The sequence below is a fragment of the Cervus canadensis genome, chromosome 26 (assembly GCF_019320065.1).
Source record: "Cervus canadensis isolate Bull #8, Minnesota chromosome 26, ASM1932006v1, whole genome shotgun sequence".
Lineage (NCBI taxonomy): Eukaryota > Metazoa > Chordata > Mammalia > Artiodactyla > Cervidae > Cervus > Cervus canadensis.
The window spans coordinates 34,492,935-34,600,555 of NC_057411.1; the positions used below are offsets into that span (position 1 = coordinate 34,492,935).

General features: G+C 41.6%; 2 protein-coding genes across 5 annotated transcripts; both read right to left on the reverse strand.

Annotated features, from left to right (window-relative positions):
* Nucleotides 1-2,531: 2,531 nt before the first annotated feature.
* COQ2 (coenzyme Q2, polyprenyltransferase) lies at nucleotides 2,532-26,885 on the reverse strand. 4 transcript variants are annotated; one of them, XM_043448105.1, is made up of 8 exons: nucleotides 26,593-26,885; nucleotides 18,755-18,921; nucleotides 14,698-14,819; nucleotides 12,831-12,916; nucleotides 11,144-11,277; nucleotides 7,595-7,783; nucleotides 6,658-6,720; nucleotides 4,101-5,379 (listed from the first exon to the last, which is right to left on the reverse strand). In XM_043448105.1, exons 1-8 carry the CDS (start codon nucleotides 26,843-26,845, stop codon nucleotides 5,341-5,343), a joined length of 1,053 nt encoding a protein of 350 aa, XP_043304040.1. In that variant the 5' UTR covers nucleotides 26,846-26,885; the 3' UTR covers nucleotides 4,101-5,340. The 4 variants fall into 4 exon arrangements, with proteins under 4 accessions (XP_043304041.1, XP_043304040.1, XP_043304037.1 ...); XM_043448102.1 differs by lacking the exon at nucleotides 4,101-5,379 and adding an exon at nucleotides 5,449-5,838; XM_043448103.1 differs by lacking the exon at nucleotides 4,101-5,379 and having other exon boundaries at nucleotides 6,038-6,720.
* A 5,966-nt stretch (nucleotides 26,886-32,851) lies between these two features.
* HPSE (heparanase) lies at nucleotides 32,852-73,183 on the reverse strand. Its single transcript, XM_043448201.1, has 12 exons — nucleotides 72,838-73,183; nucleotides 59,718-59,863; nucleotides 57,061-57,186; nucleotides 50,165-50,338; nucleotides 47,600-47,768; nucleotides 47,095-47,142; nucleotides 46,515-46,608; nucleotides 45,965-46,071; nucleotides 44,365-44,479; nucleotides 41,191-41,309; nucleotides 39,894-40,040; nucleotides 32,852-34,656 (listed from the first exon to the last, which is right to left on the reverse strand). The coding sequence occupies exons 1-12, from the start codon at nucleotides 73,065-73,067 to the stop codon at nucleotides 34,497-34,499; spliced, it is 1,635 nt and encodes a 544-aa protein (XP_043304136.1). The 5' UTR covers nucleotides 73,068-73,183; the 3' UTR covers nucleotides 32,852-34,496.
* Nucleotides 73,184-107,621: the final 34,438 nt, after the last annotated feature.

Here is a 107,621-nt window from a genome sequence, read left to right on the forward strand (position 1 = left end):
GTTCCCCATTCTCCTGCCCCTGAAAAATGGAAACCATTTAAGAAACTCAGGCTTAGGAACTGAATGTGAAATCATTCTCCTAGAATAGAACTTTAAAATCAGCTATCTCTTAACTGAGTAGTTCCTCCTTGGTGATTTCAAGAAAGAGGGAGTTTGGGAAGAAAAGGAAAGCTGAAGATGCCTGCAAACAATCACAATATTTAATAAACATGTTCCATGCTATAAAAAGTTTTACATACATGATTCATTCAACGAATATTTATTGAAGGCTTGCTCTGTGTTAAACACCCTTCCAGGCACTGGATATAAGTACTGGTAAAACAGGAAACATCCTTGCCCTTATGGAATTTAAATTCTAGATGATGAGGACAGACAATAAGTAAAGTCAAATTATGTATGGGGCTTCCCAGGTGGCTCAGCTATCAGGAATCCACATGCAGAGGCAAGAAACACAGGTTCGATCCCTGGGTTGGGACGATCCCCTGGAGAAGGGAATGACAACCCACTCCAGTATTCTTGCCTGGAGAATCCCATGGACAGAGGAGCCTGGTGGGTTACAGTCCACGGGGTCGCAAAGTGTCAGACATGACTGAGTGCCTAACACTTTCAGGTGGCTCAATGGTAAAGAATCCACCTGCCAAGTCTGGAGATCCCTGGTCCAGGAGGACCCTCTGGAGAAGGAAACGGCAACCCACTCCAGTATTCTCGCCTGGGAAATCCCATGGACGATGGAACCTTGTGGGCTACAGTCCATGGGGTTGCAAAACAGTCAGCCATGACTTAACAACAATAGCAACAGCAGCAAATCAAATTACATTGTGTTTTACTATGGAGAAAAATAAAGCAAGAAAAGAGAAAAGGAAATGTGTCTATTTCGAGTGTATACTTTGAGAAAGGGAAGACAAACATGTAGGTTTCACTGAGACGGTGATATTGGGGCAAAGCCTGAAGGAGGTGAGGGAGCAGCACTGATGGAACCCCGGGGGAAGAATTCCAGGAACTGCAAGGAGGCCTGCGGAGCTGGAGCAGGGGAGCAGGGGAAGACTGGAAGGAGAGTCAGGAGGAAACAGGCAGCCTTATCACACAGCACCGGAGGGCCACGCTTAGGCCATTGGCTTTACATTGAGATAACTCGCGCGCCCCTGGAAAGTTGGAGAGGCATGACAAGGGCTGGCTTGTGTTTTCATAGGATCACCTGGTGAGGACAGAACGAGAGGGGGCAAGCGGAAAGGAGGGAGGCCAGTTAGGAAGCACCAGTATATTCAGGATATATCACATAATACTTGTAGTATATAAGTATGTAGTTCAGAAAAAGATGGTGACGTGGACCAGGGTGGTTGAAGTGGAGGTAAGGAAAGGTGGGCTTCTGCACCCATTTTGGAGGTGGAGCCCAGAGGCTCTTGTGATGTCTTGGATGTGCAATGTGACAGGAGAGGAACCATGGGCAATCCCAGGGTTTGGCCAGAACAACTAGAAGAGTGGATGCCATTACTGAGGCGGTATAGAGGGTGGGAGAAGGTTTGAGAGGGAAGACAGCTCAGTTTTGAACATGTTGAGTTGGCGGTACCTATTTGGAATTCAAGGGGTAGCGTCAGGTAGGCAGTTTAACAGTCAATTCTGTTCAAGTTCAAAGGGAAAGTTTAGGCTGCAGGTACACATTTAGGAATAATCAGTATACAGATGACATTTAAAGTCACGAGACCAGATGAGATTGTTTTCTTGTGCAATCCTTACACCACCACCACGAGGTAGGTAGTATTTTACTCATTTTAGATATAAAGAATCTGAAGCTGGAAAGATTTAGTTGGCTCTTAGATAGTTATTAAACATGTGGATTTAAATGTTCATTCTTATCTCAATTTTCATCTGGCAATAAATTGTTCTGTTGTTGTTGCTTAGTTGCTAAGTCGTGTCCAGCTCTTTTGGAACCCCGTGGACTATAGCCCACCAGGCTCCTCTGTCCATGGGATTCTCCAGGCAAGAATACTGGAGTGGGTTGCCAACTGCCTTCTCTAGGCGATCTTCCTGACCCAGGGATCCAACCCACATCTCCTGCATTGGCAGGTGGATTTTTTAACGCTGCACCACCAGGGAAGCCCTATGGATAAATTACTGTAGGTAAATTATTTCTTTAGGCCTGGTTTCCTTTCATGCAGAATTAGAGGAGAAACAGTTTTCTGACTGGATGGTGTGAGAATCCCAAATCTCCCCGGCAGTCCAGCAGGGATGCCCCTGAATGAAAAAGGCAGGCTCAGAGGAAGGACTCAGGTGCCTTCACAGGTCAAAGGGTCAAGTCTGCTTTAATCTGTAATTTATATATTGGGACTTTATGTAGGCTTCTATTTGCAGAATGCATTTCTGTTGCCTATTTAACAGAAGTCTGAGAAATTCACTGGACTAGGTGGTCTCTGTGGACACTGCTGCTGCTAAGTTGCTTCAGCTGTGCCTGACTCTTTGCGATTCTATGGACTGTAGCCTGCCAGGCTCCTCTGTCCATGAGATTCTCCAAAGAATACTGGAGTGAATTGTCCTGCCCTCCTCCAGGGGATCTTCCTGACCCAGGGATGGAATCTGCGTTTCTTATGTCTCCTGCATGGGCAGGCGGATTCTTTACAACTAGCGCCACCTGGGAAGCCCTTCTACATCCCCTGCCTGTTTCAAGAGTTCCAGTTATTCATCCAACAAGCAATTAGTGGGTGCTCCTACTGTTCTAGGCACTGGGCACTGCTTTTACGATTCTAGCTCAAGGTCGAGAAGGGAAGGAAAGCTAGGAGGTTTTTTTCCCATTTTCTGATTAAAATGTCAATAGATGAGGTGGACTAACTGAATATCTATGCTTCTACTGGCCGGTTTATCCATCCAACCATTATCAATCTTCTATTTATCATCATCTCTCTCAACTAATTCAAGAAAAAGCACCCAATTAGAAAGACAATACTGTTGGCAGCACTGAACTTAGAAAGTGCTGACATAGTGATTTGCTTCAGTGTTTTTCTTTTTCCATAGCTGCTTACCTTTCAAACAAGGGAATGGGGGAGAAAGGGACTAACATTCTTTGAGTTTTTATCATGTGCCAGGAAATTTATCAGTTTTGCCTCACATCAACCAAGTGAAGTTAAATTTCCCCCGCTGCGTTTAGCAGATAAGGAAACTACAGCTCTGAGTTTATGTAATTTTTATAGATCAAATATGTTGCATATGGATGATCCCATATAGTGTGTTACTATATATCAGAAATACGTTAGTGACTAGTGCAATCCAATGTTTTTCTAGTAGCCACATTTAAAAAACAGGTAAAATGAATTGCAATAACATATTTGACTCAATATACAAAAATGTGATTTCAGCTTGAAATCAGGAAATTACTAATGAGATATTTTGCACCTTGTATACTACGTCTTTGGAATCTGGTGTGTGTTTAACACTTACAGGACATCTCAATTAAGACAAGCCACGTGTCAAGTACGTGATCATCTCATGTGGCCGGTGGCTCCACTGGGCAGTAGAGCATACACAGCAGGCCACCAGTTAAGCCCGGAAATAACATCTTGCTGTTGTTGTTCAGTCGCTCAGTTGTGTCCAACTCTTTGTGACCCCACGGACTGCAGCACACCAGGCTTCCTTGTCCTTCACCATCTCCCGGAGCTTGCTCAAACTCATGTCCATTGAGTCGGTGATGCCATAGGAAGAACTAAAGTTTACATTTATTAGTTTAAAACATGATATTTAGGACCAGTGCCTATCTAATGTTATTATAAAGCCATATTATAATAACCTATTACCCATATCTATTTTTCTTTAATTATATATAATGTTTATTTATAAATGTTTATTTCTTATATATTATATATTATATAATATATATATAATGTTTATAAAATATAATTATATATATATATATGTAATGTTTACTTATTTTAATCATGTGTACATGAGAATCTGGGCTTCCCAGATGGCTTAGTTGGTAAAGAATCTGCCTGCAGTGCAGAAGACCTGGGTTCAATTCCTGAGTCAGGAAGATCCCCTGGAGAAGGAAATGGCAACCCACTCCAGTATTCTTGCCTGGAGAATTCCAAGGATAGAAGAGCCTGGCAGGCTATAGCTCGTGGGGTCGCAAAAGAGTCAGACACGACTAAACGACTAAACAACATGAAAATCTATATTTTTATTATGGTGCCTCACAGTGTAAATTTTTTAATGTGTTGTTGAACACCATTCATAATTTCTAACAGTGGCAATTAACCCTGGTTCTGGCATGTATTCAAATGTTAGCTCATTGATGTATGATAAACTACAAATATTTATGGAATGCCTACAGTGGGCTATGCTGGGGATATTTTAGTGGATAAGTTATCATGGCATCTGCTTTCAGACAGATGCTTCTGAAATCTACAAGATTATTTTTAGCCCCGTTTCAGAAACTGAACCACAGGAAGATTAGGTAACTGGGATATGTTAAAGGAGAGACTCAACCTCGGTGTTTCTGTCACCTGGACTTGCATTCTCAGCCACTGCTCCACTGGTACCAAGAGTTCAGAGGACAGGTCAACAGAGCTCAAATAATTGTTCTATTAGTTTATGTGTTGAAGCTGCAATAAATTACCACAAATTTAGTGGCTTGAAACAACACAACTGATCTTACAGTTCTGGAGGTCAGAAGTCCAAACTTAGTCTCATGGTGCTAAAGTCAAGGTGTCAGCAGGGTTGGGACCCTCAAGGGGCTCAGAGGGGATAAGCAGTGTCCTTGTCTTTCTCAGCTTCTAAAGGTCACCCACATTTCTTGGCTTGTGAACCCTCTATTGCCTCACTCTAACCTCTTGATTCTGTCATCACATCTCCTACTACTGACTTGACCTTCTTGCCTCCTTCTTGGAAAGACCCTTGTGATTACACTGCAGTTGCCTGGATAAACCAGGATAATCTCCCTGCATCAAGATCCTCCTCAATTATATCTGCAAAGCCCCCTTACCATATAAGGTGATATATTTTCTGGCTCTGGCATTAGGACATGGACATCTTTGGAGGGTTGTATTCAGCTTATTATTGTTATGGGCACCATATGGGTTAAAACTTGTGCTTTGAGAAAAAAAAGTCATGGTTGGGGTGGAAAAGGGAGTGCTTTCTAGTAACTGCATTTGCAAAGTATCTTTTCTGTACAGTTCAGTACTACAGCTTGGTATTAAGTTTGCTTCAGCTGCCATAACAAAAGCGTGGTTAAAAACCACATTCACTTTCTCATGTTCTGGAGGCCAGAGGTCTGAGGTCAAGGTGTTCAAAGGGCTGGTTTCTGAAGCCTCTCTCCTTGGCTTGTAGACGACCATCTTCTCCCTGTGCGTTCAGTCATCTCTCTGTGTGTCTCTGTGTGTATCCAGACTTCCTCTGAAAGGAACACCAGTCACAATGGTTTAGGGTTTACCCCAACAACCTCATTTTCACTTACTAACCTCTTTAAAGACCTTGTCACCAAATATGGTTATGTTCTGTGTTACTGAGGGTGGCTTACGACTTTACTATATAAATGGTAGGGCAAAACAATTCAGCCCTTAACAAGTTTTAACATATACCAAACTCTATCTAACGGGACCTTCCCGGGTGGCTCCTATGGTAAAGAATCTGCCTGCAATGCAGGAGACTCGTGTTTGATCCCTGGGTCGGGGAGATTCCCCCCCGGAGAAGACGAGTCACAGACAAGGCCAGATCATGGTGGGCTTGCCAGGTGACTAGACTTTTAGTTTGTACTTGGTGACTGGGAAGGTCCTGGAGGGTTCTGAGCAGAGTAATGACATGATCTGATAGAGGACTTAAAAAAATGATTCTGGCTCCTGTGTTGAGAATATTCTGGAGAAGGCAAGGAAAGAAATAGTTATTACACTTAACCAATATACCACTATCCTATAAATTACAATCAGCTAAGATAAAAAACAGAAACTGAAATAGTCCCTGGTGACTGCCTGCTCATTCTAGTCCCTATGGTTGCACACAGAGGCTTTGCAAATAAATGTCAGGGTTGAAAATAACACCAGTATGTACACGTAGAGTAGGTAAAAAAATAATTTATTTCCTTACTTAAATTCTCCTAAAATATAAAAACCAGAATGGTTTCCTGAATTACAGCTTTTGGCAGTAAGTAAAGGTCAATGCAAAGAACAATAAGCCCTGACTTTCTGTAGCAGCTTTTGTTTTTTCCCCTAAAAACAGAGTCTACTTTCCCAGAGACATTCATTTAGATGAGACATATGTGAGTTTTTATTGCTAAAGTGCTAAAAATCATATAATTCCTGTAACTCTAGATGAGGATTACAACAGCAAGAAAGCATTAATTTAAATACTCCTTGTCACTGCAAATCCTGAACAGTCCCTGGTTCCTGTGACAGGAGAAGAATCTGACATATACATATTTGAACTAAAATCTAGTCCAAAATCCTCTAAAACTTCATCTACTGGTCTGTAATTTAGTATCATACTATAAGACTTATTCAAATCTAATTATGTGGTAACAAGACCTGAAAGTGTTTTGTAAAAGTTTGTTTTAAAAATTCCTAGATAAACCTAATCTTAATTTTCTATTCTGTTTTCTATATTTTTCTTTGTTTCATCTGTCTCCTTTGCTTTCCACAAGTTCCCAAGGACAATCCCTAAAAAAATTATTAGTCCTACTGTTCGGTTGGAGGTGAACTTTTCCCAACAGTCTTCAGGTCTGTGAATGTCCAGAGTGTAAATCTAGGAGGAAAGAGACAATCTTGGTCTCAGCACCACAGATAAATATGTCACTATGAAGAAGATAATGTTGTAGAATTTTAAGCAATGGGAAGCCTTTAATGCACCTGAGAGTATTTCCCAACATAGAAAACAATCGACCATATCTTTAGATGGCTAGCCTCTAAGCTGTCCTAAAAACCAGCACTTGACAGGTGGAGGAACACTTGGAGAGGCAACGCATGCTATTTTTAGTTCTATTTAGAAAGTTCTTCCTTACACTGATTGATCTAAGATCTGCTTCCCCCAGCTCCTACCCTCCACTTTAGCTTTATTCTTTGGAGCAATGTTTCTCAACAGAAGAGCAAGTTACATTTGGGCAGGACAGTTCTCTACTGTGCAGGGCTGTCCAATGCATCGAGAGATAGTTAATGTACCTGGCCTTCACTCTGTTTACATCTTAGCATTCTGTTCTTATCTTGCCTTGGTCTCAATGCCAGTGGGACCTGAACATGTGAGTGATTAGTTTGCTAACCATCAACAGATGCCCACATTTAAAAAACATGGTTGTGTTGATCAGTTTGCTTTCAGAGTAATTCAACTCGAGGCACAACTTTAAGACATTGCTCAAAGTTTTCTAGACATGCATCAGAAATAATTCCAAGAAAATCAGAAGGAAAAAAGTATCTAGGTTTAGGTTTATACTGTTTCTCTAAAATAATACAGCTAGCTTTTTTATATGGCATACTGGGGCGGGGAAGGGACAGTCAATCGGTATAAACCAAGCAATTGTTTTAGGAAGTGTCTTGCTTGGTAAAACACAGAGGGCATTTGGTTTAAGTGATTTTTATAATTTATGCCAAGGGAAAAAGAGGGAAAGGAAAGAAAAAGACCAAACCTGGTGAGCCAGATGGGCTCCCACGGCAGCCAGGGCAGCGTAGTAGGGCGCAGTCTGGCCGCTGCTCACCCCCACCAGGCTCAGCGCCCCCAGCATGGCCACACTGAAGCCAGTGAGCCACTTCCTGGTGTCTTCACGGAACCGCAGTGCCGTGGACTTAAGCCCGATCAAAGCATCATCTTTCTTATCCTAACATTGGAGAGCAGTAAGAAATCGATTTTACTGAGATTTAATTCACATCCCACAAGGTTCACCATTTTTAAGTAGGTAATTCAGTGCCAGGGTGCGTGCTCAGTCACTTCAATCATAGCTGACTCTTGGCAACCCTATGGACTATAGCCCCCCTGGCTCCCCTGTCCATGGGATGCTCCAGGCAAGAGTAATGAAGTGGGTTGCCATGCCCTCCTCCAGGGCATCTTCCCGACCCAGGGATCGAACCCACATCTCCTGCATTGGCAGGTGGGTTCTTTACCATTAGGGCCACCTGAGAAGCCTGGTGCAACCACCACCACCGTCTAATTCCAGTAGAAACTGTGACTTAAAGACCACACAGGGACTCCCACGTGGTCCAGTGGTAAAGAACTCGCCTTCCAATGCAGGGGATATGGGTTCAATCCCTGGTTGGAGAACTAAGATCCCACATGCTGCAGAGCAACTAAGACTGTGTGCTGCAATAAGAGAGCCCGTGAGCCTCAACCAGAGAAACCCATGTGCCACAACAAAGACCCAACATAACGAAAAAATAAAAACATAAAAACCATGTAGATATACCGTAAGTTGTGAAAAATGACAGTAACTCAGAAACACAGTTGATCAAAAATGAATGTGCAGGCCAAACTGAAGTTAAATATTACTGCTAAAATGATGTTCCAGGTCTATTTCTATGTATCACTGTACTTTTACAATCCTATACTGACTTTTACTAAATTAGAAATCAAACTCAAGCCTAATTCTTCACACAGCTCTTCTTCACTTCTGAGTTCTCAAATCTTGATGATTTCCTATACATTTCAATCTTGCTAAAATCAAACATGTAGAAAAATAATCACTTGCTACCTAACCACATCCATTCAGATTTCACTTCCAGCTCAGTTTATTCCTTGCTTCTCCCGTCAAACCCTTCCTGTTTAAGTAGAGCTAGGTCTTGATGATACACTCACACATGGCAGACTGGTCTCCTCTAGCAACTTTATTTGTAAGCATTTCTATTTATTGTTGTAATCACGGTCATGTGACATTAGAGACTGCATGCAAAGCGGGCATGGAGGAAATGTACCTCAACATAATAAAGGTCATATAAGACAAACCCACAGCAAACATACTCAATGGTGAACATCTGAAAGCTGTCCTTCCAGGATCAGAAACCAGATAAGGATACCCATTCCTGCCACTTTTATTCAACATAGTACTGGAATTCCTTGCTAGAGCAGCTGAGCAAGAAAAAGAAAGAAAAGACACCCAAACTGGAAAGGAAGAAGTAAAACAATCACTATTTGCAGATGACATGGTTTCATATATAGAAAACCCTGAAGATGCTGCCAAAAAACTATTAGAAATTATAAACATGTACAGTAAAGCTGTAGGGGACCAATTTGATATATAAAAGCTTGTGTGTTTCTATACACTGAGCCTGCAGAAAGAGAAATTAAGAAAATAATCTCATTTACAGTCACAACAACAAAATACCTAGGAATAAATTTAACCATGGAGGTAAAAGACCTGTACTCTGAAAATATGAGATATTGTTAAAAGAAATGAAGACACAAAGAAGTGGAAAAATATTCCATGCTCATGGATTCAAAGAATTAAAATTACTAAAATATCCATACTTCCTAAAGTAATCTACAGTCAATCCAACCTCTTTCAAAATACCAACAACTTTCTTCATAGAAACAGAACAAAAAATCCTAAAATTTGTATGGGACTAAAAAAGACCCTAAAAAGCCAAAGCAATCTTGAGAAGAAAGAACAAAGCTGGAGGTATCATATATCCCGATTTCAAATTATACTACAAAGCTATCATAGTCAAAATCGCATGGTATTGGCAGAAAAACAGACACATATAGATCACTGGAAACAGAACTGAGAGCCCAGAAATAAGCTCACCTGTACATGGACAATTAATTTACAACAAAGGAGCAGAGAACATAAAATGGAAAAAACTTTCTTTAATAAATGGTGTTGGGAAAACTAGACAGCCATGTGCAAAAGGAATGAAACTAGACCACTATCTTATATCATACATAAAAATGAACTCAAAACGGATTAAAGATTTGAATGTTAAGACCTGAAGCCATAAAACTCATAGAAGAAAACATAGGCAGTACACTCCTGACAAACGTCAGTCTTAGTAATATCTTTCTGGATATATCTTCTCAGGTAAGCAAAACAAAAGCAGAAATAAATGAATAAGACTACATCAAACTAAAAAGCTTCTGCCCAGCAAAGGAAACCATCCACAAAGTCAAAGGACAAACTACCAAATGGGAGAAGATATCTGCAAATCATGTATCTGGTAAGGTGTTAATATTCAAAATATATAAAGAACTCAACAAAAAAAACTCTACTTAATAAATGGGCAAAGGGTCTAAACAGACATTGCCCTGAAGAGTTTTTCTAAAGAACACATACAGATGGCCAACAGGCATATGAAAAGATGTTCAGTATCATTAATCAATAGGGAAATGCAAACCAAAACCATGAAGAGAGATCACCTCATGCTTGTTAGAATGGCTATCAGAAAGACATGAAATAACAAGTGTTGACAGGGTGAGGGACAAAGAGGAGCCTTTGTGCACTGCTGGTGGGAATATAAATAGGTGCAGTCACTGCGGAAAAACAGCATGGAGATGTCTCAAAAAGTTAAGAACAGAACTACTGTATGATCCAACTATTCCACTTCTGGGTATCTACTAGAGACAACAAAAACACTAATTCAGGAAGATACCTATGTACCCCAATGTTTATCACAGCATTATATACAAGCTAAGATATGGAAGCAACCTAAGTGCCCATCAACAGATGAACTGACAAAGATGTGTTACAGCCATACAATGGAATACTATGTAGCCATAAAAAGATAAAATCTTGCCATTTGCAACAACATAGATGGATCTTGAGGGTATTATGCTAGATAAAATATTATATTAAATAAAAAGTCAGACAGAAGAAGACAAATACCATACAATTTCACTTACATGTGGTATATTAAAAAAATTAATGAACAAACAAAGCTAAACACAAAGATAGATACAGAGAACAGATTAGTGGTTACCAGAGGGGAAGGGGCTGTGGGGAGGGCAAAATAGATAAAGGGAGTCAGCAGTATGGAGACGGGTGGAAACTAAACTTTTGGTGGTCAGTGCCCTGAAGTGTACACAGAAGTCAAAATACAATGCTGTACAATGACACACACAACATGATAAACCAATTACCTCAATTTTTAAAAAAAGCCTAAAGAATAAACCTTTCCTTTTAACTTGCTTCTTAAAAGTTCTTTTAAAAAAAACAACAGTTAAACCAAAGTTACAAAAAAGGATATTTCTTTACCTGATGGGCATAGATAGTATCGTATATCAGAGTCCACATAATTCCAGAAAAATAAAGAGGAAGGCAAACAGATGGATCACAGGAGCCCTTGATAGCAGACCATCCAAGCAATGCTCCCCAATTAAAGGTCAACCCTACAATTAGTGAAACAGAAAGAGAAGAAAAGTCTAAATGTACTTCAGAATCCACAGGGAGCGAAGGAGGCAGCGGCACGTGTTAAGTGCTTCCATGTATTGGGCTCCGTGTGTGCTGTTTCCTCATGTTTCTTTCTTAAATTCCCCCAAGTGTCTATGGTAGTTATTAGCAACACTTTACAAAACAGGAAAACAGAACCCGAAAGGTTAATTAAAAATTACATTGCTAACAGAGAGAATAATACCCCATGATAAATAGGGGGTTCTGTGGGAAGAACATGTGTCCTACCTAGTAGAACGCCTGGCACAACCGATAGACAGACGCCTTAGGGTTTGCACTCAGGCCTGTCTGAGTCGGACTCCTGGGTCCTTTCCTTTATGGCTGCATTTCCCCTCCAAGTTACAGAAACAAGAGTACAGACAGGAGCACCGGTTCCTCACACCCTCTCTAAGGACTATAGACAAACATCCACAGGGCGACAACTGCTACATATCTGTGTGTCGGCCTAATCACTGCCCTCAGCTTTGGATCAGATACTGAACTGCCTGCTAGACGTCTCCAACCTGCAAGTCCCTCAGCAACGCTGACACGCGTGCTCTGTGGGACCAGACGAGAGGCACTTATCAGCTGAGGAAGAGGGATTCTAAGTGGAAACAGGCAACGTAGGAGGAAAAAAAAAGGGCATCTGAGAAAAGACGTCTGGGCCTCACTGAGTCTGAGGTACCTGAGGGACTTGCTCCTTAAAGATGGTGAACGTGTTTTGGTCCTTTTTATTTTTCTAGTACTTGGTGTGATTTCTGACACAAAGTAAGAGTTAGGGTTTCAATAAATACTTCAAGTAAATACACCAGCTTTCTTAATACTCTTCAAGATTATTCTAGGAATAGAAGAAAAAAATCTAGGAACAGTCATGTCTGCAATAGATTTTGACTTGCGTACCTATCTTCCTCTTTCTACCAACATATATTTGTTGATAACTGTGATGTGCCAAGTGCTATGTTAGATGCGGCGCCATCCATATATAAAGAATACTTTATCTTCTAGGCGTCTACAGTTTATTAATGGGGATAGAGGGCAGGCTCTCAGGATCTTCCTATTGAATTGCTGCTGCTGAAATGAGTAAGTGCCACATTAGAGTGCTATGAGAGAGACTGGCTAAGTCTAAGGAAGGCTTCACAGAGAGGGAAGAAGCGCTCACAAACTGACCCTAGTTCTCAAGTCCACAGCATCTTCAGGACATCCACATCAATCACCTGAAGAAACCGGTAGGCTCGAGGCAGCTAATTTTTTTCTTCATGACACACCCAGATTTTTAAGAACATTTCAGGAAATAATGATGATGACCTTGGTAAACGTCCAAGATTTTTTAGCCAATAAAAGCAGCTAACTGCCCTCTTTTAAAATATGAAAATCTATTCCTGGTTTGCAAAATTTCAAGACTGACCTGACATTTTATCTCTGTCACATTACACACACATGTGTATGATATTATATATAAAAGTATAGCTTGAGGGTATTGAAGGAGATACTTATGTAGTCATTTCAAGCTCACCCAAGGCTAACTGAGGCCAGTATGTAATTCGTTTCATTAGCGGGTAGGTGATGACAAGCAGTAGGGAGGCTGCTCCAAGAGCTATACTGAAATCAAGAAAAAAAAATTACAAAGATTAGTGTCACCGTCTCTTAAAAATCGCTAAAAGATAACAACAGTAACACTAATTAGGAAATGATTTATCTTGACTTACACCTTTTTATTTGGTAAAATTTTCTTCCTAGACCTTGATTCCTGAATTAATTCCTTTAATTAGTATAAAGGATGATCAGAAAATACCTGCAGTGCTATACACAGGGAGCTCAGCTCAGGGCTCTGTGAGGACCTGGGGGGGCGCAATGGGGGGCGGGGGTGAGAGGGAGGCTCGAGAGAGCGGGAATACACGTATACTCATGGCTGATTCGCATTGTTGTATGGCAGAAACTAACACGACACTGTAAGGCAATTATCCTCCAATTAAAACTAACTTAAAATATCTTCAGTGTTATAAACAACCAACCAAATAAGCACAGCTGACACACATATCGCTTTCACGTATTAGGACCACTCTAACCGCTCTACATATGTGAAGTCGTAATAATCTTCACCACAGCCCTAAGAGATGGGCAGTTCTATCCTGCTTGGTTGGTTGCTTTTTGTTTTGTTTTTTGGCAGATGGAAAAACTAAAGCACAAAGAGAAAGTAATTTGCCACGTGTTATAACAGCTGGTCAGCAGCAGGGTTGGACTCAGGCCTAAGGCATCTGGCCCCAGTATCCAACATATTCCCCATATGCTCAGTTCAGTCGCTCAGTCGTGTCCGACTCGTTGTGACCCCATGAACCGCAGCACGCCAGGCCTCCCTATCCATCACCAACTCCCGGAGTTTACTCAAACTCATGTCCATCGAGTCGGTGATGCCATCCAGCCATCTTATCCTCTGTCGTCCCCTGCTCCTCCTGCCCCCAATCCCTCCCAGCATTGGGGTCTTTTCCAATGAGTCAACTCTTCAGTTAGGCCCCACATGCCACTGCCTGTCTAAATTTCGCTTTAAAACATCGAGACAGCAGGTAAACTGAGATGTCCTAACAGAATGGGAGCCCAAATACCCCTCCCTGTATGCACTACAAGGCATTATTTCTCTGAAAGATAAGGTCACCTAGGAAAGGAGGACAACATCAGATGTTTTCAGGAGCTCACAGCTCACCTGGCATTACCCTCCAGGAATAACCTTTCAAAGTGTTATCACTCGACTGATAAGATATCACTTGACTTTCAGGATAAGATATGCAGTTAAGTCTAGCCTCCATATGCTTATTCGCTGAGCTCCTCCTCTTTTATGTCTTACTGAAGCACTATATGGTAAGCAGCCATCTGATACACAAAAGTTTAATTCTGTCTGTGTTTAAGAGGTACACAAATGAGTCCTTTTTTCTTCTGTCACTGATTAGGACTATGACTCTGGGAAAGACCCAGTTCCTCTTTTTGCAAAGTGAATACAATCATTCCTGCCTCTCCTGCCCCTACCACTTCAGAGACACTAGGTGGATTGGAAAAATTACACAAATGGGTTTATACACACACTCCCACGCATGCACCTGGAAAACCTAGGGAAGTGCCCTGAGTCCTTCAGGCAACACACAGTGCAAGTCCTAGAGGCGGTGTAGGATAAACGAAATTGCTGATTTCGTCATTCCTTTGGCTGAAAGCATTCCTGACTTTATGCAATATGCGGTGATTTACTTAGATTGTTAACTCAGACTGTTAAACAGATGCTTGATTAGGTAATGAACAACTCTGTGATTCAGGTATTTCAATTCTATCTTATATCTACTTCTGTACCAAGTGACAGATTTTATGCATGATTATGAAAAACACATTTACTGTACCTGTAGTAATTCAGACAGAGAAGAATGCCCAGGGCCAAGGTCAGCTGTCCTCCAAGAAAAACAAAGGACTGAAAAGTTGAAATGTCTCCAGCAGCTATTGGGCGACTTGCTGTTCTTGTAACCTTAACACATAAAACAGATCTCTTAGCGTTGAGAAATAGCTCAATTATTTACTTAAACATTGACTCAAATGACTGGCCCATGGTACCACTAAGACAGATACATGAATAAAAGGTGAAAACTGGAAGTACTGTCAAGAATCAAAGTTCCTATTTAAAACAGCTTTGAAAAGAACTAAAAAGTCCCACCCTTCATTCCTCTTTCTGTCGCCCATCCCCATCTACAAACAAAACAAAGCAACATCCTGATCTAACTATTTAGCTACCCAGCTTAGCAAGTATATGCTCAATTTTCAGAGAACAATGAGGGACAGAAATAACGGGACTGTCAGGAAAGGAAACTGCAGAGCATGTCAGATAAGGTGCTATCACGTGAATGCTATCATGATTATGGGAAGCACTGCAATCAGATGTCAGATATGAAGAAAGAAGACAGATTATCTGAGTCTGAAAGTGGGAATGGGACTTCCGTGGTGGTCCAGCGGCTAAGACTTCAAATTTCCAATGCAGGGAGCCACGGTTTGAAACCTTGTGATTATTCTAAACTTAACACAAATAAACAGCATAACCAAAATTTTCAGCACAGCTGGAAGTTGAGAACTCAGGATCTGGTATCAGAGAGCCTAGCATTTGAATCCAATTCCATCACTTATTGGCTCTGTGAATTCTGGCAAATTACTTGACCTCCCTCAGGTTTAGGTTACTGACTTACTAAAGGAAAAAGAAAAGAGAGGAAGAGGTAATAATAGCACCTACCTCACAGTGCAATGTCTGATGCCATAAATATTAACTATAATTAATATATTTTTGTATGACTTATATCAAGGGTTTAGCAAACTATGGCCTGTGAGCCAAATTCAACCTTCTGTTTTTATATGGCACTATGAGCTAAGAATGGCTTTTACTTTTTTTGATGATTGAAGGTAAATCAGATAAAGAGTAAAGTATTGTGCCACATGGAAGTAGGTTGAAATTTAAATTTCAGTGTCCACAAATAAAATTTTATTGAATCAGTGACACGCCCATTTTCTTACACACTGTATGTGTCTGCTTTCATGGTGCAACAGAATGCAGTAATTACAACAAAGACTACACGGTTCACAAAGCTAAAATATTTACTATTTGGTCCTTTACAGAAAAAATGTGCTGACCAGATTTAGAGCATGCCTCACTGTGCAATGAAATAGTTTGTCAGAAACTGTAATGATTCATCTTGGTTAGCACCAGAACTGAATATTTTATCCTCAATTTGGTTCTTGTAGTTTCAAGTGGAAATAATATTTATGTTTTTATATTTGAGTTAGGATATTATGCTTATTCCTGCCAGTAGTTGAGTGTTACAGTATGCTACTTAATCTAAGAGTTATATTCGCATTGCATTGTTGAATCCTTATAACAACTGTTTTTAGCCACTCGAAGTTCTTGCCCCTTCTAAGTTTCAGGAAACAGACAGAGAGGCTCAGTAACTTCCCAAGGTCACAGATATGAAGGTGGCACAGTCAGTCCAGTCCCACCAACCACGGTACTCATCACAAGGTTACACTGCCCTTTCAGTACGATGGAAACTGCCTGGCTAACTAAACGTGAGAGCTGAAAATAAGGCACCCATGAAAAGACTAAAAACGATGTAACATGAGATTTAAAAACACATCTATGAAACTAGCATGCTCACAGCTGACAAAACCAAATCATTAACACCTGTGCACTGAGATTTTTTGGACATAATGTTTATCACATGACTAGCAGACTGCATACCTCCTCAACAAAACACATTTAACCCATACAACCTGATAGCAATTCACTTATCATTTAATGTATTAGCAATCTACTTAGTCATCTACTACATTAACCAAATGGAGAAGGAAATGGCAACCCACTGCAGTATTCTTACCTGGAGAACTCCACAGACAGAGAAGCCTAGCGAGCTACAGTCTATGGGGTTGCAAAGAGTCGGACACAACTAAGCGACCAACACACACACCTATTAAGCAAAACCTTCAGCCATAAACATATACTTAAGGATATACAGCCTTTAAGAAACTGTAAGGTAAGCATGACAATTTGACCAAGCTTTTTAACCCACTCCCTCAAAAAGATGCTCATAACATTTTAAAATTCATGTTAGCAAAACCACAGCTATAAAACACTCACTTAAGTGTTCTGCTGTATGTCAACATAGACTCTAGATTCTTCTAATCAGTGAAAAATGGCATGGGGGAGATGTAAGATATCTAATCAGTTCCCTTTTATCTAGGGAGGAAAAAAAAATCACTTAAGAGAAAACTAAAATGGCTCCATTTTGTTAATTTTAGAAGTAGAAAAAGTTGGTTGGTTTGATTATGTTATTTTAAAGTTAATCATGTTATTTTTTAATTAAATTTTTAATTAAATTTATTTTTGGAGATAATCTGTGGATTAATATGCAATTAAAAAAAAAATCCCTGTATTTTAAGAAATATAGAAAGCCTATGTATCCATTACCCAGTTTCCTCCAAGGGGAACATTCTGCAAAGCTTTACACTATCACAATCAGGAAACTGACACCAAGCTGCTCTAAATGTGTTCAATAATTATTCTGAAGGGATATACACTAGAAGCCTCATTCACATGGTTATACAGAATGAAAAACCGACCAGGATGTGCAAACCCCCAACTTTCCAATTAAGAGAGTATGCATCGCTTGGCATGGATCAAGGCATCCCAACTGGGTCAGTGAGACAGAGATGCCTTTACTGGGCATCACGTGACTCTCTGCCACTGTCCTACCCTCCAGCCACACACACAAACCCACAGTTGCAGCCATCAAGCATCACAGACTTTAGCTCACAGCTGTGCCTCTGGATCTGCTATTCCCTCTGCCTAGGGTGACCTTCACCTTCCAGCCAGCCTTTATTTTTGGCATCTTATTCTGTCATAGTTTGAAGGTCACCTTACCCTACCTGAAAAAGTTCTCTCTAACCCTGTCCATGATGCTTTATGGACACCATCTCCTGATAGCTAATAGTACTAAACTGAAGTCAGCAATGTTATCTTTCATCCACGCAATCCCAGAATCTGTCACTGTGTCTCATTCACAGTGGGTATTTGATAAATGTTTTTGTATTAAAAAATATACTAATGTGAACTAAAAATTATAGGTGTGCTTTACTTAAGGAAAACTCACACTTACAGGAAAGGCAAACCTGGGAAGATTATTCACGTTATGTGTTATATGATTATTTACTTTACATAATTCATCCTGGATTTCTTACAAAGTGAAAGTTTACTTGATTATTTACTCAAGCATTTAATGAGCTTGTACTTGTTATAGTATGGCTACTGGAATAAAAGGCAAACAAAATGGACCTTTCCCTTGAGAAAATAAATATAATGTATCAAGTTTTAAATGAAGTTTTCTCTGGGGGCTTGGGGAAGGTGGATAAGGAAGACTGGCATTTTCTATCCTTTCTAATTTTTATACTGAGTGTTTCGTAGTAAGCATGTATTGTTTTTTCTAAGGAGAAAAAAAAGATGAAATTATGTTTTGCAGATGCTAGTAGGGCTGCCTTGGTTCATTTAAACTAAGGTTTGATTTACATAGGAATAGTTATGGTCCCCAAAGTTCTCAAAGGAAGGGCTGACAGTTCTTTCAGACACCCACGGGTTCAGGATGGAATTTTCAATCTCACTTCCAATATCCTTACTCTGCCCTTCCAAGTTTGAATTTATGCTGTGAAGAGGAAGTGCACACGCCCCCGCTGCCCCGCTCCTGGGTTGAGAAAGGCAGCTCCCCGCGCTTGGCAGCAGCAGCTGTTCAGAGGATACCGGCACTTGTCCTGCTGATTTCAGCGAGGACACTGGGTGACCCCGTCCCTTTATGCGGCGTCCAAAAGGCAGGCCACGGTCTTACTCTGCAGAACTGAGAGGAGCCCCTCTGTGCCCTTCTGGGACGAATCTACCTTTTTATCAAAGTCCTGGTCCCACATGTCGTTAATGGTGCAGCCGGCTCCACGCATCAGAACAGCTCCTGTGCCAAACAGGGATAACATGTACCAATCTGGGAGACAGCCTGGGTCCGCCGCCAGACCGATGCTCCAAGTACACGGCAGATATAGCAGCCAGGTTCCTGAGCAAAAATAGAGAGACAAACAAGGGTACAGATTCAAGGTAGTTAACTGCTTTCATTTGCTTGAACGCTGCCTCCAAAAGAAGTAAGGAACACAAAGGCAAAAGCACATGACGAAACTGGGAAAAGAAACTTGAAACTCATGTCACAGAGGACTATTCTCCGATATGTAGGGTTCCCAGAAACTGGACAGACATCAACAGCCCAACTGAAAAAAATGGACCAAAAACATAATGGAAAATGCAAATGGCTTTTCTACCAATGAAAAGATACTCAACCTGATAAATACACATCAAAATTACATTGAGATAATATTTTTCACCTATCAGCTTGACAAAACCCAAAGTCTGACACATACTCTGGGGATTTGGATACTCATGTATTTCTGATGAGGTTACCAATGATCCTATGGAGGGCAAGCTGAGAATTTTTACTATATATGTGTGAGTACGTGTATATATAGGCACATGCATACACATATTAAACAAATATATACATTTGAATGTGTGTTCACTATGCCAGGAAGGACACATTAGAAAGTAACAAATGCTTTCAGGGAAGAGAACTGGTAGGGAAAGAGGAGTAGAAGATGTAGTTTTCACTTTACACCCTTGTACCTTTTGAATCATGTCATATGCATTATTATATGCATGTATTACCTGCTCAAAAAAGTGAATAAAACTTTATTTATTGTTGTTAACACAATATAATAAAATGACTTGGGGAGAGAGGGATTAACCTTTTTTTTAAAAAAATATTTTGCTAGAACAATACATGCACAAATGTGAGTAGTTCTGGTACTCAGCTCCTAAACTAGACGAAATTAAGCTAAAACCAAGGAGATCATCGGGATGGAGATTTCACACATGGACTTTAGCAGATATCCTATGATCAAAAGAACAGATATCCTATTTTCAAAAGAAAATTTTTCAACGACTGTTTGGATATAGTGACTATTAGATAAGTTCTAAGCTTTCCTTTCCTATTGAGAAATATAAGAGTACAACACCCCCCCTCCCCAATCCCTCAAATGTGTCCCTCTGGCATGAGGATTAGTTTAGGCTGATTACCTTTAAGAAACAGAAGACTGAGGAAGTTTTCTTGTCATAGAATAGCGCTATCATCACATAACTGAAAAAATATGGGCTAGGTGTGCTGCGGGACACTTGCTAGGGCCGGGAGACCAGAAATAACTGTTTACTGAACATTTGCTTTTCCATCTCCAGTGAATTATCTTCCTCCCTACCCCTCTGAGGTCCCAAACCACTACCTGCAATATCCTGCCATGTCTTTAGCTGAAGATGGTATTTAAGATGAGGATATTTTGACCATTTTGGTGAGTTGCTCAGTCTTCTTGGGTCTCTCTCCAGCATTCATACAATTAAACTTTTGCTTGATTTATCTCCTATTAATCTGTCTCATGTCAACTTAATTCTTAGACTTAGAAGAGTGGAGGGTAATTTCTTCCTCCTCAAAAAGTGAAACAGGACATGTGACTAAAGAAATCAGATGCTGCATGAAAATGGTCAGATGACAACGCCCTTAGGATCATGTTTAAGCCTCATTAAATTTAAGCTTTAGTCATTTGCAAATATTTATAAAGCGCATGCTTTGTACCAGAGATGTTCCAGGAATTGGGAATACAATGGTGACTAAGAGAGAGATGGTTTCTGCCTTCGTGCAGCTTGTAAATCAAAAGGGAGAAACCCAGCTAAACAAACAATAACAATAAAATAGACCAATTCAACAACAGGGCAAGTGCAGGATCCTACAAAGGCATAAAATAGTGCCACCCAAATTAACTGGGGACGGAGCAGGGAAAAATGAGGAAAGCTTTCCCCAAAGGGGCTTAAACACACACTGCAGCAAAGGCAAGGAGAGGCTAGAACACAGGAAGGAGCCGTCTAGAGCGGAATTCAGGTGGCCCGGAGACCCACACTCAGCGTGTCCCATCTCAAACAGTACCAACGACAACGTTCGGCACATGTGCGTGAAGTGTCAGGCACGGCTCCTGATGCTCTCTCTATACAAACTCGTTTAATCGTCAAAGACACCCTCATAAAGCAGGCACTATTACTACTCCCATTTCACAGATGAGGAAACAGATGCAGAGAGGTTAAGTAATACACAGTGGGTGGTTTCAGCACTTCCTTTTCCCTGCACCTACCAGTAGAGTTCAGAGGGACAGGAGTGGCTAGCTGAACCTGTTCTGATAGAGAAGAAAGGACGCTACTTCACAGGCATTTTCCTGGTGCAGTAAGAACTGAAGGTTTCACTTAAAAAAGAATTCTAAAGACAAAGTTGTGTAATCACCTATAGCATTTCATGTTGGTGTCAAGATTTCCTTGGCAGTAAGTCTGTGTTATAGGTTCTGCATGCATGGATGGGAAGCTGTAGGGTACTCCTACAGATGAGGAAGGTTTCTCTAGTGAAGGTTCTAGTGTCTGCTCCTAGCAAGTGATACCAGACACTCAAGTATATTAAATCTGAACGTTCAGTCTTTCTTATCTACAAAAGAGATGAAAGAACATCTACCTCTTAGAGTTGTTATGACAATGCTAAGGACAGTGGTAATGAAAAACAATCACAAATTCAGTGTTTACCTGCTACAGGTGCTGTCATATAATACTTTTGATTCTCACAATAAACATATGTGGTAGGCTATTATACTTACTTAACAAACACAGAAACTGAAGCATTGAGAAAGTAATCTGCCCAAGGCCACATCGACAGACCTAGCCAAACCTGAACTGAAAGAGTGAGTCGCTCAGTCGTGTCTGACTCTCTGTGACCCCATGGACTGTAGCCCACCAGGCTCCTCTGTCCATGGAATTCTCCAGGCAAGAATATTGGAGTGGGTTGCCATTCCCTTCTCCAGGGGAATCTTTCTGACCCAGGGATTGAACCCAGGTCTCTTGCACTGCAAGCAGATTCCTTACCTTCTGAGGCCCTAGGCAGCATATTAAAAAGCAGAGATAACACTTTGCTGACACAGGTCCGTGGAGTCAAAGCTATGGTTTTTCCAGTAGTCATTTACGGGTGTGAGAGTTGGACCATAAAGAAGGCTGAGTGCTGAAGAACTGAAGCTTTCAAACTGGTGTTGGAGAAGACTCTTGAGAGTCTCTTGGACTGCAAGGAGATCCAACCAGTCAATCCTAAAGGAAATCAACCTTGGATATTCATTAGAAGGGCTGATGCTGAAGCTGAAACTCCAGTGCTTTGGCCACCTGATGGGAAGAGCTGACTCACTGGAAAAGACTCTGATGCTGGGAAAGACTAAAGGCAAAAGGAGAAGGGGGCGGCAGAAGATGAGATGGTTAGATAGCATCACGAACTCAATGCACATGAATTTGAGAAAACTCTGGCAGATAGTGAAGGACAGGGGAGTCTGGTGAGCTGCAGTTCATGGGGGTCACAAACAGTCCAACACAACTTAGTGACTGAACAACAACATAGACAAAACATGGCAGAATCAGTGTAGCTGGAATTCAAGTCCAGGCAGTTTGCCTCCAGACTATCACTCTGGATATCTAAATCTCTGCATAACCATGAATTCTTTTTTCTCCTTTTGCCCTCCTGATACTCAGCAATGTGTTTCTGTCTTCCCTATGACACTTTAGCGATTGATTATCAACATGATATTTTCACTCTGTTCTCTCCCATGAAGAAAGATAGTGAGGATACAAATAGGTTTTAAAAAGATATATTCATTACAGAAAAAGTAAAAGCTTTCTGCACAACAATGTGACTGTACTTAGTCCCACTGAACTGTACAGTTAAATATGGTTAAAATAGTATGATTTATGTAATGTGACTTTTACCACAATACAATTTTTTTAAAAAAAGAAAAAGTAAAAACTCTCTGGGAAATTACAAACAAATTGAGCAAGCATTCTTTTTTTTTTTTTTTTTTTTTGAGCAAGCATTCTTAAAGGTGATGAGTGGACCAGAGAGCTTGTATAAACTTGAGTCTAAGATTCATGTACTAATAGACACTCTCTTCAAGACAACACCAACAGCCACAAATGCAGTAAAACCAGTTATACCACCAATTTAGAGGAAAGAGCGCCACCTGCTGAAACCTCCTGAAATAATGGAGTCTGTGACATAGTTGTAGGAAGTTGTAATCCCTTCTGAAAAACAGTGAAACCCACTTTTTAACAAGAGCAAACTTCAGCAAATTAAAACATCACACATAGGGGCTTCCCTGGTGGCTCAGTGGTAAAGAATCCACCTACTAACGCAGGAGACATGGGTTCGATCCCTAATCCAGGAAGATCCCACATGCCACAGAGCAACTACGCCTGTGCGCCACAACCATTGACCCTATGCTCTAGAGCCCGAGAACTCCCACTACTGAGCCCACGTGCTGCATCTACTGAAGTCTGTGGGCCTAGAGCCTGTGCTCTGCAACAAGAGAAGCCAGCACAGCAAGAAGCCCACGTACCACAACCAGAGAGAAGGCCCTGCTCGCTGCAACTAGAGAAAAACCCACGCAGCAACCAAGACCCAGCACGGTCAAAAATAAATAAAATTATAAAACCATACACATAATACACACAAAAGAAGAACGTAAGTAAAGAAAAATCAAATCTGGAATTCTACTACTGTCAATTTATTATTCTTGGCAAACAGTAGGGGCTCAAAAAAATGCTTGCTGAATGAATTCTAATAGTACTGAGACTGCCCGGGTGGGGCTAGTGGTAAAGAACCTGCCTGCCAATGCAGGAGATGTAAGAGACCTGGGTTCGACCCCTGAGTTGGGAAGATCCCCTGCAGGAGGGCATGGCAACCCACTCCAATATTCTTGCCTGGAGAATCCCATGGACAGAGGAGCCTGGCAGGCTATGGTCTACAGGTTCACAAAAAGTCAGACATGACTGACACGACTTAGCACACAGCACAGTACTGAGACTGTTACTAGGTTGTCTGAAAAGTCCTACAGTCATCTTATTTAGAACCAAAGCAAGCAGGCAGGTATCCTCCTAACAAACCTAATACTATTTACCCAATCTTCTCCAATTCCAATTTCTCAAGTAATGGCTAACGTTCTCGTACATTTATTATGTCAAGCACTGTTCTAAGGACTTGACACTTATTAACAAACTCTCACGACAACTTTACAAAGTCAGTATTCTTAGTATTTTCATTTTACAGATGAGACATGAAGGCCCAGAGGGGTAAAGTAACTTAACCAGAGGTCCCTCAAATGAGCAGAGTGAAGACTCAAAGAAGTCTTGTTATGCCCGATGTCCCAATCCCCGAGCGGGAATAGAGAAGGCCTCCAAGACAATGCAACTCGCAGAAAGGGAAGTTTATTACTGACTCGAGCCAGGACTCTCTGCTGCAACCAACGCAGTGGTGTGGGTCAGAGAGCCCTGGGCCCAAGCTGTTACACAAATTTATAGGGTGAGAAGCAGATTGGTTACACGTCTGCAAAGCAATTTCATTGGTCAAAACTTTCCTGCGCGCGGGAATTTCCTGGGAGTTTCTGCCCCCGTTCCTAATTGGCAAACAGCGGTCAGTATTAAGTGAAAGCTAATTGGTCCTAATTGGCAAACAGCGGTCAGTGTTAAGTGAAAGCTAATTGGTTGTATCCAGGTGGCCTGATAATCTTACCAAGTAGGAAGGCCTACTCTCGCCTCACAGTCTGGCTCGAGTTTTATCATATATAAACCCTTTACAGTCTTATTATGTGGTCCAGCTTCTAAGGGAAAAGCCAAAGATTTCTGGAAATGGGACTTAGAGCAATTGCTGATATTAGATGCCCATAAGCCTACACTACGGCTCTGTGACATAGATCCCAACAATAGAATAACAACGATTAGGCTTCAGGTTAGAACTAGGCTTAAAATTTTATGCCTATCAACTTGAATCTGGCCCCAAAACGTCATGGGTCATGATGGCAGGACTGTGCCTATCATTTAATTGACTTTTACACTTTAATTGCTGATTGTTATAAATGCTTAGTGCTCTGATCTCAAATGATAGTGCATAAATCTAGAATACAAAAAACAAGGCCTAATTTGGGGGTCTTAGCTGAGCAAAGGTGGCATGACTATATCTAGACATTTGAATGTATTTACCATCCACTGCAATGGTACATGCCGTCAGCCAGATTACCTAGAGTTCAACCTCCACCCCTCCCTCTCCTCTGTCCATTCTTATTCTGTCCAGCTCTTAACCAGCCTTGATGCCCACTATTCTCTATGCTCAACTGGGGTTCCAGACGAGCTTATGTCCTTAGTGTACCAACACTGTACCCTTGAGTCATTGCAAAAATAATTCCCCCACCAATGTGGAACTCTTTCCTCCTCTGCAAGATCTACCTGTCCTTTGAGGCAGGGGTCCCCAGTCTCTGGGATCTAATGCCTGATGACCTGAGGTGAAGCTGATGTCAGAATTATAGAAATAAAGTACAGAATAAGTGTAATGCACTTGAAAAACGAAGTGAAAGTGAAAGTTGCTCAGCTGTGTCCAACTCTTTGCAACCCCATGGACTAAACAGTCCATGGAATTATCCAGGCAAGAATACTGGAGTGGGTAGCCCTTCCCTTCTCCAGGGGATCTTCCCAATCCAGGGATCGAAACCAGGTCCCCACATTGCAGCTGGATTCTTTACCAGCTGAGCCACCAGGGAAGCCCAAAATGCACTTGAAGCATCCCCAAACCATGCCACTCTCCCACAACCCCCAACATTGGGAAAAACTGTCTTTCTCGAAACCAGTCCCTGATGCCAAAAATGTTGGGGACTACTGCTTTGAGGTACACTTTCTTCTCAACTTTTTCCAGCAATGAAGATCCACAATAATTACTCTTTTCCTGCTGTACTTACTATCTGTATCACTTATATTTGATCCCATACTTTCCCAACTCACCCAATACTTTTTTTTTTAAACTAGACTGGGAGTTCTTTGAAAGGACAAAGTTACCACAGCTCTTTCTACCCCTAAGGCTAGGCGATGCTGTAGGACTTCAACCTTTCAATACTACTGCCAGACTCTTCTAGACATTAGAAATAAAAGTCCCATATAAGTGGAGTTTATGCTGTATTGGAAAAGTGTATCAACCAATAAATGTATAAGGCTAGCGGCGAAGGTTATGAAGAAAAATGAGAGGAAAAGAGAGAGACTGAAGTGAAAGGTGAATACGTTACACAAAAAAGTCAAGGAAATCCTGCCTTAGGAGGCGACCGTGAGCTGATTAGTAGTACACAAGTGCAATGCCTGCAGCATTCGAATGAATTAAATCTTTGTGCTACAAACAGTGTAGGGCAAAGAGCTAGGAAACTCAGCATCATCCGGTCTGGCTCTCCAAAGAGCCTTGGTTTCCTCTGCATTTGTTGTGGGGGCCTTGCAGCATTATGGAAAAGATGAAACATAATGAATGTGGAAGTGCTTGCACACTGTAAATCTGCGCAAATGCAGGGATGCGGGCACGGAATTACCGCTCGATTCACAACTTACAAACACGGTCTGTGGAATGAGCGGAGTTTCTGCCCCGCTCCGGTGCTCAGGATTCAGGGAGGCGTGACAGCCGGCCGGGCACTTCGGAGATCGCCCTGTTCGGCTTTCTCGAGGGTAACGAGCACCTGGAGGCCAAGCCCCGGCTTTCGGGCTTCATTTTCACGACGCCCGCAGCCCCCGGACCGCCGCGTCCGTCCGCACTCACCTATGGGCTTGTCCAACCGCATGAGGCGCAGGTAGGGCTGCAGAGGGCGGGGCGCCGAGTTCACAACCGCGGCTGCAGACAGGCTCAGCGGACGCCTGCGCGGCCCCCGCCCGGCCGACGGCTGCCAGTCCGCCGCGTGGGGCCCGCGGGACGCGTGCACCAGGGCCAGGGAGCGGCCGCGCGCGCCCCACAGCCATGCCTGCTTCCCAGCCCGCAGGGCCCGCGCGAGTCCCGCGCTGCCCACGCCTAGCATGGCGCTCGGGAGATCCTGGACCCGCAGGGGCCTGACGTCATTCCCGAGCGTCAGGTCAGCGGCAGGCTGCGCGGTGACGTCAGCGGGATGACCGTCCGCGTCGGTCCGGCCCCACGGCCCAGTGGCCTGCCTGATCCTTTCGAGTAACGTGAAATGGAACGTGTCGCGGTCACCTAGTGCTGTGAAGGAGTTCCTCAGAGAAAGGAATTCCTGGTATCAAAATACGTAGCAGTTATATAGGGAAAAGTAAAATAAAACCACCTGAGAAAAATCTACTGAAGCCCAATACTGGTTTGCAGTAGCAACGGTTTCTTTTTTAAAGCTAAAAGGTCACCAAGCGGCCAAAAGCCAAGAATGTAAACTAAAGCTATATTCAGGGTTAAGGGACATTCATTGCGCAAATGAAAACCTTAAATTTGATAGTCAATTCAGAGTTCGTATAACCCAGAGGCAGCGAGTGTATGGGGTCCTGTGAGCTTGCTGCTGGAACATCTGGTCTGAGCACTTCTCCTAGTCAACTCCTGGGGGGCGCTGTGTCCAGGCCCCTTGACAGGCACTTTACATGTATTATCCCATTTAATCATTACTGAGTGACTGTGGGCAAGTCTCGCGTTTGAATTTTAGTGTTCTGGGGAATTAGGTTAGTCTTTAAGTGCCTATCTTTAAAACCCCGATCAGTAGTTCAGTGATATCTTGAGTCTCCAGTGGTGGTGGCCTAGGAAATAGTCCTTAATAAATTTAGGAAACTAGTTCACAGCTAGTTCAATAACTCCGGAAGCTTGCTCAAACTCATGTCCATCCAATCGGTGATGCCATCCAACCATCTCATCCTCTGTCTTCCCCTTCTCCTCCTTCCAGCATTATGGGAAAGAAGAAACATAATGAATGTGGAAGGGCTTCCATACTGAACACTTTGTTCAATTGTAGACAGCAGGATCCAGGCACTGGGAAATTTTATTCGATATTTGTAAAGGAAAAAACATTCTCCCGTACCTGTTTATTCTTAACTACAGCACTATATGACTTGTGACACCAGACGTGTGGATTTTCCACACATCAAACGCTTCTGCAACACCCAAGTGTCCTGAAATTTTACTCAATTCTGGCGCTCTCTAGCTGGAGTTTGCATCAGCTCCCACAGGTTTTAGGCTGAGTCCTATAAGATTGGTGATAGCCCCCTTTCAGTGAAAGTGGCTCAGTTGTGTCTGACTCTTTGGGACCCCATGGACTGTAACCCACCAGGCTCCTCCTTCCATGAAATTCTCTAGGTAAGAATACTGGAGTGGGTTGCCATTTCCTTAACCAGGGGATGTTCCCAACCCAGGTATCAAACACAGGTCTCCTTCAGTGCAGGCGGATTCTTTACCTTCTGAGCAACCAGCGAAGCCCATCAAAAGTCCAGATTGTTACCTGTGCTTCTGACCTATCCTTGTTGGGGAGGAAAAAAGTTTTCCTCTGCCTCTCTAGGTTCTTTTGACTAGTCTCAGACTTAATTGACATGAGACAGATTAATAAGAGAAAGTAAATTTTAATTACATTTGTAGGAGGAATCCTAACATGAGAGCCCCCAGAGACAGTCAGGTAAAATGAGGTATATGTGATCTCCTGGACTAAAGAGAAGAGGGTAGGGGTCTGGGACTTCAAAGAGAAAGAAGATATTTCACAGAGAGAATGTTTGGTAAACAAATATTTGCTGGGCCATATAGAAATAATAGGACACAGAACTTTATTTTTTTATTGAATGTTTTTTGAATGAAGTTTTATTTATTTATTTTTATTTTATTTTGGTCATGCTGCATGGCTTGTGGGATCTTAGTTCTCTGGCCAGGGATTGAACCTGTGGCCCCTGCAGTGGAAGCTGAAGTCCTAACCCCTTGACAGCCAGGGAGTTCCCCAGACAGAGAATTTTAACAAACAGATTTTGTTAGGTTCTTCCCTGTCTACCAAACCTAGCTCACATTGTACTGTACTTATCTATGGTGATAGCTCCCTTCCTGGAACACATCCTCTTTCTCCAGTTTGTAGGCAGTTGGAGAGGGAAGGAGGTAAAAGCTCTTCCTGATCCATTTGTTTTTTTAAAAAAACAACCAGTCTACAGTAATCCTCATGCCAAAGAGACATATTTTGGGGTGAAACATTTTGCTCTCAGGTGGCACAGTGGTAAAAGAATCCACCTACCAACACAGGAGACTCAAGAGACACAGGTTTGATCCCTGGGTTGGGAAGATCCCCTGGAGCAGGAAATGGAAACCCACCCCAGTATTCTTGCCTGGAAAATCCCACGGACAGAGGAGCCTGGTGGGTTGCAGTCCATGGGGTTGCAAAGAGTCAGACATGACTGAGAATGCATGCATTTGCCATTGTCATACTGGCTATAAATCGGAGGTTCCCAAGACCCAGATTAATTTACTAGAGTGACTCAGAGAACTTAGGAAAATGTTTCACTCACCAATTATCAGTTTTGCTTTTTTTTTTTTTTTAATAAAAGAACATAACTATGAAACAGCCAGATGGAAGAGATGAACAGGGCAAGCACAGAGCTTCCACTCTCTCTAGACAGATACCACTCTCCCATCACCACCATGTGTTTCCCGACCCTGAAGCCCTTGAACTCTGTTCCTTTGGGGTTTTATGGGGGCCTCATCATATAGGCATGATAGACAAAATCACTGGCCGTGAACTCAGTCGTTTGTCCTTTTGCCCCCTCTGGAGGTCTGAGTGGGAGTAAAAGTTCCAACTCACTAACAGGTGGTTGGTTCTTCTTGCTACTAGCCCCCATCCTTCAGGATGTCCCACTCCAGTATGCTTGTCTGGAGACTTCCATGGACAGAGGAGCCTGGATACATACACTCCATGGTGTCACGTAGAGTCAGACACAACTGAGCGATTAACACCATCACTTCTAAAAGTCCCCTCTTTAGTATAAATTCTGCTGTGCTCAAAGGGAGTTCCTTATGAATAAGATAAGACACTCTTACCACTCAGGAAATTCTAAGTTTCAGGGACGTTATGCCAAGAACTAGGGGCAAAGATCAAATCTTTTTCTTATATGACAATATTATATAAATATTTGTAAATATATGTTCCATATATAAATGTTATATATACATGGATATGTATATAGAAGTCAGAGGAGGACTTAAAGGTATAGCCATTCTAGTCCTAATAGAAACTAAACCTGCATAAACTTCTTCCTTTCTTAAAGACACAGACAAACAGTCAAGTGTTTGCAATCAGGTCACTAGATTCAGCTTAGGACATTTTCTGTGAAAATAAAAGACATGCCCCAAGGATGAGAGAGCAGTAGCATGCTGAATTGTACTTGTTCCAACTGGCTTTGCAACTTACTCTTTCAGAAGCTGGAAACAGATGAGCTCACTGTTAAGGACATATGACTGGAGGTCAGTGATAAATAGTAACCTAGAGACTGCCATTCATTTGCAGCCAAAACAAACAAACAGGCAGATAAGCACTTCAGGTAAAGGTTTATATGCCTGCCTCTGGGGATGAGGTACATTCTAAAGTGACTGCCTTTGCTGGTCTAGCCATCTAAGGTGGAGTTTTCCTACCTATCCTCCCCCAGTTATAAACGTTGCAATATTTTGCCAGTTGGGATCTGCTACAGAGGGGCAGGCATTCTTGCAATCCTGATTCAGTGGAGGGCAATAGAGAGCTTCTGAGGATGCACTGGCCCTAGGATAAGGGTACTCTTTGGGGATGTGGGTCTTTGTAGGGTGTCTGGGGGACAGGTATGATGTTTAGGCCAAGGGTCAGCATTGCCAGAGAGTACCTCTTGATCACACAACCATCCTCCTCCATGTGTTCTGTTAAATTAATTAAACAAGGAGGTTATTAGACTGATGTGATTCTGTGCTGCGGTGGTCTAAATGCATATGTGCATACCTGCTCAGTCACTTTTGTTGGTAACTACCTCAGGGTTAGGAGATCAAAATACTAAGGATAACGAGTCACAAATAGCCAAACTAAGTTTCAAGTGATAGCCAGATAATTTCTTTTTTCCTGTTTCCACACTTTCTCTGTATGTCTTTCCCTCGGCTCCTGTTGGAAGAGAGTTCCTAAGCACTTTCACTTTGGCCTTAGAACTATTTTATGTGAAGCAGATGTTCTTTGTGAAAATTATAATTGACAATAAAGTGAGTATGAAATGATAGCTGCTAAGAAACATGAGAATAATAAGAGAAAAATTATGAAGGGCATCCATGTTTCTCAGTGGTACTGGTGGAACTGAACTCTAATTGCTTGTTGCAGCAAATTCAACAACAAACCTCAATACTGGCTTTTCCTTTTCCTCCATCTCACTCTCCCTGATCTCTCATGCCTGCTTCCTGACATCCCAGATAAACTCCTGGACCCCAAGTCCTTGTCTCAGACTTTGCTTTAGATGACCCCAACATCTGCTACCTAAGCATAGGAAGGGGTTGAACCCAACATGCTAAGTGGTTCCATATCCTGTTTCTAGATTCTCTAATCAAATGCTAATTGTTACCATACTTGGTAAAGAGGCCCTGAACTGGTAATTCTGTTAACTCTGGCTAGGATAGTAAATTTGTAACTTTGGCATTAGAAAATGACATTTTTGTACAAATTGTGTTTATATAGGTTTATATAGGTTTTGTGTTTATATAGGTGTTTAAATGCTTAGGGAACTTGATCTACTAAATTTTTGTGTGACTTTTTTTAGATGTATAAGAATTTTTTAAAATTGTATTTTAAATTTTTTTAAGGTATGTTTAGAAATATTACATTAAATATGCAGATTTGCCTTATTAAGTTTGTTGTGCTGCAGTTTCAGGTAAACTAGCTTTGTTAGTGTCCTTTGACAGGTCTATGGGAATGTAAATAAACATGTAAGTTGCATTTAATAAAGTAACCTAAGAACTAATTTAAAAACTAGTGGACTATCATCAACTGTACAAAAATAAATGTCTAAACTGCTATAGGAGCAAAGAAATATGACTTAAGCTACTCAGATGATAGGGGAGGCATTGAAACTGCTGTGTGAGCTGGGTCTTTTCTCTTTTTTACATATTTATTTATTTGGCTGCACCAGGTATTAGCTTCAGCACGGGGGATCTTCAATCTTTGTTGTGACGTGTGGGATCTTTGGGGGTTCCCAGGTGGCACTAGTGGTAAAGAACTCGCCTGCCAATGCAGGAGACACAAAAGATGTGGGTTCAATCCCTGGGTGGGGAAGATCCCCTGGAGGAGGGAATGGCAACCCACTCCAGTATTCTTGCCTGGGAAATCCATGGACAGAGGAGCCTGGTGGGCTATAGTCCATAGGGTCGCAGAGAGTTGGACACGAACGACTCTGAAGCAACTTAGCACGTATGTGGTATCTTTAGTTGCAGCATGTGGGATCTAGTTCCCTGACTAGGGATTGAACCTGGGCCCTCTGCATGGGGAGGTCGGAGTCTTAGCCACTGGACTACCAGGGAAGACCCTGAGTCTTGATAAACATAAAAGTTGGAGAGGAAGAGTCCAGATGGAGAGAAGAAGGAGCAGCACTAAAGGTACAGAAGCAAAAGGTGAAAGAGGCAGTTTGTCCAGATCGCTCAACCAGTGTGTGGGTGGGAGAACAGAATTCATGGGGTAAGCAATAAGAATCGAGGCCAAAGAAAACAGCAGGTGCCAGGTTATGGAAGGACCTATACGCTAAAGGAACGGAAAGCCATTTTAATTTTTAAGCACATTTTAAGCCAATTAAAATTTTAAGAATTTTAAGCAAAGTCAAGGAGGCCAATTAGGAGATTGTTACAATACCAGTGGAAAATTGGGCCTTGAATTTATTAAGTGGCAGAGGGGACAGGGAGAAGAAAAATAGACTGGATTGAACTTTGATCATGATTCAATCTCCATGATGAGGGAGGATATTATGTTTGTGCCTGATGGTCTCTTTTCTTCAAGGTCAACTCTTGGTGTAGGGAAGGCTGAAAGGACAACCAAAGGTCGGGGCATAAACAAAGTGGTGAAGGAAACAAGGGATCTGTAGACTTATGCTTTATTAAAAGAATAATCATTGTAATATTAGGTTACAAAACTTACTTTATTTCAAACGTGAAAATATAAAAACCACTGATATATAAAATTTAAGGATATTAAAGCATCCAAACTTTAGGTACCAGTTTTAGCTCCTTATAAATGTACTTAAATGAGACACTATTCATAGCAGGCATAAATATAAAGAGACTTATATTTCTTAGAATTAAGACACAGGAGAAAATAATATATTCTGTTACTGATAAAAGCAGGGAACTGTAGTGGTCAGTGTCATAGACTTCTCAACACCCTCTCCATTCCAAAAGATTATTAGGAGACAATTAGAGGAATCTCACTGATGTTGGCAGTTGGGGACAATGGCTATGCAACCCCCTCCTGGCTAATATGACCCAAGGAGACAGCAAGAGAGGTTTGCTGAGAGAACCTCTGAGAAGTTCAAAAGTCTATGAAGAAGACAGAAAGAATGGCTCATCTTTGTCTGGCTACTGCCAGGTCTGACTGGGCCCACGGAATTGTGCTGCCAGCTTGAGAGTGAAGCTGGTGACAGAGCAGAGACAGGGAAGCAACCTGTTTCTTTGGTGACATTTTCAGCAGTGGAGCTCACCCAACCTGAACTTCTCATTATGTGGGATTACGAATGTCTGGTGGTTTAAGCCTCTGGAATCAAGGTTTTCTGTTAGTTGCAGCCAACTAAAATAAGAATTTAAGGTAAATTAAAGGTAAACATGGGGCTTCTTTGGTGGCTTAGAGAGTAGAGAATCTGCCTGCAATGAGGAAGACCTGGATTCGATCCCTGGGTTGGGAAGATTCCCCGGAGAAGGGAATGGCTACCCACTCCAGTATTCTTGCCTGGAGAATTTCATGGACAGAGGAGCCTGGTGGGCTACATTCCATGGGGTCGCCAAGAGTTGGACACGACTGAGTGACTAACAGAGGTAAACATGAACAGATGGTTGTAATGTATGGAGTTAAATTTTCTTCTCCTGGTAAATCAATTTCATTTGCAGTCATTTTTTATTTCATTTGAAGTGTATATAATCCCTTCCCTCTGAATTGTCATTAAACTTTTTAAAAGTACTGTCACATCTGGCCATCTGTCTTCTCACATGGTATTACTGACAAACAGAACAGGGAAGAGAAACAGCAACTGAACTCAGCTCTCTGTTAAGATGCAAAGAGATTGTCTCTCTTTCATAGACGATTTGGAGTTTGTGATAGTAAACTTTTTCTATAGCAGCCCATAGAGATAGCATATGGAGGGAAGAATCTGACAGTTTTCTAGTAACTGTTTTATTTTAAATAAAAACAACTAAATACTTTCTTGAAATTAATAATATATCCTTCACATACTTGCCTCCTGGCTGTATTATATTATGTACATTTTTAATAACCTTAAAATAGTACATGCAAAAATATAAGCATGGTGTTTGACATTGGCTTATTATTAGCAGGGGTCTACTTAGAACATAATTCTGTGCTAAATCTCATACTGAGTGTCTCCCAGGGACTCGAAATCTCCCACCCATTGGTCTGTAATATATCTGCTCGCTTTCCTATACTTTGAATTTTGCTTTCCTCGTATCAATACACTCAAAAGTTCAGTCTCCAGGCTAGTACATGTCTTTCATTTTCAGATACAAGCAGCAACTTTAGCATTTCTTATCACAAAAAATCCATACGAGAAAGGTGGCATGCCCAGTGAACTTCCTGGGCGGAGAGGTTTTTCTGTCAAAGCTGGCAGCGTTTGTTCATCCACCATCTTCAGAATTTGACCATTGAGCTGGACAGATCTGCAAAGGGGAAAGATGTGTCCAGGTTAGCCAAGCTGTACATCTTCCATCTACTCTATAAAAGTCCTGAGAACTTTTTAAGGCCCCAATTTTTTTCTGTGGCAGTTTATATTATATAACTTGTATTTGAACACTATGTCAGATAGGCATTTGGCTGAGATGAACTTTAAGCTACACTGGTAGAGCTGAACAGTTGTGACAGAAACCATATGGTCTGCAGAGCCCCCAAATATTTACTATCTGGCCCTTTACAGAAAATGAAACACACACAATCCATACTAGGCAAGATGACGGAGGTGTAAAAAGGATGAAGATGACATCCTTCTGGATTTGTGGCATTTGGGGGGGGGGATGGTAAGTAATTGTAAACATGTATATATGAAGCAAATATATAGGATGGAATGTGAGTTGCATGAATTTAATGTACAAAATGACTGTCAATTTCCCACTTGTAACTATATCTGTAAACCCTCTTACTCCCCTTCTCCCAGGAGGTATATATTCATTTTCTTAAGCTGTTAAGCTACTTTGGTAGAGTATATATTGCTGTAGTGAAGAAAAATGATTTTCTTTAGCTAAACCACAGATTTAAAAAAATAATTATGTTTTCTTTGCATCTGTCAAAATTTAAATTAAAAACTGAGTCAAAAAATAGAAAAAAAATCAAGGACAAGTGTTATGTATATTTATTATTATTGAAATCAAATTGATATATTCTTGGGCTATTTCTTTGGGTGGCTCAGACGGTAAAGAATCCGCCTGCAATGTGGGAGATTGCAACCCAGGGATGCAATGTTCCATCCCTGGGTTGGGAAGATCTCCTGGAAGAGGGCATGGCAACTCCAGTGTTCTTGCCTGGAGAATCCCCATGCACAGTGGGGCCTGGTGGGCTGCAATCTATGAGGTCACAAAAAGTCAGACATGACTGAAACAACTAAACATAGAAAAATATATTCTTACGGCAACAAATCGTATATAAGTAAGAGCTTAGGAAGAAAAGCTTTAGTCTACTTTTAGTTTTATTGATACTTCCATAATTCTAAGTGATATTTTTATCTCTTTTATCTTTTTCTTAAATGGTTTTTATATTATGAAATTTTTATAACAAAAAAGTTTTTTATTGTTGAATATTTAGATTAATACCAAAGTTTATGTCATACATGTAATACATATATTATATGTAGGGCATTTATAACAGTGCCTTGTACATATAAGCACGTAAAAGCATTATCTATCATCATCTTTATTATTCAGATAAATAAATGTAACAGAAGCAACTTATCTCATCATAACCATTTTTAAGATTTTGATGTATATTGCTTAATCTCTTTTCTATGTATGTATGAACATACATATTTTCATATGGACAAAAATAAGCATATAGTATATAGTCTCTTAAAACTTGATTCTTTTCCCCTTAACATTTCCTAACATTTGTTCACACCATTAAACATTCATCCACTGCATCATTTTAATGACTGCACAAGATTCCATTGTACCAGCATATTAGTTTATTTACTGAATTGTCTAGTGTTAGACACTTGTTTGTTTCCAATGTAGCATTATTATAAAGTTTTAATTTTTAAAGATCTCTCACACTGTATCCTTACTAAGTATCAGTCAGCAGAGAAATTAGTTTCCATTAATCCTTGCTTAAATGTCCAGTTGTGGGCTCTGTACCTAAAGATGTAATATTGCTGCTACTGCTAAGTCACTTCAGTCGTGTCTGACTCTGTGTGATCCCATAGACGGCAGCCCACCAGGCTCCCCCGTCCCTGGGATTCTCCAGGCAAGAACACTGGAGTGGTTTGCCATTTCCTTCTCCAATGCATGAAAGTGAGAAGTCAAAGTGAAGTCGCTCAGTCGTGTCCGACTCAGCGATCCCATGGACTGCAGCATACCAGGCTCCTCCATCTGTGGGATTTTCCAAGCAAGAGTACTGGAGTGGGGTGCCGTTGCCTTCTCCGAAAGATGTAATAAGATAACCATAATTGTGCTGAAGGCTAACAAGCCTGCACTGCAGTTACACTCAGCTCACATGCACCCGAGCTTTGTCTCAGCACCTATATCACAGCACTTCCTGCAAGGGGTGGAGGAGGAAACGCCATGACCACCATCAGGAAACCACAAACAAAAATAGGTCTTGACAACATCTCTAAATGGTGATAGTTAGAGCTCTTCTGCAAGAGATTGAGGACCATGACAAGGGAACACAAAAAAGTTTCAGAAAGTCTTTAGGAGAGGTCACAGTGTTTAAAGGTAAGTCTGATCACTGTAAATTAATGCTGCTCTGGGTTAAGATGAAACATGGGCAAGATAATACCTAATCTACCTGTCTATACTGTTTAATCAGCTATGAATATAGCTAAAGGATGTTATCAGTATACTGAGTGTAAGCTTAAAGCATGCAGAATATTTCCTCATTGAGCTGGCCAATAAGGGTAGGGTTTTATTTGAAGGTAGTATCTTATTTCCTATTTCTAAGCTAGTAATATGGTGACAAGTAATAGAAGACATGCTTGTCAAGTTTCAGATGAAATACAGATGGAAGGAATTAGCAAGCAACAGATTTGGTGGAATTGGAGACGGTGGGCAAAATTCATCTGAGATAACTATAAAATACTGCTTTTATGTTAACATATATTCAGTTCAAATATTTATTAAATACTTATGATACAGGACCTTCTATGGGCACTATACAAGTTATTTAAGTGAAAACTAACTTTTTAAAGGTGATCATTATTTAACCCCCTGAGGTTGTTAGCATGAGCATGTGTGCAAACTGTGCATTCATTAAACCTATCTGGGATGCTTTTGTGACATTTTAAAAAGAGATATTTTATCTCTCTTTAAAGATATTTTAAAGAGAGAAAAATATAAGTAATATATAGTCATCAAAGAGAACTTAGGATAATACAACAATGTCCACAATTTCACCAGTTTTCCAAGTATAAAGCATGAAATATATGATCAGAATGCAACAGGGTCTGGTAAATACAGCAAAGAGAAGAATCACTGAAAAAACTAGGCATATTGAGCCTGGAGAGAAGACAATCCAGTTGTCCTTCAAATATTTGAGTTATTCTGGAGAAAACAGAGCATTCTGTGTTGTTTCAGATTAAGAGTGGCAAACCCAAATGCCCTCGGGGTCAAGAAAGTGACATGTACCAGCAGCAGGACAGGCCTACGACAGCAGGGTCACATAGGGACTAAGGGGAACAGAGAGCTGGGTGAGTTGTCTAAAGTGAATAATCCCAGTTCAGCTCCATCGAACTGGGAAAACACCCCAGAGTTGCCAGAGCACCTATTTTCAAAGAAAAGCTAGAAATCCAGGTATTTAATACTTGTCAATTTTTACAACATTGACACCTAATTGGAAATAAAAATTAACACAGAGTGTATGCTACCCTCCCCTACCAGAAAGAGAAAAAAAAAAGCCTCTAAACCCACTTGTCCATAGGCATGAGGTATAGATTCCATCTGCTCCAGAGAGAACTAAGAGCAGCACATGAAAGGTAGAGAGGTTTACCGTATCCTTGCCACAGGAAGCAGTCACCAGCAGAGACTGTGAGATCCAACAGAGAGGAAACAAACAGGGCTGAATGGCCTTAGATACCCATCTAAGGCTAGACTAAAATGATCTCTAAGACTTTGTCTTTTGCTGTGACACTCAGGATCTTAGTTCCCCAACCAGGGATTGATCCTGTGACACCTGCATTGGGAGCACAGAGTCTCAACCCCTGGACCACCAGCGAAGTCCCTCTTAAGATACATCTAACTCTACAACTATTACTTAGTTACTTCAGAGAAGTTTTTCCCTTCTCGGCCTCAGACACAAATAGGATAAGAACTTAAAAAAGTGTCAAAATCCCCAAAGAGAGAAGTATCTGTTATTCAAATATACATTATTTATAACAGGGGGAAAAAAACAGTAGGAAAATGAACAAGTAAACCATGGTATTTTATAAAACGTGCAGCCCATTAAAATGTCTACAAAGACTATAGATGGAAAGATACTTGGGAAAACTTGTGGGTTCTCCTTCAATTTCTCCTATTAGAAGTTGTATGATTACAGTTATATATAGCAAAATAAGGGACAGGAAAAAAAAAATCATAGAATGGTACCCAGAGTTAATAATACTTGTCTATAGGGATAGGACTTTGTTGAAAGCACATTTATGACACTTTTTCAGGTTCTGATGCTGTCACTGAAAACAATACTCACAGAGCATTTGCAGAGATGGGAGACCCACCAGAGGAGGAACTGGCAACCCACTCCAGTAGTCTTGCCGAGATACTCCCATGGACAGAGGAGCTTGGCGGGCCAGAGCCCACGGAGTGGCAAAGAGTCAGACACAGCAACTGAGCACACACACACACACAGTGTGAGAATAGCCATGAAGAAAAGAGCTCCTTCCAACACACACTGGACAGAAATCTTACAATATCTGTTGTGCCTAACTCCTTCTTGGGTATTCTGGTTTGATAAAAATATTTATTTATTGGGCTGTGCCTTATTTGCACATGCAGGATCGTCAGTCTTTGTTATGGCATGCAAACTCTTAGTTGCAGCATATGGGATCTAGTTGTCTGACTGGGAATTAAACCCAGGCCCCCTGCATTGGGAGCATGGAGTGCTAACCATTGGACAACCGGGGAAGTCCCTTGGGTATTCTGTTGACTATAGGCTTTTTAAGACATACTCAATCATGGGCTTTTAAAAGTAAAACGTTTAAGAACCAATTTTAAATAATTCACTTAAAAGGCACATTTCTGACCCCTCTTTTTCTTCACTCTAACCAATAACAAACTATTCTGATACTGTAACAGAATCACATCCATGACACATGATATTTTATACCAACTCCTATGCCTTTATATAGCAATTACATACAGGTATTTTTGCTTTAGTGACTGTATTACCAAGGATTATTTTTTTGGAGCAAATAATCTAAATGCATTGAGTGGATCCAGATATACATCAAGTTGTTTTGAAATGAAAACATTTCTGTACGATAACTGCCATTTTGTCTTCCCATCCTTCTGCTTTGATTCTCCGAATGAGTTACACCTGTATTAGTGTGTATTCACATATAATTTCCTGAATATTAAGAATTGTTAGAACTTGAAATAGTTGATTTTTTTCTTTTGCTCCCTGTCAACACACAGTATTCTGACAAACACCAAGAAAATTCACTTTAGGTGAAAGTTTGAAATGAACCAAGAAAATTACTCACTTGGAAAGTAAGCCATCGGGTCCTGAAGGTTTTATGAGGTATTTATCCACTTGCTTGTTAAATAAGGGATGTGGTAACTGCAAGCGCTTGGTGACATTATGGAGGTTTAAGGCATAGAGAGTTAAATCTCCTTCTTTATACCTTGGGCTAAAAGCAAATACATGAACTCAATAAAAGTGTTTATTTAATTTAAGCAATTAAGTAGTTGGTTACAATATAATCACGGATAATACGAAGTGTATTTAGTATTTATAGTGATGCTGCACCCTCCTTGTATCTTCCAGTTATGCTAATATCAGACTGCTGATGTGGTTCTGTTTTGAAAACGTGATGAAACTATTGCTCTTCACACAACCATTGTCTGGGCTTCAGCACTTTGCGATCTTTGCTGCTTTGCCAGACTGACTTGTGAGGAAGTCAGTCAGCTCATACATGTTCAAACTTAGGAAAGTTAAATGGTAAAAGGGAAATTTTGTGGGTTCATATGAGTTCATATTATAAACCATATAAACCAAGACTTTTTCTAACCTTATGAAAAGACTGACACTAATAAGAAAATTAAATCTACTGACATTTTACAGAATTTATCCACCTAAACCATTCCCCACCATTCCTAATGGGGCCACTCACCAGAAACAGAGTTCCCTTTCAATGAAATAGGAAACCATGGGTAGCCTTTGTAGCTAAATATTTTTAGCATTATTCTATCAGGAAAGACAGACTGAAACCAAGATGAGAAAAATCTCAAATTTAGGAATATTTTTTGCTACCTAAGGCCAGAGTATTGTACTATAAAAATCTCTTATGGCCTCTCAATTCTAGAAACTGAGTTAAAACTTTTGAAAACATGAGAGTTGTTATCAGTCACCTTTTAATTTTTCTTTATTAATCAGATATGATTCAAAATGATAAGTATAGTCACATAATTATTCATTCATATGAATTCATATTTATATTCATCCATAGTCATTCAATTGATTAATCATTCATATGAAATCTGTTTTATGTGGTTACATTTGTACTATTCTTTATTTACATTCAGGATATATTTTTATTATGTATTATGTTAATCAAATCATTGTCAAATCTTTGCTGGACTGTAAATGCCTACATTTAACCTTTTTTTTTTTTAAGCTAGACTCTGGCACCATATCACTATGAGAATGAAAAGAAATAAAGAACAATGATCCACCTTAGACCCACTCTATAGATAGAAGACAGCAGGGTGTTAGAGTAGGAAATTGTGTGTTTAATTATTAAAACTTGTTGATTGGTAAAGGGTGTGTTACACACTTACTGGTTGATGTTTGTGCAATGAAGATATACTCGAAGTTTGCTTCTGTCTGGACCTTTCACACTTGCCATTAACACTTTGGTGCCCACCAGTTTCTTGAACAGAAGAGACAGCCAATAATCCTAGTTGAAGTGATTGGGGAGGGGTGGGACAAAAATAGATTTTTACTTACTTTTTAACAAAAACAGTGTCAAGCAAATAGCTATCCTACAAACAGTGTGACTGTTATTCTAGAGGTATTTAAGAAGGATTCATCTTTTGGTCTGTGTTGCCACCGTGAACCTGAGGGCAGTATCTTGTTTGCTGCTGTTCATCACCAGAGGTCTACATTTCCATGATTCAGAGGGCTATGTCTGCTAGTAGATAGATCTCAAGAATACAACTGATTGCTAAGAGGCAGTTTAAATAGTTTGTGTTGTCTGTCATCCAAGAATTCAAAACTCAAAGCAAAAACTTTAGATACACACACACTCACAGACACATATACACATACAGAACCAAGTTTGAAAGATAAAAACTTCTATCTGTTGAGCAGACTAAAACAACTGCCTCCGAAACCTTAGTAAAACGCAGAATGTGGAAAACATTATAGAACAAATTACCTGGTTTGTTTAGTTAATAAATCCCAAGAGACAAAAAAAAAAGAGAGGGAGGGAGAAGTTAAAGATTAACAGGCTTAAAAGATATAACAAATGCTTAAAAAAGAGACATAGTATATGCAATATATGCACCTTGTTTGGATTCTGATGTGAATAAACCGACTGTTAAAGACAGTCGAGACAGTAAGGAAAATGTGAAACCCTGACTAAATATTTAATGATATTGAGAAGTTATTGTCAATATTTTAAAGTGTGATAACTATATTTTATTATGTTTTTCCAAAGGGGAAACATACTGAAATACTTACAGATAAAATGATATACCTGAGGTTTGCTTAGTAAGTGGGAGGTGAGGGATAGGCAGGATTATGGATTAGACAAGATTAGGGCTTCATATATTTTCCCCTCTACTTTGAAATTTTTCATAATAAGAAAGTTATTTTTTAGTTCACTAGATATATATACGTCAACCCAGGTCTCCCACATTGCAGGCGGATTCTTTATCAGCTGAGCCACAAGGGAAGCCCTTGAACTGAGATAAAGCAGACTTACTAGGCAAACAGCTTTTGTTTCTCTGCTTAAGATTTTACACTGGAGACTTAAGATTTTACAGAGAAGAATCAGTTAAATGCTTTCAAAAGAGACATAACTTTAGCATGGTTCTGTGAGGGGAGATGGGTGCGTGGATAGAAAGCAAGCAGGTTCAGAGCCAGGATTTGTATAGGATTCTTTAGAATAACAACAAGACAGTGTGACCTCCAGCAAATCCCACAAGCATCCCTTAATTTGAACATCCCCGTGTGAAAAATGAAAAAGCAAATCCACGCTGAATATTCATTGGAAGGACTGATGCCCAAGTTGAAACTTCAGTACTTTGGCCACCTGATGCAAAGAGCCGACTCATTAGAAAAGACCCTGATGCTGGGAAAGGTTGAGAGCAGGAGAAGGGGATGACAGAGGATGAGATGGTTAGATGGCATCACCGACTCAATGGACATGAGTTTGAGCAAACTCCAGGAGACAGTGAGGGATAGGGAGGCCTGGCGTGCTGCAGTTCACAGGGTCACAAAGAACAGGAGACAACCTAGCGACTGAACAACAACAACATTTGAAAAATGGGGGAGTCCAGCCTGTGATGACCTGGAGGGGTGGGATGGGAGGGGAGAGGGAGGCTCAAAAGAGAGTGAAAATATATATACACACACATATATAAAATTATGATTTATTTGCATTGTACAGCAGAAACCAGCACATTATAAAGAAATTATCCTCCAATTAAACAATTAATAAATAGAAAAATGAATCTAAGACAACTGTGTTGCCACCTTCCAGGACTGTTATGCAAATCAAATAAGAAAACAGACATGTACAATAGGTTTAAGGCTGATTGCCTAGGATCCTGCAGATGTCAATGGTACCATTTACTCTTCCACGTTTTTGTAGCTGACTTGTAAACCTTAAGGAAGAAATATATTTAGCATATATACAAAGAATTCTTAAGTCAAAAGTTTGTGTTTGAAGCTTTAGATAACATAATAAATAGTATAAAGAGTGACAGGGTAAGGTAGCTAATTTCTAGATATTGTACTTACAGCACATTGTGAAGAAATTATTTACTTCTCTTCCTTGTTCAAGGTCCATTTAAGAAATGGCCAGTAGTAGATTTTGGATATTTGTTCAATGAAATGATCACACTTGGTTTAACTCATTTTATAAATGACTTGGGGAAGAGATTCCTTTTTGTACAAAGACATCTTGCTAAAAATTTTATTATGAACAGTGTGCTCCATGAACTTGGGCCACTATAGATTAAAAGCAATTTTAGGGGGATATCTACAAACCACAAAAGCCTAGCTTATATTTTGGCATGTGCTTTTTGCAGACTTTCTTAGCTTTCCTATAGTGTTCAAATAATTCCCGTAGGAATTATTCTTAGAAAATAGATATTCTCAAATGCTATTTTAGACTGTAAAAATCAAGGTCATACTTCTCAGAGCTATACCTATGCTATTCCTATTTATATCTTCAAGGTGGCTTTTATATGAAAGGCTACAGTTCCTGATTTAGCACCAGATGTAGTTGGAAATAGGGTGGAAATGAGACTCTATTCATAAATATCTTGAAGATTATTAACAAAATAGCCAATCTTAGGGTGATATTTCTGAACAAATACATGGTACTAGCTTATCTTAAAAGTTAAATAAATGATGATTTCATGACATAAAAACATTTTGAAACTTTGGATACTAATGGCAATTTCAACTTTGATTTACTTTGCAAATTAGTTGATTCAAGTTTGTTATCATGTAAAATTGAAGTCATAAAATTTCAGATTACCCCTCTTTTTAAAAAAATCTCATGCCATACCCCAAATGACTCATGTTGAAATCATTATTTCTGGGTCTCAATTTCTTGAGACACAAAAATGTCACAATGGGTTTCTTCTAAGATTTCTTCCAGTCCACCTTTCCATGGTTTGGCTACTTATTAAGAGCACTGAATTTAATGACAGAATTGACTCTTCATAAAAGGTAGACTTTAATTGACTCACAATAACAGGAAAATAATGATCACTTACAGGCAAAGGTTCAAAATTTTCATCCACTAAGTGGTAGTTCCCGGCTCCAAACAACACTTGCCTTATCACCACTTCTATGCCCATTCTGGCTGACAGGCCCAATTTATCCAGCCACCTGGAACAGAGTGAGGCCAAGCTTTCTTCAGATTTGGAAAACAAAATAACTCCATTTTACCTCTACACTATTCTGATTTATTCCTCTGTGTGGGAGGAGCTGACAGAAAACCAGAAAAGTAGTATTAGTCATGAATAAGACATTCCGATGAAACAGAGACTATCCTTTTCTTCAGGTGCTCTCTCACTCCTGCATGATAACAAGTTCTTGAAGACGATTAATATGCCATAGGAGTCCCTATCAGGGTAGGACAACGTCTACAAAGCCATAGAAGCCTACAGCTATAGACAATTAATTATACAACATATATACTTGTTCTCCATCCTGTCGGATCCATGCCAACCCACCTCCCACCCGCAACCTCTCCACCTCCATCCCCATGTGAGGATAGAAGTAAAGGTTGCTGGTGGTTAGTGAAATGCAAAATAATAAGCTTCTATGGACACCTCTTTCCTCCTATTTTTTTTTTAATGTGAACCATTTTTAAAGTCATTCTTGAATTTGTTATAGTACTGCTTCTGTTTTATGTTTTGGTTTTTCTTTATATTTTAATTGGAGGCTAATTACTTTACAATATTGTAGTGGTTTTGCCATATATTGACATGAATCAGCCATGGGTGTACATGTGTTCCCCATCCTGAACCCCCCTCCCCCTCCCTCCCCATCCCATCCCTCTGGGTCATCCCAGTGCACCAGCCCTGAGTACCCTGTCTCATGCATCGAACCTGGACTGGCGATTGGTTTTTGATCTAGAGACATGTGGTCCCCAACCAGTTGATTGAACCCGCACCCCCTGCATTGGAAGGCAAAGTCCTAACCACAGGACCACCAGGGAACTCCCCTCCGTCTTTATTTAGTGGCAAAACAAACACCTCCCCTCTTTTCTCTATTCCTCACGCCCCTACATAAGGATAAAGATGTGTGCTTTATTCGGGGCTTCTAAGAATGAGGGTAGGAGAGGAAAGAGAATAAAACCCAGTGAGGAACAGAACATTAGGTTAAGAGCATTAACCGAGTAATAGAATGTAAGTAAACAAGTTGGTTTTCAAGCAGTCAAGTTTGTGGAGGCTGGACAAGGTGGTGATTTAGTAAATCTTTAAACTCATTGGCAGCCCCTCGGGTGTGACCTCCTACTTCCGGGTTCTAAACGGTCTTGAGAATCTATGAATAGAGCTATAGGTACTCAGTATCCTTCTCAGGATACACTCTTTTACCATGTACTTCTTTAGAGAAAGGAATGCCTCACATAGTTATGGGCCATAAGTAAGGAACAAAACTTCTAAAGCAGTTCATTCATGATTAATCTGGGGCATCCATTAAAGATGTCCAACTAATTTAGTAAATCATTTTATTGCAAAATCTGGCATGAATTTTGGAGTTCAGCCATAGAAACTGTCTTTGATTTTTGGCCGATGAGTTATTTCAGCTGAATAGAAGAACAGGAGAGTACTATCCGGTCCCTGAGACAACTGCAGTTTCACTCACATAAAGCCAGCGGCAAAGGTGTTGGACAGCAAGGGCGCTCCACCCCCAAATGCAGAACTGGTCTCTCCTAACCAAACCTTCTTGTGGGGTCTGGTCTCCTCAACAACCTATGGAACAGGAAAATCTCCTTAGTAATTGCAAGCAAGAGGACCAAATATGATGCTAAAGATTACGCCACATTCAAACCCTCGAATTCCCAGACCCATCATCCAATACAGTTACAAAATATGTTCACAGTCATTTAGGTTTTGGGTAGTTAACTTTTATTGGAATACTAGGTGTGGAAGGAATGCAAAAACCCCATTCTTACAGACTATGAGAGTTTATTCTACTGAACGGCTGTGGGAAGTATTTTTAATTTCTAATCAATAAACATGGGTAAGACCCAATGCTAAGAGGAGGAAACTGAAGGTAAATAAGACCTAGTGCCTGTTCTCTAAAACTGAAAAAACATGTAAATTTATATACCCACAGAATTTAGGACTAGCTAGACTACAAAGTACTTTGGTTTTAACATTAAAAAGAGAGAGAGAAAAAAAAAGACTATTACCTGGAAAGTTTTTTGCACAGATGAAATAAAAGTGTCCAGTATATCAGGGTTTAGGAAATCTTCTTTGGTAGCAATTCGCCCATTCACATAGTAGCTGAATTATTCAGAAAATATTCAGGAAGAAATAACAAACTTTACTTTCTGCTTTTAAGTTAATTAGCAACCTTTGCCCTCCTTTCTACTTCTTCCCACCCCTGTGCTATTTAAAAAAAAAAAGAAAAAAAAAGGTAGAGGTTCTACTAAGGCAAGAATAAGATGGGAGGAGACCAGTTACTCTGTCTTGAGAAAACATAGTCACAAGTGTAGGTATTGTGGGTTATCCGTTCTTTGGCAAGTACATTCATTTTAGCCACTTATCTGTTTCATGACTTAAATGAAAGTGTGCTTTGATCTTGTAGAAACCACCATGTTACTTAAAATTAGTTAAAATTTTTGCTTTATTAATATTAAAATCCTAGTACAATGCTGCTTTAAACACTATAAAGTCAATTAGCACTTAATGAAAACATTGTTTTGAAAACTAGGTCATAAGTAAAGCTAGCTGTACTTTCTTAGTATTAACAGTAGGAGACATACTTACTGATGCCATGTAACTGAATCAATCACTTCTCCCCCAGCCTTTAGGAAACTAGAAAAAAAAAGCTATTATCACTTAATCCTGATATGGATAATATATGCACACAATATATGCACACGAGTTATTTTCCCTAGAAATGGGCTGGTTATTACTTTAGGATAAAGCAACACGAACTTCCTAATTCTAATACAAATTTTTATCACAGGTGCCATTTGCCCCAAAATCTTTGATACTCTGAGCCAGTCAGTATTTGCTCTTTTGGTAAACCATCCAGTCAGGCAACAAATTGGTTAATTTATTTATTTTGGCCGCACCATGCGACATGTGGAACTTCCCTGACCAGGGAGCGAACCCTGCCGCCCCGCCCCTTGAAATGGAGGCACAGAATCTTAACCACTGGACCACCAGGGAAGTCCAAAGATTATTTAATAATAGGTGGTTTATTGAGGATCCTCCACCAAAGAAAAATATTTTTAAGAAAAGTGGCTCTGCTTCCTCTAGCTCTTACCTCTTCAGCATCTTAACAGTCTTTCTTCTAGGCTGGCCAACATCAGGACCATAGAGTTTTGCATTTTTGAAAGTAGATTTTCCTAGAAGTTTATGCAACTCAATAAAATCTTCTCCTAACTGCCATCCATCGATGAAAATACCAGCCTTCTTCTGGAAACTGTTAGGTTCTGAAAGACAGCAATTCTCAAAATAAATGCTCACCTAAAATTTTTTTCTATTTAGAAGCCAACATAAAAGCAACAGAGCATTTTTCACATTACCAAAACTTAGAATCCAAAGTCAAGAAAGGTAAGTTATCTAGTTATAAAGAATATATTACAGGAAAACAAAAATTTAAGTTATATAACTGAAGTATGAGGGTGTAATAAAACAGTTGGAAATTAATGATGGGTACATTAAGCCAATGGATATTCAAGAGATAGTCTGTACCGAGTGTTTAATAGCCTAATTTACTTTTAAAAAGATTGTGCAAAAAAAAAAAAAAAAAGATTGTGCAGGGAGAAGGCATTTAAAAACCCATTTCTACAATGTAATTAAGTCTTATTGAGCTTACACTGTTTATCTGTGAAATGCCATATGCATGTGTCATCTTCACTAGTTAGAATTTTTTGAAGCTCCATATTGCCCTTATAATGTCAAAAGTTATCTTAATAGCAAATAAAAATTAAGATAAATTCTTTAAAAAAAAGTCTTATTGAGAATTATAAAGGCAAATTATGTATGCATGTGAATCTGGAAGTAACAAAACTGAAGAGATGGGAGGAAGGCACGGAAAATGTCTAATCTACTTTCCAAATTACTTTATTCTTCTGCTTTACCCTGGAAACCAGACCTTCTTTGCAAAATGGAACCCAAGGAAGAGGGACACATGATGACATCACTGTTTTATCTTGCCCTGAAGAGCAGAAGGATTTGGGGATGGGTAGGGTAGAAAAATAGGGGGGGCGGGGAATGTACAGAGACAGGTAAGGATGACCTATGGTTCACATAGTTGCTTCAGTAAACTTGGTCAGAGCATCTACCTAAGACATGGTTGCCTCTATCCTTCCTTCTATTCTGCTTCAGTGCTTCACCTTGTCAGTTATCCTCAGCCACCGAACCCCAAAATCTGTGGCTAGACTTTATCATAACACATACCACTATAGATATGTATCACTTCTTTGCTTGCTTTCTGGTAGGTCTGGCTCCTTACCCACAGAACAGAAGTCTCGAGAGAGCAATGACCTCGTTCTAGAGCCAGACTGCCTGGGTTCAAATCCTAACTCCTCTAAGATTTCTCTAACTCATAATTGCCTAGCATCATAAGTAAAGAATCTGCCTACAGTGCAGGAGACAGGAGACGTGGGTTCAATCCTTGGGTTGGGAAGATCCCCTTGAGGCAGAAATGGCAACCCACTCCAGTATTCTTGCCTGGAGAATGCCATAGGCAGAGGAGCCTGGTGGGCTACAGTCCATGGGGTTGCAAAGAGTTGGATATGATTGAGCAACTAAGCACAGATGTACGCACACAGCTATATATTTAGCTCACATTTTTGTGTCTCTTTGGTCATCTATGAAATGAAGGTCAAAATTGTATTTACCATCTCACTTTCCATTTTATTTTCAGTTCCATTGGCTGATGTATGGACAAAGCACTGTCAATACATTTGAATGGATGTAGCTAATTAGCACTTTGAAAGTGAAAGTGTTAGTGGCTCAGTTGTGTCTGACTCTTTGCAACCCCATGGATTGTACCCGCCAAGCTCCTCTGTCCATGGAATTCTCCAGGCAAGTATACGAGAGTGAGTTGCCATTTCCTTCTCCAGAGGATCTTCCCCACCCAGATATTGAACCTGGGCCTCCTGCATTGCAGGCAGAATTCTTTACCATCTTAGCCACCAGAGAAGACCCACTTTAATTAGAATTGATAAGTTCCTTGCAAAAAAAGAATGAAGAAGGAGACACTCAAGAGCCTGACCTAGAGGGAACTCTGTCCTGGAACTTCTAGCTTGAACCTATTATGAATGTCAGGATGGGGTTGCTGAGATTAAATGACAAGAGGAGAACAGATGAAGGAATGGAAAGGTAGAAGTAAACTGCTTGAGTCCAACCTGCCAGGCGACCTGCCACGTGACCCTAAAGATCCCAGAGGAATCAGGGAGCTGTGCATGCATGCTAAGTTTCTCCAATCGTGTCCGACTCTTCGTGACCCCATGGGCTGTAGCCCGCCAGGCTGCTCTGTCCGTGGGATTCTCCAGGCAAAAATACTGGAGTGGGTTGTCATTTCCTCCTCCAGGGGATCTTCCCAACCCAGAGACTGAACCCTCATCTCTTACAATCTCCTGCATTGGCAGGCAAGGGAGCTGTGGAAGTGCTCAAATGTAAACTGGGATGAGCAATAACATCTGGGCTACATAAGGAGTTTTTGGCCACAATTCCAAACTTGCACCGTTTAGCACTTACACAACTATTCCAAGACAAAAGGCGTATTTGCTATTAATAAAAAGGTCATAAATAGGAACAAATAATGCCAAAGGGGAATCTCCTTATTATGGAAATGTTTCTGGAGATGGGAGGCACTTACCATTGCCTAGTTCCCAAGAAATGTTATAATTCTTGGAAGAGCAGTAGTCCAGGAGTAACCGAGCGTTGGAACTGTCCCAGTGCATATCTGCGGTTCGTAGTAATGCATTTAGACCAAAGATCAAGTTCAGTCCTGAGCAATTGGCAAAAGTGTACAGCATATCCACTGAGTGTTCTAAAAGAAAAATGTTGCCATTTCATGGTTAGGTCAGCACCTGAATGTCAAAGTGATGAAAGCTTCCAGATTTGCTCCTCATAATGAATTACTATTTCTGTAGTTAAATGGAAGGAATTCTAGTCTTAATGAGTGCTTATAATGATGAATAGGAGTCCCAAAAAATTGGATGAAAAAAAAAAAAAGCTAATATGACTTTACTTGCTTTAGCTGCTGAATCAAGTCCATGGAACGTACCAGAGGGTTTGGTCTGACACTTGGGTTTTGCTCAAGTGACCTCAGATGAACTGGGGAAACTCAGTGCTCAGCATGCAAGGCCAGACTTTTCATTAGTCAACACAAATTCCACTCTTCATAACCTAAAAATCTCCACTCACAAACTCAGTCACAAAATGACTTGGTAATTTTGATTAGCTTTTTAAAACATTGTTTGAAAAAATCATGTTTATAATTTATTAATCCAAAATATTAACAAATGGAATTTTACATTTAAAAAACTGGCTTAGGGCTCTAGGCGTGTGGTTTCCAAGCTCAGTGCCAAGGTAGCCTTTTGTTGTTGTTCAGTCGCTAAGTCGTGTCTGACTCTCTGTGACCCCATGAAGTGCAGCGCGCCAGGCTCCTCTGTCCTCCACTAGCTCCTGGAGTTTGCACAGATGCACGTCCATTGAGTCAGTGATGCTCTCTAACCACCTCAGCCTCGGTTGACCTCTTTTCCTTTGGCCTTAAGGCACCCTGGGGAGTGAATTTACTGGGACAGTTTAGGAGATGAATATATAGGACATCTGACATCAGTTAAATTTGAACTTCAGATAAATAATGAATAGTTTTTAGTGTATGTCAAATACAATATTTGAAAAAACCTGCAGTAAAGAAATGATTGTTTATTTGAAATTAAAATTTAACCAGGCAACCCGACTTACGAGGGCACTGCAGAATCTTTTAAATTTGCAAGGGAACACATCGACATCTATTGGACATGATGAAAACTATTACTATAAGGTTGTTTGAACCTAACAGTTTAATTGAAACTCTTAGGCATTTCTTTTGGGCTAGATGTGCTGTGAAAAAAAATTACAGAATCACAAAGGGATTATTAAAGCTTTGGAACTTTTGAACCAAAAGTTTTTAACTTTTTTAACCAAGAACTTTTCAACCATTAGCTAGCCTATAATCTCTTTCTGAGAGTGGCAACGGTGTATTTATTTTATTTATTTTTGGCTCTGCTGGGTCTTTGTTGCTGCACGGGCTGTTCTCTAGCTGAGGACAGTGGTGGCTACTCTCTAGCTGTGGTGCACTGGCTTCTCACCACGGTACCTTCTCTTGTGGAGCTCGGACTGTAGACAGCTGACTCAGTAGTTGGTGCACGTGGCCTTAGTTGCCCCATGGCATGTGGAACCTTCCCGAACCAGGGATTGAATTCCATGTCTCCTGCTTTGGCAGGCAGATTCTTTATCATAAATCCACCAGGGAAGCCTGGCAACAATGTATTTTTGAGTGTCATCTTTAAATCAGTATCTGCATACATCTGGTGATCTTAATGTATATTTTAGAGTTATCTATTAAACAGAAACTCACTCCTTTAGTTCATTTCCCTTTTTTTAAATTTCTATCTTTTCTGGCCATGTCCTGTGGCAAGTGGGGATCTTGGTTCCCTGACCAGAGATTGAGCCTATATCCCTGTATCGGGAACTCGGACTCTTAACCATTGGGCTACCAGGGAAGTCTCTCCCCTAGTTTTAAAAAAAATCTCTATCTGGCAGATTTACCCCCTTTCTCCTTAAAAGTGGTTTTGTTTCTAAGTCTTCGGCCTGAACTACTTGCGTTATCATAGCAGTGAAACCATAAACTTAATACTGCCCATAATAGCTGAGGAGCGGTAACAACACTAGCAAGCTATTTTTGGTGTTTTTGATATTTGCTGTGTCATCCACTTCCACAAAACTGCTGCCTGTCATCAAGGACTTACAGACATCGGGGGCTGGAAAGCTCTCTGAGTCTTGCAGCTTCTTCCTGGGATCTTAGGGCTAGAGTGGAGGACAGCGTGGGCCTTTATGGAGTCCTCCCCAAGTGTGGCAACATCTATGAGCTTCTTAGAGACTTATTCCTACAATGAGTTGGTGCCCATCCTCATTTTTCTATGAGAAAACTGACACCCAAAGAAATAAAGAGCTTTGCCCAGTATCACAGAGCTATTTGGTGACAGTGCCATATTACTTGGAGAAGGCAATGGCAACCCACTCCAGTACTCTTGCCTGGGAAATCCCATGGATGGAGGAGCCTGGTAGGCTACAGTCCATGGGATCGCTAAGAGTCCGACACGACTGAGCGACTTCACTTTCACTTTCATGCACTGAAGAAGGAAATGTTCTTGCCTGGAGAATCCCAGGGACTGCGGACCCTGGTGGGCTGCCGTCTATGGAGTCACACAGAGTCGGACACGACTGAAGCGACTTAGCAGCAGCAGCAGCAGCCGTATTACTAGAGTCTGTTATAAAGGCTCTCTGACTGTCATAGTCACAGCTATATATTACACATCTATAGCAAATCAAGTCGAGAATGTGTCCTCAATCAAGAATCACATACCTGAGTTTGGGCCTTACCCTCCCACTTAAAGACTGAATGATCAGCGATGACCCTTCAACCTGCATAAGCCTCAGGTACTGATCTACAGACCTGGAACTAGTACCATCATCCATCTACCTCACAGAACCAAGTTGAAATAGCACATGGGAAAACCCTTTGTAAACCATAGAAAACTCTTATAGATGTAAAGCTCTGTTATTGCCTAGAACCACAACAAAAGTTACAGCATTTTCAAGAAACCTAGAATGTTTACATTTCCGAGTATTTATTCAGTTCATACCTTACTCTTCCTCTATCTCCTCATTTTTCCAAATACACTTTAAGTAGCTTCACATTCTATAGCAGTAACGTCTCCTAGGATAAGGGCTATATCTTACAGAGTTCAAATCCACTCTTGAAAATAAAACTGCAGGACTTCCCTGGTGGTCCATTGGTTAAGAATCTGCCTGACAACGCAAGAGACACATGTTTGATCCCTGGTCAGGCAAGATCCCACATGCCGAGGAGCAATGAAGCCCACGTGCCATAACTATTGAGTCTGTGCTCCAGAGCCTGTGAGCCTAGATGACCGAGCCCCTACACCACAGGTGTGAAGCCCTCGTACCCTAGAGCCCGTGCTCCCCAACAAGAGAAACCTCTGCAATGAGAGGTCCTCGCATGGCAACTAGAGAAAGCCCTGGTAGAGTGACAAAGACACGGTGCAGCCAAAAATAAATAAATTTTAAAAAACCCACCGAGTTGGGGGGGGGGTTTGGGTGGCTTGTGAGGGATGGGGTGAATTGGGAGATTGAAATTGACATATAGACACTATTGATACTTTGTATAACATAGATGACCAATGAGAACATACTGTGTTAACTCAGGGAACTGGACTCAGTGCTCTATGGTGACCTACGTGGGAAGGAAATCCAAAACAGAAGGGACAGGTGTATTCGCACAGCTGATTCATGTTGCTGTACGGTGGAAACTAATACGCTGCAAAGCAACTACATTTCAATAAAAATTAATTTTAAAAATAAAATAAAACTCACCCAACTTATTCCCTCCTCAAAATAAGAATAAGAAAACTCATAGTGAATTATCCAATTCCCAGTCGTTATCCAGTCTCTTATCTCTCACTGTCTGAGAGGGTGGAAAACTCCCTGGGACCAAGATAATCTAAATGAACCATTAAACATAGGCACCGACTATTGTGCCATTTCCATTTATGTCAGTGGGTTCAGCATCCAGTCTGGGAGTGGGACAATGAGGAAGGAAGGTGGAGAAGAAAGAGAGAAAACAATTAGCTCATTAAAGATGATTATTTTAATAAAGGGATCCTCCTTTCTGAAATCACACCCAAAATTACACCTATAACACTGCTTCCTTTTCCTGCCCAGACAGGTTTACAATGTGAATTTATATTCTCATGACAAATGTTGTTGTCATCTTCTACTTAAGTGAAACACAGCATCCGATGTGTCCTGTAATTAGAAAACTTACCTAGAGCTTCTAGGACACCTGTTTCAAAGGGGCAGGCCATTAACTAAGCAAAGAACACAACAGATTTTTGCTACCTCTTCCATCATATGATGCCACTCTCAGTTATTCAGACATTATCAGCCTTGGCCACAGATGCAGAACCAAGTGTAGCAACATCTATGAGCTTCTTAGATACTTATCCCTACAATGAGTTGCTGCCCAGACCAAACACAGTAGATTTCTATCTATATGTTTCTAAGACATGCGGATTAAAATAGAAATTTTTAAATCAGAAGTCAAAATATTTCCAAACACAATTAACTCTGTGTAGTATTTGTCATACATTGTAGCATTGCCAATAGGGTGGCTGGGATTATACTAACCCAGCAACACAGTCAGTGAAAGAAGGGCTCTCCCCTGGTGTAGAAACTAGGAAGGTCCAAGTTCCAGGGGCAGGGAAAAGATGCTGAAAACCTACCATCTTGGTTCCAAAAAGATCATGTGAGGTGGCAAACATTTTTAAAGAAAAATTTAAGGTAAATTGGCATATGTTTAAGATGACCAAGAAAAAATTGGGACTCTATATGCCTAATAGCATGGCATCTTCTAGCAGGCCTGTATGATGATTTATTACAAATGAGACCTTACTGCTGCAGGCCTCTTGGACTTCTGTCATTCCTTGAGTGGGATCTGAGAAGGCCCTGTCATGCCAGATTTTGTTCAACTGTGGATCATATTATTTTTTTTAATCTTTTTTAAAAAAATATGTTTTATTTTTTGGCCACACCATGCAGCATGTGGGATCTTACTTTCCCAATCAGGGATCAAACAAATACTCCCTCCATTGGAAGTGCAGAATCTTAACTACTGGACTGCCAGGGAAGTCCCATAGATCATGTTAGTAAAGGATTAGAGGATTTCCCCCACAGCCCTCTGCTTCAAAATGCAAAAAATAATTTAGAGGACTACATTTTATATTAGCATATAACCTATTTTCTGATTTCTTACATGTTACTTTTCTCCTGTACCTTATACATAAAAAAATATTTTTAAAAATTCATTGGATACACTGGAATCCAGATAGTTTATAGTAAAATCTTACAAAGAAATAATTTAGTGTCAAAAATATACTCTCAGAAATGTTGACTAGCCCAATTTAACTTCAAGAGCAATTATTTTTCAGAAGTCAAAAGAAGATAGTTGTAGAGTATCTACGCAGGACATTTTCTTAACTGAGATCTGGGGCAACATCATCCCTTAGTTGGGTATAAAGCATCAATTTTCAGATAAAAATATATTTCACAGTTAGATAAGGATTGCTTGTTTGTTTTAGAAATCTGCGTAACAACATCAGGTGGCGGAGTGGTAAAGAATCTGCCTGCCATTGTAGGAGATGCAAGAGACACATGTTTGATTCCTGGGTTGGGAAGATGTCCTGGTTTAGGAAAGACAACCTGCTCCAGTATTCTTACCTGGAGACTTCCACGGATGGAGGAGCCTGGCGGGCTACAGTCCATGTGGTTGCAAAGAGTCAGACACGACCGAGCACACAGCACATCCACACACAAGTGACAACATCATTCTATTTAAACACTGGGAAACTATTTCCATGAATGGAAATAAATTCCTGGCTAGCTGAGCTAGTCCTGTGTTTTCAAAGCCATGCAGGAAAGAAAACGAGAAAGCTGCCCTGCCAGTGATACACAGTTCATCACAGGGGCTGCTTCTGGGAGGGGAAACAGAATGGACAATGAGGTGTGAATGATTTCACATTTCACTCTTCACACTTTTTTGTATTTTACTTTTTCTCAAGGAATGTATTCATGTCTTCCTTGACTTCCTAGTTCTTCAGAGCAGTTAAGGTCATTATTAGCTCGTGAATGAATGATTCTTTTTATAAATTGTTACTGCTTTACAATGTTGTGTTCGTTTCTGCTCTATAGCAAAGTGAATCAGCTACAGGTATCCATACACTCCCTTTCTTGAATTTCCTTCCTGTTCAGGTCACTCCAGAGCACTGAGCCGAGTTCCCAGACCTATAGAGTAGGTTCTCATTAGTTATCTACTCAGGAAAACGGTATGCGTGTGTGCATGTGTGCTAAATTGCTTCAGTTGTGACCAACTCTTTGCGACCCTATGGACTATAGCCCACCAGGATCCGCTGCCCATGGGGTTCTCCAGGCAAGAACACTGGAGTGGGTTGCCATGCTCTCCTCCAGGGGATCTTCCCGACCCAGGGATTGAACCTGAGTCTCTTATGTCTCCTGCATTGGCAGGCAGGTTCTTTACCACTAGCACCACCTGGGAAGCCCAGAAAAATGGTATAGATGATCTCATTTGCAAAGCAGAAATAGAGATACAGATGTAGAGAACAAATGTATGGAGAGCAAGAGGGGAAAGCTGGGGATGGGGTGGGATGAATTGGGAGACTGGGATTGATATAGATACACTATCGATGCTATGGATAAAACAGAATGAATGACTCCCTGGCTAGTAGGCAAAGTCAGATAAAGAAAACAGAAACTTGGGGTTCAAGATTGTCCACTAACTCTTGCTAACATTTGAGGATTATGCAGCTTTCCATGACCACTACAGGGCTTCTGAAATTTCAGTCCAAGTTCAAGCCATCCAAATATTTCAGGGGCTGGGACACCAGCAGGGTACCTTTCATTTCTTACTTGAGTAGGTACTGTTTTTGAACTTTTTCTGATACTGTTCTCTGAGCAGCAGTTGCTCCTGGAAGGGCCATTCCAACCGCAGCTTCTTCTCCACATCAGAAGGGATGGATCCGGATTTGCAAATATCTGCAAGTGGAAGGAAAAATTCAGAGAATCTACTTTTACAATGATAAGGTTGAAATCCCATACACTTATTTACCTAGCTATATATGTGAACTAAAGCAGGATAGCTGAGTTTCTGGTTTGGGGATCTAAGATCAGAGAAAGATGTATTCTGTTACATATGTCAAATTTGCTGCTTGACCAATCACCACAAAACAACAACAACAACAACAACAAACAGCCAAAGGGCATGTTTCCTAAGAAACACCACACATATACTGGTCACAGATACACTGCACATAACTTCAAGTTATTTAGCAATTCAGGAGGCTCCTCGGAAACTTGAAATTACTAGAGAACCCCCCTGGAAGACAAAACATTGTTCAGTTCTCTTAAGGTTCGTTTTCAAAATACACAGCAATTTGCTTTGCATGGACTGTATCTGCTTTGTGGCAACTTCCTCTTGCCAAAATGGTAGGACAAGGAATGCTGACTTGTATCCCTTCATATCTGGTATCATCAAAGCACCCGAGACCACAGCGTGTGTACTTGGACAAATCCACCCCATCCTGTCCGGCAGGATAGTACTTGTCATACTTCTTTATCATGAGGCAGCAGGGCTGCCAGGCTCAAGTTGCCAGGACTGGCTGACCCCCCGTGACTTCCTTTCTCAGAAGCTTCACATTCTGGCTTCCTGACAGCTGGTGCCTCATCCATCCTGTGTTCATAAAAACAATGTTCCAGAAAGTGTTGGTTGCTCAGTCAGGTCCGACACTGTGACCCCATGAACTGTAGCCCACCAGGCTCCTCGGTCCAAGGGATTCTCCAGGCAAGAATACTGGAGTGGGTTGTCGTTCAGTCGCTAAGTTGTGTCTGACTCTTAGAGACCCATGGACTGCAGCATACCAGGCTTCCCCATCCTTCACCATCTCCCGGAGCTTGCTCAAACTCACGTCCATTGAGTCAGTGATGCCATCCAACCATCTCGCCCTCTGTCGTCCCCTTCTCCTCCTCCCTTCAATCTTTATCCCTACCACAGTTTGGCCTCAGGCCGAACTACAGGGAGGGAACACAGCCCCACCCATTGGCAGAAAATTGGATTCAAGATTTACTGAGTAGCATTCCCTGCCCATCAGAGCAAGACCCAGTTTCCCCCACAGTCAGTCCTTCCCATCAAGAGGTTTCCACAAGCCTCTAATCCTCATCCATCAGAGGGCAGGCAGAATGAAAACTACTGGAGTGGGTTGCCATTCCCTTCTCCAGGGGATCTTCCTGACCCAGGGATCGAACCTGGGTCTCCTGCATTGCCAGCAGATTCTTTACAGTCTGAGCCACCAGGGAAGTCCCTCATAAGGATGTTTCAGAAGCACTTGGATAATCCCAGTGATCCTCTCTGCCCACCAGGATGAAGAAAACTGATGAATGATGGACAGACTCCTATGTAAACTTATGAGAACTTCAAAACGCATATGACTGACTGGGGAGAAAGGGCCAGGTCTAAATATATTTTGACATGTTATTCCAAGAAAACCCTCCTGCTTTTGTTCATTTTTTCCTAATTACTATTCTATTAACTTTGGCCCAGTTACTGATTAACTGTTCTAAACACTTCCTAACCACAAAAAAATGTAATATTTAAAATAGCAAAATATTGTTCATTAATATATATATAATACATTATTGTAATTCAGATATATATGGTATTTTCAATAATTGTTAAGATACTAATTTAACTTCCATTTGATGTCTGTATAGCACTTATGAAAGACACAGGGCAAATCCTCGTGGTGCCTTAGCGTGTTTCTCAGATGAAGCCCACAGACTCCTAAAATTTAGAATCACAAGCAGGAGCTTGCTCAACTTGTAATCTAAGGCTGGCGCCCAGGAATTCAAATATTCAAACTCCCCCTGGGTGACTGTGTATAGTCAATAAAATCTGAGAACCACTGCCCAACAAATCAAGCCTTAAAATCCATTCTTAGACGCAGAGCGTATCTCCACATCCCCTTATTACACCTTTCATCCACATTTTCCGGAATAAATGAGTTTAAATCAGCGCTGTCTCTTCAGCAGGGAATACTCTGTTTTGGTGCATTTCTCCCCACAGGTTGCTCTAGGCAGTTCTGCCCTTTAGTTATGATCTTTGTTCTGTTTACAGCACAATTAACTCTCTTAAGGGCTTCCCCGGTGGCTCAGACGGTAAAGAACTCTCCTGCAATGCTGGAGACCGGGGTTCGATCCCTGTGTCAGGAAGATCCCCTGGAGGGCTACAGTCAATAGGGTCGCAAAGAGTCAAACAAGACTGAGGGAGTAACACTAACTCTCTTAAAGCCGTGTTCAGCACCTTCCCTGTGCCCCCCCACGTCTCACATTCCTGAGAACATCAAGAGGAGGAAACCTGCCCACTGCTTCCTCCTTTTGTGTAGGCATCCCCACAGTTCCACTGGGAACCCTTCATCTCTTATTAATTGGTGATGTGACAAACAGCTCTCTAAGAATGCTCGTGACCGACTCAAGCGAATTCAAATAAATGGGTAATCTTTAAAAAGTTTCACCCTGGTTGACTTGAGATAGCCAGTAACTTCTCTCTTCAAAGGCTGGTTCCTTCTTGGGGTCAAAAATGAGAAAGTCTGCCTTGGTGCCACCAAATCTTAGGTATGCAGGAGACAAACCTCTGGCCAAGGTACGAAGCTTTGAAGAACTGTTATGAAGACAAGCAAGAAATTAAAATTATTTTTTTTCCCCCCAAGAAAATGACGTCTACACATTGACTCCCTTCTCTCTTGGTGGACCCAGTTTCTAACATCTAGCTGTAAGGGCGCTGGAGAGAGAAGTCATATCACTCTAACGGGGACTTCGTCTCAACTGGAATCTTCCTATTTGCAAGGCTGCTCTTATAGGCATCTGAAGGCAACTGGGAGGCATCTGACTCAGCCAAGAGCTTATATTTCAACCTGACTAGCAGGATAGGGTTTAGTGCTTTCAGAGACTTCATAATCTTCTGTGACTGATGGAGGAAAAGACGCAAGAGAGTGGAAACTACAGGAAAGATGACTCTGTGTCTCTTTGAAAAATATATTGTCTTCAAAAATTTATGTTCCCAGAGAAGTTCGTAAAGACTTATGAGTCCTTCTCCTCTCCCTCACCAACCTCCATCTCCACCCCAAGGAAAACTATCCTTTTCAATTTAAGTCAAATGAATTAGAATGGTGTAAGATTCTAATTCCTATCCACCAAGAACACTTCCAATTCAAGAAATTCTAAATGCATATGTAATCAAGCCCAAAACACTCCTGTTAGGTGCTCAGAATGGTACAGAATGTTATAGAACTGAATTCAAGTGATTTATAATCCATTCTCTCAGAAAGATGAAGATGTCATGAATACTTAAGTGAACAAAACTAAGAAAACAGAAGACGCAGGTAACAGGAACACGCTGCCATGTATTTCTGAAGCCTCACATATGGGATCCTGGCCACCATGCTCTCTGGAAAGCTCTTAAAACACATAGGACTGGTGCTGTGAGTTCTCAAAAATGGCCCATTTAATTAGTTTATGTGTGGGTTTGTTTCAAGTTGGAAAATCATGCCAGAGAACTATCTAATTGCCAATATTTCTTGACACCCGGTTCCCCCTTCCTGCAGTTTAGTTTTATTTGGATTCGTAGCGAAGTGGAAATTACTTTCTTCTGAATCCTTACTTGGTCCGAGCTAACATTCCCATTTATTTTCAAGAGGTTCTGAGGATTTCCTGGCAGATGCCACCATTCCCAGAGTTCTCTGGTGCTGTTGGGGATTTCAGTCAGTTCCACAGTGATAACATCCCTGAATGAATCTCACTTTGCGTTTCATCTCCTTGTGCCGGGACCCACCATAGGTTCAGGGACCCTCGAAAATACTTCAAGTTCTTTTAAGATGCTCAAGGTGTGGCTTGAGCCTGGAGACTGGGGCAAGGGAGGTTCTGGGAGAGGATAGACTGGAGAGGCAGGCAGGACCATATCATGGATGGCTGGTGAGCTGCTATGTCCAGGAGTTCTGGTTTATAAGATGGTGGCCATGGGAGGATTTAAAGCAAATGCACCAGACTTTTGTTTTAAAAAAGAATCCCAGGCTGCCATGTAAGTCACTGAATAGAGGGACCAAGACTGTGGTCGTGTTAATATTGAAAGAAAGTGATGGGCTGAGGTCAGGTAACAAAAGTAGGGATGAAGAGAGGTGGATAAATTTAAGACACAAGTGGAGACAGAAATATTAGTGGGCATGCATGCTTAGTCGTGTCTGACTCTGCGACCCCACAGACTGTAGTCCACCAGGCTCCTCTGTCCATGGAATTTTCCCAGCAAGAATACTGGAATAGGTTGCCACTTCCTCCTCTGGGGGATCTTTCCCACCCAGGAATTGAAACTGTACCTCCTGCATTGGCAGGCAGATTCTTTACCACTGAGCTACCTGGGAAACCTAGAAATACTAGCTTGAGTATTTAACAGAATGTTGGAGAAGGATCCAAGATTACTCCTGGGAAGCATCTTGGAAGATGGTAATATCATTTGATGAGATGAAAAATAAATAGGCGTTAGACTGGAGACAGGGATGAAGGCAGGCATGGGGCTCAGTGTTGCAAGATACCAGTGGTGCACCAATAACCATTTCCATCAGGCCCTTGGCCATGTGTGTCTGGAGCTCAGAAGACACATAAAGGGGAGGTGAGTCCTCAGTCTAAAGGTCAGTGAATGCTCAGTGTGAACCACTAGTGTGGTTACCCTTTAGTTATTGTTCAGTCACTCAGTCATGCCCGACTCTTTGCAACGTCATGGAGTGCAGCATACCAAGCTTCCTTGTCCTTCACTATCTCCTGGAGTTTGCTCAAACTCAGGTCCATTGAGTCAGTGATGCCATCCAACCATCCATCCTCTGTCGTCCCCTTCTCCTCCTGCCTTCAATCTTTCCCAACATCAGGGTCTTTTCTAATGAGTCAGCTCTTCGCATCAGGTGGCCAAAGTCTTGGAGCTTCAGCTTCAGCATCAGTTCTTCCAATGAATATTCAGGACTGATCTCCTTTAGGATGGACTGGTTGGATCTCCTTGCTGTCCAAGGGACTCTCAAGAGTCTTCTCCAGCACCAAAATCATCAGTTCCTCGGTGCTCAGCTTTGGTGCTTTGGCTAGTGTGGTTCCACTAATGTGAACCACTGGTGTGAACTAGTGAACCCCTAGCCCACAGGCAGAGTTGCAGCCCTAAACCTGATATAAGGAACTTCTGCGGAGTCACTTCAGGCTGGCCCCGTTCCACTGCTTTTTGGCCGGGCACTGATACTGGTCCCTGATTTCAATATTGGTTGTGTGTGGTGACAGAGGAAGTTCTTTTAGATTTGTGGGGCCGATGCCTGCAAGCAATTGAGATGGGAGAGCAATTGAAATGGCGCAGTCTGGGAAATGCAGGGAACACGCGTGCAGGCAGGAGCTGTGGGATCTCAAGGCGGGTGGCCCCGTACAGCCTGCCTCTGAAGTCGGAGCACCAGAGCCTGGCTCCTGGAAGGGGTGGCGCAAGTTACTCTTGACTACATTACTCTGCCTTTGTTTTCTTCTGAGCATCCAGCAGTCTCTGAGATTAGCTTCTACTGGGTTTCCTTGGTTTACTATCTACCCCCACCCCCACCTCGAGCTAAGCTCTGTGAAAGGAGGGACTCGGTGGCTCATCAGAATCTCCTCAGAGTCCAGGTAAGCACCTAGACAAGTACCTGGCATACAGCCGGTGCTTAATAAAGGTTCATATTCTTGCCTGGGGAATCCCATGGACTGAGGAGCCTGGTGGGCTACAGTCCATAGGGTCACAATGAGTCGGACACGACTAAAGCGACTCAGCAAGCATGCCCAAGTGCATGAACAGTCGAGTCCAGCCTGACAACAGGGCATGAGGGGTCAAACATAGACCGCTTCCTGAACGGAATTAAAACCCAACGCTGTGGCTTCTGCCAAGTAAACAAAGTCACCTGTTTCAGAGTATTGTATCAAGGACCTTTTTGTCTGTCTCCTCTGCAATGGAATCTTTTCTTGTTTTGAGAAACAACATTGATGCTCTCTGACAAAAGCCAGATTTAAAACACCTGCGAGCTTGTCCTAAAAACAAAACTGAACAAAAGTACAGTATTTCTATCACACACGGAAAAAAGAAAGGAGGAAAATAATTCATCACCACCACCACAATGACATGGAAATAACCAAAGAACACACGAAAGCTGTGGTGGGTGTTGTGTTTCTGGAACAATTTGTTAGTGGAAAGAAATGTCTGCAGGTATTTTTATTTTACTGTATGTGTAAAAATAAGTTGCTTATCTCTGACACAAAAGCGGAGGTGTGTGGGAGCCACCCTGCACAGGCTGGTACCAGCTTGTGAGAGCCAACTGTTATGTTTTGAGAATCAGTGTTTAACTGTTGGCAGTCTGAAATCAGCCATGGCGGGGGTGTTTAGACTACAGAAATCAGAAAAAAACATAAATCAGTCTCCTCTCCTCTCAGAGAGCCAGGTGTGAAACATTGCTTGACACACCACTGTCTGAACAGTAATTCAAGTGATGCAGTGAAACCACTCAGGAGATTATGTGAAGTGAAAAAAGAAGGCCTTGGGATTTCCCTGGTGGTCCAGTGGCTGAGTGCTCCCGATGCTCCCAATGCCAAGTGGTCCAGTGCTCCTAATGCAGGGTGCCCAGGTTTGATCCTGAAGAGTTTGCATGCTGCAACTAAGACCCAGAACAGCCAAATAAATTTAAAAAATGTAATAAAAAAGAAGGAGAAGGCCTAGGTCAGAAGCCCGGGGAACAGCACCATTGAGACAAGCCAGAGGAAGAGGTGGTGAAGAACCTTAGAGTGGTGGGATAAACCCCCGGCCACGGCAGTGACACTGATCTGAAGGGGTGAGAAAGTATTTCAGTTGTCACTCTTGCCAAGTGCTTCTGGGAGACTGAATTGGTTTGCTAGGGCTGTAGTCGCAAGACACCACACACTGGGTGGCTTGAACAGTGGACCTGTGTCATCTTATAGCTCTGGAGGCAAGAAGCCTGAAATCAAGATGTTGGCAAGGCCACGCTCCCCCTGCAGGTGCTGGGGCAGGATCTACTGCAGGCCTTTCTTCAGCTTCTGGAAGCTTCTCAGAGCAGAACAGCTCCAAGTACACTTGGTGTTCTCTGTGTGTGCGTGTCTGTTTCCAAATTCCCCGTTTATAAGGTCATCAGTCATATTGAATGCGGGCCCACTCCATTCCAGTATGACCAATTCTTAACTAATTATGTCTGCGTGTGGGCATGCTTAATTGCTTCAATTGTGTCTGACTCTTTGTGACCCTACCAGGTTCCTCTGTCCATGGGATTCTCCAGGCAAGAATACTGGAGTGGGTAGCCATTTCCTACTCCAGGGGATCTTCCTGACCCAGGGGTCCAACCCGAGTCTCCTGCACTGGCAGGCGGGTTCTTTATCACTGCACCAGCTGAGAAGCCCAATTGTGTCTGCAATGACATTCTTTCCAAATAAGGTCACAGACTGAGGTATCAGGAATGAGGACTTCAACATAGGAACAGTAGGGGGCCATGCAGACATTCATCCCATAATAGAGGCAAGTAAGACAAGGACTGAAAGGTATTTATTGGATTTCTCAATAAATGAAGGTCACTGATCGTATATTGGGCTTCCCTGGTAGCTTAGGTGGTGAAGAATCCGCCTGTAATGCGGGAGACCTGGGTTTGATCCCTCGGTTGGGAAGATCCAGTGAAGAAGGGAATGGCTACCCACTCCAGTATTCTGGCCTGGAGAATTCCATGGACTGTATAGATTCCATGGATCTTACATTAAGTGAAACTTAAAAATGCATTCCAATATACATTAGGTGCAAATACTGTTTGAATCCACTTAGGCAAAGTACCTAGAATAGTCAAAATCATAGAAAGTACATTGGTAGATGCCAGGGGCCAAGGGGATGGGGTGGATGGGGAGTTAGTTCTTAATAGGGACAGAGTTTCAGTGTAGGAAGGTGGAAAATTCAGGAGATGGATGATGGGGAGAGCTGCACGACCACATGAATGTACTTAGCGCCACTGAACTATGCAGTTAAACATGGTTAAAATTGTTGTTATTTAGTCGCTAAGTTGTGTCTGACTCTTTTGCAACCCCATGGACTGTAGCCCTGAAGGCTCCTCTGTCCATGGGATTTCCCAGGCAAGAATACTGGAGTGGGTTGCCATTCCCTTCTCCAGGGGATCTTCCCAACCCAGGGATCAAACCCACGTCTCCTGCATTGGCAAGCGGGCTCTTTACTTCTGAGCCACCAGGGAAGCCCCATGGTTAAAATGCGTGTGTTAGTTGCTCAGTCGTGTCCGATTCTTTGCGACCCCACGGACAGTAGCCCACCAGGCTCCTCTGTCCATGGAATTCTCCAGGCAAGGACACTGGAGTGGTTTGCCATTTCCTCCTCCACATGGTTAAAATAGGATGCTTTATATGACGTTTACCACAATTTTTTAAAAAATGCTTGAAAAAGTAAGGTCACCGATGATGTTGGAGAGATTGATTTTTTGACATGATGATGAGGTCATCATGTGGGTGGAACACGGAAAACACGAGGAGTTAGAAAGGCTGCAAACAGGAGGAGAAAGAGCAGCACCTGCAGAGGTGCCTGAGAGGGGAAAGACTTGATGTTTCTGTGCTAAGAAGAAGGATCCAGTAATAAAGGAGAGGTAAAAGATACAGGAGGGAGGAGAGGTGAGTGCTAGAGCAAAGTCCTTGGGGAGGCAGGAGTGGACAGGAGCAACAGCAGAGCTAGAAGAACTGGCCTGAGAAGAGAGAAAGGAAGAAGGCTAGACACACCCACGCTATACCTGTAGGTTCGATGGCAGGAAGAAAAACTAGTTCCAGTCTGAAAGTGAAAGTCGCTCAGTTGTGTCCGATTCTTTGTGACCCCCATGAACTATACAGTCCATGGAATTCTCCAGGCCAGAATACTGCAGTGGGTAGTCTTTTCCTTCTCCAGGGGATCTTCCCAACCCAGGAATCGAACCCAGATCTCTCGCACTGCAGGCAGATTCTTTACCAGCTGAGCCACAAGGGACGCCCAAGAATATTGGAGTGGGTAGCCTATCCCATCTCCAGCAGATCTTCCCGACCCAGGAATTGAACCGGGGTGCCCCCTGCATTGCAGGCGGATTCTTTACCAACTGAGCTATCAGGGAAGCCCAAGTTCCAGTCTAGTGACTTCATTTTCTTCGGGAATGAGAAATTTGGTCACAGGCTAAGAGTGATGAGTTGGAGGTGGGATCAGAGATTTGAAGGAAGTGGAGAGGGAGAGAGGCAGGGAAAGGAGCATGAAGGAGTAGCATCAAAGACCAAGTTAGTCTGGGGGCTTCCCTGGTTGGTTCAGTGGTAAAGAATCCACCTGCCAATGCAGGAGACCCCTGTTCGATTCCTAATTGGGAAAGATTTCACATGCCACAGAGCAACTAAGCCACAACTATTGAGCCTGTGCTCTAGAGCCTGGGAGCTACAACTACTGAAGCACGTGCTCCCTAGAGCCCGTTCTCTGCAACAAGAGAAACCACCACAACGAAAAGCCTTCACACCACAACTAGAGAAAAATCCGTGCAGCAAGGAAGACCCAGCACAGCCATAAATAAATAAATTAAATTATAATAACACCTCATCCACTTACTTAAAATTGTTTTTAAAAAAGAGCAATTAAATCTGGAGGCCAGGAATTTCCAATGCAGCATCAATCCATGTGGCTGGGAGATTCCTCTTTGCCCCTAAGAGTGTAATAGCCCAGCTATACAGGGTGTCCATTGAGATGGGAAGCAGAGGCAAGTACCTAAAACTGGTTTATTAATACACATGACTATTCATGATTAGGTAATGTTTTCCATTTCTAGGCTTTATGGCCACCTTATAGAATCCCAAGAGGGAAAATATAGCTAGACTAAGCTAGGTTTGGGTTTTAGCAAGAAGAAAAATGAGACAGGAGGGCTGTTATCATAAGAATGACTCATGGAGTAAACCAAGAGGCCTAAATCAGATATGGAAGGAATAGAAAAAGAAAGAGGCTATTCAGTAGAGGTACTTAAAAAATGGTTGTACTGGGATCCACAGACTCAAAAAAACCTAAGAGAGTGAGGAGTATAGTCCAAGAATAGAAGTTTTAAGAGTTCAGACATTGAAAGGTTCTTAGTGATGGAAAGAGTCCAGCCACAGGCATGGCATCAGGTGGCTGAAATGAAGTGGTGTGTGCTAGGAAACTGCCCTGTTTTGGGGTTGGTTTTTTTTTTTTGCATTTAACAATTGCCATGATGTAAATATTCCCTTCAGGGCTGATTTCAAGATAATGGTACTAATGTCACTGGATGTGGAGTTGGGAAGAAATGAACACATTTCACAAGCCAGTGGAAGCTGGTTCCAATAACACACTGAATGAAGATTATTAGAAAATGCGGATGTGAAGAAACTGAAAGACAGTATTCAAGTGGACTTGAAGTCACCTAGGAAGGTGGTGGGGCATGGGAGTGCAGAGGAAACTGAGATCAGTGCTGGTCATCAATAAGGAGGAGTAAGTAAGAAGGGAGTAGATGCAGTGGCAAGGAGCCGATGAGGAGAGCCAGACGTGGAGACAGTGAACCTCACACAGATCAGGACAGTCCTCTCCAGCAGGCAGCAATTATCCAAGCTGGGTGTTTTAGACACTTTGCGTAGATTATTTTACTTCATCCCCAAACAACCCAAAGAGATAGCTGTCTTTATTACTCTCATTTTACAGACAAGGAACCTGAACAAAATGAGGCTAGGTCGTCTGCTCAAGGTAACAAGCCACTGGGGATTTGAACCACAGCAATCTGGAGTTCAAACCAGTGGGCAATGATCTAGAAGCTGCCCTGGGTAATGGGAAGGGGCTGCAGTGTTGGACAAGGCACACCCTCTACTCCAGAGGCTACTTCAGAGGAGGAGTGGCATCTATTTCTCCACTTGGGTCTTCAGAGAAGAGCTCAATTTGAGCTAAGGCAAAGAAGAAGCAGGAATGTTCTCCAAGGAGGATGCAGCAGGGTTACCATTTTGCATAGTTCCAGGCTACCATTTTGCAGGGCTCCAGGCTGCACAGTGAATGGTTTGGGAGGGAAGGGAACCGTGAGCCTGTTCAACCAGGGGGGAGTCTCAGGGATCAAAACATATGAGCCTATGGCTTGTGACTGTCCTCAGTTGTCTTGTTGGCCGAGGTTCTTTCTTTCAGCAACAGGAACACAGGGTGAAGTGTTAGTCGCTTGGTCATGCCCGACTCTTGGCGACTCCATGGACTGGAACCCACTAGGCTCCTCTGTCCATGGAATTTTCCAGGCAAGAATAATAGAGTGGGTTGCCATTCCCTTCTCCAGGGGATCTTCCCAATCCAGGGATCGAACCCGTATTCCTGCATTGTAGCAGATTCTTTACTGTCTGAGCCATGAGGGAAGCAAACATCAGTTATCCAAACATGCATTTGGCATTGCTGATAAGTGCTTTTCCCAAGATGAAAAGCAACTTTGTCAATGAAGATAAAGGAATCTGATTATTGAAAGTTACAAATAATAAGTATTTGTCAAATTGGCAAAAAGGGATGCACTTTGCTGAAATAAAATAAGCAAACCATTTTTCTTTTTTTGGTCATGCCACGAAGCATGTGGGAATTAGTTCCCTGATCAGTGATGGAACCTGGGCCCCCTGCATTGGGAGCTCAGAGTCTTAACCACCGGAACCAAAGTTTAAATCCTTTTGAAAAGCAAACACTGCTGCATTTTTACTGCATAGTCACTGTGTAGCGCCACTGTTTTTTCTCTGTAGCACTCCTGATTTCTACCACTGGCTCAGCACTCTAATTTTTATCTTGAATTAGTGAATTGTGCTTGATATGTGTCTTGATTGAAATGTGGCTACACTGCCAAGATGGTAACCACACATGGTAACCCTTGAAATGGGGCTAATCTGAACAGAGACGTTCTGTGAATATAAAATACACACCAGATTTCTTTGAAGACTTGGTTCGAAAATCAGTGTAAAATATCTCATTAATATTTTGCGTTGATTTGTATGCTGAATGATAATAATTTGGATACTTTTGTATTAAGCAAAGTACAATATTAAAATTAGTTCCTCCTGGTTTTTTTTTTACTTTTTTTTTTTTTTTTTACCTTTTTTAAGTATGGCTACTAGAACACTTTATACGACGAGGCTTGTGCATGAGGCCCACATTCTATTTCCATTGAGTTGTGCTGGTCTCTGCCCTCCCATCTTTGAGAACCATATCTTCAGGCTTAGGAAGTTTTTGCCAGGGTTGTCGATGAGTTTCCTCCGGGAAGAGGGCAAACTGAAAAGATGCTCCTTTCTGATTCTAGATTGTTCTTTCATTGGCATTGCAGTGCTGTGTACTCCATGTTCTTTAATTGCAAATGTGGGAAACAAACAAAGAAACAAACAAACAAACCCTAAAACACATCTGTCTGCCATTATGGGAATCTGGAACCAGAACCATCTGTGAATTTGCTGAGGTCTTTTTTGAAGTACCGTCGAGGAATGGGCCTTGAGTTTCCTATTCTCACTTCCTTCCATCAGTCGTCTCAGTTTGTTTCCAGACAATCTTTTTCTCCCATCCCTCCTCTGCTGCCTTTAAAAAAATATAAACTGCTTTACTTTCTTTTTGTGTCTTTTTGTGTCTGTGCAATTAGCATCTGGTTTCAAATTCTGCTCCTTCATCTCATAGCTGGCTGACCATGGGCAAGCTGTTAAATCTCCCTAAGACTCAACCTCTTCATTTTAAAAATGGGGATAATAACAGTCCTGACCTTAGAGCTTTGTAGCAAGGACTAAATGAACTAATACCCAGGAGATGCTTAGAACGGGGGCTGGCCTGTGACGACGGCTCAATGAGTGTCAGCTATTTTTATAATCCTTTCCTTCTTAGTATTTCAGCTTTTATCTGCTCAGTTCTTCACCCAAGCAGTTAACTTTTGAGGAAATGAAATACAAAGATGTCCATGTGACTCTCTGCTCCTGTGACAGATAAGCCCTGGGTCGTCTTCTGTGATGGAAGCTAAATATTTTGTCTTCTGAGATGACAAGGTCACTTCGGGCACTGTGCCAACCATCCTGGGGAGATGGACCCGCCAGAAGCTCTAATTCAGAAGCTCTGTCCTAGGTGAGAAGGGGAGGGAGCTTATGCCTCCTGAGCTGGAGTCTTTAAGGTCTCAGATGAGAATTGCATGGATATTCCTGCAGATGCCTCTGGGAGTAGACACGGAAGACGAGCAGGAGCTCATCTGGGAGCCAGCCCTGGAGCCCTTGTGAAGAACAATACTCTGTATTTTGTAAGCAAACAGTTTTATTAATTGCACTCTATACTGTTTTGGTTTTCATTATCCTCCAGCCTTTGACAAAAAGGTGGAGACCAGTGGGGGAAGAAAGAGTGCTATGAGAAATTAAGAGATGCATTTAAGAAGAGGAGAGGGTATCCCACTCATTAAATCACAGGATGGAAGTTGTGTGTGTGTGTGTGTTTGGGACTGGGACTGGGGTGGGGGCGTGGTGGGGAGGGTATTGCTTGTGAGTTGGTTAGCTTGACTGCAGGGTGATCAGACTGGAACCCCAAAAGTCATACTTCAGGGTTTTTTTTTGACTTGTTTCCCCAGGAAGGGATCCTCAAATGCTCTTCTTTGGGGAGGGGAGGGGTAGGGTATATGCTGGCCACAGTAGCAGAAAAGGACTTAAGTTCTCACATTTTAGTAAATAGTTATTTACTTAAGTCTTTCTGTTTGCAGTAAGGCACCTCCCATCCTCTCTTCCCCTATCACATCCTCCCATCCCCACTCCTTACTTCCCTTCTAGGCCTGGGATCCTCACATATGGAGCCCTGTAGCCCAGTGTTTCTCCAGAGTAATCTTTCTCTCAACCAGCACCAGGGGCTGCCTAGTATCAGCTCACTATGGGTAAGGGGAAGGGTGCAAAGTGGGAACTCCTTCCCACCAGGAAATTCTTGGTGGAAAGATAGAGGTTAATGACCATCGAAAGAAATCCACAGAGAACTGATGAATGGTTAGCAAATACTCACCAATTTCTAGGAAGCAATTGACAAAAAAGCAATTAAATTAAACAAAAAACAATTAAAAGAAGCAATTAAAATTTGAGCACTGTCAAACATTATGCTAAGTACTTATTTATTATCTCATCAAATGCTCAGCACAATCTTACAAGAAGGTTTTAGAAGTTCCACTGTAAAGTTGGAGAAATCAAAGCTTGGAGTTGCCAAGCAACCTGTAAAAACCAAGCCAATGGGTTCTGACAGAGTTGGGAATCAAGGCTGGTCTCAGTGTAGCCGTTCGACCATTAGGCTGTCTGCTTTTATTTGCATAGTGCTGCGGCTCCTGCTTAGTCGCTCAGTCGTGTCTGACTCTGTGCGACCCCATGTAGCCTTCCAGGCTCCTCTGTCCATGGCATTACCCAGGCAAGAATACTGGAGTGGGTAGCTATTTCCTTCCCTAGGGATCTAGCCGACCCAGGAATCAACCAGGTCTCCCGCATTGCAGGCAGAGTCTTTACCTCTGAGCCCTATTTGCATAATAAATAACTAGAACTAGCAATGACAGCAGAAGGCCAGCCAGTAGGTGTTTGGTAATGGCAGGACTCCCGGTAGTTTTGAGTTGGGTGAAAGGTGTGGCATTCTCTGGAGGCTCTCATGACCCAGATGAATGGCCTAGATGGCCTGGGTCTGGCAGTGCCCTGTCTCAGGATCACCCTACACTCACAGGCAGGGGCCAGGGAACCTGCCTACACCAGGCTCAGTCTTCCTCAAAGGAGAAAAAAATTCCAGCTGACAAAGCAACTCCACATTTTGCAGCCTCATCTTGGAGACAGAGGTTTTCGTTAAGGCTCTGTAAATCACTGTATCTCCCAGGTATCACTGATATATCATTAAAATTTTTTAAATGACTGTAGTATGGGAAATTTCTGTACCTAGGGCACGACTTTGCTGTGAACCTAAAACTACCGTTTAAAAAAAGTTTTATTGGGACTTTCCTGGTGATCCAGCGGCTGAGACAATGGAAGAGGCACACTCACTCACAATGTAAGGGTCTGGTGTCCCATCCTTGGTCTGGGAGCTGGACCCCACACGCGGCAACAAAAAATACTGAGTGCTTATGCAGCCAAATAAACATTAAAAAAAAATAAAAGTTTTACTCTAGGATAATAAGTAAGCTTATTCTCCTTGACGGCCTTTTCCACCTCCTCCTTCTTTCTTTAACCTTCCTACCAGCGTGTAAGAAACTGGAGCCTGGCACAGTTAGTGGGCAGCAAATTCAAGCGCTCAAAGCCCTCCGGGTGCGCTTGACGGGTCCCCTCCTGCCGGCGAGTGTCTGGGGCAGGTGGAAAGTTTCTTTTCTCAATTTCCCCCCTAATATCTAGTCGTCAGTTGGCGCTCAGGCACCACTTGCTGAATGAATGAAGGCGGGAAAGGGCGGTTCGGGGGACCCAGCAGCGGGGGTGGGCTGGGGAGAGAGAGAGAGAGAAAGGAGAGAAAGACAGATGGTGAGAAGGTCCCGGAGTAAAGGGAGGAGTGGCCGGCGGGCCGGCCGGGGACGTCAGGAGGCCAGGAGCGAGGAGGCCAGGGTCGCGCAGGGCGGCACTTACCCCAGGAAGGTGAGGAAGCGCGGGTCCGTGGCCAGGTTGGCGTCGATGGTGAAGGACAGGAACGCGGGACTCACCAGGTGCAGCGGCCGCTCGGTGGAGAACTCGAGCTCCGCGGTGTCGTCGGCCGGCGCGCCGGCGGCTGGGGCGCCCGGGGAGCAGGGACCCAGCGGCCCCAGGAGCAGCAGCAGCAGCGACGGCGGCCGCAGCCCCGGCCTCCCGCGCGCGAGCATCCCTGGCTCACCTGGCCGCCCCTCCCGCCGGCCGCGCGCAGCCACCGCCGGGACCTTGCGCACTTCCTCCCGCCGCGGGCGCGGCGTCCTTTCTCCGTCCTCCCCGGCTGCCTCCTCCCCTCACCCCTCCCACCGCGCCCGCCTCCCGGCTCACTCCCGCTTCCCGGTACACTTTCCCCCGCGGTGGCTGTGTCCCGTCCACTTACGAAATCACCCTCACCCCTTCGAAGGGTGCGGACTTGGCCCGGATCCAAGAGCCCGGGAGGCCCGGAGAGGCAGCTCCCGGGAGGAGCGCTGGGCACCCCGGACCTGGCTCCCTGAAGCATGAAGTCAGTTAGCGAAAAAGCCAGCGGTTCCTCCTTCCAGGTCCTCCCGGTGGCGCCCACCGGGTCTTCTGACTTCAACTCAAGCCTCCAGTGAGCATACATCGCTTCACTCTCTTCTGGCTTTGGAACACTTGCCGGCCACTCCGTGTCCCACTCTTTGCCACCCCCATAGACTGGGGCCCGCCAGGAACCTCTGTCCTCTGTCCATGGGATTCTCCAGGCAAGAATAACTGTTGTGGGTTCGCATTCCCTTCTCTGGGGGATTTTTCCCGACCCAGGGATCAAACCGGGGTCTCCTGAATTGTAGGCGGATTCTTTACCAACTGAGCCACTGAAAGTGAAAGTCGCTCAGTCGTGTCCAACTCTTTACAACCCCCATGGACTATACAGTCCATGGAATTCTCCAGGCCAGAATACTGGAGTGGGTAGCCTTTCCCTTCTCCAGGGAATCTTCCCTGATCCAGGAAGGGAACCCAGGTCTCCCGCATTGCAGGCGGACTCTTTACCAACTGAGCTATGAGGGAAGCCCTTAGAGCTTGCCAAGATCTAATTAACTGTGTGTCCTCTGGCCAGAGTGCTGTTTCCAAGTCATCTTACTTTTGCCTGAAAAAAAATCTGACCTTGGCATTAGCTAACCTACACCTGGAAAGAGATCAAAACACCAAACATTTCTTATCAATTTCTCATGAAAACAGTATTTATCAGAGCATAGACCTATTCGGTGAGCCAGCGTCTGAAACTCAGGACATAAAGCCATACAACATGTTCAACACTGAAATCAGATTGATTATTTTCTTTGCAGCCAAAGATGGAGAAGCTCTATACAGTCAGCAAAAACAAGACCTGGAGCTGACTGCGGCATAGATCATGAACTCCTATTGCCAAATTCAGACTGAAATTGAAGAAAGTAGGGAAAACGACTAGACCATTCAGGTATGACCTAAATCAAATCTCTAAAGATTATACAGTGGAAGTAAGTAATAGATTTTAAGGGACTCGATCTGATAGAGAACCTGATGAACTATGGACCGAGGTTTGTGATGTTGTACAAGACAGGGAACAAAACCTTCCCCAAGAAAAAGAAATGCATAAAAGCAAAATGGCTGTCTGAGGGGGCCTTACAAATAGCTGGGAAAAGAAGAGAAGCGAAAAGCAAAGGAGAAAAGGAGAGATATACCCGTTTGAATGCAGAGTTCCAAAGAACAGCAAGGAGAGATCAGAAAGCCTTCCTCAGTGATCAGGGCAAACAGATAGAGGAAAACAATAGAATGGGAAAGACTAGAGATCTCTTCAAGAAAATTAGAGATATCAAGGGAACATTTCATGCAAAGATGGGCTCAATAAACGACAGAAATGGTATGACCTAACAGAAGCAGAAAATATTAAGAAGAGGTGGCAAGAATACACAGAAGAACTGTACAAAAAAGACCTTCATGACCCAGATAATCACGATGGCGTGATCACTCACCTAGAGCCAGACATCCTGGAATGTGAAGTCAAGTGGGCCTTAGGAAGCACCTCAACAAAGCTAGTGGAGGTGATGGAATTCCAGTTGAGCTATTTCAAATCCTGAAAGATGATGCTGTGAAAGTGCTGCACTCAATACGCCAGCAAATTTGGAAAACTCAGCAGTGGCCACAGGACTGGAAAAGGACAGTTTTCATTCCAATCCCAAAGAAAGGCAGCATCAAAGAATGCTCAAACTACCGCACAATTGCACTCATCTCACAGCTAGCAAAGTAATGCTCAAAGTCCTTCAAGCTAGACTCCAACAGCATATGAGCCAAGAACTTCCAGATGTAAAGTGGGATTTAGAAAAGGCAGAGGAACCAGAGATCAAATTGCCAACATCCGATGGATCATTGAAAAAGCAAGAGGGTTCCAAAAATCATCTATTTCTGCTTTATTGACTATGCCAAAGCCTTTGACTGTGTGGATCACAATAAACTGTGGAAAATTCTGAAAGAGATGGGATTACCAGACCACCTGACCTGCCTCTTGAGAAACCCGTATGCAGGTCAGGAAGCAACAGTTAGAACTGGACATGGAGCAACAGACTGGTTCCAAATAGGAAAAGGAGTACGTCAAGGCTGTATGTTGTCACCCTGCTTATTTAACTTTTATGCAAAGTACATCATGAGAAATGCTGGTCTGGATGAAGCACAAGCTGGAATCAAGATAGCCAGGAGAAATATCACCTCAGATATGCAGATGACACCACCCTGATGGCAGAAAGTGAAGAAGAACTAAAGAGCCTCTTGATGAAAGTGAAAGAGGAGAGTGAAAAAGTTGGCTTAAAGCTCAACATTCAGAAAACTAAGATCATGGCATTCGGTCCTATCACTTCATGGCAAATAGATGGGGAACCAGTGGAAACAGTGGCAGACTTTGTTTTTTGGGGCTCCAAAATCACTGCAGATGGTGACTGCAGCCATGAAATTAAAAGAGGCTTACTCCTTGAAAGGAAAGTTATGACCAACCTAGACAGCATATTAAAAAGCAAAGACATTACTTTGCCAACAAAGGTCCATCTAGTCATCTATGGTTTTTCCAGTAGTCGTGTATGGATGTGAGAGTTGGACTATAAAGAAAGCTGAACACCAAAGAATTGATGCTTTTGAACTGTGGTGTTGGAGAAGACTCTTGAGAGTCCCTTGGACTGCAAAGAGATCCAACCAGTCCATCCTAAAGGAAATCAGTCCTGAATGTTCATTGGAAGGACAGATACTGAAGCTGAAACTCCATTATTTTGGCCATCTGATGTGAAGAACTGACTTATTGGAAGAGACCCTGATGCTGGGAAAGATTGAAAGTGGGAGGATAAGGAGACGACAGAGGATGAGATGGTTGGATGGCCTCACCAACTCAATGGACATGCCATGAGTTTGAGTAAACTTTGGGAGTTGGTGGCGGACAGGGAGGCCTGGCGTGCTGCAGTCCGTGGGGGCCGCAGAGTCGGACGCGACTGAGCGACTGAACTAAACTGTACTGAAAGCCTTACAAACACGGGCTAGCAACTGTCCCTTGAATGTGGATCCTTTGCCAAGTTTCCTCTCGATGCATTTTTCTTTAGCTATTGGCCCAATTTTTCTTCAGATTCCCTTTGATCCCTACACTGATGATTCATTATTGAAGGAGGAAACAGAACAGGCTCTATCTTGAAAGCAGGACTCCAACTTGGGCCGGACTGTGGACTTTGAGCTATGTGCCCAGTATCTATGGAAACGACATACCAACTTGAAAACTAGGCCCCCAGAACCCAACACCTAAAAGAATACCCTAATTATCTGTGTAACCGAATAGAATCATACATTCTATTATGCTTATTGGGGTATGCCCACAGTCCTATTGATAATTGTATACTGTTCCAACTACCTAGGCTTAAGGCATATGAATCATGGGCTAAATTTGATAGTATCTTTCTTTCCCTTTGTTCAGACTAGTTTCAGGGAATTTGGGGAAGTGGGTTTGGGCACGTACACCTAGGGTATATAAGGTTTTCACAAAAACTGGTCGGGGTCTTTGGCTAAGAGGAGACTCTACCTTGGGCCCGCTGCTGTAATAAACTGCAGTCCACTATCTGCGTTGTCCTTCTGAGTGAGTTTGTTTCCCAGAACGTGTGGCTACAACATTATAACAAGCACCATGTGCTTGCCTGGGTGCCTGCTCAGTTGTTGGACTTTTCGCGACTCCATGGACTGGTCTTCTCAGGTGGCACAGTGGTAAAGAATCTGCCTGCAATGCAGGTGTCTTGGGTTTGATCCCTGGGTTGGGAAGATTCCTTGGAGGAGGAAATGGCAACCCACTCCAGTATATATGCCTGGAAAATGCCATGGACAGAGGAGCCTGGCTGGCTACAGTCCATGGGGTTGCAAAGAGCTGGAGGTGACGGAGCACACCTGGGAAGTCCAGCCATGCCCTTGGGATTAACTGTGCCCGGTACCATGAGAGATGCTTCTCGTGGTAAGTGATGTCTTCTCACTTACTCCCACAACACTGATAAGTGGGTATTATCTTCATTTTACATGTGAGCACCCAAGCTCTGAGACATTGACATTTCCAAGAGTCAGAATCCGGATGGGAAAGCACTTATAGAACCCAGAGGAAACAGCAGCCTGTCTCAGCTGAAATGTTAACTTCCTCAAAGACTCTGCCTGAATCTCCAGGCAGCTGAATTCCCCCAAGACACATTCTCGCAGCATCCTGAACTTTGCAGAACTGAAACCACATCTGTTAGCATTGCTCCCCTGTTGGCCTCACCTGCTGGATTATAAACTCCAGAGATGGGGTTTGTCTTGCCTACTGCATTCATGGAAGCTCAAGTCACCCTCACATCAATCAACACTGAGCAAGCAAATTACACTAAAACCTTTAGAATTTTCTGCTTAGATTGTGCCTCCAATAAAGCAATAAGTACAAATGGATTATTCTGAAATTTATATCTAATTTTCACAGATCAGTCTATTAAGCAATTTAGATGTTGTTGTTTTTTTTTTCATCCACACCACGGGGCTTGCAAGATCTTAGATCCCCAACCATAGATGGAACCCCGGCCCCGGTAGCAAAAGCTCTAAGTCCTAACCACTGGGCCTCCAAATTCTCATTAAAAATTAAAAGTATAGTTAATTGAGGAAGGTTACAGTTTGGAGATTTTACATGTGTATGTATCCATCACTTAGTAATTTTACAGTTTGAATCAGGTTTATATCCTTCAGCAATCCATAAGAAAAAAATTCCTGCATAAGCACCAAATTCCCAGGAGATCATGTGGCCACAGACACGGAAGCAGAAAAGCAGATGTCTGGGCTCTTTTTCTGCCTCTGTCATGACATTGCTTCTACAACCACCACACCCCACCCCACCCATGCCCTTGTTGTCATGGGACAAAAGTCACACCGGTTTCTCTGGAATATTTGGGCAATTTGAAAAATTGATCATTGCAAGTTTCCTAAAGAAGTCCTTGTGACATCCTGAGATGTGGGTCAGTGTGGTCCACATGCGAGTTACTAATATGGAAATGGGGAAAACATCAATGAGGAAGTGAAGAAAACTGACTTGCATAAATGATGGTTGAGATCTGATGAGTTCCTGGATCCTGATCTCAGTTGGTTTGATCCACTATGCCAGATAAGAATATATTAATAACATAAGAGTATACAGGCACATGGGAGGGAGGCTATATGGCAATATTAATAGATCTTGTCATTTCAGAGACACTTTATAATTAGACTCCTTACATTTTTATGGAAAATTCCAGCTTACATATATCCTAGCTGCTGCTACTGCTAAGTCACTTCAGTTGTGTCCGACTCTGTGCGACCCCATGGACTGCAGCCTACCAGACTCCTCCGTCCATGGGATTTCCCAGGCAAGGGTATTGGAGTGGGGTGCCATTGCCTTCTCCACATCCTAGCTAGAGCCCTTTAATTGGGTTGGCCAAAAAGTTTGTTTGGGGTTTTGTTTGTTTGTTTGTTTTTGCAAACCCTTATCTTACGGAAAGCCCCAAACAAACTTTTTGGCCAACCCAACACCAGCATCCTAGCCCTGCAATTTGGGAGGATGTGAAAGTTTGGGCCAGTTTTTCAACTTCCCAGAGCTTCAACTTCCTCATTGGGAAACTGGATGTAATAACGCATAGTTCACAGTGCTTGTTTTGAGACTCAATTAACTTAATACATGTAACACAATCTAGCTGCATATGCAATATGAGGTACGTGTTCAAGAGATGAGTCATTATTATTATGACTCATTTAATCTTCACAATAATCTCATAAAGTAGATTTGGACCCAGTTCTCTGATTCTAAGTCCAGAGATTTCCCCCTATTTTCTCCCAGATTCAGTGACACCCAAATTTTATGATGATCATGATTTAGAAATAAAAACCTTCAAATAAACTAGGACGAGTACATGCAAATCTCAATAATTATGCAGGGGCATCATTTCTGTGTGATCTTGAATTGACTTCAGTTGTGACACTGGGTTTTTAGGTTCTCACAGAAGGTTACCTGGTCTACAACTGCAAACACTTATAGAACAACAGCTGATTTCAGAGCATCATCAGAGAATAATATTTTCACTTGTCTGTCTAGAAAAATTAAGATTTTCCTAAAGCAGAAATCCCTTAGTGAGGGCAATCTCTCAGGCATTTGTGGCTCCCTCCAGATTGTGGTGCATGCGTGCTAAGTCACTTCAGTCGTATCTTTGCAACACTATGGACTGTAGCCCACCAGGCTCCTCTGTCCATGGGATTCTCCAGGCAAGAATACCCGAGTGGGTTGCCGTGCCCTCCTCCAGGAAATCTTCCCAACCCAGGGATGGAACCCACTTCTCTTTATGTCTCCTGCATTGGCAGGCAGGTTCTTTACCACTAGCATGGTACACAGCTACTATGTTGTCAGTTATTAGGTTAAGACTTACTGAAGTTTTAAAATTTTTTTTAATGATCCCACTGTAGTCTAAAGCAAAGAGAAACTGAAAGCAAGTATATGCCAGAGGGTGGAAAGAAGGAAGTTAATGTGTACTGAGCATATGTTATTCTTCAAGGAGCTCTTACACGTTTATTAATTCCTCTAGTCATTCCAAGTTGTGCGTGCATGCATGCTAAGTCGCTTGTTGTGTTCAGCTCTCTGTGACCCTATAGACTGTAGCCCACCAGGCTCCCCTGTCCATGGGATTCTCCAGGCAAGAATACTGGAGTGGGTTGCCATGCCCTTCTCCAAGGGATCCTCCCAAGCTAGGGATCAAACCTGCATCTCTTATGTCTCCTGCATTGGCAGGTGGGTTCTTTACCACTAGCCCCATCTGGGAAGCCCCTCAAAGATGTACTGGGTGCCTGTAATGTGTCAAGCACTGGGCTGGGCAGTAGGAAGCGGCAAGCAAAAGGAGTCCCTGCGCTCTGCAACTCTCAGTCCCCCTGGGGAGGCAGACGGTATTAAAAATAAAAATCACACAGAAGTGAAACTGCAAGTGTGGCAGATGCTTCAAAGATGATCATGGTGCTTTACATGCATATGTTGAAAGATTTGAATTTGGGTGGGTGGGGCTGTTCCAGTGGAGGTAAAACTTAAGTTGAAAGATGAATGATGAGTAAACAACTTGGCAAAGTTGGGGAGTGGGAAGCATTCAAGGCCAAGGAGATGGCTTGTGCATGGGTGAGGGTGCTGGACCGAGAGAATGCAGGGACTGGCATTGCAGGGTCTTGCAATATCCCTGTAGCAGTGGGGCTAAAGGGGGCACTGGAAGGGCTTCAAGCTTTTGGCAGGCAGAGAAAGGATGTGATATGATCAGATATATATTTTATATAATATTTAAAAATTTTTTAAATTTTGGTCTTCATTGCTGCATGGGGGCTTTCTTAAGTTGCAGCAAGTGGGGGTTCCACTCTAGTTGCGGCGCTTGGGCTTCTCACTGCTGTGGTTTCTCTTGTTGCACAGCCTGGACTCTAGGCATGCAGACTTTAGTAATTGTAGCATTGTACTTGTGAGCTCAGCATGTGGGATCTTCCCAAACCAGGGACTGAACCAATGTTCCCTGCATTGGCAGGCAGTTTCTTAACCACTGACCACCAGGAGAGTCTTAGATTTATATTTTAAAAAGCAAACTGTAGATGTTCTGTTTCCACTCTTGGGTGGATGTCTGTCTGTACAACACGGATGTGCATCTCTCTACAGCTCTAGACTAGGTTCCCAGTTTGTTTCTATTAGCTTTATGTCTATGTATACCTATAATTATGTATTTCACTCTATGTCTGTAGGAAAGTAGGTACTTGGAGCCAGGAAGTAAGCCTAGGGGTGTCAGAGAAAGCAGGAAGTATTCCTAGAATAAGGACCTATAAGTTCCAGTGGGCACACATGGTAACCAGGTAGGTTATTGTGGTGTGGGCTGAGGATTTATTCCAAGGTCCCCAGAGGAAACAGACAGCTCGATTTTGGTCACCAGTCTCTGGGATGACGAAGGCCCTGGGCGTGCATGCATATTCAGTCGCTTCAGTCATGTCCAACTCTTTGTAATCTCGTGGACCATAGCCCGCCAGGCTCCTCTGTCCATGGAATTCTCCAGGCAAGAATACTGGAGTGGGTTGCCATTCCCTTCTCCAAGGGATCTTTCCAACCCAGGGATCAAACCTGGGTCTTCTGCATTGCAGGCAGATTCTTTAGCCACTGGGGAAGGCTGAAGGGCCTGGAAGACCCTGATAATTAATTACACTCATGCCAGAAAAGCACAATAAAGTGAATTAAGTGGGACATTATTCATTGTTATCTCTGGTTCTATAAACAGTATAGACAATGCAAACGTGGGCAAAGAAGGAAATTTCCTGCAAATGCCCTGGAAATAAGGAAGTAGTTGGGGACATAGGGAGGCGCTATCCTATTCCATATTACATGTAGTGTACGCTATCTACTGTGTTCTTGGTTTGGGTCCAGGCATCAGGTAACTGCCAATGCAAGAGACGTGGATTTGATCCCTGGATTGGGAAGATCCCCTGGAGAAGGAAATAGCCACGCCAGTATTCTTGCCTGGAGAATCTCATAGCTTAGTGACTAAATAACCAGGTAGCTTGGGGCTCTCTTAAGAAATAAGTGCTATGAAGTGGAGTGGAAATATTTCCTGCTTTGTTGACTCCAGATAAGGCGTTAAGGTGGCCTGTGTAGGAAACCGGCCCTGTGGTGGAACTGATTCAGTGCTGGTGACTTGGGCCTTGTAATGGTAATTGTTTGCATCCAGATTGCGGCCAAAGTGCATATTGGAATGCTCAATGAGCTGGATGGTCAGTGGCTTCTATAACTCTCATTGAATAGTTATTTGGGCATGATTGTGCAATTATTTGAATATTGCATTAGACTTTGTCATCTACTCGTAAAATGAATAGAAAATGGAAAATACTATGGCTGAGAAACTTGAGTCTTGTTAACTTATTTCATTTGCAGCCAGGTGGGAAATCATTAGGGGTGGTGATAGAGGCAAACCTTTTTTCATTTTTTAAAAATTGAAGTATAGTTGACTTACAATGTTGTGTTAATTACTGCTGTACACCAAAGTGATTCAGTTATACCTACATACACATATATTCTTGTCCATTACGGTTTATCATAGGGAATTGAATACAGCTCTCTCTGCCGTACAGTAGGATCTTGTTGTTAATCCATTCTACACATTGAAAGCTTACATCTGCTCACCCCAACCTCCCACTCCATCCCTTCTTCAACCTGCTCCCCTTTGGCAACCACCAGTCTATTTTCTGTTTCCATGATTCTGTTTCTGTTTCATAGATAGATTGATTTGTACCATATTTTATTTTTTTTATTTTCCATTTATTTTTATTAGTTGGAGGCTAATTACTTTACAATATTGTAGTGGTTTTTGTCATACATTGACATGAATCAGCCATGGATTTACATGTATTCCCCATCCCGATCCCCCCCTCCCACCTCCCTCTCTACCCGAACCCCCTGGGTCTTCCCAGTGCACCAGGCCCGAGCACTTGTCTCATGCATCCAGCCTGGACTGGCGATCTGTTTCAGTATAGATAATATACATGTCTCGATGCTGTTCTCTCGAAACATCCCACCCTTGCCTTCTTCCACAGAGTCCAAAATTCTGTTCTGTACATCTGTGTCTCTTTTTCTGTTTTGCATATAGGGTTATCGTTACCATCTTTCTAAATTCCATATATATGTGTTAGTATACTGTATTGGTCTTTATCTTTCTGGCTTACTTCACTCTGTATAATGGGCTCCAGTTTCATCCATCTCATTAGAACTGATTCAAATAAATTCTTTTTAATGGCTGAGTAATATTCCATGGTGTATATGTACCACAGCTTCCTTATCCATTCATCTGCTGATGGGCATCTAGGTTGCTTCCATGTCCTGGCTATTATAAACAGTGCTGCGATGAACATTGGGGTGCACGTGTCTCTTTCAGATCTGGTTTCCTCGGTGTGTATGCCCAGAAGTGGGATTGCTGGGTCATATGGCAGTTCTAATTCCAGTTTTTTTAAGAAATCTCCACACTGTTCTCCATAGCGGCTGTACTAGTTTGCATTCCCACCAACAGTGTAAGAGGGTTCCCTTTTCTCCACACCCTCTCCAGCATTTATTGTTTGTAGACTTTTGGATAGCAGCCATCCTGACTGGCGTGTAATGGTTGATTTGTACCATATTTTAAATTCCACATATAAGTGATATCATATAGTATTTGTTTTTCTGATTTACTTCACTTGATATGATAATCTCTACTTGCATCCATGTTGCCACAAATGGCATTGTTTAGTTCTTTTTTATGGCTGAGAAGTATTCCATTGTATATGTGTACCACATCTTCTTTGGGGCTTCCCAGGTGGTGCTAGTGATAAAGAATCCACCTGCCAATGCAGAAGATGCAAGAGATGAGGGTTTGATTGCTGGGTTGGGAAGATCCCCTGGAGTAGGAAATGGCAGCTTGCTCCAGTATTCTTGCCTAGAAAATTCCACGGACAGAAGAGCTGTGAGATACAGTCCATGGGGATGCAAATTGTCAGATATGCCTGAGCGACTAAACAGGCACACCACACACACACACACACACACACACACACACACACACACACACACACACATTTTCTTTATCCAGTCATCTGTTGATGGACATTTAGGTTAGTTCCATGCTTTGGCTGTTGTAAATAGTGCTACTATGGACACAGGGGTGCAGGTTTCTTTTTTAATTATGGTTTTCTCTGGGTTTTATGCCTGTGAGTGAGATTGCTGGATCATACGGCAATTCTATTTTTAGTTTTCTGAGGAACCTTCATACTGTTTTTCACAGTGGCTGCACCTAGAGACAAATGTTTATCCTCAATCCAAAGTTCTTCAGACATATGCAGGCCAAATGTGCATTTGTATTAAAGAATCTATCCAAAAATGCTAGAAATAACCTTATTCCAATCCCAATTCAAACAAAGAAACTTTGTTTTAAAACATTTGTGGGGAAATTAGGGAAATACAGACTGGATATTTAATGATATTAGACAAGTTGTCAGTTTTTTTTTAAGTAGGACAGTGGCATTGTGGCTATTTTTCAGAATCTTTATCTTTTAAAGATGTATGCTGAATTGTTTATGGTTACAGGGATATGATGTTTGTGATTTTCTTCAAAATGGACTCAGCCAGAGGAGGGTTTAGGTATGGATGAAACAAGATTGACCCTGAGTGAACAGTTACTGACGCTGGGTGATGGGGATGCGATTTTATTTTCTAAATATAGAAGTAGCAGTATTTCCCAAACCACAAGTCCTCTGTAACTTGAGCTTTCCATCCTCCCATAGAAAGGTGAGGACCTATGCTTCTTCCCTTGAATATTAGTCAGGCTTATAACGACTTTGATCAATATGGCATAAGATATTGATCCAATTTGTTGTATAGCGGAAACTAACACAACATTGTAAAGCAACTACACGCCAATAAAAACTAAAAAAGAAAGAAATATAAAGGTGAATGGGAAAGTTTCACAGTTCCTTTAGGTATGAAACTGAATGAAGAGTATTGTGACCTCCCTCTTCAGAGCAGATAAGAATTGTCAAATATAGTTAACCATGTAAAATATTCTGATTTTCAATTAACTAAGAATAGAAATTGGAGAAGGGAGTGGCAGCCCACTCCAGGATTCTTGCCTGGAAAATTCCATGGACAGAGGAGGCTGGTGGACTACAGTCCATGGAATCACAAAGACTTGGACATGACTGAGTGACTAACACACAAGAATAGAGATAACCTATTTCCTTTCGTCCAAAATTATGATGATTTTCATTTTTGGCCTTCCCTACTTTCATAAGGATTTAATTATTGTCAATAGTGTGACCAATTTATAAAAAAACATGGCATAAGAGAAATGACGCAAGGTGACTTCTGAGGCTAGGTCATGAAAGCCGTGCAGCTCCCACCTGATCCCCTTGGTTCTCTTGCTCAATCGGGATGCTCCCTCTGGGAACCCAGTTGCCATATTAGGAGAAACCTAAGTCAAAGGGAGACACTCCAGTCAACAATCTCGGTTAATTTCAGCCTTGCCGTCACCGCAGCACAGGGACAGACCTGTGAGTGAAGAAACCTCCAAACGTTTCCAGCCTGGGTGATTCAAATCACACCACTCATTTTGCTCTTTGCAGTTGAGGACCCAGACACTGCGGAGCAGAAACAAGCCACATCTGCCATGTGCTGTCCAAATTCCTGATCTTTAGACGCCAGGAGCATAGTAAAATGGTTCTTGATTTATATCATAAAGTTTGAGGTTATATAACAACAGAGGAATGAAATAGAGGGGCATTTTGCTCTTTATCTATTTGTGTATATATTTGAAACTGTCCATAATAAAAAGTTTTCAAAAGATTTGTATGGGCACCAAAAAAGAATGCTTAGAGAGATTTCTCTAGTGGTCCAGTGGCTAAGACTCTGAGCTCCCAATGCAGGGGGCCTGGGGTTTGATCCCTGGTCAGGGAACTAGAATCCACATGCTGTAACTAAAACCTGCAGCCAGATAAATAAATTTTTTAAAAAATAGAATGCTAGAAATACAACATCAGGCTGTCTAAAAGATATGATGTCATGAAGGGTTTTACAATGGTTTTAGCTCCCTGGGGATAGAATACATCTTACAATATGGTAAATTTTCAGATTCCTTGATCATGCACACACAGCCTATGAGAAAGTCAGAGGCTGTCTAGATGAGATTTCTTGTATAAATTTGGAGAGGAGAGAGTTTGGGGAGATAGTGGGCAGGGGAGACTCTAGTGTTCAGAGTAAAAGGGTCAAATTAGAGTAAATTGCAGCTTCTAGGTAGGTTTCTACATTTTATGTGCAGAGAAGCTGTCCAAATCCACATTTCTTCTTCACTAATATTTGGATTATGAAATAAAATTCATATTTTATGGCAAGACAAGAAAAATTTAAATGTGAGAAATGTTCTCTACCCTTTGGTTTCGTCTCTCCCCACATTGTATATTGTGTATCTGTTACTGCATTGAGCAAACCTCCCCTGTAGACAGAAATATCTGCTCAGCCATAAGATGCAACATTCTTCCAGCATTAGTAAGACAACTCCTTAAAAGGTAGCATTTCTTTTTTATCTTATAAGGGGTCATGATGACACTTAGATCTGGATTGCGTAAACTGTCAATGCTACACCATCCAGAGAAAAATAGATGTCATATGGTATCCTTTATCTGTGTAATCTTAAAAAAAAATACAGATGTACTTATCTACAAAATTGAAATACAGTTACAGATGTAAAAAATAAACTTATGGCTATCAAGGGGTAAGGGGGAAGAGGGATAAATTGGAAAATTGGAATTGATATAAACATACTACTGTATATAAAATAGATAGCTAATAAGGACCTTCTGTATAGCTCAGGGAACTCACTCAGTACTCTGTAATGGTTCATATGGGGGAAGAAAGAGTGGATATGTGTGTTTATATAACAGATTCACTTTGCTGTAGACTTGAAACTAACACAGCACTGCAAATCAATTATACTCCAATAAAAATTTTAAAAAACTGACACACAAACACACACAAAGAAAGTAAATGTTTGACAATTAAAAAAATGCGTCATCTAATGTACAGCCCTCTGTCTCAGAAAACTGACACAGCTCTGCCTTGCCTTTTTCTTTTTTGATTGGCTTTACCACAAGCGGCATGTGGGATCCTAGCTCCCCAACCAGGGGTCAAACCCAGGTGCCCTGCTTTGGGAGTCTGGAGTCTAAGCCACTAGACCATCCTCTGCCTTGACTTCTAAAAAAGGAACAGTTGTTGGAGCTTTTTGAAATTCTCAAATTTGATTCAAATACAATTTTCCATTTCTTTCTTTCCTGATTAATTTTTCAGTGACAGTATTATGGATAATCTTTTCTTTTCTTTCACAGGTGATTAAATTCCCAGGAGTGCCGCAAAACAGGCTGATCAACTAAATTGGAGAACTCTGTACCTCCCTTTCCTTCTCTTTGTCCCCTGTGCTTTGTAAGGGAGAAAGTGTCATCTTTCTCTAAAAATGGAAATAGCCTTATTTTACTTCTATTTCTAAAGTGAATTCATGTTCTTTAAAAAATTAAATAATTAAAAAAGTAGTATGTTTAGAATCAACTCAAATGTCTACTGGTGAATAAACATGTAAACAGATGTGGTATATACATACAATGAAATATTATTGTCTTAAACAGGTAGGAAATCCTGTCACAAGCTATAACATAGATGAATCTAAGGGATATGGCTCAGATGGTAAAGAATCTGCCTGCAGTGCAAGAGACCTGGGTTCAGTCCTTGGGTTGGGAAGATCCCCTGGAGAAGGGAATGCACTCCAGTATTCTTGCCTGGAGAATTTGATGGACAGAGGAGGCTGGCGGGTTACAGTCCATGGGGTTGCAAAAAGTCGGACACGACTGAGCGACTAACACTTTTGCGTTAAGGGATGTAATTCTATGTAAAATAGGGCAGTCACACACACACACAAATTAATACTGTATGTTCCACTTATATGAGGTTCCTAGACTAGTGAGATTCATAGAGAAAGTAAAATGGTAGCTGTTAGTGGCTGGGAGTTGGCGGGATGGGGAGTGGTTGTTTAATGAGTATAGAGTTTCAAATTTGCAAGATGTAAAAGATCTGGAGATATGGTTTACAATAATACGAACATACTTAGCACTACTGGATTGTACACTTGAAGAAGCTGAGATGGTGAGTTGTAAGTTATATATTTATTACCACAATAAAGTGTTTTATATTAGTACATAAAGAAATGAATAAAGAAAATAAGTGTCTTCATAATCTTATAGCCTAGAAATAATTAGCATTAATAGACATATATCCTTCTGTACATTTTTCCTATAGTGACACACATACACACTTATTTTAATTAAATATGGGATCACAGGACTTCCCTGATGGTCCAGCAGTTAAGACTTTGCCTTCCAATGCAAGGGGTATGGGTTTGATCCCTGGTCAAGGAGCTATGATCCCACGTCTTGTGGAACAAAAACCCAAAGCGTAAAACAGAAGCAATACTGTAACAAATGCATAAAGACTTTAAAAATGGTCCACATAAAAAATGTTTTAAGTAAATAAATGTGGAATCATATCATATCCACTTTAACAATAAACAGGCTATCTTTTCATTCAATAGATAGGTTTCCATGCTCCATTTCAGTGGTTGCAGAGCTTTCTGTCATACTAGATGTGTGGCAGAATAAAACTTTCGCAGTGATTCTCAAAGTTTTTGACCTCAGGACCCCTTTACACAATTAAAATTTATTGGGAAGTAAAAAAACATTTTTGTGTGTTATATCTGTGATATTTAACGTACTAGGTATTAAAACTGAAAATTTTTAATGTTTATTCATTTAAAAATGATTATTATAAACACATTTAAAATTAATATAAGTAACACAATTGTGAAAATAACTACATTTTCTCAAGTAAGACACCTAATGTGAGACCTGACTCATTGGAAAAGATCCTAATGCTGGGAAAAACTGAGGCAGAAGGAGAAGGGGCAGCAGAGGATGAGATGGTTGGATGGCATCACTGACTCAATGGACATGAGTTTGAGCAAACTCTGGGACACAGTGAAACCTGGCGAGCTGCAGCTCATGGGGTTGCAGTCAGACATGACTTAGCCTCTGAACAATAACAAAGCAAGACAATTAGTGAGAAGGGTGGCATTGTTTTACATTTCTGCAAATCCTTTTCATGTCTGGCTTAATAGAAGATGGCTGGATTCTCTATCAACTGCTAAAGTCAGTCTGTTATGATATTATATGTGTAGCTTCTGGAAAACTGCAGTTATCTCGCAAGAGAATGAAGAGAGCAAATAACATTTTAGTATTATTATGAAAAGAGTTTTGATCTCCTAGACCTCCTGCCAAGATATTGGGATCCTTTATGGACTCTGGGCTGCATTTTAAGAACAGTTGTTTTATTGATATTATTCTGGGTCTTTTAAAGAATACTTTTAAAATTTCAGCTTTATTGAAGTATACTGACATGTTAAGATTTTTAATGTGTACATAATGGTGATTTGAAACATGTATGCATTGTGAAAAGATTCCCCAATCTAGTTAATTAATATATCCATCACCTCACATATTTATTGTGTGTGTGTGTGGCAGAGAGAAGACATTTAAGTTCTACTCTCTAAGCAAATTTTAAATATGCAATACAGTGTCATCAACTATAGTCATTATGTTTTACATTAGATCCTCAGATCTTATTCGCCTTACAGTTGAAATTTTGTTTTACCAACTTATACTTTTTTTTTCTTGTCTTCCGTTTAGAACAAGTAGTCCGCCAGACTCATTGTCCCATGGGAGGGATGTAACAAGGCAAAAAAAGAAGAAAAAAATTGAAAAAATTAAAAAACCTTTCATTTCCAAAAGCCTAATCCTCTATGGAAATTGTGTGAGGTGCATCAGAGGTAACATGTCACCAGAGTGCAGTTGCCCAACCTCGTACACTTGGTGAAAAAAATCATTCTATTTTGTGTATTATATAATTATGATAAGAAAAATAAAATACAGAGCATGTAGTCGCTAAATATTTGATTTGTACACAACTTCCAAATACTATCTCTTCCATTTTCTTAAGAAAAGACTTGAGCTTGATTCTATGAACAAAACATTTTAATATCCAGTGTTGTGTTTGAAATGGTTGGCCACCATCTTGATCAAATTCTTTGTTCATACAAATATATAATAACCAGCGAAAAAATTTTAATAGTTATAATTCTATTGTAAGAATCTTACAGCAACTCCTTTTTAATTTCATGACAAAGATAATGTTGAAATCTCCTGTGATAAAGTGAATATGTTTTTAGATACAATTGAACTTTTTCATAGTAAGTGTTTCAAAAATACTGATGAAATTGTAGTTGGCAGAAAGGTCTTGACAATGACCAAGAGGCAGGTGGGCCAATAGCTGTTCCCGCTGACACCAGGGCTGATGGTTACCTGGAAGCTCAGTTCGGTCCATTACCTGCCTGCTCCCTACAAATACTACCCCTTGGCACCATGCAAGTGCCCCTTCCTCAAACTCAGATATAATCCCGCAGGATAGGAAATATTCCCTTTTTTAAAAACTCTTTATTCTGTATTGGGGTATAGCCAATTAACAATGTTGTGATAGTTTCAGGTGGAAAAATTCTTAAATTGTTTTCTATTTTAAAATGTTTATTTTTCTTTTCCATTTTGCTTTATTATGAGATATTGAATGTAGTTCCCTGTGCTATACAATAAGACCTTGTTGTTTATCTATTTTATATAAGTAGCTTGTATCTGCTAACCCCAAACTTCCAATTCATCCCTCACCCCACCTCACCACCAACCCCTGGCAACCAGAAGCCCATTTGCTGTGTCTGTGAGTCTATTTCTGTTGCATAGATGTATTCATTTGTATCATGTTTTAGATTCCATGTATAAGTAATGTTATAGGGTATTTGTTTTTCTCTTTTTGACTTACTTTGCTTAGTATGATAATCTCTAGTTGCATCAATGTTGTTGCATTATTTAATTCCTGAGTAATATTCATATATATATAAATATATACATATATATATGTATACACCATATCTTCTTTATCTATTCATTGTGTCAATGGACATTTAGGTTCTTCCATACCTTGGCTATTATGAATAGTGTTGCTATGAACATAAGGGTACATGCATCTTTTCAAATTAGTTTTGTCTGGATATATGTGCAGGAGTGGAATTGCTGGATTATGGTGGCTCTATTTTTAGTTTTTTGAAGAATCTCCATACTGTTCTCCATAGTGGCTGTACCAATTAACATTCCCACCAACAGTGTAAGAGGGTTCCCTTTTTTCACACATGAAGAGGGAAAATTATTAATTGACTGAGATTGTGTCTACTCTTTCTATGGAATGGGCTCAAAGTAAAAATTGAGTTGTCATAGAAGTATTTATAGTTTTATACTTAAGGCATACCTCAATTTGTGCTCTGAGATTCATCTCTGCCACAGAGTTTATTTACTGTATTTCCAAAGGTTGTGTTATGATAGACAACACTTTGGGGAACTTCTTTCCACATACATTTTTTTCAGCTAACTTGTCATTATTTCCTTAGATTAATTTGCTGAAGCAGACTTGCTAGGTCTCATGTTTGCAACACTTGTTATTTTCTGTCCTTTTTTAAAATTATTATTATTATACTTATCCTAGGAGCTGTGAAGTGATATTTTATTGTGATTTTGATTTACATTTCTCTAATGAAAAATGATGCTGAACATTCTTCATGTCCTTATTAGGCATTTGTACATTTTCTTTGAAGAAGAGGCCATTTAAATTCTTTGTCAATCAGCTTATTTTATTGATATTGCAATGTAAGCTATAGACAGTATACCCTTAAAGACTTCAGTTCAGTTCAGTTCAGTCACTCAGTCATGCCCGACTCTTTGAGACCCCATGAACCGCAGCACACCAGGCCTCCCTGTCCATCACCAATTCCCAGACTCCACCCAAACCCATATCCATTGAGTTGGTGATGCCATCCAACCATCTCATCCTCTGTCATCCCGTTCTCCTCCTGCCCTCAATCTTTCCCAGCATCGGGGTCTTTTCAAATGAGTCAGCTCTTCACATCAGGTGGCCAAAGTCTTGGAGCTTCACCTTCAGCATCAGTCCTACCAATGAACACCCAGGACTAATCTCCTTTAGGATGGACTGGTTGGATCTCCTTGCAGTCCAAGGGACTCTCAAGAGCCTTCTCTAACACCATAGTTCAAAAGCATCAATTCCTGGGCGCTCAGCTTTCTTAGTCCAACTCTCACATCCATACATGACCACTGAAAAACCATAGCCTTGACTAGACGGACCTTTGTTGACAAAGTAATGTCTCTGCTTTTTAATATGTTGTCTAGGTTAGTCATAAATTTCCTTCCAAGGAGTAAGAGTCTTTTAATTTCATGGCTGCAATCACCATCTGCAGTGATTTTGGAGCCCAGAAAAATAGTCAGCCACTGTTTCCCCATCTATTTGCCATGAGGTGATGGGACTGGAAGACATGATCTTAGTTTTCTGAATGTTGAGCTTTAAGCCAACTTTTTCACTCTCCTCTTTCACTTTCATCAAGAGGCTCTTTAGTCTTCTTCACTTTCTGCGATCAGGGTGGTGTCATCTGCATATCTGAGGTTATTGATATTACTCCTGGCAATCTTGATTGCAGCTTGTGCTTCATCCAGCCCAACATTTCTCATGATGTACTCTGCATAAAAGTTAAATAAGCAGGGTGACAATATACAGCCTTGATGTACTCCTTTTCCTATTTGGAACCAGTCTGTTGCTCCATGTCCAGTTCTAACTGTTGCTTCCTGACCTGCATACGGGTTTCTCAAGAGGCAGGTCAGGTGGTCTGGTAATCCCATCTCTTTCAGAATTTTCCACAGTTTATTGTGATCCACACAGTCGAAGGCTTTGGCATAGTCAATAAAGCAGAAATAGATGATTTTTGGAACTCTCTTGCTTTTTCGATGATCCATCAGATGTTGGCAATTTGATCTCTGGTTCCTCTGCCTATTCTAAAACCAGCTTGAACATCTGGAAGTTCACAGTTCACATATTGCTGAAGCCTGGCTTGGAGAATTTTAAGCATCACTTTACTAGCTGTGAGATGAGGGCAATTGTGTGATAGTTTCAACACTTCAACATGAAAATTATTACCCATAGTTCAATATTTGTTTATGGTTTCTTTGTTTCTAGGAAAAATTTACATATAGTGTGTTAAAAACAAGACAACAGGGCCCAGATGGAGTCACTTAGGTAAAGATTCATGTCACTAAACTGAGAGAGGACAGTTTCAGCACTGAAATGGAACCTTCAACCAGTCAATCAGGAATCACTTGATCAGCACTAGTTAGGTAATTGGCCTGTTAGACCCCTGCCATCCTCTAAGGCAAGTGACCTTACAATAACTAGTCTGCTATTTTGCCTGTTACAACTTCCTTATTCCATTCCCTTCTACCTATAAAAGTCTTGCATTTTGTCCAGCTCCTCAGAACTCTTTTCTGACTGCTATTGGGTGCTTCCTGATTCAAGAATCACTGAATAAAGTCAATAAAATCTTTAAAATTTACTCTCTTGAATTTTGTTTTTAACAAGTGAAGTGCACAAATTCTACGTGTAACATTGGATGACTTTTGACAATGTGTGAATCCAAATCTCTACCACTCTGGAAACTTTCTTTAAACCCTTCCGCAGTAAATCCCTACCCCCATCCCTCAAAGCAATCACTGTTCTGACTTCTTTCATCAAATATTGCTTCAGCCTGCTCTAAAACCAAAAAAAAAAAAAAAAAAAAGAACCCTAGAATCATACATTATGTACAGTTGCATAATACTCCTTTTAGTCAGCATGATGTCTTCAAAATTAATTCAGGTTGTTGTATGTATCAGAATTCATTCATTTTTTTCTAAGCAGTTTCCATCCTATGTGGAGAAGGAAATGGCAACCCACTCCAGTACTCTTGCCTGGAGAATCCCATGGACAGAGGAGCCTGGTGGGCTACAGTCCATGGGGTTGCAAAGAGTTGGACATGACTGAGAGACTTCACTTTCATCATATGAATACACCACTGGTTGTTTATCCATTTTTCTATCAATGGGCATTGCCAATTTTGGGCTAGGATGAATAAAGCTACTTAGAACATTCTCTTTTCTTTTTTAAAAAATTCTTATTATTTTATTTATTTTTATCTTTTGACTATGCTACAAGGAATGTGGAATCTTAGTTCCCTGACCAAGGATTGAACCCACGGCCCCTGCATTGGAAAAGCAGTCTTAACCACTAGACCACCAGGGAAGTCCCCAGAACATCCTTATCTTAGTCTTTCTGTGGACATATATTTTCATTTCTCCAGGGTAAATATCCAGGAGTGGAATTATTTGGGTCATAGGACCTGCCAAAATTTTTTCCCAAGTGACTGTACCACTTCACACTCCTATAAACCATATTTGGGTATCTTGATTTTTCCACACTTTTGCTAACATTTAGTGCTGTCAGTTTAAAAAATTGTACCCATTATATGCCCATATAGGGCATAAAAACCTATCTCATTGTGGTTTCAATGTTCATTTTGCTGATGACTAATGATGTATTTTATGTGCTCAATTGCCATTTGAAAAGCTTCTTTTATGAAATGACTGTCTAAAAGTTTGTTAATTGTATAGCATTTTAACTTACATAAGGGTTGTATGTCTTTCAAGATAGTAAAAATTTAAAAAGAACACAGAATTCTGACCTTTAAGTACCTTAAAAGCCAAGGAAATGCACTGGCATGAGGGATACACCTAGGTGAGGTGTGAAAATTCTGTAGATTGACTTAAGAATGAGGACCTGATAGCGTTCACACCCAGGGAAGTGGGCCAAGGGACCAGAGTCGCCTTATGATTTTTGCAAGCTTTGGGCACTTTTGCCTTTGTGGGGAAAAAATCTTATTGTATTTTTACTACTGCATTGGAATAAAGATGAATATAATCCAAACTTGATTTGGTATTATATATGCATTGTTATATTAATATTTTCTTCTGATTTTAAAAGAAATTAAAATTAGAATATATTTGTGGGCACCAGTTCGATCTTGGGTCAGGGAGAGCCCCTGGAGTAGGAAATGGTGACCTGATCTAGCATTCTTGTCTGGAAAAATTCAATGGACAGAGGAGCCTGGTGGGCTACAGTTCATGATATCGCAAAGAATTGGATAAGACTGAGCACAGGCACACACACACAAAAGTAAGTCCTAGTCACTGGCCACTCAGCTTCATGGATGTCAGCCTTGCTGTTCACTGCCCACTCCTTTAAATTACAGCACAAAAAATGATAGTAATTAGAGATGGGAACTCAGCTGAGGCCGGGTTGTGAGAAAAGCGGGTCAGGCTGCAACTTCTGGTTGTTCTGCAATGTCTCAAGAACCTGAGAAGATAATTTCCTGGGTGTGGAATGACATCATCTTTTCCTTGGTGGGTAAGCACCTCTCCACCTTAGAAGGCAACAAGTATAGGAGTGTTTAGGAAAATCACACGAATATCTTCTGGTTAAAGAAATTGTACATATTTGATTTTTAAATCCTTAAGAGAACTTGGCCTGTTTTCATAATATTTTAGCTTTGTAACCCCCAGTTAAATGTATAACTGGGCAACTGATTTGGCTCCTGATTTTAAGTTGAGATGTTATAAGTTTAATTTATGAGATTTTAACATAGGAAACTTTTGTTTGTTTGAATAGTACTTGAAAGGTAAATCAAATATGTTAAAAGTATAAACATAGTTGGAAATATTTAAGGGAATCTACTCATTTAAAAAATTTATCCTTAAGGGGAATGTTAAAATTGTCCAGATAAATAAAAAGAATTACATGTTTTAAAAACTGTGGGACTTCCCTAGTGGTCCAGTGGTTAAGAATCAGTCTGCCAAATGCAGGGGACATGGGTTTGATCCCTGATCAGGGAACTAAGTTCCTACATGTCATGGGGAAAATAAGTCCACGCTCCACAACAAGAGAAGCCACTGCAATGAGAAGCTCGCACACCACAACTAGAGAGTAGCCCCCACTTGCCACAACTAGAGAAAGCCCACGTGCACCTACGGAGCCAGCACGGTCAAAAATAAATAAATAAATAAATTTTAAAGACTGTGACTTCTTAAAAGCTTAAGAAATAATCAGGTTTTAAACAACTGAGATATTAATTAAAAAAATAATTTTCTGTGCACAGACACTACCTATGAGGACATTAAAATTAAAAAAAAAAGACGTTGAGAGTGTCTATTGCTGCAGTGGAGGAAATTTGCTTTAGATGAGGGTTGAAGAGAACAGGTTGTGAAGGAGGGGAAGCCTGGAAAGCAGTGATAATAGGACCTTCTCCTCTTACAAAACTTCCGATTTGACATGTTGGGGCTTTGGCTCCGAACTCAGACGTGTATCTACAATGGTATATGTGCTGGATACTGACACCCCGATGTCAAAATTTCAGGTCAATCAATTTGCTATGGTCACCAAGGGCTTCCCCAGTGGCTCAGCTGGTAAAGAACCTGCCTGCCAATGCAGGAGATGTAAGAAATGTGGGTTCAATCCCTGGGTCAGGAAGATCCCCTGGAGAAAGAAATGGCCACCCACTCCAGTATTCTTGCCTGGAAAATTCCATGGACAGAAGAGCTTGTGGGCTACAGTCCCTGGGGTCGCAGAGTCGGATGCAACTGAGTGCAGGCACACAAACCTTTCTATAACAAACTTTAAATCTTTCCATCGGCACCTGAGTTCTCAAATATGACTTCCACCTTGGCCCAGACTCTCTGCTTTTGCATTATTTATCTGACTTTTTATTCCAACCAGATTCTTCTTTGTATTCCCTGGGTGCAAATTAGAGCTTTTGGAGTCAGTCTCAAATTTTTCAGTCATTCAGTTCAGTTCAGTTGCTCAGTCATGCCCGACTCTTTGCGACCCCATGAATCGCAGCACGCCAGGCCTCTCTGTCCATTACCAACTCCCGGAGTCCACCCAAACCCATATCCATTGAGTCAGTGATGCCATCCAACTATCTCATCCTCTGTCTTCCCCTTCTCCTCCTGCCCTCAATCTTTCCCAGCATCAGGGTCTTTTCAAATGAGTCAGCTCTTCACATCAGGTGGCCAAAGTATTGGGAGTTTCAGTTTCAACATCAGTCCTACCAATGAACACCCAGGACTGATCTCCTTTAGGGTGGACTGGTTGGATCTCCTTGCAGTCCAAATGACTCTCAAGAGTCTTCTCCAACACCACAGTTCAAAACCATCAATTCTTGGGCGCTCAGTGTTCTTTATAGTCCAACTCTAACATCCATACATGACCATTGGAAGAACCATAGCCTTAACTAGATGGACCTTTGTTGACAAAGTTATGTCTCTGCTTTTTAATATGTTATCTAGGTTAGTCATAACTTTCCTTCCAAGGAGTAAGTGTCTTTCAATTTCATGGCTGCAATCACCATCTGCAGTGATTTTGGAGCCCAGAAAAATAAAGTCAGCCACGGTTTCCACTGTTTCCCCATCTATTTCCCATGAAGTGATGGGACCGGAAGACATGATCTTAATTTTCTGAATGTTGAGCTTTAAGCCAGCTTTTTCACTCTCCTCTTTCACTTCCATCAAGAGGCTCTTTAGTTCTTCACTTTCTGCCATCAGGGTGGTGTCACCTGCACATCTGAGATTATTGATATCCTGGCAATCTTGATTCCAGCTTGTGCTTCCTCCAGCCCAGCGTTTCTCATGATGTACTCTGCATAAAAGTTAAATAAACAGGGTGACAATATACAGCCTTGACATACTCGTTTTCCTATTTGGAACCAGTTTGTTGTTCCATGTCCAGTTCTAACTGTTGCTTCCTGACCTGCATACGGGTTTCTCAAGAGGCAGGTCAGGTGGTCTGGTATTCCCATCTCTTTCAGAATTTTCCACAGTTTATTGTGATCCACACAGTCAAAGGCTTTGGCATACTCAATAAAGCAGAAATAGATGATTTTCTGGAACTCTCTCGCTTTTCCAATGATCCATCGGATGTTGGCAATTTGATCTCTGGTTCCTCTGCCTATTCTAAAACCAGCTTGAACATCTGGAAGTTCACAGTTCACGTATTGCTGAAGCCTGGCTTGGAGAATTTTGAGCATTACTTTACTAGCGTGTGAGATGAGTGCAATTGTGCGGTAGTTTGAGCATTCTTTGGCATTGCCTTTCTTTGGGATTGGAATGAAAATTGACCTTTTCGAGTCCTGTGGCCATTGCTGAGTTTTCCATATTTGCTGACATATTGAGTGCAGCACTTTCACAGCATCATCTTTTAGGATTTAACACAGCTCAACTGAAATTCCATCACCTCCACTGGCTTTGTTCATAGTGATGCTTCCTAAGGCCCACTTGGCTTCACATTCCAGGATGTCTGACTCTAGGTGAGTGATCACACCATTGTGATTATCTGGGTCATGAAGATCTTTTTTGTACAGTTCCTCTGTGTATTCTTGCCACCTCCTCTTAATATCTTCTGCTTCTGTTAGGTCCCTACCATTTCTGTCGTTTATTGAGCCCATCTTTGCATGGAATATTCCCTTGGTATCTTCCTCAGGAATCAATGCAAAGAAATAGAGGAAAACAATAGAATGGGAAAGACTAGAGATCTCTGCCTTTGAGTAATTTTATTAATTGTATTATTTTCTGTAAAAGATCTATACATGTCTGTATTCATTTGCTAGGGCTATGATAAAAAAGTACGCCAGACTGGGTGGCTTAAACAAAGAAATTTATTGTCTCACTATTCTGGAGGCTTGAAGCTCAAGATCAAGGTGTTGACAGTGATGGTTTCTATCGAAGCCTCTCTTCTTGGCTTGTAGACAACTGCCTTCTCCCTGCACCTTTGGATGGCCTCCCTCTGTGTGTCTGTGTCCTAATCTCTGCTCCTTATAAGGACACCGTTAAAATTGGATTAAGATCCATCCCAATGGCCTCATTTTACCTTAATGATCTCGTTAAAAACTCTTTCCAGATGCTGTCATATCCTGAGATGTTGGGGTTATGATTTCAACATATGAGTTTAGGGGAAAACAATTCAGTTTGTAACAAATCCCTTGCCAAGTAGACTATTTTGTTCCCAGCATTTTTCATACCACGCAGATTTTCTTTTCTAAAGCTAATTTATTTTTACATGTAACAGATAAAAATTTTTTGTGGTCAAATATACCCATCTTCCAATTGTTTGACAAAAGCTTATTTCTTAACAAACACTTGTTCTGTATTTTCCAAGTCTCATGTAAATGTGTTATCATACTGTCATAATTTGAAAAGATAAAAATTAAAAAAAAAATTTAAAGCTTATTTTTGTTCTGTTTATTCATATAACTTTAAAGTATCTTGAGGTGGTTCTGATATTATTCAAGTGAGAACTTAAAGAGTTTTTATTTCTTTAAATTTTAAACTAGTTATCTCAACATCATCTTCTAAATATATCTTCCTTTACTCATTTGAGTAATAATAACAAAATAAATAGTAATAACAGATAAACAATAATAAAATAAAGAAGTAATAAATAAAGTTGTATTTTTATGTAACTCTGTTGTTTTGCACCCAAGACCTATATAAGGTTCAGGCCTTTACCAGAATGAACGACATAATATTTCTTTATATTTTCAGTTGGCACATCCCTTAGTCTGTCTGGAGGCATCTTAGGATGGTAATTCACAAATGGCATTACTTGCTTCCTTGCTCTGGTCTCCTCTGCAGTCCCCCAGGGTCCAGCCTCAATTTTGCTTCACTCTTAGCTGTTGGGGTTGGTGGGATCACTTGCTCCTAGCCTCTGAGATAGTAAGATGGATTTTTCGTTTCACCCTGTTGGGCAATGGATCCTTACAATCTTCAGAGATCTGAGGGGTATGGAGGTTTGAAATAGCCATTCTGTTGAGTGGAAGAGGGAGCTGATCAGAGATATGCAGTCTGATTTCTGGGCACGGCTGAGCCCATTTGAGGTTGGTGATCCTGAATTTAATGTGGACACCTGCAGCTTCATCGTGTGAATCTCTTCAGTAGGGACTGGAGAGATTTGAATTCCTTTTGTGGGGATTGAAAACAAATGGCATGGAGAGGTTAAAATCAGAGGAGAGATGCAGACAGTGAACAAGAAAGAAAATACTTTATCCTTTCTGGGGAGGGAGGAAAGGAGAGGGTGTGTGTGTGTGTGTGTGTGTGTGTGTGTGTGTGTGTGTGTGTGTGTTGGGCAGGGGTGTGTGTGCAGGAGTGCCTGCCTGACTGTCCCAGTGCCCTCCCTCTGATAGTGGAAGTAGAAATGGGAGGACCCACTCACCCATCCCTTGGCAACCAGGCTCCCTCCACCTGACGCTGGGAGTTTGAACCTGGAACAAGCCCTGTCCTTGGCACCTGCAGTGATGTTCTGTCTAGATGGCAGCAGCGTCTGGCCCCAGTGTCCCTCCCAACAGTCATGGCTCAAAAGATGACTCCATATTCTTTCTTTTTTTATTCCTGGAGCTTCCTTGGTTGCAGCTACTTTTCCAAGTCTGGTTCTTAGGCTTCAAGCCAATATAGTGAACACCCACCATTCCTTTTGTTATAATAGACAGTGTCAATTTCTGTGACCTGCTGCCAAGAAACCTGACTGTCGTTTGCAGATGGGCTCTGGAGCTAAGCACGGGTTTTCATTTCAGCCCTAAGGGCTTCCCTGGTGACTCAGATGGTAAAGAATCTGCCTGCAATGCAGGAGACGGGGGTTCAATCCCCGGGTCAGGAAGATCCCCTGGAGAAGGGAACGGCTATCCCTCCAGAATTCTTTCCTGGAGAATTCCATGGAGAGAGGAGCCTGGTGGGCTACAGTCCATGGGGTTGCAAAGAGTCGAACACGACTGAGTGACTAACAATTTCACTTTTTATCTCAGCCCTAGTACTAGCTTTGCAGCCTTGAGCAAAAACACTTAAGCATTCTAAGTCCCAATTTCTTTCATTTTGTAAGGGAAGAATATCTATCTTACAGAGCTGTTAGATCAAATGAAACAATAAGTGCAAAATATCCTCAAAAACACCTGCCTTTTGTTGAGATCTTGATGAAGAACAGTTACCTTTTCACAAAGTGTTTCCATGTGTGTAATGTCACACGACCTTCACACAAGGCAGGGTAGAAATCCCCGTTTCAGAGTTGGAAACTGAGGTTCAGAGAGGCAAGGTGACACCCTCACCTTGCTGCTCACAAGCTCACACAAATCTGGGATTTGATCCAGGCTTTCTGAATTGCAGTCCAGCTTCTAAGAGCCGTGGCTGCGGGCTTGTAGGTGAATAAGAGAGTTTCACTGGGTGTTCACGGTTACATGTGGGGAAAGGTGATTTGGAGACAGGAATGTGGGATTTAGGACCAGCAAGACACATTGTCATCCCAAGATGACAGTGAAGAGTGAGGTCTGTCTGGTGTACGCCGGCTCAGAGGGGAAAGAAGTACAAACAGAAGGGGTGGAGTAGTGCGCAGAGAATCAGTGTCTGTACAAAGCCGGAAATAAATAAGACCATGGGACTGATTGACAGAATCAGGCGTTTCAACGAGGTCATACAGAAAGAAGACTGAGAACAGGCCGTTGGATGTAGTTACAGAGACATCACTAGTATTCAAAGACTCCACACTGTTCCCCAGTCTCGGCCTATCTAGATCATCAAATCAACAAACATTTTTAAAAATTGAAGTATAGGTGATTTGCAGAAGGCAATGGCACCCCACTCCAGTACTCTTGCCTGGAAAATCCCATGGATGGAGGAGCCTGGTGGGCTGCGGTCCATAGGGTCTCGAAGAGTCGGACACGACTGAGCGACTTCACTTTCACTTTTCACTTTCATGCATTGGAGAAGGAAATGGCAACCTACTCCAGTGTTCTTGCCTGGAGAATCCCAGGGACAGGGGAGCCTGGTGGGCTGCCGTCTATGGAGTCGCACAGAGTAGGACACGACTGATGTGACTTAGCAGCAGCAGCAGCAGCATAGATGATTTACAATGCTTCTGGTGTCCAGCAAAATGATTCAGTTTTACATGTGTACTTATATATATTAAATCTTTAAAAATTAATTAATTTATGTGTTTTTGGCTGCATTGGATCTTCACTGCTGTGCATGGGCTTTCTCTACTTGCAGAGAGCAGGGGCTGCTCTCTTGTTGCGGCAAGTGGGTTTCTCTCTGTGGTTTCTCCTCTTGTTGCTTCTCTTGTTGCGGAGCACAGGCTCTAAGCACAGGCTCTGTAGCTGCGGCACATGGGTTTAGTCGCCCCGTGACATATGGGCTCATCCTGGACCAGGGATTGAACCCATGTCCCCTGCACTGGCCGATTTTTAACCACTGGACCACCAGTGGTTGATGTCCTATATATCCTTCTAAAATGGACAAACATCTTAAAGCATTTGTTTCATTCACAAAAGTAGTCATAAATAGAGTAAGTAGACTTAAATAAATAGAATAAGAACAGTGACATCTTTCATAGAACATACTGTATTCTGGTTTTCACTAAATATCATTAATCTTCTAAATGGTAATGTTCCCAGAAATGGAAGTACATAATAATTTCTAAAATCTCCCCCATTTGCTGATCTTTAGTACATTTCTCTATTGATCTCTGGAAAAAAAATGAATAGTTTTTCTGATACATGTAAGTGCACAGTTAAAACATTTTAAAAAGCCAGCAATACAGGTGATATAAATCTATTTCCTTATGTCTAGGAATAGGAAGTATATAACACTAGTGAGCAGTTCGGATTTTTTTTTTGTTCTTTGCAAGTTTCAGGAGTATAAATGAGTGCCGAGCCTGACAGGTTCACTCAGCTCTAAAATTATAAGACAGGAACACATTATTTGAAATTGACTTTGGAGGTCAATCGACATAGACAAGAGAATTTTTTTTTTTCCAAGAGAATATTTTTAAAAAATCTTACCTGGTTGGGGCTTTGCGTGGTCTTCTCTATATTTTCTGGGGATATCTATGACACTGGGTTCTCTTCATGACAATGAAAAAAGACATTATTTGGAGAATATAATGTTATTCTCTTGTGTTATTTTTTGAAAATCTATTTTCAAATGTATTTTAACGTAAAATATAAACATATTTTATCGGAATGTACTACTAATATGTTTGCATCATCACAGTTTATGATCTTTGACCTCTGCTTAAGGCTGAAAGAGACACTGGCTACTTTTGAAGTCAGTTTTTGAAATTTTTGAAACCACTTTAAATTGACTTTTAAAATTAACTTTACTTATTTATTTCTGGTTGCTCTGGGTCTTGGTTGCTGAGCGTGTTTTCTCTAGTCACAGAGATCGGGGGCTTCTCTCTAGTTGCAGCATATGGCTTCTCATTGCAGTGGCTTCTCATTGCCGTGGCTTCTCTTGTAGCGGCCCACGGGCTTCAGTAGTTTTGGCTCCGGGGCTCTGAAGCGTGGGCTCAAACAGTTGTGGAGCATTGGCTTAATTGCACTGAGGCATGTGGGAATCTTCCCAGACCAGGGCTTGAACCTGTTCCCCCTGCCTTGGCAGGCTGATTCTTACCCACAGTACCAGCAGGGAAGTCTATTTTTTTTTTAATTAATTTCTATCGGAGTATAGTTGCTTCACAGTGCTGTGTTAGTTTCTGCTGTCCGGTAGAGTGAATCAGCCGTGTGTGTACATGTAGCCCCTCTTTTCTGGATTTCCTTCCCATTTAGGCCACCACAGAGCACTGAGTAAGGTCCTGTGTTATTTACAACAGGTTCTCAGCAGTCATCTACTGTATACAAAGCAGTGTGTATACGTTGATCTCAGCCTCCCAATTCATCTCTTCCCTGCCTTTCCCCCTTTCATGTCCCGACTTTTGTTCTCTATGTCTGTGTCTCTATTTCTGTTTTGCAAACAACATCATCTGTACTTTTTTTTTCTAGATTCCACATGTATGCGTTAAGATACTGACTACTTTGATAGCCTCGAAACAGGCTCCAGGAAAACCATCCACAGCACAGCCTTTGAGGCCAAACCCAACAAACCCATTGTTTTCCTCGGTGCAGTTCGAGTAGCCATCACTGCTTGGCCAGACACCTGGCAGAATTCAGCTGTTTGACTTCGACCATGCTTGTCCCAGCCCCTCAGAGGTGCTGGCTCTCAGGTCTGTGCTATCTGGGTTTCCCTGGATCATGCCACTTCTGGTCCCACGGATGGCTCGGAGCTTCTTGCCAGCACTGCAGGACTGATCATGAGAGCAAGTAACACAGGTTCTTTTGTCAGTCCAGGGCTAAGCATTATAAACACTCAAAAAGAATGGAGAAAAAGAAGAAAAGCCAAGGAAGGCGTGGTGTCTAAATGTGATCTCAATGTGTGTGTCAGTTATCAACTTCTTGCCCATCAGCTCAAAATCTACTGTTTGTTATCTGCTCTGTGGTAATGGGTTAGACCCTCACATCACTTCTCATTTCTGGAGAGCACGTTGTTGGGCTTTGTCAAGAGAAGACACTGGAAGAACGCGCAGGAGGAAGGGGCTGTTCCTGGGTCTGGTTCTTCCATTCCATTTCCCCCAGATACACACCCCCCTGACCCAGGCTGAAGCAGTAGGACTGCAGCAGGTTCCCTGTGCTGGAGGCAGCGAGGGGGACCCAGGTCTGCTTTGCCATCAGAGGTACCGCTGCTGCCCCAGTTTCTGGGCGTGGGGACTGATAACACCCCATACTTGCTGCCTTTGCCAGAGAATTGCCCTCAGCTACCTAGCTGCTGCCTCGGCCCACCCAGGAGGCTCTGTTTCCCTCTCACTCACCCTTGAGTTGTCCAGTTTCCAGTGACTGATGAAGGGTACAAGCAGCTTCAAAACAACTAATTCTGCTTGATAGATAAGCCTCTAACTTTAACCATTTAACTAGCCAGCTGCTTCTTTTATTGGCTTCTGTGTGTATACCACTAAACTTTTTTCTCCTGTTAATCTTTTGTCAGTTTAATTCACAGGCCCCAGGGACTGAACATAAGGGGGTGGAAGAAAAAGTTTTTCCTTCCCTATAAAGGCTTTGGAAAAGAACTGCTTTTTCATTTGTGGCTATGTGGCTTGACTATGTACAAATGCAAACTTCCCAGCTCATTATCTTAACAAGGATGGATGATTCTTCCAAATAAGATGTGATCATTATTGCTCTCATCAGCTTCTAGCAACTGCTGGACCATGTCTGATCCACAGATGTTCACAATGACCCTTCTCTCCCTGACACAGGACTAATAGTCAGCACATTCATAACCTTGTTAAAAATGTAGACGTTTTCAAGGGAAGAAGAAATGAATATATGCCAAAGTGTCAGTATGAGTTATTTCTGGATGAGACCATTTTTTTATGACTCAAATTTTAATTTTTAATATTGATTTTTATTGGAGAATTTTTTTTGCATTGTTTTGTAGGATCAGACCATTTTAAATTTCCTTGTTTGGGCTTTTCTTTATTTTCTAAATTTTTAGCAGTAAATACTAATATTATAGTATAAAAAAGCTCTTTTCTCCACAATTAATAATATTTAAAAACAAAGGTAAGTCATTAATCATATAAGATAGACAATGCCCTCTAGATAATTCTTGTCTGCTGATATTTTATTGTTTTTGTTTTACCTTCTATCCTGATTTGACATTGCTTTTTAAGTATTTACCGCATACTCAGCACTCCTTGCTCTTTGGACAGTTACATAAGTAGCAGCAGGGAAGTCATTTCCTCTGGGATTTTGCCATCTATGCAGCGGTTCAACTTTTGCCTCCCAAACCTGAAACCAGAGCTCATTTTACTATACTTTTTTGCAAAAAAAAAAAACAAAACAAAAAAAAACCCCAGCTAATCACTATTTCTTTCTAGAGCTCAGTTATGGGAATTGTTTTTATTAAGCACAGCTCCCATTAATAAAGAAAAGGAGAAAATTTTAAATGAATAGAATGATTTCCTGGAAAGAAATATGAAACAGGAAATCTTTCTTTTGAAACAAAGGTGATTTGAAGGTCACATACCAGTTATTTGAAAACAGTACTAATATTTATTATAATTTGGTTAAGGACAGGTTATAAGAACATTGAAACAAACGAAACTTGAACTGAATCAAGATGAAAAGAAAATTACTGTAAATTGGTATGAAATATCCTTATTAGAGGGCTTCCCTGGTGGCTCAGTGGTGAAGAATCCGCCTGGCAATGCAGCAGACGTGGGTTCGATCCTGTGTCAGGAAGATCCCCTGGAAGAGGAAATGGCAACCCACTCTAGTATTCTTGCCAGGAAAATCTCATGGATGGAGAAACCTGGCGGGCTACAGTCCATGGCGTTGCAAAATGTCAGACACAACTGAGTGACTGAGCACATCTTATTAGAAAACCACAGAGAGATGTGAGCATCCACGTCTCTGAGTTTTAAAGAGTTTGCGCTTTAATCTCACTAATCAATTGGCATGGGGGGAGGGGAATATAATTAAAAACAAAATCTCTTCACAGTCCAGAAAACCCCTCTGTGAAGAAGAGGAAGAAAACCATTGTATTATTGAAGAAGTGTAAACCAGCATGCGATGTGCAGGTCAGGCCATCTGCTAAGAAACGACAGAGATAGAAGGCCACCTCACACACTCACACCTGAGAAGGTGCAACCCATGGTGTTAGGTCGGGGATTTGCAGTCGGGGACAGCTGACGTTAGGCGCAGCTCCTCCTGGGAAAGTGGGGGAAGGGGTGAGGGCTTCCTTGATGCAAATTTATTTCTTTAAAAAATATTTGTTTATTTATATTTATATATTTATTTGGCTGTGTTGGATCTTAGCTGCAACACGAGGGACCTTCGATCTTTGTTGCAGCATGCAGGATCTTTTGTTGCAGTATGAAGTTTCTTTTAGCTATGGCCTGTGAGATCTAGTTCCCTGACCAGGATTTGAACACAAGCCCCCTGCATTGGGAGCTTGGAGTCTTAGCCACCAGACCATGAGGGAAGTCCCAATGCAACTTTCTAAAATATGGCTCCCAGGTCCTTGGGAAATATCCCCAAGTTGTGAAACCAATAAGAGGCTTATTTAGTCAATAAAAAGATGCATATGTATACAGAACAAGAAATTCTGAAAGAGAAGGAAAAAGTAAGGGGGCTCTTTCCAGCAAGGATTAAACCTCTTATTTGTCCTTACACATACTGAGGGGTAATTTAACAAATCAGTTGTGTCAAATGATGAGAACAAAAAAGAAAAATGTAATTCAGCAAATGTGAAGTTTAGTTCCCACCGCCCCCCCCCCCCTTTTTTTGTTTGGCAAAATGCAGAAACATACTCTTTTCTGATTGCCCAGACCAGGGTTTTTAAAGTGTGGCACTGTCAACATTTGGGGGGCCAGATAATTCTTTGTGGCAGGAATTGTCCTGCGCATTGTAGGATGTTTGGCAGCATCCTTGGCCTCTAGCCACTAGATGGCAGCTGGGCATCCCCTCCTCACTTAACCTATGACAGTGAAAAATGTCTCCAGATGGTTGCAACTGTCCTGGGGCATGAGGATGGGAACCATCCTCCATTAAGAAGCACTGTCCTAGATGAATGATCAAGACATGCAACCCAAATGGGTAGTTGAGTCTAAGACTGGGCTAGGATGCTAGTAAGCCTTCTGCTCTCACTCCAGGAGCCACGCCTGTACGATGCATGTTGCGGTAATGTTTGCTCAAGCATGGGCTGAGCCCTGCTATTCTCAGAGGAACTCAGAGGCAGTC

Bases quoted from the DNA above. Each gene is read 5' to 3' on its own strand.
- HPSE (XM_043448201.1), bottom strand. From the start codon at position 73,067: ATGCTCGCGCGCGGGAGGCCGGGGCTGCGGCCGCCGTCGCTGCTGCTG. The intron at 47,769-50,164 runs GTAAGTGCCTCC...GCTGTCTTTCAG, and splicing joins TTCTTGGGAACTAGGCAATG to AACCTAACAGTTTCCAGAAG. The intron at 47,143-47,599 runs GTAAGAGCTAGA...TTTTTTTTCTAG, and splicing joins ACTGTTAAGATGCTGAAGAG to TTTCCTAAAGGCTGGGGGAG.
- COQ2 (XM_043448102.1), bottom strand. From the start codon at position 26,845: ATGCTAGGCGTGGGCAGCGCGGGACTCGCGCGGGCCCTGCGGGCTGGG. The intron at 18,922-26,592 runs GTGAGTGCGGAC...ATTTTTGCTCAG, and splicing joins GCGGTTGGACAAGCCCATAG to GAACCTGGCTGCTATATCTG. The intron at 5,839-6,657 runs GTAGGACTAATA...TGCCTTCTCCAG, and splicing joins AGTTCACCTCCAACCGAACA to AATATTCTCAACACAGGAGC.